Source organism: Dermacentor andersoni, chromosome 1, assembly GCF_023375885.2.
Source record: "Dermacentor andersoni chromosome 1, qqDerAnde1_hic_scaffold, whole genome shotgun sequence".
Lineage (NCBI taxonomy): Eukaryota > Metazoa > Arthropoda > Arachnida > Ixodida > Ixodidae > Dermacentor > Dermacentor andersoni.
In genome coordinates, this window is record NC_092814.1 from 125018888 (window position 1) to 125163066 (window position 144179).

At 44.0% G+C, this 144179-nt stretch overlaps 2 protein-coding genes across 4 annotated transcripts; one reads left to right on the top strand and one right to left on the bottom strand.

Moving 5' to 3' along the window:
* Positions 1-3255: 3255 nt before the first annotated feature.
* LOC126545830 (solute carrier family 66 member 2) lies at positions 3256-66867 on the bottom strand. Of its 3 annotated transcripts, none has more exons than XM_072287001.1 (6): positions 66712-66867; positions 61289-61550; positions 57576-57712; positions 46369-46437; positions 24331-24547; positions 3256-7274 (listed from the first exon to the last, which is right to left on the bottom strand). In XM_072287001.1, the coding sequence occupies exons 2-6, from the start codon at positions 61525-61527 to the stop codon at positions 7076-7078; spliced, it is 861 nt and encodes a 286-aa protein (XP_072143102.1). In that variant the 5' UTR covers positions 61528-61550; positions 66712-66867; the 3' UTR covers positions 3256-7075. The 3 variants fall into 3 exon arrangements, with proteins under 3 accessions (XP_072143102.1, XP_072143099.1, XP_072143106.1); XM_072286998.1 differs by having other exon boundaries at positions 61289-61562; XM_072287005.1 differs by lacking the exon at positions 46369-46437 and having other exon boundaries at positions 61289-61562.
* Positions 66868-67259: 392 nt separating this feature from the next.
* LOC126545828 (uncharacterized) lies at positions 67260-121333 on the top strand. The gene is made up of 10 exons (XM_050193831.3): positions 67260-67800; positions 68634-68851; positions 76205-76320; positions 87168-87346; positions 90902-91141; positions 92378-92450; positions 103484-103686; positions 113996-114247; positions 115360-115616; positions 117829-121333. The coding sequence occupies exons 1-10, from the start codon at positions 67785-67787 to the stop codon at positions 118180-118182; spliced, it is 1908 nt and encodes a 635-aa protein (XP_050049788.2). The 5' UTR covers positions 67260-67784; the 3' UTR covers positions 118183-121333.
* The last annotated feature ends 22846 nt before the right edge of the window (positions 121334-144179 follow it).

A 144179-nucleotide genomic window follows, 5' to 3' on the forward strand; every position in this document is an offset into this window, starting at 1 on the left:
GCCAGTCCTCCAGAATGGGTATGTGGATACTATGTCCCACTGGGTAGAGGACCGGATAGACAAGCAGATCAAGGGGCAAGAAGTGATGAAGTCGGCAACAGAAAATTGAAGTCAGCCACAGAGAAGTGAAGAAGTTGAAATCAAAAGCAGCCGACTATGGAGAAAGAACTGAACAGAATGGGACCCGAGCGTGCATTGAGCGAGCGGCGTTGAGCTACAGAGAAGTGAAGATGTCGGTAACAGAAAATTGAAAAAGTCGGCTACACAGGAGTGAAGAATTTGCCAATACGGTTTTCGCTACACGGCTTCAATGCCAATCGCATCAGCATCGACATTCATCGTAAGATGGGTTCTACTGGAATTTTTTTCAATGCCAGCCCAGTGATGCGAAAACTGGAGGTCACTGAGAGGGCGCCTCTTTCCCAGTAGTTGGTCGTAGTTTGTGGGGCATGGTTATATGATGCAGAGGAGTGGGCATGAAGCGCCAACAACGCTTGGCAAAAGTTACCCATGTCCTGGCAACAGGAGTAGAATGAATAGAAATATGCTCGGAATATTATGCCGCCGCAGTTACCAATGGTTCCCACGTATTGCAGAGCAACTGGTTGAACATTGTAAAACATCGACACACTCAGACTCATATTGACCCGTGAGTCCGAGTGAACCCGACTGAGTATAATTCTGGTGAGTATGAGTACCAGTGAGCCCTAAGCAAAAAATAGATTTTATGAGCGAGTCTGAGTGATTTCAGTTTATTTTCTCGACCTAATGGTACAGGGCACAAAATTAGTGTCTGGAGTTGATGGCATAAAAAGTTGCGGATGAAGTTGGTATTGTTTTCTTATTCTAAAGTGATGATGGCTTTCTGATGAAAAGTGTGGACACAGAAACAAGACTTAAGAACCAAAAATAAAAAGAAATCGCATTAGAAATTTCTAGTATTTGGCAGCATTGGGCACGAGGAATTTCAAACTTGGGGAACAATAGGAACTGGCTGATCACAATGTTTTTGATGTGACAACTGTTTCGCAGCGTATTGTGCCAAGGACTATGTACACAACATTTTTTCCCTGCACTGCGACATAGCATGTGGCGACACACCCTTTACAGGCTTTCGTAAGACTGTGGGCCAAAGTTAGGCACAAACTTTGCTGCAATTCCTGGAATTTTTATGCAGGAGATTGTTATTTAATTCAGTTATTCTCTTAGATCAAAATAATCTTACGATGTACATCACACAGGGCAAACCAATAAAATAAGATGTCCTAGTACACACACTGTACAGTAGGAAAGAGCATTTTGTTATTCAATTAGTGCACGACAGAATTTCGGCTACAGGACAGGGATGATGGTTCCAGTTGTTCTAAGCTTACGAAATAGACGTGTCGAAAAAAATATTACTCTGCATGGTGCTATGCCTTGCTCAAAATGACGCATAAGGGGAAAGGCTAACATGGGTTTGGGTGCGAGCTAGTTGGTACGGGTCATTCAGTTTAAACAGCGCCAAAAAACACATGCACAAGGAAGAGCACAGGACCAGAGCTGACTGCCAACAACATCTTTATTAAAGCCCGCGCAAACACATACTATTTGCAACGGGCTGCAAGAGAGAAAGGAAGAAAGGGAAGGCGAGTGATCCTCAATCAACTCCTGCTGCGCATGCGTCACAAACGTAAAACTCTACAAATGTAAAATACAGAATATGGACACAATCGAAACTGATTAACTTCTAAGAAACTTAAGTTCCTTATTACAAGGAGCTATAGAAGGGGTGCTTATGCAAGTAGCTCCTAACTCACTAGTAATTGAAAAGGCCTCAAAGATTTCCCTGGCCATCTGATCGCTGTACCTTCTCAGCACACGTGCGTCTTCTAGGTGGGGTGAGCAGCCACGCTTTGCACAATGAACAGCTAGATTACTACCAGTCTTAATCTTGACACAGTGCACATGCTCACGTAAATGTTCGTTAAGGCAGCGCCCCGTTTTCCCCCTGTAAGTGCAGCTGCAAGAGGTGGGAATGGCATAAACTACATTAGTAGTGCAATCTACGGGCTTGGCAGTATGTCGCTTACTACACAGTCTGGCAAACGCCTGGACTGTGCAGTAAGTGACATAGCCGGCAAATGCCTGGATAGCAAAATAGCAAAACAGCATAAGCTGTCAACGTCCCATAGTCAAGGTCGCACTTCACAACATCATGACGGCAAACGCGAAATGCTCCCGCGGCCTCAACTGCCACAAAATTTTTAGACTAAAGTACAACAATGAGCAAGAGCCTGTAAACAAACTTCCTGTGCAGCTGTAGTTGTAAGAAATGTTGAACTTGCATTTTTGCAACATCTGCATAACGGCACTTCGAAAATAAACAGAGATGAACCTTTTCCCTTTTCTTAGTTTTAACCAGCTTTTCTTATATTTGCCAACAGCTGGCTCTCATGTGAAGGTTTTATGCAAATCCCACAACTATTCGAACTATATCCTTCAAAATTATTCGGTGGTAATTGCTATTTGCGTCGACTTTGCTTCGTACCAAAAAATTGATATCCGCACAAGTCTAGCGAGCTCACATCAGACTTAGATTCACCAAGACCAGACTGATCTGGGCTCACTCAGATTTACCAAAGCAAACGCAGCTGGGTTCACTCGGGCTCATACTCACCAGAATCAGACTTGGCAGGGTCATTAACTTTCACATTGCCACAGACCCAGACACACCAATGTTACAAGATGAGCTCTACACGTGCAGCTGCTGCAGTTTGGCAGCAAGGAAATAGTTTCTTTTGGCAAGGCAGCAGTGGCAACTATGTTGCTGCAGAAAGGATGACAATCTGCCCAGCCTGCTTAAGCATTAAGCAAGCAAAGTGAAAACACACAGAAATGTTGCGAGGTTCACTTGATGATGCTGGAGCACTCAGACAACAAAAAACGAAATGCCATGCAGCGTTTTTCCGGAACCAGAACATTAGATACAATGTGCCAATTAAACAAAATCGCGTCCCATCGTTTCATGCCGCTCTATCATTTTTCACAGTGAACAATTTGAAATTTTCTTGAGTGTGAATCGAATGGGCAAGAACTGCTACAAATGCGATACCGAATGACATTAGCCAGTGACTGCCACTGCATGAAAATTTTGAAAGAAAATAACTGCCATTTCCATTCTTTTGTTCCAAAGAATAAAGCAAACCCAGCACTCGCAGACATAGGCTCAATTTGTCCCTTTGGAACCGAGTAAAGACAAACACGTGCAAAAGCTTATCTTGGGCTTTGTTTTATTTTAACATAACACCTGTCTTCAGTGCAACATATACTTTTCTAATACTTACAATGAGCCATTAACAGAATTTCAGTGCACAATAAAATTTGCTAAACCATAAAAATCAAAGAAAGAAACTTTCCTTCTTTGAAGGTAACGTGGGAACTAAGGACCCTCCAAATGCCGCAGTCATCACCATCACAGACAGTAGCAACCATAGCTGGTGGTAGCAATTGCAAAAAGATGGCGTGTGACTTAGGAAGCAGCCTGTGGGCCAGTACCATGAAAAACTGGCCTGTGGCACAGCGTTGTGGAGTGGTTTGATCACAACAGTTTTCAGCTGCAGTGCTCTTGCATATCACATTGCATTGTAGTTGCAGCATGCAAGTGGCGAGATAACAACTCCGAGAAATGGCCACCCGGTCGATAGCGCTCATCCATATTCAGTCAGCAAGATAACAAGTGTGACAGCTACATGCCCCAACCAGAACAATCAATTCACTACATCAGGACAAGCAGTAGTGCTGTCAGTCTGTAGTCAGCAATAGAACAACACCCTTGACAGGCATGGCACCACAACATTTACCTTTCTGCATCAACAGTAGCCTCACCAGATATATCTTCTTTGGTATGCACTTCCTACACTTTACATTAAGCTTTTATGAGTGTTAGGAAGGAAATTACAAATCACAACCAGTGGTCTGAGTTATTAATCAACTGTAGCAATACACAAAGACATTTTGTACATGTCTTATTTACAACTTTAAAATCTGTAGCATTAAATACCTAGGCACCACAGTAAAGCACATGATTGAGTGAAATACACATGTAGCTAAAGCCACACAAATATAGTCCTCAAAAGGTAGCTGGCATCTCTAGGTACATGTAGCTTATTAGCTTCCCCTAACATGTCAAAAAAAAAGAAGGAAAGAAAAATACAACAAATAATAATATTTCATACTACGTCACATATCTCAACAAGAGGACATGCCAATTGCAATAATTTGCAGCAAATAAACACTCGTAGAAGCTATACAGTGCTAACAACTAACATTGTTTACACACCGATTTTGCCACTTACAGAAGGACAGACAATCAGAAAGATAGCATTAGTGCATTTATGATAAATACAATATTTTTTGAACTACAACCACAACTTGGCTATAAAACATCAGCACCAGCTTTCTACCTGCACAACACCCTGCACCCCTTTTAAAGTAAGATATGGTAAGTGAAAGAACTAGTCTAGTCATTATATTAATGCATACGAGAAAGAAGCTTGATGGTTCTTGTCCTGACTGAAGCACAAAGACGTACTCAGAAACCAATGCTAGAAGCCTTGCGATGCTAGGAGTTACTGTGGTACTCGTAAGTTCATTTTGCCACCACTTCCTCTCACCAAGGCACAACAGCTTTACAGCTTTAGTAGTTCTCCAGAACATAAACGCATTCCAGTTTGAACAGCAGCAGTTTTTGCAATCTCCAAAGAAAGCAAAATAAAGAAGAAGCAACTCTAAATACTTCTGTACACATGATGCTAGACTAGTTGGTTCATGATTTGAGATTTAAGAATAGTGCAAAAAGAGACATGGATGAGAAGGAGAGGACAGGTGCTAACTTCCAACTGAATTAATTTCAGGAAAAATACACCAAAGGAAAATACCTTCCAAACAGGTTTCCTGACATAAATCAATTGAATTGTACTATCCTTGTCCAAGCGTTCTTTCAGTTTAAGTTTTCTGAAGTAAATTTAGTTGGAAGTTAGCACTTGTCACGTCCTTTTTGCCCTTGTCCTTTTTTGCGCTGTTATTAAGCTTAAATACTTCTATATAAACTGCAAGCTGCGTGCAACCAGTAGCTGGAAAATACAATAGACTCTATTTAAGATGAACTCAGTTAAAATGATTTCTCTGATGAGCTGAACATCTAGGAGCTTTCGTTTAGTTCCCATAGATTCAGTGTCGCTGAAATTTTGATAATAAAAGTAAATTTGGAATATCCTGTAGCAGTGTCATCTCTTATGGCATTGCCCTGAAGGTGACAAACTAGACCACCACACAGATGGAAAACAGAATGCTCAGTGAACTTAGTACTGTTATCCTGGCACAATCAACACACTGGCAGCCAGGATGAGGGTGGCTTAATAAACCTGAATGGTGTTATGAATTTGGCCCTCAGTTCTTTAGCAGTGGCATAGGTAAAGGCCTAGTTTCATACTCCAAAATCCTCTGGAAACAAGTCTCCGAATGGTCCACTTTCCCTCCATGTTCATATTAAAGTCAGTCTATTGCACACGTAATGATAAAATGTTCTATACCAGTTTAATGACAAGGGAGTGCAAGACATGGTATGACACACATGAAACTGCCACTACACAACTGTCAGAATACCTGCTTATCCGATATGCTAAGTCTGCCAGGATATTCATATTCAGCATGAAATTTTATTCCATATTCAATATGCAATGAGTCACCAAGCAACCGTTCATTCATCAAACACTTCATTCTTAAAAGGATAATTCAGTGTACTTTGCAGGACACAGGCTTAAACTAGGCTGCATGATATGCAAAACAACATTAGGCACAATATGGTTTAGGCTAAGGGGCTTATGCCAGCATCACATAAGGCTTTGTATAAAGTATGACATCACCATTAAATTTTAACAGTCCCTATACATCAGTCTTATGCTTAAGAACCGGTCAATTGATACTTATGTAGGGCAGCATCAGCAATGATGTACAAAAAAAAGGGAATAAAGTAGAAATCGAAGCCAATATATATAGCGCCTTATATAAATAGAACTACTATGTAGCACATATACTATACCGACATTAAAAGCATCAAACTAAATATTTTTGCAAGTATTAACAAACCAAAACTACAGGTCGTACAGGTCAGCATGGTTAGGAGGTAAAGCAAACTTAATGTTGCCTGTGCTTTGTGAGAACAACCAAGTCTATAAAAATGTGAATGGTTTCAGAATGAAGCTACCATTTGAAAGGTCACCTGTAGGAACAGGCCTGGAGTGCAAGTACATTCTTGAGCTGACCAGCAAATGGTGAAACCCCACAACTTAGCCTCAGCCCACAAACTTAGTCAAGCCTCACAAAGAGTGTGAAAGTGGGAGGCATCAACTCTTTTAAGGTCACCTTTTCAGTAAGGAAAGGCATTTCAGTTTGGCCAAAGAGCTGGATGAGCATAAGGTAATACAGCTTGCTTATGGAAACTCTGTTGTGAGGTCTCTGCGTGAAGCACTCAATGAGAATTTAGCTATTTCAGCCACCCCACCCCCCTTTATTTTTTTTTTTTCTTACAGCAATTTCATCAATTTTTGAGATCAAGCTGCCCACTCTCGAAACTTACCTAAAAAAAAAAAAATGTGGGATGGAAGTACAGTACTTCATAAAAGACCGCCTATGAAAGACAACATAGAAGTCACAAAAGATCCATAAATTACTGCATAAATCATTTGAATAAAGTGACTGCAGCTTACTGCCACATGAACCGTGTACATGTTATAGTCAGTTTGCCACAGCTTTTGCTTCCAAGCAGCCTGCATTTGACAACATCTGGCACAAATTAATAAATACACCATAAAAAGTTACAGTACGCTCTTTGTCAAAAGATAACAAAAACATTTTGGTGCTCACATCACACAGTTTTTGGCACCAGTGATGCTAAGAGAAATGAGACTTGCATATCTGATGTCACAACTTTGTATCAAGCAAAGTGCAGACAAACACACTTAAGTGGCAAAGAGCTCACCACAGTAAAAGCCACTGTCACAAACACGTGCACACCGTCCCTAATCAGACACCGTCAGCTGATATGAATGCTGTGCTTGGGAATCTTTGAGGATGCTGGTCGATATTTATACCAGCCCACCTGCATTAGAATGGCAACATCCAGGGACACCTGAAGGGTGCCGCACACCCAGAACTGGAAAGGTGCTGACCGCATTATGAAGTAAGCTGTCTTAAAAACATCACCCATTGTCCACATGAGCACCATCTGGTTGCTGAAATGGACAAAATAGGTATGAAGCATCAAAGATCAGGCATCATAGTTTAAAAGGCAAGGTACTTTTAAGAATAAGTGCTCAGCAAACTGAAAAATTAGGATTGTATCTACATAGTTCGGGCCTTATTTCATTCATGAAGAAAAAGTTCATTTATCATTTAAGCACTCTTTCTCCTCTACAACAATTAGTCTTCATTTTAAAAGTTGGATGCTGTTTAGTAGTAATTATGCTCTTACTTTACCATTCCCGCTAGTTATGCAGGCTTATGTTACATGACTTCGTGTCACCATAAAGGATTACAATCAAATTTCTAAGAGTATTTCACATTACTAGAACTACTTTACAATATGTGACAAGAGTAGAATGCAAAGGTTTCGAAACAAACATTTAACTTTAGTCGTAAATGAATTCCATAGTAGTAGTACTGACGACGACAGTACGTACTGAGAACATCCTCACTTTCCCGAGAAGGCAAGCTGGAACAAAATTTCTACCTGAATCGCAGCGTAACATCAGATACAAGTTATACCAACCAGCTCCTCAACGCAAACTCAAAGCGCACTCTCCCAAGCTTGCATGCTCAAATAATAACTTAAATGCTTGTTTCTCATAAAAATACTAGACAGGAACTGCTTGCTTTACAATTTTTACTGATAAAACTAAAAACCTTTTTCAGCTTAAAGAGACAAGAGACACAAGTAAACTTCAAATTTGAACACATGTTGCAGACCATGCTGTATGGGTCTCTAATGCACACCTCTGCCAGGGTCTAGAGATCTAATTTGTTTATAAAATGCAGAAAGGGAGTAAATGGCTGGTGACATCGGCACTGGCATGAACAGCTGTGAGCCACGTGTCAATAACACACATGGTTCCACTAACACCATCATAGTTTTGTTGCCCCACAACACAATTGTGTCTTATTACACTGTTATTTAATACTGATGCCATATGTGCACCAAATAAAATTGAATTCTAGGGTTTTACTTGCCATCACATGCAATCGGAAAAAAGAAAGAATAAGGTTGCAGCACAAAACATGTCAAAAATAACATGCTAATGCAAGGCTTCATGCAAAAAGCAACCTGAGCTCCTATCAGTAGTGTCCTGTGGTGTACAAACTACCCTGATGACACCTAAACATCACTCCAAGTAAGAGCCAGGAAGTGAATTCGAAAGCACACGATAAGCTCTGACCTTGTGGGACATGCATGGAAGCAGGCATTCGTACACACTAGAATGAACTAGTCTTAGAGCAGAGTTTATAGCCATGATTCAAGTGCTTTGTGTGCAAGCATTTCATCATCCAAATCAATTTTGAATGGCATTAGCTAGCTAACTCAACATAATAAAGTCGAACCAAGCCAACAGCTCTGAGCAGTTCCAGTATCACTTACTCTAATAAATATTACCATTCAAGATTAGCTTGTATTATACTGCATCACTTGGGAGCTTAAGTACAATGGGCTCTTTTCAACCCACATTCAAAAAGCATTCACTTAAGTAAGCACAAAACCAATTAAGTGTGGTATAAATTCTGGATTAAATTTTTCTTAAGCAAATAAATAAAGCATGGATCAAATTTACTGTTCCTTGTGTATATGCCCCTTACTAAAATGCGTACTTTTATTTTTGCCATGTATAAGAGTCTGTACTCTGCATGCCATTTCTGCTTTTGCCATGACACTGGACCATGATGTTTTCGGTTCTACATAAATAAAAACTAAAACTAACACACACCACTAACATATCTGCCAACTTTAAAATTCGTAGAAATACTGCAGACATGACACTGAAGACTGGGAAGAACAGCACACATATTTTTTAAAGTTAGCCCAGGGCACAGGCCTTTTGTGGGATACACATGCACTTTATTAACAATTATTTGTCTGTAGGCACAGCGCACATGCAGCAACAAACTTGGAAGAGCACAGACTGACAAGTGCCAAGCTGTTTTTAGATCACAGTGACTTCTTCAGGCACTTTGCAGTTGTCGATTTCAGCTGCATCGGGAACTTGTCTGTATAAACGTGCTTGAAGCAAGTAGCTCAACACACAATAAGGTAATATGAATGTGTCCCTTCTTTTGAACCTTAATAAAATATGTTTAATAAATGCCATCATCATCAACCTATTTTAAGTCCGCTGCAGGACAAAGGCCTCTCCCTCCGCTCTCCAATTACCCCTGTGCTGCGCCAACCGATTCCAACTTGTGCCTGCGACTTTCTTAATTTCATCACCCCACCTAGCCTTTGCCATCCTCAACTGCATTTCCCTTCTTTTGACACCTATTCTGTAACACTAACAGTCCAACGGTTATCTAACCTACGCATTACGACCTGCCCAGCTCCATTTATTTCTCTTAAAGTCGATTAGAATATCAGCTATGCCCGTTTGCTCTCCGATGCACTCTGCTCTCTTCCAGTCTCTTAACATTATGCCTACCATTCTTCATTCCATCGCTCTTCGTGCGGTCCTTAACTTGTTTTCGAGCTTCTTTGTCAGTCTCCAAGTTTCCACCCCATATGTTAGCACTGGTAGAATGCACTGATTGTACACCTTCCTTTTTAATGACAATGGTAAGCTTCCAGTCAAAATCTGGCAATGTCTGCCATATGCATTCCAATCCGTTTTTATTCTTCTGTAAATTTCCTTCCCCTGATCAGGATCCCCTGTGAGTAATTGACTTGGGTAAACATACTCCTTCACAGACTCTAGAGGCTGACTGGCGATCCTGAACTCTTGTTCCCTTGCCCAGCTACTGATCATTATCTTTGTTTTTTGCATACTGACGCGTATATTCTATGCAGACGACAACGATGGGAGCACTAACGGACTCCGTCTAGTGGGTCAGAGAGATTGGGCGATGACGAAGAAGACGTGTCTCTGCTCTGTTGGTTATTGAACAGATTGTCCTATTGTTCTTGAAGAACATCTCCCTGTGTTCTGTCCGCATTGTACCGCGACACTGGTGGAGGTGCTGGGTACTGACCGCGTCTGATGCGTCCTTCTGGGAGTCGTTCATCTAGCCCGGACGCACTATCACCAGTTACGACACCCGTGCACCGCTTTAGTCGTCGACTGCTAGGCCTTGCTCCGGAGCTCTCCGCTCTTCAACCACCTCTCTCCAGGAGCTGCACACATCTCGCAATGGCCGAAACCAGTTCACCACAAGCACCCCAAAGCAGCCGGTTTCCCAGTCCACAACAGGTAACCGTTCTGCATCCGCTGGTTCCCGATCGCTATCGCGGTGCAGTCTTTGAAGACATTGAAGACTGGCTTGACAAGTGTGAACGCGTCGCACAGATTAATCAGTGGAGTGAGCAGCAAAAGCTTTCCAACGTCTATTTCGCCCTTGACAACAGTGGTCGTACTTGGTTCGAGAACCGCGAAGGTAGCCTCACGAGCTGGCATGACTTTCAGCAGAAGATCACGGATACTTTTGCGAGTGCCGACCGACGCGACCGCGCCTAGCAAATGATGGAGCTATGGGTGCAACAACCTAATGAGTCAGTCACAATGTTCGCCGAGGACATGGCCCGCATCTTTTGTAGAGCCAACCCGAACATGACCAAAGATAGGAAGTTGCGCTACCTCATGTGAGGTGTAAAAGCAGTTGTTCGCGGGGCTTGTGCGCAATCCGCCAGTCACTCTCGCTGATTTTATCAAAGAGGCTATGGCTATTGAGCGGGCCCTTCATCAAAGATGCAGGCAATACGATCGACTGTCCACCAGCACTATAATCAATGCCGCCGCAGTGACTACCGAGTATCAGAACTCCTTGCGTGAGTTGGTCAGAGAGCTCATCAGAGAGGAATATCAAAAGATTCTGACACCGACACTAGATAGACCCGTAGCCTCAATCACCGAAGTGGCGCGTGACGAAATCCAGCAGGCATTCCCGGTAACCGATCTTCAAGACCACCAGCGAACCCTGAGTTACGCCGCTGCTGTCCGATGTCCACAACCAGTTGCAACCACATCGCCGTATCACCAGCCTCCGACATCCGCTCCTTGGTCACCACCGCCAGAGGAGGCTTCAAAGCACGCAGCCGTTATGCCGTTTCAGACATACCGCCAGTCGTTGTTTGCCGTGTCTTGGTCACTACTGCAAAACGACACTACAGGACGGCCGCAATTTCGGAAAACCGACGTATGGCGCACTGTCGATAGGCGCCCACTTTGTTTTCACTGCGGAGGCGCCGGCCATATTTCGCGTCATTGCTGGCATCGTGACACATCATTTCAACCTCTTCGTCCGTGGTCCTATGGTCAACGTGCAAATGACGACACCATGCTACGCCGCGACGACACTGCTTTTTGGGACCTCCGATAGCACACCCGAGTGATGAATCCGTGCCGAATTATCGGTCCGATTTCGGCCGTCGGTCGCGCTCTCCAACCCCTCTACGTCAGATGGCTTCATCTACTGGACATACTTTTGCGGACCTCCAAGGACGAAGGTCGCCCATCTCCTGTCGGCGAAACTGAAGGCGGCTACCTCTAGGGGCAAGGTTGCAGGCCCACCATAAGACACTAAAAAGCCCCCAACATTCTCACTGCAGAACGACGTGAAGCAGACAAACACTGAATTGTGAGCGCCGACATTGATGTTTTCGTGGATGGGCAGCCAGTGACAGCGTTAGTCGACACTGGTGCCGACTTCTCTATAATGAGTCAGGAACTTGTCCTCCGCCTGGAGAAAGTAAAGACGCCATAGATAGGACCTCACATAAGGACGGCAGGTGACCAATTACTGATGCCTACTGGAAGATGTACCGCTAGAGTTAACATCGGGGATTCTTCTTTCGTGGCCGCTTTCATCGTCCTTTCTGTATGCTGCAAAGATTTTGTTATTGGAATGGACTTCCTAAAAGAATATGTCGCCGTAATTAACATCCCGGACCGCATGGTGACATTTTATGAGAGCTCCCGTTTTGTCCATTGTCTACCGCCACAACACAACTCCTTTCGTCTAACAGAAGACGACATCGTCATCCCCACTCGATCATGTGCTCTTGTTTCAGTAGCATGTGACATACCGTTTCGTTGCGAAGGAGTTGCCGACCAAATGACCATGTTGTTGTTTGCTCACGGTATCTCGGTCGCACGAGGAATCGTGAATGTCACCGACGGGTGCACGAACCTGTTGCTAACAAATTTTAGCACAGAGCGACGGCACCTTCCCAAGGGCACGGCTGTGGCTTATTTTGACTGCGTTGCAGATATTCGTCGCTGCTGTTCACTACTCGAAGAAGCGCCTACGCTAGACCCAGCTCCTGTACTTGACGTTAGCACTGCTTTGTCGCAGTACGAACGAGAGCGGCTTCTTACGCTATTGGCCAAGTTCAACGACTGCTTTGCGTCGACGTCCAGCGTCGGTTGGATGCCTCTAACAAAGCACCGAATAATTACAGAGGATACGGCAAGAGCAATTCACCAAAATCCATATTGTGTGGCTCCCAGAGAACGTGAAGCCATACAACAACAAGTGACAAAAATGCTTGAAGACGACATGATCCAACCATCAACGAGTCCCTGGGCATCTCCTGTAGTTCTGGTCAAGAAAAAGACAGCAGCTTGCGTTTCTGTGTGGACTACCGAAAGCTAAATTAGGTGACCAAGAAAGATGTGTACCCATTTGCCCGTATAGATGATTCACTCGACAGGCTTCGACAGGCACGTTACTTTTCTTCAATGGACTTAAAAAGCGGATATTTGCAAGTCGAAGTAGACCCAAGAGACCGTGAAAAAACTGCTTTCGTGACGCCAGATGGCCTATACGAATTTGAAGTCTTGCCTTTCGGCTTGTGTTCTGCCCCTGCTACGTTTCAATGCCTCATGGATACTGTGCTTTCAGGTCTGAAGTGGAAAACCTGCTTAGTGTATCTCGACGACGTCATCGTGTTCTCTGCAACATTTGAAGAACACCTTGAACGGCTTGAAGCGGTTCTACAGTCCATACGGTCCGCCGGCCTCACCCTGAAGCCGGAGAAGTGCCACTCTGGCTTCGCGGAACTGCAGTTTCTTGGTCACGTCGTCAGCCACGCAGGTGTCCGCCCAGATCCTGAAAAAATTGCCGCCGTCGCACAGTTTCCCGTACCATTCGATAAAAAGTCTGTCAGGCACTTCCTCGGCCTCTGTGCCTATTACCGGCGGTTTATTGCAGACTTTGCTCGCATTACGTCACCATTAACTAGCCTGACGAGAGATGACGTTGCTTTTGTATGGGGCGACGAAGAGCAAAGTGCATTCAACGACTTGCGGTAACATCTTCAGACACCTGCAGTGCTTGCTCACTTTGATGAGACCACTCTTACATTGCTCCACACTGATGCCAGCAATGTTGGCTTGGGAGCTGTTCTTGTGCAGTGGCAAGAGGACACAGAAAGAGTGCTTGCCTATGCAAGTAGAACACTCTCACATACAGAGGCTAATTACTCCACGACTGAGAAAGAATGCCTCGCTGTGGTATGGGCAGTTATGAAATTTCGTCCATATTTGTATGGCCGCCACTTCACAGTTATCAGCGACCACCATTCACTATGTTGGTTGACAAACCTTAAAGATCCTTCTGGACGACTGGCGCATTGGAGCCTAAGGCTGCAAGAGTTTTACATGACTGTCACGTACAAGTCGGGGAAACGACATACGGATGCTGGCTGCCTGTCTCGATCGCTGATAGAGTCGCCTGCTCCGCCCGAAGAAGAAGACTCGGCATTTCTTTGTGTTATGGACTCATCCGCCATCACGCAACAACAACGGGACGACCCCGAGTTGCTTGAACTAATCAATTACTTGGAGGGAAGATCTGCGAAACCACCTAGAGTTTTCGCAAGAGGACTGTTGCCGTTTTGTTTACGGGCCAAGGTCCTTTACAAAAAAAACTTTTCTTCGACCGGGTCCCCCTATCTGCTCGTCATTCCTGCAGCTCTTCGTACGGAAGTACTTCAAGCCTGCCACAACGAGGTGACTTCTGGTCACTTAGGCTACACGCGAACATTAGCCAGAGTGCAGCAAAGATACTACTGGCCGAGACTTACTGCCGCCGTGAAACATCACGTTTGCACTTGTCTCGACTGCCAGAGGCGCAAGTCTCCTCCAACGAAACCAGCCGACCTCCTACAACCCGTCCAGGTTCCTCATAGACCATTTGATCAAATCGGAATGAATATTTTGGGCCCACTTCCTACTTCTACTGCCGGGAATCGCTTTGTTATCATCGCAACCGGCTATCTCACACGTTACGCTGAAACAAAGGCAATCCAGAGCAGCACAGCAGCCGAGGTAGCGCGCTTTTTCATTGAGCATGTGGTCTTGCGACACGGCGCACCGACCGTTGTAATAACAGACCGAGGAACCACATTTACGGCTGCACTTTTAGATCACGTCGTGCTACTAAATGGAACGGCCCATCGGAAGTCAACCGCCTACCATCCACAAACCAATGGATTAACAGAGCGCCTAAACAAAACCATTGGAGACATGCTATCAATGTATGTGGATGTTGAACATAAAAATTGGGATGGCATCCTATCTTATATCACCTTTGCCTATAACACAGCGAAACAAGAGACGACACGCATGACTCCATTCACCCTTGTTCACGGACGGGATGTACGGACGATGCTGGATGCGATGCTTGCACACGACTTTGACGACACTGATACAGACGCCGATGTGTTTACGCAACGCACAGAAAAAGCTTGGCACCTCGCGCGCTTGCGGATCTGCCAGCAGCAAGACTACAAAGCAGGCCGTTACAATCTTCCCATAGAATAGTTACCTATGAAGTCTGCTACAGAGTGTGGGTTTGGACACCCATACGGAAACGAGGCCTCTCCAAAAAACTGTTAAGGCGTTACTTCGGACCGTATCGAGTATTGCGGTGACTCGGTGATGTCACCTACGAGGTTGTTCCTGATAATCCCAACTGTACGCGGCACCGCACACATAGTCCTGAACTGGTGCACGTTTCCGCATGAAGCCGTATGTGAGCGAATAATTATGCCAGTGGCCCTTACTTTCGCAAGCGAGATTTCTTGTCTAGCATCAGGGCGATGCTCTCGTAGGGAGGGACAAATGACGTGTGTATTCTATGCAGACGACGACAACGATGGGAGTCTGTATCATGTCTCTGCTCTGTTGGTTTTTGAACAGACTGTCCTGTTGTTCTTGAAGAATGTCTCCCTGTGTTCTGTCCGCGTTGTACCGCAACAATATTAATCTTCAACCCCATTCTTACACTCTCCCTGTTAAGGTCCTCAATCATTTGTTGTAACTCGTCTCCAGCGTTGCTGAGCAAGACAATGTCATCTCCAAACCGAAGGTTGCTGAGATATTCGCCGTTCATCCCTACCCCTAAGCCGTTCCAATTTAATAGCTTGAACACTTCTTCCAAGCACGCAGTGATTAACATTGAAGAGATTGCATCTCCTTGTCTGACCCCTTTCTTTGAAGGTATCTTCCTACATTTCTTGTGGAGAATTAGGGTAGCTGTGGAACAGGGTGTCTATCAAGTTGACATTTCCAAATTTCCTGAGTTTTCCAGGTTTTCCCGGAGTTCCTTTGTAAAATTCCCTGAGTGACAGAGAACTCTGTTTCATCTCAAGACGAGCTGACACTATGTCGCCCAATGCAGTCACTCTCTATTAAGCATGTTAAAAATTTTAAAACAACATGACTTAATCCAGTTTGAATAGTAAAGAGTAGTTTTTATTTTATTCCAAAGGAAACCAAAGGGAGGGGTTAGTAAATGCACAGCGAATAAAATATCTGCAAAAAAAATCTAAAACCCATTGCAAATTGTGTCAAACATTCTCAAACGCATTTAACTGTGACTTCTGTAATTTACATGCTCCTAATTACCGATATACACAGCAGTATAACTTTCTATGTCACGTTTTTAAGGCAACACCGCGTTCACTAGAGGCGCTTTTGTCTCACTTTGAACCATCGAACTCAAGGCTGCGTGGCAGCATCTCCGTCTCACACTCTAGAGACCCTGGTTTGATTCCCACCCAGCCCATCTTGCAAGTTCTTTTTATTTATGAATTGCCTTCCGCCATTTTTCGCTCATGGCCAATGCCGCCGACGACACCAGCTTTTCTGCGACACGAGCTCCTTCACGCTATCGCATTAAAACTTGGAGGACCTGCCAGTACACTTATTAGGCATATCGGCGCTCGTACTGTGACAGGAGATGTCGGGTGCACGCGTGTCTAATTAGGGAATACACACTGTATCCTGCTACAATTGTCCCTTCCCACGCTTATCATGCTTCACCGCAAATACGTTCGCGAATGCTTCACAGCGTAACAATGCTGTATTGAGGCGAAGCTGACTTTCGGGAACCGGCATTATGCAACACGCGGTGTTTTCCGAGCTTCGAAGCCAATCGCGAGGTCGACAAAGGCGCTGTCGGTGCCATTGCTGACAGTGGCGAATTGTTGCAATGAAAAACACGGTACCGAACGGCGAGAAGCTTAATAGCGAACGTCGAAGCAGCTAGGCCTAGCGACTACGGTTGCCAGCGGTACAGTGACTAGAATACTTTAAGTGTGATTACCCCCAAGCGGCGCGTATGGGAATCGCTGAAGCCGCTTGGCGATGCTTCCGCTAGGTGGCGTGCTCGCCTGCTTAAATGTCATAGCAATTTGCAACGCGATTTGCAACGTCTGGCTAACATCTGTGGACAGGAAGGCAACAATTTAGGTTTGGAATTTAGTGTTAGAAAATCAGGCGTTATGGTATTCAATGAAAACAGTGGACAGTGGCAATACAGGGCCAGGAAATACCTCGGGTAAGAAAATATAGATACTTTGGTATATGGATAAACGAAGGCAATAGATATATCGAAACACAGGAAAAAACAATAACAGTGAAGGGGAAGAGAAATGCAGCCATAATCAAGTAGAGAGCGCTATGGGGATACAATAGGTACGAGGTGCTCCGAGGTATGTGGAAAGGTGTAATGGTTCCAGGACTTTTGGAAATGTGGTTGTTCGCTTTAAATCAGGGGTACAAGCAGGACTCGATGGGAACCAAAGGTCAGTGGGACGCCTCATATTGGGCGCTCACGAGAAGACTACAAATGAAGCTGTGCAGGGTGATATGGGCTGGACTAATATTTAAGTGAGGGAAGCTCGCAGTAAAATTGATTATGAAGAACAACTGAGGAATATGGAAGAAAGTAAATGGGCTGGGAGCATTGAGGTATCTGTACAGGAAAAACACTTATTCACAGTGGAGGAAAAGAACCAGGAAGCTTACCAAGAAGTATGCGGCCTGTAGGGTGGGCAACACAGCAACAAGGAATGTAAAGCGGAAAGTCAGAGAGGCTGAAATAATCTCATGGATAACGGCAATGGAAAAGAAACCTGCCATGAGTAACTACTTAAGAGGAAAAAACGAAATCGGGAAAGAAACAATTTATGATAACTCAAAGGGAAGCTCATTACTTTTCGAAGTGAGATCAGGATGCCTTAGAACACGCACCTATAAAGCAAGATATAAGAAGGATGAAGAAGCATGTGCTTGCTGTGGTAAAGTTAGGGAAACAATGAAGCATGTTTTATTAGAATGTGAAGACGTCTGCCCAGCGGTCGATTTCGGCACCACTGGCCTCCTTGAAACCCTTGGGTTCAGCGAGAGCAGTGGAAAAGTAAACATGTCCGCAATAGAGATTAGTAAGAGGCGATTGGAAGAGTGGTAGAAGAAAAGTAGGGAAACGACAAAAAACGGAGACCTACAAAAGCAAAGTTCATAATAGGCGATCAGAAAACTTGGTTGTGGAAGTTCATAGGGTGTTTTTTTTTTTTTTTTCTTTTTTAACCTAAGTAGGACATTAGTCAGTATAATAGCAAGAGCTTGGGGGCACAACCCACCGCCCCGTTCCAAAGGGGACGCTCATAACATCCATCCATCCACGTCAGGTCGCTGCATGAAAAGCATGCTTGTATCATCGACTGCATGTGTGGTGCGGGCTTTATGCGTTTTTAGTGCAAATGCTGCCTTGAAGATATACGATGAGCCGACGACAAAGTCATTGTTTTGTACCCGGCTGCAAAAGCAGGTACAAATCATGCAAGGAGAAGTTGTCGTTGTTTGGTGTGCCGAAAGAAGAGGACGTATTTCAACAATGGCAGCGCAATATTCCAAAAGCAGACAGGCCTCTTGAGCGCAATGCAGCTGTCTGCAAGCTGCACTTTGACTAGCAGTTCATGTCTTATCACTTCGAGCATTCCATTGACGGCAAAACTTTGCGCCTTGAGAGAACGAGGCCAGTCCTTCTGCCTGGCACTGTTCCGACTATTTTTCCGAATGTGCCTTCTTACCTGTCAAAACCCGTTCACAGGAACATAAATCCTAAGGAGAGGCAGTGCCCACCTATTCAAGAAAAGTGACAACGGATGAGCAAGGTGCTGCAGCCGCTGCCAGGTAAGGAGTCGGATGAACCTGCTACAGCTACTCCTGAGCCTCGACTTCTGTTCAATCGCAAGGACACTGCTCTTCCATCAGACAGCTGGGGAAAGCACGTGTTCAGTGGTGTGCCATTGAAGATCGCGTACAGTGTGTGCATAGCCGGACCTGACATGAGTGTCCTGCGCGCTGAGAAGCTTGTGTTGTTTACTGTAACAGACGACACGGTGACACATGATGTGTTTGTGCGCGGAGTGAAACTTGTCATAGACGAGCCTGGCAACCCACCTTCGATTCTCCAGGCCGTTGATAGTATGCATGTATGCTCAGGGGCAGGATTTCTTGAAGAGTTCCCATTCGCATGTTCCAGCTCTAAACTTGACAGTGTGGAATGGGAGCCTTTACAACAAGAAGTGCACAGGAACCTCACTTGAGCGGTGTGTAGCCTGCAAATATCTCCGGAGGATCCTGATCAATCAAAGATGCTTGAGAAAAAAAACTAAGTCAGAAACAACTGTTTCTAGAAAGGTCAAAGTGAAAACTCAAGCAGTGTGGTGCTTGAAGGCAAAAGTGAAAACGTTAGATGAGGTAATTTCGCAAATGAAAGAGGAAAATGAGAAGATTGAGAAAGCGGCACTTTTGAGAAAGATCGATAACCTTCCTCTGAAACAGAAAGCTGCCATCCTTCAATGTTTTGAAGCTGCAAGCCGTAAATCACCAAAAGGCATGCGCTACAGCTCTGAGTGGTTTCTTGAATGAGTCATTATGCGTATTAAGAGCCCAAGGCTGTATGAACATATACGCAGGGAAAAAATTCTCACACTTCCCAGCTGCACTTGTCTCGGGAAGTTTATAAGTTTATGAAGAAATATGAGAGCAGCTTCGGTTTTTACTCCGCGGTTCTCTCAGGAATTGCAAACAAAACCAAAATTGCAAAAATTGCAAAAAAAAAAACACCGCTTTACAAAAGTCTTCATGCACATCGGCACCACACAAAGTTGGCGCAGAAAGCAAGCACCAGAATTCAAAGGCAGGTCGGCAAACTCGGTCTATTTACTGCGTGGCGAGCAGACGACATCGCAGTGCGTGGACGTGTAAGCGGTCACCAGCGTCACTTGGACCTCTCTTTCCGATGCATCGCGGAAAGGCTTCAGAGCCAGCGGCGCGGTACACACACTCTTTCCTATTCTAGACACTTTACCAGCGGATTTGCGTGCAAGAGCGCCGGTTCGAGGCAGCGAGGTAATCAAGCGGTGGTGGCTTTGATTAATGCCGTTTCGGACCTGCGGTCACGGCAAAAAGTAAGGAAAATCCGTCGGCGAAGGGTTCTTGCATCCGTTATTTCAGACTTTCTTATACACTGACCCGATGGGGTACGTGGTGGTGCCGCGAAGCTGTCCGAATTATCGGGCACCCAGAAAGTCTGTCGTTGACACTGGCAACTCCTCCAGCCGACGACACGGAGTCAAAGACGATTCGTTATGATTCCTCTTTGTTACCTGAGACAGCATTACCGCGACTTTCGTTCACTTTCAATAAAATTACAGCTAATTTTCCCTGATGGAAGAACAAATTCCTTGAGAATTCCCAGTTTTCCCAGTTGGTAGACACCCTGTGGAATCTTTGTAGATATAAGTTCATAAATGTAACTTGTAACAAATATGCAAGTATTTTTTTCAGCTAAAATAAAGAAACTGCAATGTCAATGCCAATGCTTCCCTCCAAAAGCTGAGTGGCAGAAAATAAATATGGATGTAAAAAGTTCGAGTATGTTTTTTTGTTTCAAGCAATTCACATGCAACGCTGATAATGAATCACAGCAGTGCAGAAACCACCACCAGACAATAAATTTAGCCCTTTCAGGGTCGATTTTTTTTCGCCATATGCGACTGCCCAGGGTCGATTTTTTTTATTGCAGATTCCAATTCTTCTGAGGGACCTATTTCGAAAAAAATTTACCATAATTTTTCTAGGGTGACCTTAAAGTGAGAAAAAAATACTTTTGTTGGTATATATGTACTGTTTACTAATGAATAACAACAATAAAAAAAGGAAATAAGCTTACTATATTTAAAAATTTGATGCATTGTTATACACATAGTTCAAAGCTTTAAAAATGCGGAAACAAGAATATTTTGCAAGTGTCAAATGTTCCTGCTCTTACACTAGTATTTACATCCACAGCGTAATCGAACTGCGTAGGTGAGCGCACTCAAGAAAACTATCGCAAATAAAAGTATCGCAATAAATAAATAAATACATCTCCACTTCTTTCTCCCAGTTTTTCTGTGCAGAGCCCTAATTTGCTCCAAAGCAGACATGCCAGATAATTTTCTGTATGTAGATTTTCCCAATGAATAAAAATAAAGTGAAGTTTTTCAAGCAAGCTTTCCTCAATACCTAGGCTGCTCTGATGCCCAAGCTGACAAGCAAGCTGATGCTTTGAGACTGGCACTGTGTTTTGCGTAAATTACGTAGGCATTATTTTCAAGAGTGGAAGGAATGTTACTGATAATGTCCACATGTTCAGTACAGTTTAGGGTTGCGATTGTGATACAACAATTGTTTCACCATGTTGTCGCAAACCTACACTGTGAACTATGAAAGGTACTGTAATGGAGGGCTATGGATTAACTTTAACCCCTTGGAGTAAGTTAACATGCACATACACCAGAATACAGCTGCTGTGGTCAAGGCTCACACTCAGTAGCAAAATTTCATTGGCAATGAGCCACTGTGTAAGGTTAAATCTTGATTAAGACTGACCTTTTGTATATATATGTCTAAAGAAGTTAAGTGTAACGTTCTTAGTGTCACTGAATAAATTCCAACATGCATTCATTATGGAAAAAAAAAAAGTGAATTCGTGCACATACAGCACACTGCTCACTCGATTTAATGCAGTCAGACCTTCAGTTAAAGAACTTTTGTCTAATAAAACCTGTAACTATAAAAATAATTTTTCATTTGCAAGTTTTCTCTAACATTTACTGAACACCACACATTTTTTACGCCACAATTTTGCAAAGTAATGTGGCTGGGTGGTTTCTATCTTTTAGTGCAACCTTTGCATATGCCAGACACATATATTAAAGGGGCCCTGGACCACCTCTTGGGCTTGGTGAAAAAACCCAGTCTATATATAGCATACGCTGCTGTGAACATCTCAGCTAAATTTTGCAGTTGCGCCTGGAACATGGAGCTCCCAAGCGGAGTGTGAAGTTACCATTTTCTCGAACGCACTCATTTCAACAGAAATTTTCTCCACACTCTTTTCGGGGCTGCTGTATTTCATCATATATAGCACATTCTCATATGCAGCTGATATTGGCCAATAGCTAACATCAATCAAGAAGGGTGTTGAGATCAGTGCGCTTCTTCCTACTGTTACTGAGTACCATACTTATTGACACAGTACAAGAAAGAGGCTGAAATAAGTGACAATCAGTGTTCAAAATTTCGATAAGCATTATGTACTACTGGAAGTACAACCATTGGTCTATCGCCGACTTCGGCAATAGTCCAATAACAGCTGATAGTCGGTGTTAAAAGCCAACTATCAGCTGTTAATGCTCAGCCGCACCTGCCCACCATAGGAATGAAATTTTGGCCACAGTGCTTACCACTACCTTAGCCATTGGGTTTTGCTAATTTCAACTAGTTTGGAATACTCAAGTAGCCTCGAACTGCGTGAAGCTTAAACAGGCCCTGAACCACTTTTTATCGAAGTGGAGAAAGGCATTTGAAATGAAAATAGGCTATTTCAGAAATACGTTGCCACACAAAGTACTTCAATGTGTTCAGCAGAAGCGGAGTCATTGGCAATCAAACACAGCCTCTCTTGTGCTCCTGTTCCTTCTTCAATGCCTTGCACTGCGAAGGCTACGGCGCAGTAAGGTGTGTCCACAACGCTCCGCCTTCTAAATGTCACCATGGCGCACAATTCAAATTACATTCTGAAGACACCACAACTTCCATCTTTGGTGCCTACAACACACTAAATATAAGCCAAATGCAGTTGTGCTCAGCGAGCTGCAGAGTGCTTAGCCAGTGGACTCGTGGCAGCATCTCGCAGCGGCCACAGTATCTACGCCATGTGGCCAACCGCAGCTTGATGTCAGCGATCAGCCAATAGCAACAGTCTAAGGGAATGACAAAATAAAGTGTCTGATGATGAAATAAAGCATCCAGAAGAGAGTAAAGACAGGGCCTTCTGTTGAAAAGAGAGCATTTGAGAGAAGGTGACTTTGCAATCCGCTTGCGAGTTCCATACACCGCGTACAACAGCAAAACTTGGCTGAGATGTTCACAGCAGTGTATGCTACCCACAGACTATGTTATTTCACCAAGCCTAAGGGGTGGTTCAGGGCCCCTTTAAGGTCAGACCACATGTATGCTTGCTACTGCATGCTCACTCCTGGCTGCTCCTGGCTAGACACCTTGACAGACTTCACCTCGTATTGAGCTATTGTGCAAAATGTGAAATCTGGATGTGGCTGCTATTTGTTGGTCAAGCTGGTGCAGGACGAAGCCAATCCACAACATGTAGCATGGCCAGACTGGAGCGCAACAGCACGAGCACACACTCCAGCCCTGTCATACACATTGTTGGTCACTACAGTTGCATGTCACATCTACAGCGTAGAGTAGATACCGTAGCCAACGCGAGGTACCCCGACGAGCCCACTCGCTGAGCTCTCTGCGGCTCACTGAAGATAACTGCATGCTCCAATTGGTATCTGTGGGTGATGTGACTCAAGGTCTGAGTGACAACTTATGATGAACAGGTCATCTGCTTTCCGAGTTGCACACCCTCGAGGTGCGTCACCATCATGGTCAAAGCTTGTTATGTTAGGAATCCTTTCAACTTGAGCCTGAAGTGCAACATCGATCGCTTAGCCAATGTGCACAATGCCAACGTATTCGTACTAGTGAACATGAAGATGAAGTTTATTCGACCCTGACGAATTCCGTGATCGCTGCAGAGATACACACGAAATTAAATGCACTACTCATGTCACTCAGTGCAACAATGGCCGCACGTAGCTATCTAGTACACTGGAACACAGCAAAGGGATGAATGAGACACAATGAAAACTATAAGCCGAGGGATAGCCTCTGAGTTTGGCGCGTCATAGGCATCAAAATTTGAACTGCGGGCCACAGTGACATTTAGTAGGAGGAGCATTACGGGCACTACCCCGCTGCACCGTAGCTTTCGCAGTGCAAGGCATTGAAGAAGGATTGGGAGCACTGCGAAATGGATCAAAGGCAATCTTTGATTGACAATAACTCCACTTCTGCTGAACACAATGAAGTGCTTTTCGCTGCTAAGTATTTAGGAAATCGTGTATTTTAACGTCATATGCATTTGTCGACTTCTATAGAAGTGGTTCAGGATTCCTTTAAAATGATGAGCTCTTGATGATGTTTACACTGCCCTGGCTTTGATTACATGCACTGTAATTTGGCTTCAATGTTTTCCTCATTGTGCCCCATCCTACATGATAGGTTTCATGTGCTAGAAGACTAAGGTAACTGCATCCATTCAGCCGAACAATGTTCGAGCCAATGTGTCCTGTATCACAGGCTTGCTAAAGGCATGATCACAGTAATCAAGAGTTACCCTTACCTCATGCCATGAGTAGACTGGTTACGCAAATTACGCCAGAACTGAGGCAACCCAAGCAGAGCTTCAGTGAGCAAAGCTGCAAAGCCTACAGCCTCTACCACGAGCTCTACATCAAGCAGCAGGTACAAGAGGGCTCCTGAGCAGAGTGCAAAACTGGCCATGAATTCCACATAGCTCAGGAAGTCTGTCCAGGCCCAAAAGTGCCGCCAGGGAGACTCTGCAAATCAAGAGATAGACAATTTAATTCGCTTTACACAATACAACTGCAGGCTTACAAAACAATGTTTGTAACCCCTCAAGTATACAGCACAAAGAGAGAGAGAGAGAACACTCTTTAGCAAAACGCAGAGAATTCTGCAGGCGTGTAAGTAGCCACCTACATGCTACTCTGCATGGAGAAAGGAATTGGCGACAGGAAAGCCAGAGAAGGAGGAGGGTGGAAAGAAATTGTTAAAATGCAAGAAAATAACTGATTATGGTATGTGCAGTGCAGTCCACTGTTAAAGGGAACACATGAATGTGGAGTACATGCAAATTTTTCCTCTGGCAAGTCTTCAATTACCCAGCTTTACAGCAAATAACTTATGGTTGAAAGCACTGGTAGCTTTCTGCACACATCAATGCAATGCATCAGCACTGCTTCAGATGGCACTTGCGTCTAGAGCACAAGCAAAGTGAGAGCTGCACACTGGAGTGTTCCCTTTAACAATAGACCACACTGTAAAGGTGAGGAAGAGGTGATAGTCCTGATGTATATAATATAGAGCTTATCAATTAAAATATCTTAAAGGAATAAGGAAAAGAAATTTAAAGCTTGACGTTGCTTTGAAGGAGAAAGCATAGGACCTACGATGTTGGCTCATGATAAGCAGAGCCCATTATACTGAAACAAATCCTCTACCTCAGTAAGCTGGACATGCCAACGAGATGTGTACCACAGGTTCTAACACGCCACAGTTATCACAATAAAGAGTGATGGTTAATCCAAGATGGCACAGGCAGCTATTGGTGAATACGACGTTCAGACTGTATAACATAATACCTGATGCACTATTTCATGCCCCCTTTCAGGCAGGCTGGCCACTGGTGGTGCCTTCTGCACCTTCTAGAGAGGAGCGAAACTGGCGGAATAAACGTCGAGCAAAGAAATAAAAGTCACAGTTTCGCCCAAAAGGCGAAGCACCGACTGCGATAGCAAATTAGTACATAGCTATACGAGAAAAGGACAGTAGTTTTATTGGCCGTATAAACTTGTAAACCTTCGCTTACTAACTACATTAACAATAACAGATTGTGCAAGCGCAACTGAACGAGAATGTAGAAAGAAACAGACACACAGAGACAGTGCCGTCTTTGTGTGTTTCTTTTAAACCCTCGTTCAGTTGTGCTTACACATTCTATCATGGATTTAAACCAACTAGCCTGACAACATGTTTTAACTAAATTAACAAGCATGGTGTCATGCGTGCACAGCTAAACATGAACACATCTCGCTCGATGAGCGTGGTAACTTGCTGTCAAAATGATGGAGTGAGGAATCGTGGCAGCAGCAGCGATCAACTTGACCTTCGTGCGTCTCTCATTTCAACACGAATGAAACGTCAAAAGCACAGCGCATATGAAGCTACCAGCACTATGCACACTCTGCAAACACCACAGATTGCTTTGAAGTTGAGGCCCGCACAGGCATGCACTTTGGCCACGTCACAAATCGCTTTCATGATACGACGCCCGCACGGCCACGCCATAAGCAGCAGCCGCCAAAGAGGAATGCCCCTCCCCCCTTCCGAGGGCACCCTTCCGGCCCGCCTTACTCACTCGCACATGCGAGATTGAGCTGTGTTCACCGGCTTTCACTCGCACATACAGCATATGGCACGCGGCGATGATTTTATCACCCTTGGACTTTAGACGGAATTTCATGGCAACGGTGATGGCAGAAATGCACCTGGAGTGTCCATATAATTAATAAGAGGCTTTAAGATGAACCCGCTCCATGAACAAGCAAGTGCCTCGGACACCCCCCCATCGAGCATGCAGAAGGGGAAGCTCCTCTGCGACCCTGCAGTGATGACAAGTGGACAGCCTTGGTGGAGAGCCAGCTGGGGGAATGAAACCAGCTGCCCCAACTGGGGTTCTAGAATCTACTTTTTTTTTTAATGGCTTGAAGAGCTGCGAAAGGATGGCCGAGTGACCCATTTGTGAATATTTGTATATAGTTCTCTGTTACTATATTTATGTGACAGTCTCGGGGAGGTGAAGCATCGAAACGTGGCTGGTACTGCATGGGTGTGGGCACCATTGCATTGGTGGCAGTGCAACGGGTGCATGGAGTGAAAAGCAACAAGTTTCACTGTTGTGTGGGAGGGGGTTGACTTTGCAAAGTCACAATGAGCCGAGTCAAAATTGTAAGCCAACCATGTATAATATGGTTACAGTTGTGTTGAAGGTAGCAATCCCTGGAGTTGGAGGAATGTGACTGCGCACCACTCAGACAAATATTGGCCAGTCATCAGAGTGCGAAAACTTTCATTAAGCCAATTCACTCTCTGACTTGGCACGGCATTTAACAGCGACTATTCACACATCACCTACTCTTCCGCATCTTGTCTTAGGTACACATCGCACCAGAGAATACCATTTTGCTTGATTTTGCGAATGGGAAGTGTACATCCACAGGAGGATTATCTGCTGGTATCGAGGTCATATGGCAATGCACCAGTGAAGACAATTGTTAGTGTGTCTAGCTAACTCACAGGGTCCGTCTATACTGAGACAGCACTCACTTGTGCATCGTCACACTTTGAGATAGCAGACCATTTCTGCTCAGAAAGCACTCAGGGAATTCACTTCAAGTGATCGGACAAGTATCAGGTAGGCACACTAGGCTGGTGTCTGCCTCACAATTCACTACCAATTTCTATCTCTTTCCTTCTTTTCCCCCTTATTCACTGTTTCTTCTAGACACCACTTGGGCCTCAGTACATGCCTCAGTGCACCATAATCCTTTTGCTTGTATGTAATGTACATGTTTGCTGTTCCAAATGCATTTCCCGCCCATTTTCCCTACTGCTTTGGTATGGTTTTCCTTACTGCCAGCCAGGGCAGCAAGGCGGAAAATCAAGCTGTGACTAAGGTGCCCGTCGAAGAATCATGGGCATCCCATGGTGCAGACACTGCCAGAAGCACCAGCACCTTAGGCCTGTGGCGACCAGTGTCAGAGTGCCATGTCACATACGTGGCATGCAAACCTGCTGTCCAATCTTTTAAGAGAACTATCATGTTTGTGTTTGAATGTCTTTGTATGCTTTCTTAAGCTTTCTTTTTTCATTGTGCCCATGAATGCTTGTGTTAGACTTCACGCTGAGACATGGATTCGTGTTGCTTTCTGTGCATGTCAGACACATGTACAGTTGAACCTCGCAATAACGAAATCGGCGGGAAATGCGAAAAAATTCGCTGTCGCGAGAATTTCGTTGTTGCGAAAAGAGACAGCACAGATAGGTAATGCATCGCAGAACAAAACTTTACTGTGCAAATTCCGTTAGCTTACTTTGCAAGCTTTGCTCGAGGATATAGAACCGCATTGTTGACAGTACAAAGTGTGCCGCATGCGTCGACCAGCAGTGGCAGTAGTGCCGTAGCGCAGAATTTACGGTCAACTGCTTTCGGAGATGCGATCACTTGCCGAGATTTTGCGTAACTCGGCACCGGACACAGAGCAACAGCGCATGCAGCAGCATTTCTCCAGCGCACGCTGTTGCCCGTAGGCGCCGACGCGGCCGGTGCCGATCGCAAAAGTGATCGTATCTCGTGTACGCGAAAGCCAACGATCGAGATAACGGCCCTTTCGCGCAACCAAAACCAGCGTTCTTGAAGCAAGGGATGCGTATTCCCGGACGATCGGTCAATCATGGCCCCATGCGTGACACTCCATATGCCGCAACCGCCATCTCAAGCGCCATAAACAATTCCACATAGGTGGGACGTGGATTTCTTTGTTTTTGCTGCATTTTTCCCACCGAGGCGCACATTACGCAGTGCACTGCCGCGATCGGGGATTGTTGTTCGAAACGCGCGTCCAGTTTGCGTTAAGTCTCGCCTCACGCGATTGGACTAGGCCTCACCGAGTCGTCAACCGCGGGGAACGCAAAATGAACGGGCGTTTCGAACAACGATCTCGCCTGGTAGGCGCGCAAACACCGTCGTCACGTCGGTAGCAACGTGCGTGCCGCTCATGGTGCCGCTTCAAACGGGCGATCAACAAACAAGATGGCGGCCACGACGTGTTTCCAGCGCACTGATCGCTTCCGGCGCTTGGTTGTTCTGGTGAACAAAAATGGCGGCGCCCACGCAAGTGTAATGTGGTGGTATTTTACGCAATTTTAATGCAAAACAATCGCATTTGAGCACATTTTGGAGCCTGCTAGCCTTACGCAATATGCGGAGTTACGTTCTGGCAAATTTCGTTGATGCGGGATTGCAGTACAGCTACATTTTGTTGCCGGGAGGTACGAAATGCATTGAATCCTTTGGGCGTTCGCCGGGGATACGAAAATGTTTCGTTGTCGCGGGAATTTCGTTGTTGCGGTATTTCGTTATCGCGGGTTCCGACTGTATACCATATGCTAGTGTCTTGTTGTGAGGCCATTTATTTTGTATGTACTATGCTAATGGGGAGGTTGGGTGTTGCATAGCAGTCACCTTGTTTTGTTTTTTCAGTGACCAGCACTGGAGCAGCCAGCCTGGCATTGGTAGGGGACATGACATGAAATTTTCGAGCTTGAATCATGCATTGCATGTTAAACAACATGCACCCCCTAGCAAGCTGGCAAAATTTGAGCACATTTGGTGTGGTACAAAATTTATATTTGATATTTTTTTACGTCACAATTAAACCTTAAAAATTAAATTATGGGGTTTTACGTGCCAAAACCACTTTCTGATTATGAGGCACACTGTAGTGGAGGAGTCCGGAAATTTCAACCGCCTGGGGTTCTTTAACGTGCACCTAAATCTAAGTACATGGGTGTTTTCGCATTTCGCCCCCATCAGTCACAATTAAACCTTACAGCAGTCAGGCAATATTAACAGGTGATGAAATGAAGTGCATCCTGCATGGTCAATAGGTGCTGTCCAAATTGCACCCCATGTAACGACTCCCTCAGAGTACGAGAAGGTGATCTCGAAGGTCACATTTTTGTGTGTTGCAAGTGTTAGAAGTGATTGCAGGGGTCAGAAACGCATCCTGGTCGCCATATTGTAGATACCACCTCTGTGTGCCGTGCATGCTATACACATTGTTTCATTACGGAAGTGTGCCTTGACAGTCCAACCAAGATAGCTTCCGCAGGTGCTGTCTGGCTTGTGCTGATTTTACCACTCATGTGAAACGATTGCAGGCACAATGCACTGTCCGAAGAATCCACAAGCTGTTGTTCACTTCCAGGGGAATTTTTCTGCTGGAGAACTCGCACAACAGTGGATATGCACCATCTCAGCATGGTGCTTTTATGGTTTCGAAATGTTTCAGAGTAGACGACACAGCGGTTGTGAGCCATGCCAAAATGGCAGTTGTTGTTGGCTGGAGGGGCATAGAGGAAGTCGTTGGGTGCACACCATATACAGCTTGAAGAAAGGAATGTGACCATATGTCACTACACTGTTTAAGCCCCATAATCATAGCTTATTCACAGCAGTCATCCACACACCACTTGGTACAGCCGTTGCTTGTAGAAGCATGCATCGTTTTTCAAAGCAACTCTGTGAGCACAAATGGAACACGCCCAGTGGAGGCACCTGCAGGGGCTTGCAAATAGGACTGGGCAGTGATGCAAAAATAAAATGCTGGTCAACAGCACCCTCCTCCCCACTAATTTATTATTTATTTTTATTTATTTAGAATACTGTAAGCTCTTACACGCTGTTACAGGGTGGGAATCATACAAACGCAACTTAGACAACTTACACAAAATAAAATTCCAGCTTATGAGGTTATTACAATCAGTTATTGTTCGTACAAAGAAAGAGTATTTGAGCAAGTCAACCTTAGAATTACAAGGCATAAATACAGAAGTAGGGTTGGCATAAGATGTTCTTCTTCCAGGTGGCTGCAAATATGACACAGAATTCAGATTAAATTTATTGTTGTAAATATGAAATAGAAACTTTAAACTGACTATTTTTCTCCATCACAGCAAATGGTTATAGGCCTGCTCTCTCTAGCAAGTATGATATAGACTACTATATTATAAGTTTGTCAATAGGCAGAGTATATAAATGCTAATCGTTAGATGCATTCAAGTTTTTTCCTTTGGTGTTCTTGGCGTGGAACATATTATTCTTTCATATCCTAAGGCTGGCTATATGATTTTGTATGCATTCACTTGATGCAATGGCGTGGCAGCTGAAAGTTTTTTTTCTTAAAAAACCAAGCTTGCATTGGGCCACTTCGCAGATTTCATTTCATTTTATTACCTTAAAGACCCCATTCGGGGTATTACATAAGGGGTGGTTAACATGTGAACATAGGAAAAGGCAGGTGTTACATTGAAATACAAGTTTCAACAGTTTCTAGAAATTGTGAATGACATGTGATGGCAGCGACATTAATGGGTAGGTCGTTCCAGTCCTTGGCAGCTCGAGGAAAAAATGATGATTGAAAAGTGACAGTTCGTGTTCGAGGACGAGAAACTTGGAGTTGATGGCTGGTGCGCTGTGACATGCGTGAAGATGATGGCGTGACGTAAGGCGGGCGGCTTAGTGAGCTGTAAAAAAATTTGTGATAAAGAGAGAGCGTCGCGATGCGACGACGAATAGCAAGAGATGCCAAGCTAGATTGTGCCTTTAAGTGTGAAACGCTGATGTTATATGAATATGAAGAATGAATGAATCTAGTCGCACGATTCTGAACCGACTCGAGTGCATTGATGATATATGTTTGATGAGGGTTCCAAATGGCGGCGGCATATTCCAGTTGTGGCCTGACAAATGATTTGTATGCGAGTAGTTTGACGTGCTGTGGAGCATGACGAAGATGACGCCTCATGAACCCAAGGGACTTGTTTGCTGACGAGATTACGTTAGTAGCATGCGCATTCCAGGAAAGGTCGTGGGACAGGGTTACGCCTAAGTACTTATAGGTTAGAACTCATTCTAGTGGGACGTTTGCAATTGTGTAAGTAGACAGATAAGGATTACGACGGCGGGAAATTGAAATAAATTTGCACTTGTTAGGGTTCAAGGCCATTTGCCAACGGTTGCACCACTCCTGCACGTTATTAAGGTCATTCTGGAGAGATGCTTGGTCAGAGATGTTAGTCACAGTACGATAAATCACACAGTCGTCAGCGAACATACGAATAGGACAAGATACATGCAGCGGAAGATCGTTAATGTATATTAGGAAAAGAAGCGGTCCTAAGACTGAGCCTTGAGGGACACCTGAAGTGACAGGGAGGGGTTCGGAGGAGACGTTATTGACAAAGACGAACTGGGAACGATTAGTAAGGAATTCTTTTATCCATTGTACTACAAGAGGATCCAAGTTCAATCTAGATAATTTTATTAGCAAGCGGTTATGAGGCACTGTGTCAAAAGCTTTAGAGTAGTCTAGAAAGATTGCATCGGTTTGAACGTTGTTATCAAGATTAACGTGGAGATCATTAAGGAAGATAGCTAGTTGTGTTTCACATGAAAGCCCTTTACGAAAACCATGTTGTGAAGGATGAAAGAAGTTTTCAGAGTCTAAAAAGTTCATGATATGCGAGTATATGACATGTTCCATGATTTTGCAAGGAACACTAGTTAATGAAATGGGGCGGTAGTTTAAGGGGGAGTCTTTGTTACCTGCTTTGAATACTGGAACGACCTTTCCCACTTTCCAATCATCCGGTAAAGTACCTGTAGACAATGATTGCGTGAACAACAGAGTGAAACATGCCGCGGATATATGCTTAGTATTCATTAGGATCTTTGAGTTAATTTCGTCTACACCAGAAGAAGTACATAATTTGTTTTTTTCAATGATTGATAGTATACCATCTACCGAAAATACAATGGGTGGCATATGTGATGTTATGTTAGTAGGTAGTGGAGAGTCTGGAGTGGTAGTTTCTTTTGTAAACACGGAAAAAAATGCTGTGTTGAATATATCGGCGCACTCGGCGTCCGTGGCGGTGTCGCCTGCTGCATTCGTCACGCTGATGGTACGAGCTTCTTTGGGATTTAAAATGCGCCAGAACTGCCGAGGATTTCGAGTAAGTAGCTTGGGCAGGTCGACGTTATAAAAAGATTTTTTAGCAGTGCGAAGGGCACTCAGGTAGGCGTTCTCTGCCGTGTAGTATCTTGACCAAGCCTCGGTGCTTCCAAGACTCGTGGCTAGCCGGAAGCGACGTTTCTTTTGGTTTTCAAGCTTCTTTAAATCTCTGGTGAACCATGGCTTATTTTGATTAGTGTGCATAGTTATTCTTGGTATATGTTTGTTTACGAGTTCATTAATTTTATTTTTAAATAGTGTCCAGTTTTCTTGAGGCGAGCGCATATGGAATAATGTCTCAAAAGTAGAAAAGAAGTCACGTAACTCGTAATTAATAGCTTCGTAGTTCCCTTTATCATACAGGCATATAGTTTTGTTAGATTTTGGTTGTCGCATGGGTTGAAAGTTGAAGGTGGCATGGATTACTTTATGATCACTTACCTCACGGAGGTAAGTTATGGATGATAGACTGTCAGGATGGCTGCTTAGTATAAGGTCGAGTACATTAGATGTGTCTTTTGTAACCCGCGTAGGCTCTAGCACAAGTTGAGTTAGACTGAAATTAAGACACACATTAACAAATTCTTTAGCAGCTTCATTGCCTATGATTAAAGCACTATTGTTAGTCCAGTTGATTTGCGGAAAATTAAAGTCACCGAAAAGCAGGATTTCTGCGTTAGGGTGTTTTTCCCTAAGTTTGCTCAAGATGTTATTAAGTTTATGCGAAAAATCAGGAGTGTTATGTGGTGGTCTGTAACAAACGCCCAAGAGAACAGTCTGTGGTGAAGCACGGCAGATTAGCCATATTATTTCCAAGTCAGTCTCAATGGTTGCAAGCGTGCACGATAAATGGTGATGCGCGGCGATTAGCACACCACCACCTCGTGAGATTTCGCGGTCTTTCCGGAAAAGGCAGAAATTCGGCAAGTCAGCAAGAACCTCAGTATCGGTAATATCGTCAGTGAGCCAGGTTTCAGTTATTATCAGCAAATTACTGTTAGACGACAACACGCGGTTAGACAGAATATCGCGTTTAGGAAGGAAGCTGCGTGCGTTGGCAAAGATTACGGAAAGGTAGAGGTTAGCTCGTGTCGATACCGTAGGGCGTTTCCCGCGTCGAGTTGGCTGCTATTGCAATTCTTTCACACTCTGTGTGCGTTCATCGAAAACATAGCGCTTATTACCCATAAACAGAGTTTTAAAGCGCAGGGAGTAAGGTGCTGATTTGCTTTTTGCGAATGATAGGAGGTGTCTGCGGGCCAATTGAACAGGACGCGTAAAATCCTCGCCAACGCTGAAGTTTGTTCCTTTAAATTTAGGGCCGTTAAAGAGAACAAGATCTTTTGTTTTATGAAAGGTGAACTTCACTATTATGGGGCGGTTACGATTAGCTGCACGATTGCCCAAGAGGTGAGCGCGCTCGATTTCTTTTGGGTCAAGAGTGTTGTCAAGATGTTGTCTATATGGTATTTAAAGGTTTCAAGTAGCAAACAGCCTGAACCATTGCTAATGAATGCATTGAGGTAGAGTACATGTACTTGTCCCAGTTGTGCTGTGGTAGCAATTTTGGATAATTTATTTCACAAGAAGCTTTTTCATGTGTACTGTGCCCCCTGAAGGATGGAAAACATTGTGCCAAATAAGTACATAGTGCACGCTAAGTTGTACATGCAGTTTTGCTGCAGTGTCACTTTTGAGCACAGCTGAAGTCACAGGACATCAAGCTGCAGTGACTGTTCTGATGTGTGTACACACACTCTACACACACCAGCTTGAAACCATCACTCCCAAACAGTGATGCATCAACAGATTATGCTTATGAAAAGATAAAATCTGTGGCTAGCATTTGCACCATGAATGACAGTCTGGACCCATTTTGGTACATATTGACACTGGCCATTGTAAGAAGGTCTGCTACAAATGTGCCTCCAAGGAAAATACAGAATTTCTGATAGTGATCATCAGCAAATTACATGACTGGGTCTCCATAGTTAGTGTGTTTTTAAATGGAGAGACTGGATGGAGCGAGAATGTGCAGGCATAAGTGCTGCTTTGCTATTCATATCTGTATGGCAAGCTATAAGTGAGAAAATTATGTCACACGTATTTATCCACATTCTCCTCATTGCATATTGTTACTGGCTGTCCATGCCCCATTGGCCAATTTTGTTTCATGTATCATCTCTGCAACCTGTTTTAGAGGCAGTGTGTGTCATTCGAGTTTTCATTTAATCATCTATGCCATTTCATTAGCCATCACAAACGCATTTCAATGCATGTGAATTCTTGTATTTAGCAGTTTTTCATTAAAGAAACAGCTCCAACAACACTTTCAGAGACTCAAAGATTGTTTACTCTTGGTTTCTACATAATTATGCCGAGAACTGTATGCCCTTTCAAGGAGCTGGGCCACAAGCTACTCCCAGGAAATGCAGATACGTTCTCAAGGCACTGAATGCTTAAATAATGGCAGAAATGAAGCCTGAACACACAAAGCAAGCCTCCTGGTGACAGTGTACCTCAATACACAGAGTTGTGGCTCATATTACCCAGCCATCTTGGTCGCTTCTCATAGCGTGTTCAAAACTCCAGTGCAACAAGCCTTTAGGTCAATGATGAAATTTCAACATTGTTGCCTGCAGTGGTATATTTTGTAAGGGCTGCTGAAGTGCGCACACAATGGGCACAGGCATTGCTAAACTAAACTGCCATGCGAAACGATTCATATAAATTAAGAAATATGAAGAAATGAAGAGAGGAAGGAGGAGGAGGAGGAGGAGGAGGATGAATGCGATGGCCCCTCGTGGAAACCAGTTTAGGAACCTCTGCAGTAAGAGATTCTCCCCAAGCTGTGACCTTTCTGTTGGCACATTTAGAAAAAAATAGGGAGACTATGAAAACATCAACACAGCTGCATTTTCATAGCATAAAGCACAGTGCTCTATTTGCACTAATAGATTCACGGAGGTAAATGAACTCAAGTCCCCACCAAAGCTGGAAAGCAATGAGCAATTTACAGCACTAGCTACCTATACAATAAGCTGCTGCAACAGCTGCATAAATAAAGCAAGTTCTACTCAAAGAAAACAAGCAGCAGAAAATGCAACATCCATTAGACAGGTCAGACTTGTCACTGGGTGGTAAATGTTGCAATTCCTGGACAGCAAGGCTGACAAGCAGCATGGAAAGCGGTTAAAAGTTAAAACTGAACTGCAGAAAGGCAAGGCTTGTCAGGTGATGAAACCAAACAAGCAAATACATAGTCAATAAAACCAACAATAGTATGGAACACCAAACATCTTTAACCCCTTGCGGAATTACATTACAAAGTTGTAAAGTGCTCTTCCCAGTGAATTCCGAAGTCATTATAGCCAATAAATATGCTCACACATGCCAATCAAATGAATGGTAAAGTGCCAAATTCTGATTTCCATAGTTCCATTGCAAGTTTTCTAGCTTCATCTTTTCTTATTCCTTCTTGACTAGCACTAACGTTGTGTGCATCATTTGCAAAAGGTAGGGAATGTGTAGTCTGCTTCTGCAGAGGGCAGCTTGTCTAAAAAATGAAAATTATCTCAAGTTTGTGCCTGTGTGTACTCATACACACGGTTCAGTGCTCTATACTCCGATTCATACATAGCAGGTAACCATATGAAGGCTCGAGACACTTCTCACGCTGCACACATTCACAATCAAAAATAGTGAATTACATACAAATGAACAATATAGGTATGTACCATGTACTTCGAAGTACACCATCTCATACGTTCATGTCACAAAATACGATGCAATTAATTATGTGCAGACATCACAGATCCGAACTAGCAAGGTGACACATTTCTACGGCCAGCAGCCACATGTGTACTGTTTATGCTCGTGAACAAAACATAGTATGTGGCATACTGAAAGCACAAATGTGCATAAATAATGCAACTGCAGTATTTGCATACCTTTTGTTGCATTGCCTGCTGAGTATGAAATGGAGTAGAGATGTACCTTATCATGAGTGAATTTTCACTGCTCCGTCTGACGAGTGCTGCGCTGCAGCTATGTATAAAAAGATGAAAGCTTTCAGTCTCCTAAATTGTTTTTATGCACTGTGTCACATCTACCTTCATTAAAAAGTGCTATCATAGAACATATATAAGTGCTAGACATAGCATTTGCCAAAGCTATGATGTGTGCTGTTTAATAGTGCAAGGGCCAACTATGGCCAAAGAGCACCATGATATATGGTGATGAATTATCTATGTATTATGTATGAAATGATCAAATGAATTGCAAATGGTAGATGTATGTGGCTGCAAAGAGGCCTAAAAACAGGCTGTTGTTTACCACATATAAGCATCAAAATGATGACAATGACATATGCTGTAAGGTGAGCATAAAGGTTTCGCTACGAAAAAGTGACATAATTAAATGTATACAAGCAGTACTGCCTCCATAGGGCTCTTGAAGTTAAGGGCTGAGAGGAATGTGCTCTAAAAATTGTCACTGTGGCTACAACCTCGAAGGTGAAACAAATGCTACACATGACCCGGCCAAATTATTTTTAAGATGTTAACTTCATCTAAAGGGCTAAAAACTGTTTTCAAGTTAAAAAGCGGTTCATTACTAAGAAAAAATGCTGGGTAAAGTGGAATATGCTGACAATATGCAGAATGAAAGTACTTTTTACGCTCAGTTTCTACTTCCCTGCACTGGACGAGGACATGGAGAACTGTAAGGCTGTCGCCACACCTTCGACATGATGGAGGATCACTTCTAGTCAGTAGCCAAGAGTGGGTACTGAAGGTATGACCTATTCTTAATCTACAAAGGAGCACTTCCTTACACTGAGCTGTTTTCTCCGATACCCAGTATCCTAATCAAGGTTTGATCAAATGGAGCTTATTGGACACCTGGGTATCCCACTGTTTCTGCCAGTGCTTCTTGAGCTTATGTCGTAAGTATGATTTAAAGTCTGTGGCTGGAGTGGGTGTGTTTGTGTCGGTGTCGCTAAAAACTACTGAGGTAGCGTTTTCATCATCATTGCCTTTTATGCCATTGTGGCCAGGTACCCAGCATAGAATGAGGACTTGTTTACCCATATAAGTTGAGCATAGCAATGTATATAGTTGGTTAAAAAGTGTTTTTATGTTTTAGTAAACTCATTAGGGCTTGGGCTATACTCAATGAATCCGTGAACACAATAGCCCTAGTGAGATTCGATTGCTTTATGTTTAACTGCAGAGAGTATCACATATGCTTTCGCCGTAAAAATATTTGTATGTGGATTCAATGTAACAGATATTAAAAACGGTGGTCGTAGTCTGTGTAAGCAACACCAGCAGGAGACTTAGAAGCATCTGTATAAAATTCGGCAGAGGAATACTTCTCCTGAAGTTCAAGAAAATGCAAATGTATATGTGCCTCAGGTGCTCGTTTTGATATTTCTACAAAAAAGACACTGGATAGTCTGCCACTCCCAAGGCGGTGGAAGCCAAGTAGGAGCCATTAGGACATTCTCTAGAAGGAGGACGCCTGTTTATTCTGAGAGTGTTTCCAACCGGAGAGACAGAAGAGGCCTAATGGCTGGGCAGTTATGGAACAGCCTTGTCATGGACATGTCATGAATAATGAATAATTGAATGACATGGATTATCTACATATGATTTTACCTTCAAGGCATAGGAGAAGCTTAAGTATGTCCTTCGGAAGTATAGAGACCGTATGTTAGATTCAACTGGATTCTGAGGTTTTATGTGCCAAAACCACGATTTGATTATGAGGCATGCTGTAGTGGGGAACTCCAGATTAATTCTGACCACCAGGGAATCTTTAACGTGCCCCCAAAGCATGGGACATGAGCGTTTTTGCATTTCGTTTGGTTTGTTAGATTCAACGTACAGGCTTTGTACAGGAGTATTCCTGAAGACACCTGTAACAAGGAAAGTACCCAAGCGGTGGATAGGATTTAACATTTTCAAAGCACTAGGCATAGCAGAATAATAGACTATGGCTCTATAGTCAAGGCATGAATGTATTAGACTTTTGTACAAGCTTATGAGACATCTCCTGTCACTTCCCCAGGATGTGCATGACAAGAGCTTCAGCAGATTAATAGTCTTGAGGCACTACGTTTTAAGATATTTCAAGCAGAAGGTAAAGGCTAGTTTACTGTCGAACATAATACGTAATAATTTATGTTCAGAGCTCACAGATAGTTGTTCTCCATGGAGATTTATCACAGGGTCCGCTATTACGCCTCTCTTGTTCGAGAAGAGCATGCACATACTTTTTTGAGGGTTTAGATTAAAACTGTTCTCATCCACCCACTTAGAAAATTTACTTAAACAAAGCTGTACTTGTTGCTCGCAGATATGACAGTTACATGATTTGTAACCTATTTGGATGTCATCCACATATACAGAATAAGAACATTGTACGTGGTATGACAGTATGAAGCAAGTTCGTTTTGACAATAAGTACAGTACAGCTCAGCACACCACCTTGTAGTAAACCAGCCTTTTCCGTAAATGGACGAGACAGCATGTTACTAACTATAACACAGAACGTGTGATAAGAGAGGTAACTATGAATCACATTCAGCAGGTTTCCTCGAACTCCCGAAACACCAAGTTGTGTCGTATGCCTTCACCATATCTAAGACTATCGATAAGAAAAACTGCTTACGCATAGAAGCATCATGGATATTAGTCTCGAAGCGGACAAGGTGATCGGTTATAGGTCTACCTTCCCTGAAACCACACTGCTGGGGGTCTAATATTTCGTTACTTTCAAGAAAATGAAGGAGGCGCCAGTTCACCGTTTTCTCAAACAGTTTGCCCCGGCAGCTTGTCAAGGCTATAGGCCTATAACTGCTGGCCGAAGTCGGGTCCATGCCGTCCTTGAGAATTGGAATGATTATTGCTACTTTCCAGGCAGACAGAATGTGCCAGCAGAAAATACGGCATTAAAGAGTGACAGTATCATTTTGAAGGTTTCAGGGTTTAAGTGTCTGATCATGTTGTAAACTATTTAACAATTTCCTGGAGCCCACTTGTTGCAACGTTTAAGTGAGGGCTGAAACTCCACCAAGTTAAATGCATGATTGTATTGTTCATTTCTTGTTTCTCTCCAATTCAGAGGCAGTCACTCTGCTTGTTTCAGATATCTACGGAAAGTATCTGAATAATAGTATGAACTGGAAATAAGCTTAATGTGGGATGCCAGAAAATCAGCCTGGTCTTTTGAGATTATCTCCCTGTGTGTTTACTAACGGCAGAGGTTGAGTCTGCCAGCCATTTAATATATGAACTCTGTTCCAAGCTCTCTTTTCGCCTGTATAAGAGTTTATGCCCAAAATGTACTTTTTGCGAGCTTTCCCTTTTGGCACAGTGGCGCATTCTTCTACCCTCAGACTTTATTTTCTTGAAGATGATCACATTCCCTGTAGTTGGAGAGTTGCAAAGGTGACTCCAAGCCTCATTTTGATTTTTGTTTGCTGCCTTACACTCGTCGTTCCACCAGAGAACACACTGTTTAGATGACGATCCATTTGTCGACGCATCATCCATTATATAAACACCGTCAAATATGAACTGCATCATTGATAGGAAGTGTATAGATGTTATCCTACATCAAATGAGTCAGGTCCCTGTATCGTTTCCAGTCGGCACAGTTGACTTTCCACCGGGGCACATGCGGAAAGCACTCATCGTTAGTGTTATGACAATGGAGAAATGGTCGCTCCCATGTGGATTTTTAATCACGTTTCACTCCAGGTACGGCACGAGTGTACCTGATGTGAAACGTGATTAAAAATCCACATGGGAGCGACCATTTCTCCATTGTCATAACACTAACGATGAGTGCTGATGAGTACCTGATGTGATGCTTAAATTAATAGGTGAGAATGTTTTGTTTGCCATGCTGTAGAAAGTGGGCTCTTTCTTGTTTATTAAGCATGCACCTGTGGAGAAGAGGAAGCTTTCTATTAGGCGCCTACTCACATCATAACGAGAATCACCCCAAAGGTTGTTATGTGCATTTAAATCTCCTACTACAATATAAGGCTTGGCAAATTAAAAAAAAAATTAAATTATGGGGTTTTACGTGCCAAAACCACTTTCTGATTATGAGGCACACCGTAGTGGAGGACTCCGGAAATTTTGACCCCCTGGGGTTCTTTAACGTGCACCTAAATCTAAATACACGGGTGTTTTCGCATTTCGCCCCCATCGAAATGCGGCCGCCGTGGCCGGGATTCGATCCCACGACCTCGTGCTCAGCAGCCCAACACCATAGCCACTGAGCAACCACGGCGGGTGCTTGGCAATTTCAGCGACAAAGCTTTGAAATTTTGTTTTGGAAAGTTGATAGCTGGGAGGGATGTACAGAGAACTAATTGTGACTAGCTTATCAAACGGCACAGCTCTGACTGCAACTGCCTCAAGGGGCATTTGCAGCTGTAAATGCTGGCAGGCAACATTCTTATCTACTACAGCCATGCCACCCGACAAGGTGAGAGTGCCGTTGCGGTCTTTGCGGTGACATATTAGAGACTTTTAGCGTGTCCGGTATTCCGGCAAGCGCGGGTGGTTTAGCGGTTTAGCGGGAGCGTTAACGTGAGCGGCCAGACTGGTGGCGCCAGCTGGTGGCGCAAAGCTCAACCACACGAACACAAAGCTAATTAATTACTATATTCTGCTTAGCTGCTGGTTTAAATTTTCGACAGTGGGGTAATCGTGTTCACAATTACGCCGCTGCCAAAAATTTGCATCAGTAGCGAAGCAGGATATAGTGGGTTACTGCAGTTTTAGCTCTGTGTTTGTCTGGTTGAACTCTACGCTACCAGGCGGCTGCACCACTCTGGCCGCTCACGTTTACACCCCCACAAATCCGGCAATCCGCCCAAACCGCTCCCGTTTACCGGAACAGTGGACAGGCTAAACGTCTCTATTGTCAGAGAAAGTTTGTGCGAATCATTGAGGTGTGTCTCTTGAACACAGAGCACCCTTGGATTAAAGTTACGTAGGAGTTCCTTAATGTCATCAAGACTGTGGAGCAAGCCCCTGACATTCCACTGTTATATCTGTGCATACACATTGCAGGTGCTGTGTATCTAAGAGAGATGGATTAACTTAGGTCACGAGACCTTTCCGGGCCCCATGATACGAGATTTTTCTTTTTTTGCAACGTGCTCCAAGCAGCTGCACCATTCCCTAGGCACCTGAGATGCTGGAGTACAGGTGGTTGCATCCATTGCCTCTTCAGAGGTGTTGGATGCCACCCGCTGAGTAGGCACACTTGCGGGGTTTTCGGGCCTGTCTGCATGGGCAGTGACCCTTGGCCTAGCAGGCCCGGAGGTCAGCTGGCCCTTCATTGCAGGGGGCACAGCAGCACTGGCTGCTCCTACCAGGGGGGCTAATTGCGTAACCCCATCACACTGCGTGTGACTCGGGCGGCCACCGTAGGATGTGGCACTGCCCCATGGCGCATCACATCAGCGTAGGACGGATTAGACTGATTGTGGACAGAAAAATGCTTGCGCACTTCTTGGAAGGAAATGTTTAGTTTCACCTTGAGTTACATTACTTCTTTCTCTTTCTGCTATGACGGGCACGATCGCAAATAGGCTGGGTGGTTTTCGTCACAGTTGGAACAGTGAGTTGCGCAAGTGCAGATGTCTGAGGATGTCGTTAGACACAGCATCGGCATGGATTGGGCATGTATGGCTGTACACAGAGCTTACAATATCCAGTTTTAATTGACTCAGGGTTAGTTCCAAAGGAAATGATTACAGGCTTAGTTGGAATTTCCTTATCATCGCACCTTCTTTGGGCCCACTTAGACAGGGATTTCACCAAATGCAACCAGTTTCGAAAGTCTGTTGTATTGAATCTTGTCACACACTTCTAAAAGAAGGTCGCCGCTTCCCATCTTAGTTACTTTGTAAGCTGAGCCGATGGCTTCTGTCAAACATTTTGCGACAACAAATGGAGATATTGTGCGGTCACTCTTGCTTTCATGTTGGCTATGCATTACGCGGTACATGGAAAATGTTTTTTTCGGTGTCAAGAAAATGTTGAAGGTTTCATTGGTGCGCCCCCTCTTCAAGGAGTGATCAGGGAGTGGAGGGAAACTTGAAGTCATCGTTAATATCATTATATTTGGCAAGAATGCCCGCCCCACCCACCTCGAAGCCCAACCAGGAGACATCACAAGGCTAGAAGCATTCTATTCTGTGTTCGCGAACGGCACATTCCCACTATAACCCAACATGAATAACCTAGATTGGTTAAGAGCAAAACGTGAACAAGGTGAATGCTGATTGAGGTGAAAGATTGGTTATGTCACACAAGGTTAATCCTCGCTGCCTGGAAAATCAGAAGTAAAAGGAAGTGAAGAGAGCACAAGATAGACTGGAAGTGAGAGAAAAAAAAAGAAAGGTCAAGATTGGAGAGGAGAATAGGAAAAGGCAACTACCGATGGTGCCATCCACATGAAGCTGAGGTCAAAAGGGTGTGTTGCCTCCGTCAGAGGGGCCATAAAGGTCCAGGCTACATGGGCATCGGCGTCGCTCAATCCCCATCCGGCATCGGCTCAATCCCCAGGATCCCCTTTTCCGCAGACACAGCTAAGCCATGCACGGTGGTTAAATGTGGAGGAGGGGTCCAAGCCCCACGTACTCAGGTACGTGGTGTTGCAACACATTTGTCAAAGCTGTACTTCCACTTTAAAACCTTTCCCTCAAAAGTATTCATGCATGATGCAGCAGCCTTTACCCATCATGAATGCATGAAGATGCAAAAGCAAAACATCTAGCAGTCACAGGATCTATTCCCAGGCTTTGAGTGCATACCATCTTGTATGAGGAAGAATTCCTGTACTATCTGCAAAAACTTGTGTTCTGCCAAGGAGAACATCCATTTGGTAGAAGGTTAATTGAAGAGCACACATTTTCCAGTTGCTTCTGCACAGATAGTACATAAAATACTAGAAGAAAACACAACGTGCCACTTGTTGGAACCTATGGAACACCCTTCACATTTTAGATGAATTGCTATAGTTAGGCTACAGCTATGGCTGCCCTTAAGGACTGTGTAAAGAACGATGGAACGAAAAACGTTAGGTGTATCGTTAAGGGACAAGGAGAGAGCAGTGTGGATCAGAGAGCAAACGGGGATAGCCAATGTTCTAGTTGACATAAAGAGAAAAAAATGGAGCTGGGCAGGCGATATAATGTGTAGGGTAGATAACCAGCAGGCCATTAGAGTTACAGAATGGGTGCCAAGGGAAGGAAACCACAGTCAAGGGCAGCAGAAAACTAGGTGGGGTCATGAAATCGGGAAATTTGCAGGCAGAAGGTGGAATCGATTGGAGATTGCAGTGCGAGGTCTTCGTCCTGCAGTGGGCATAAAAATAGGCTGATGATGATGATGGCTGCCCTATTCCCCTACATGTATGTATATTTAATACTTATCAGTAGAAATACCTAATTTAACTGCAAAAACCTTAACCAATAACCCTCTTGACCTTGAATGATGAAAAGTACAACACTTTACTATAAAAGCATTTTCACAGAAGTGGCATCAAGACCTTGGTTGTTCCGTCACTCAAAACACTCTTTTTTTTTTTTTTGCTCAGAAAAAAAGCTGTACATTCCTGAAAACATTCCATCCAAAAGTGAGAAAAAAAGAAGATATGTTCATTCAAGCTTTATCCTGGTTTTTAAAGGGTTTAAATGTTGCAATTTGCATGTTATAATTATTTTGTATTAGACCACTCTTCTTCTTTACGGTTTTTATGCACCTGAGGTGTAGAAACTATCCTCACCAGCAAACATAATTATGATAAGAAACTACATTCCCATTACTCATTGCTGAACTAAGATCTTTGAAGATGCTGTGTTATACAAAACAGTAATCTGCAGCTGCTGTACTACCAAAACCAAACAGTATTTTTGTTTCCTTATTAATAAAGTGGTATAGAATGGTCCTAACCAACCACTATGCAGTCCGATTGTATACAGTGGTTAAAGAACAGTTTGATTAGTTTAGTTAGAACACCTTTTTTACCCATGCATCATGGTTCACCAGCTGCAACATTTCACTGCTGTTCACAGGTACGATTACTAGCTTCAGCATCCAGGCTTTCATGGCATAAAATGTGAAAATACCCATGTATTAAGATTTCAATGCAGGTTAAGGAAATCCGGCAGGTAAAAATTCATATGGCCTTCCTCACAAGTAGGGTTCTGCGATTTCGGATTGATCTGATAAAATCCGAAAAACACTCCCCAGTAACAAAAAAAGTGGCATAAGAATTTATCCGAAAAACTCCAAATTTCAGAGCCCTCAATTATGCTTACATGGCTATGCCATGAAAACATTCATAGAAAAGTGTTAGAAGCTGAACTCGTTCATTGTGACAACAAACTCCTTGTACAACCTGCTCATATATAGCTCAGGTGCTTAAAAAAAATTTAGACGAACCACTCTCAATAATTAGGGAAATCTACTAGAGGCTAGTCTACTCTTCTGCATGACATGTACCATCTCTTTGCTGTGCACCTGCAGGTGCTGCTAAGTTAAAGAAACGACACATCTGGAACAACCTTTGGCATAGATGTTGGCTGCGTGCTTGACATTGTAGACAAGAAGAAGGGCTGTGGATTTATTGACAGCTTCTGAGAGCCCTACGCTGCTGTTTCAGAGAAGTGGAGCTGTGTTGTGCTGCAAAACATTGCTCACGACTTGCATTACACCAGCAAGTCATTGTGGTGTCAGATTGTGAACACACGAAGTCAAAACCTCCAGCATCATTCAACATGTATGGGCAATTTTTGGCAGTTTTACCACCAGGGCATGACACTATCTTGCTGGAAAGAGAGTTTTGTGAATATCAGGCTTATGCTGTAGGAAGAAATCGATGAGCCCATAGTGTTATGGAAAATGCATGTATGAGGCTGGCCCATCTTTTATCGTCCTGTACTGGATCTACTGGATTTTCCTCTAGCTATCACAAGTGTTAAAAGGGCGTGCCACAAGGACCCATTCCAACACTGGTAAATATGCATTATATACTACAGTAAATGGTAATGGCGACAAAGCCTTTTGCTATTGTAAATGTTGAATGTAAATAAAAAATTTTCCTGCAGATATACTGCCCTTATATTTAAGTTTCCTTCTTTCTCTCATTTTTTTTTTTCAATGTCAAACCTGTTTTTGAGCTATGGGTGAAACTAAAAGGTGAATCATGCTCAAAGGCAGAAAAATTCCAGTTTTCATTGTGCTGTAAAAAAAAGCTCCAACATTTGCTGAAAAAAATTAACTCCAGAAAACACCCTCCGATCTTGCCTAATATAAACTCCTAAAACGCAGAACCCTACTCATAAGCCAGGCACACACAAATAAATCAACTCATGCTTTCTTTATATATGGTTAAAGCAAATGAATGCATGCAAGCAAGCCCAGTGCAACAAAGACCCTGACAAACACAGAACAAAGGTTAGCTTAGTGAGACGAGAAAGCAAGCTTCAAAAATCTGAGTTGAGAGGACACATGCATGCATGGGGAAAAAAAATGTGTGGCTGTGCAGCTCTAGAAAAAAAAAACGCACCCCTTTTCTGATCCAGGGGTAAAGTCAAAGGTGATGACAGCCATTCCTTGGTAGCAGGAAAGAAAATAGTTCAGCACTGAGCACCAGGCTGAGCAGAGAGGTAGAATGCCATGCAGTAGTGTCCCGCAAGAAGCAGGACAGACTGGTGGTGTGTGAGAAAGACTGGGCACACCTACCCCAAAGGGTGAGGTCTGGATTGGCCACATCCGCCGCCTGGAGGCAGGCAGGGTTTTCACTTGGGTTTTCTAAACCAACCACCAACACAGAGACACCATGTTAGAACCACAGCAACAACAACATATAGCACAGGCTCCATGCTCTGGTAAGTGGTATCTTCAGCAGGTCCCTTCTCTGGAAGCGCCAAAACCCAAGCTAGAGATATGGCCCACAGACAGTCGCAGCACCCTTAAAGAGCCCCTCACCAGGTCTCACCATTTTGAGCTGACAAGCACAGAGCATACAATGCGCGATTACGATCGTGTCTGCAAAGTATTACATCGCTATGCGCCGCGGAAAGGTCTGAAATTTCAAACCGATCACTGTTTTCCCTTCTCCTCGCGGCCACCGCACTCCAAACCGGAGGATGATGTACATGTGCTAGCACACCTATGTACACGTGTTCGTGCTGTGACGTCGCTCATGGTGAATCGTGACTTCAAGAATTATTCAAGGCAACATCTGTTATTTGTATAATATATATTGCTTGAATAGACGAATTAAAGCTTAGAGAAATAATAAAACACAAGAACTGAATGTCTGCGTGCTTTTGTCTTACTTCGCACAGCAGCAAGAGAGATGTACTTCTGTTTCATCTGCTTGTTCCCCCGTCATGCAGTTGCGCACGCGCAGACACCAGAACTATGTCATTCTTTACTGGGTTCCAGCGCGGGATCATGCTCTGTGGTCCACTTGTGTCTGCCTCAGTATTCATGTAGCACTGACTTATACTGCGAGTCAGGTGTCCTCGTGCACAGAGCGCAAAATCTTGAGCTGCGTGATATGAGACAATCACAACAGCTCGTGTGCGACACCGTCAGCAAAAGTACGCCGCGCCGCAAGAAAGCAAGGAGAAAAAAAAATGAAGGTGGGGCCCGTGACGTGTGCATCACGCGATCCATGAACTCCAGTATGGGAGAACACAGGGAAGGAATTTTGCTTGCAGAGGCTAGACAGGGCAAGTGGAAAGAGTGTCTCGCCTGGCAGTGCAGCTCGCCTCCTGAAATCATGGGTCTGCGGCACTGAAATATTTCTATCTCGGCTATTAATGAAACAATTTGAAAAGTTTTTGCGGCAGAACGCACCCTAGAGGGCACGTAACAACTTCCAGCGTGTAACCGAAATTTTCTATGTGGCCTGGTGAGGGGCCCTATTAAACATGCAAGAAGCTTTTACCAAAAAAACCTCGCTTATCACTGCACTACAACATCAGCTGTACTGTACTTACAAGTCGCTTGCAGCCCTGCCAAAGGTATGACATGTACACTGGCAATATACGTGCGCAGCGGAATATAGTTCTGGGCGTACTCATCCGAGTATTGGCGGGATTAAATAGTTTTGTTTTTGCTTGGTACATGGTACGTTACAGTGATATGTGATGTTAGGACCTTTGCGCATGCACATTGATACCACATATTACTGTGGCAGAGAGCAGATGACGTGACGTGGGTGAATACATCTCGAGAGGCATTCCGCATTCCTATTAGCTAAAAAGTCCTGCAGATTCCCCAGTGCTGCAAACGACTTGTGAGATAGAGTACAGGTACTTTTGGCTAGACATCTTCCTTCATGCATCACACAAATATTATAACACTGGTCAGCACTGGCAGCATTAACCCCAGTCAATATAAGCAAATGGAGGCAGTATTGGCAGAGTGGCAGTAGCTACAGTCAAACCCCAATATATATAACAAACACAGATGTACAAATTATCAGGTGCAACACAGTAACATTAAAATATGGCTGGCCATGCCTTATATGTACGGTCTTTCTACTGCAGTCATGGAACCAAGAATTCAAGATATGATGCAATATCAGCTACAGTAAAACAAACATTTGTTTGCTTGCAACTCAAATCGCTTATTCTGGCAACTAAAGTGCAGAATCCTCAGGAACAGCAACTTGCAACTGCAGCTATCCAATCGTTTTAATAAGCTGATGAGCATAAGCGTGCATTCTGGATGGGCATGCACATTTTCACCAGCAGCTTGACTTGGCTGGTCTTACATCCGCCAGTCAGGTACTCGCATACAGCATGATCACGCCAATCGTGTCACCGCCACTGTCATTGAATCATGTCGCACGAGTTGCATGGTAACAAAAACATAATTTGTGTCCTCTCATGTCCCTTGTACCACTACTACAAGCCAGTGACAAGCCAGGAAAAGCATCTCCTGTACAAATGGCAAGAAGCCAGCTTGCCCAAGCAAGCTGCTCAGTGAGCAGTCAGGAAAGGTTTTTTTGGCCCATTAATGGCCTACGGTGCCAATAAATAGCATCATGCTCGCACCTATTTAGCGCTGACCTGATTGCAAATTTGCTTTTGTCGACCACCTATGTGCATTTATAAAAAAATGTCATAGTGTTAAATGCGACATTGTTATAATGAGGCTCTGCTGTATACAGTAGTGTGTTAGGCTTCTAAACAACATGAAATACTGCCTGCATCTACGATGCACTTTCAAACTGCTGCCATCATCATCATCGCCCAAATGACAGTGACATAGAGCCCTCACATAGAAGCACAGCATTGCTTGTGAGGAGCACTGAGGTGCCCATTAGTGACACTTCTGTCAGAGTAATACAAATGCCTTCCGTTAATTCGACCCTGATGGGATTGACGAGACTGACCTTATTATCTGGTGCATAAACACATCGCTGATTCCTTTGGCAGTATTTGCCCTATTCTAACATGCCCCCGAATCAAGCACGCGCAGACTTTCTTGGTTTCATTATATGTATTAGGAGAATACTCCACTGAAATAAAGAATGACCTACTAAATTTTATATTTACTTTGCTATATTTGATAATTTGCTATATCAGTGTGCATTATATTGAGGCTTGACTGTATTTAAGCACCTTAAAATGACTTAGCAATAAAAATAAAATACTATTCCAATAGGCAAAATGATGTAACAGTACTTTTGCATGGAGAAGGTACTGAGCCATTAAAAAGAAAATTAAATTTCAGGCTGCCAAAACCAAACATCCCTTCTTTTCATCAACATTACTATCAATGCTATGTCCTAATACTAAAATAATCTGGAAATTTACAAACTCTACATCCTGGCCATTGATACCAATGTGATCATTACAATTTTCCTGTATTGCAGAGGACATCGCTGACACACTTGACTTTCTATTCTGTATTCACTGAAAAACTTCAAGGTCACCTCCTCTTGTATCCCTACGACACTCATGCAACCATCCCTGGTATGACATTTGAAATTAAAAGCATATACACATATAAAAAAGATAATCAATTCCCTGAAACTAATATTTTTTTAATTTTATTTATAGAATACTGTCAATCCCCCATGGGGATTTTTACAGGGGTGAGCAACAAGTCACATCAATTAACACTACTAAAACAAATCTGATCGAATCAACAGTACAAATGGAAAAATGCTGAAAAATGCCAAATGCACTCCTTGTATTCTTTAAATCGCACATATAAATTAGCAGCCTTTTAAACCAGTAATGTACTGAAATGTTAGCAAAATCCCTCCAGTGCACGAAAAAGGCCCTTTATCATTATACAAAAACTACCACCCTATATCTATTATACGTGTCCCAATAATGCAACATGTAATCTATTCAGATGTCATGAAACTTTTGCTAACTGTTCATCCAAAACAAAATTTTTCTTTTATGTGTGATGTACTACCCAACTGGCTTCATTCATACATGACAGCAGCACTAGCCTTGACATAATTGTGCCCATCGACACCTATCATAGATTTTGGAAACACTTTTGACAAAACTGCTCGCCGATACCTACTACTCTAACTTTCCCATTTAAAACTTAACCCCCCCTTGTCCAAAGTTTGGTGCAGGATTTTTTTTTGTTAACTGGCAGTACTTCGTATGGGCAAACAACCGTCAATCAAACATGACTCCAGCTGTCTCAGTCATGCGTCAAGGCACAGTTCCAGGTCCATCACTCTTTCTAGCTCATATAAAATGACCTACGAGCTAACTCATCTTATAACATTTGTTTATTTGTCAATGAACATATTATTTACAGCAGGATAAATAACAATGCCAACTTTGACAAATATCAATGTCATGTGAATCACATTGACGAATGGTAGTTAATACCCAGCAAATATTTCTCAATACTACTAAAGAAATTGCACTACTTCCCTTCAGTTACCAGCCATCTCGTTTCAAGCTAAGCTACACCCTCTACAGTTCACAGATATTATCCATATCTTCATACAAATATTTAGGCATCCACTTATCTATAGGCTCAACTGACCATTACAGAAAATTAACATTATAAATGATGCTAATCACACCCTTGCTTATTTACATCATAACTTGCGCTTCCTCCGATCCTGGGTAAAACTACTTGCTTATCTTACTCCAGTAAGGCTGAAGCTCAGGTACACCTCCACAATATGGAATCCCCGTCAGGCTACCTTTTGGACATGCTGGAATTCAGGTGATATAGAGCTGTGAGGTTATACAGCACTAGATGCGCAGACCAACCTTCCTGGTGTTGAGTGCTGCTGTAAAACTTCAAGGCTTTTCATTCTCCACAAATCAGTGATGGAAGCGGCCCTTGGTCTTTTGGAAACGTCTTAGAGACAGGAAAAATTGCAGTTTGGAGCAGAAATATATGCTTTTAGAACAGAAAGATTTGCTGTTTTGAGCAAGGAAACAATGCTTTGGAGCAATAACTTACTGCTCTGGTGTTAACAGAAAAAGACTATATATGAGTTAATACTTTCTGAAAAATTGCATTCATTATGTATTATACTAAGATGCAAGTTTCTTTCTACCACTTTCTATTCCATTTTCTTATTATTACAGAAAAAAAATGAAGATAAATGCAGATTGAGCCCAAATTCACAATTATTGCTGCATTTCAATAAAGAGTTCATTTCTCCCAAGCTGTCATGGCTTCGTTATCCCTTTTATCAGCTATTCATTTCATCTGTTAAAGCGTTTCATCTGCTTGACTCATGTCCACACATTAATATGCGCAGCGGCCCAATTCAAGGATGCTATTTTTGTTGTTATTCCCGCAGGCACAAATCATGGATGGAATAGCATCTGTGTTGTGTAGCTTGTGCATCTGTGTCTACTTCCTTGTCCCATTTTTGCTTCCTTTTTTTCCATGTCCAGGCTGCCTAGACATAATAAAATGCCCTGTATGCAAAGGTGCATCGAGCAGCTGTACCCTCACAGTTATGCGTCACCATACTATATAAGATAATTACTCCTAAGCTATGCACAGATGTAAAACACTAATAAAAAATGTGTAGATACCACTAATGGAGCATGAAGCAAGCGCAAATATCTAGCAATTTTAGTAGCGAGAAATCATGTGCCATGAATGTGCACACAGTTACAAATAAGCATCAATAAATGCAAAAAAAAAAGTGATCTTCAGCTAAATAGCCGAAGTATCGGTCCTATTGGAATATGTCTGTCGCTGATCAATTCCTTGTACCTGCTCTGATTATTCGGACTTTGCCACAGCACTGCCGCATTCTCCATGGACACTGGAAGATGCAGAAAGGGAGGGGGGATCCCAGGCCCTGCCCGACATATGCTTATATACTTCAGCGTCTACAAAATTGAATGTTTCTTTTTTATCTCCTCGAATATTCAGAGCAGGTGCCTGTCGGCGCAGGCATGGCACAATACATGCAACAAACAACAATTTGGCACCGCATTTAGCAGCACTTTCTTCACGCGCAGTTTTGTGCAATAGGTGCAGCATTTCATCAATGACAAATTCTAATCACTTGCCATTTAGCTCCAATTGGTTGCCACAAATGTGGTCATCAACCCCATTAGATTATGCGGTTTTACGTGCCAAAACTATGTTCTAATTATGAGGCAGGCCGTAGTGGGGGACTCGGGAATAATTTGTACCACCTGAGGTTCTTTAATATGCACCTAAATCTAAGTATACAGGTGTTTTTGCATTTCGCCCCTATCGAAATATGGCCGCCATAGCCAGGATCCGATCCTGTGACTTGATGCTTAGCTACCCAACATCATAGCCACTAAGCAACCAAGGCGGGTCATCAACCACATGCGCATACTCCTGCACACCTATTATTTTTCATCCAAGCAGCAAGATGCTTGAGCAATTCACTAGCCAATGCTGCATTCTCCTCTTTCCCCAACAACTTTAAAGCTTACAGCATGTTCAGTAGTAGTTGTGACAGTATGTTCATCTAATAACTATGTGCTAATGTTCTAGTTCACTTCTGATAGCTATAGTATTCAGCAATTCTGGGAAGCATTATCAAACACTGGAGTGAAGTACTTGCCCTTTGCTAATGTAATTTGGTATCTTTATGGCCTTAGAAATGAATATTAATTTCTTAATATATGTATTACCACTTGTACTTTTTTCTTATTTTTTCTTATGCCATCTAGTGGGGCTTCTTGAATTTTTATCGTTGTATTTTCTAACATTCAGGCTTTAGTTCTAACAATTTTCTGCACCTTATGTCTTTTGCATTTGCTAATTCTTGAATGCGGTTGTTTTTATATTTCCCTTTTTTCATGTGTTTTGGATATTCTGACTACAGTTAAACTTCGATATAATTAACTTCAATATAACGAAATTCTCGATATAACAAAGTGTTTAACTTTTAATAACCTCTTGTCCATAGAAGACCATGTATTTAGAACCTCAATATATAACGAAGTGTGTTTCTATGCAATTTCAATATAACAAAATTTCCCTGCTGCCATGCGGATGCAGATAGTCAAACGATCTAATTACAAGCAGCTGCTTGCAAATGCACCTCTCAAATCATGCGTCGTGCGACAAGAGTGACCACCCAAGTGGAGTCGCATCATGTCCCGTATAAATTCCAAGTGCGATAAGATCCTATCGCGCCCTGCGCACTGTGCGCTTTAGGTGCCAGTGAAAGTGCACAGTGAGACAAGGAAGATGGTGGTTTCACGAGTGACGCCTTCCCGCGCGAGCAAGGGGAAAGAGAGGGAGGAGAGCTCCCTCGCGGTAATACAATCAAGTGCGCGCAAGGGGTATGTTGGTGCGTGTCTTGGCCGTGGCTGTCTTGGCCGTGGCTGCGGGTGGCTGTAAGCACAGATGAGGGCACACACAGCCTCGCACCCTGCTTTAGAGGTTATCTGCCGCATGTGCAAAGAGTGGGCGTGCTGAGACGGCGTGGCACCGTGTAAGTTGTCTTCCCATGCGTTTAGTATTGGAGGTTGCGTAATCTCGAGTTCGGTGACCCGTTGGAGCGAGAGACAGATGAAGCATTCACTGCCCACTGCCGGCGCTTTTCCTGATAGCGTCGTCCCAGTGCAGGCGGCGCTATCAGTCGCGGGGGTGGAGTGCATGTGATAGCGTGGCTGGCTTCGCTTAATTCGTACTGCCGATGTGAAGATATCGTCGACGTACATGGCATGAAACCGTATCATTCGTTGCAGACTCCTAAATTTATCAAAATGAATTGTTTTCTCATTCACATTTGCTTTTTTCGAATGCCCGATAATTCAAAAAATTTTGCGGCCCTTTCCGTGTAAGAAAAATAGATCAGTGACTGCACTTATTTGCATAAAAGGTCGAATTTCAATATAACGAAGCAAATCGCTGATTTTATCGACTTCATTATATCGAAGTTTAACTGTATTTGTATTTACTGATTTACATGTTTATTGAGCTTTGCATTTTCTGCTTGCTGTTTTCCTTTGCATTTGCTCTTAGCGCTTATTTTGATAGCTTATTTTGATACATTCTCATCCATACTTCATGTAGAATTCCTCCAACAGCAACATCTGAGGCACTTAATTGAATAAACAAATAGTCATTAAAATTTCTATTTGCATTTCTTTAGCACAGGAAAAGTTATTACTGGAGGAAATAAAGGCCAGCATTTTATCTTTAATTCCTCACCCAAGACCCACGACACTGCAACTATGCATGTCAATGTCGCATCACAAATTTCGGGGTACTATTGTTTATATTAAGCCATTTTTGTGTGAAGAAGATTCCCAAGCTTTCCAGGTTGAGTTCTTGCTTACATACAAATACGACATATTCAATTTATATTCATAAACAATTACCTAGCCCCTAGCAAACACTGCCAAAATTCATTTTGTTAAGGCCTAATGTTGAAATGTCAGGGCAGTGTGGCCACCTGCCCTCCATTTTCACATCTTTACTGGTTTATTAAGTCTCTGCTCAAAGTAGGACTGGTCTATCAGGTATCCCAGAATTATAATAGAACAACATATATTTTGACTTAACCCTTTGAGGGTCCCTGGTGTACATGTACATAAGCACAAACGAATTTCAGATGGTCAAGGCTATACATGTCTGGCAGTGACGGCAAGTTTGAAAGAACACACTTTTTATAACGAAGCACCGCCAAGCGTCACATCGGATGTGCTGCTGCCTCCCATGAATTGCAAAAAAAAAAAAATTTTATTGTGTTGCCATCTCTCAGCTTCCACCAAATCTGGTTTTTTGCTCTACACTATGGTGGCTTACAAGTATTAACGCTTCGCCTAGTTTAATGCCATGTGCTCAAGCCTGTGCTTCAGGGGTGCTATAACGTAAAGCTATTCCAAACTTTTTTTATTCCAATTTTGCAATCAGCTCTCTGCGATCGGTCAAAAACATTTTTGGACCACTCCCACTTTGCCTGTCTCTCAGGCGACATCACAAAAACCGTGATAGCTCCTCATCTAATATGATGTGTGCACACTGATTATGCATGATTGGAACGAGCAAAAGAAAAATAGTTATTCCTCATTTCTGATTCAACGCCTATTCGCCATTAGCCCTCTGCTATTGGTCAAAAGTTTTCGGGCTGCACCCACTTCACCTGCCTGTCGTGCGACGTCACAAAACCGCAAAAACTCGCTGCGTCAAAGTGACGTGTACACATTAAAGAAGCATTAATATGCGGAATAAAACTGAATTTTTTTCTGAATAGCTGCAGGCTAGCCCGTTCCGAAAGGAATAAAAAATGGCTGCCACCCATCACTCAGGCACTGGCTACTCGCACCTGCCGGAGAACATGGGAGTTATTTGGGCATTAATAAAACATTTTGTGTGGCCGTGTAACGTTCTTGAGTACTTTCAGCCCGTTTACGACCTCGCTCTGCCAACTCTTCTTTGCTGAGGATCCATTTTAGCGGCATTCTTAACCTTCCATTGCACACCGCTGCGATTTTCAACCAGCCACCACAATCTAAGGGAAAGCGGACCAATCGCAGATGCCGGCATCACTCCCTTCAACCAGTTATCTATTTTCAGTGTGCTGGCTCGGCCCCATCGAAACAATCTCGACTTGAGCATGCTCACCTCACCTCCTGGCAGCCAATTACAAATGAAAAACCACTCAATGTAGGCAATGTTATTAATTTTGAAAGCAAAGAAAAGTGACCTCCTATGAACCAGGAGGGCATTTGATTGGGCTGTTCAGGCAATGCTGTGGGTCACCGCCCAATGCTTGCGTTGGGGGTTACACAAACTTGACGTCAGGAGATCGGAATAAAAACATATTGGAATACTTTTACATTATAGGACCCCAGATTTAGTATTATCATGCATGCTGTTTCAAATCATGGGGCACCTTAAAAATTGATTTACTATATCTAATTTGTAATAGTTAAAACTGTTACCGTGAGATGCTCATCTGCATGGTTCTCCCCCAGGCATGCAGTTATATTGTGTACAGGCAGGCACTCGCAAACACAAGATGCCACCATACACAAGCTTTTTTTTTTTTGCAAGATGTGTGACAGCTGGTGGTATCTCGTTTAACTATACAACCAGCACCTCCTCTATTTTTTTTCAATGCCAGCCAGATGCGGCCGATCCAACCGTTCACCACCCTCTCCTAACCTCCTTTTCTACACTCTCTCGTTGGCTAGCATTCGCGTCTGCTTTACAGTCGTGGGGGAGAGTACCATCTGGCTCCCTACGGAAGCCAAAGGAAGACTGGCAGACGCATGATAACCTGACAGACACAGGGACGGAGCGTCTACCGCTACTCCAGCGGAACAGCAGTGCCGCGAGTTCTGACACACAAGTGACACAAGCAGTCATACCATCTGGATAGCGTCGCATCCCGCCAACTCACTGAACTAAGGCACACCAACGGCTCCCCTTGGGAAGCGAGCAATTGCACTGGCATTGAAAAAATAGGGCAGGCGTTGGATACAACAAACAATTACTGCAAGTAGCTCATTCGCTTAGTACTTCTGACAGCCACAGAACTGCCGAGTTTGCTTGTGGGTGCACACATGGCATGCCTCAATTTTGCTATGGCCGCATCAGCTGGTTCTTTCAAAGATATTTGAAAGATAAAATTAGGTTTGTGAATTTTACTATATTTGCACAGAAGTAATTATGGTGTATCTATATATTGAAAAATAAACCAGATATTGTAACACAACAAATTTTATGGCACTTTAATGTCAACTAAAACATTTTTGTAACCTTTTCTTTTTTTTAAAGTAAGTCATTCCGAGGACCTGAAACCTGCAACAAAAATATTGGCCCTGGAGGGACGCATTTCGCAAAAAAATATATTCAGCCCTTAAAGGGTTAATATTTATTTATGTGTATACTACAGTTCACTTTCCCGATGAATTTAACAGGATAAACATACTGTTTCATAGAACTATGACTGATTGCCAACGCTCATTGGGGGAGTTTACTGATACCTTTCATCCTGGTCAAACTCTTGTGGCCCATGCAATGAACTTAAGCTGCTGCACTACTTTAAAATAATTCCCTGCTGGGCTAGTCATTGTTTCATTCTTCACAGAGACAGCAGCATGAGAAGACATCCATGAAGAAAGGTCAGATAACAGGATAATGCCCATCCTGTAATCGTCCACAATTTTTTTTGCAATGGACTTTCACAGTTGTGTATTTTGAATATCTATACTCTCACTGCTTCATGAAAAATAATGTTATCTATCATGCACAAGATCCTACTGGTCCGATTTTTTTTATGTGTCCCAAAATAGTGCTTCTGTAATTGAGGTTTCGTTATCACCAAAACAGGTTTTAGCAGAAGCTTCCACTATGCAGTAGCAATAAAGGAGAGGAGAGAGAGAGAGAGAGAGAGAGAGAGAGAGAGAGAGAGAGAGAGAGAGAGAGAGAGACAACTGAAGATGAACAAAGCTAGAGGGAGAAAGAAAAATCACCTGTAAATCTCTGCTTTGGTTGAGGCACAATGGTGCTAAGGTTGTGTGTCTTCACACAAAGTTGGAGCATGAGGAACATACATGCTGACATAACAACACTCTGGACCAACAGTGGAAGCTCGAAAGGACGTCCAAACCTGTAAAATGGGTGTAAAATGCACATAATGTTGAATGTTACAGGTAACAAAAGCACTGAAGTTAAGATGACCAAATATTTTCTTTTCTCAAAAATAAGCAAAAGCACTGTAAGAAAAAAAAATGAAAATGGCAGCAAAAACTTAATTCTATGTTCTACTATCACAGGGCACAGCTAGAGAGATGTCAATTCCTAGGCTGATTTTCACAGCTCCCTCGCTTCCCACCAAATAGCCAAAAGAAGTGCTGATGGGAAGGGATCCTTAAAGGAAGCTTCATGCTCCCTTCTCATTAGCATTGAAGACATAGTGTACCCCTTCGAGCATGAATTTGGCATATACAGCCACGCATCAATGTAATAAAGTCACACTTGCAGCAAAAAATATTGTCAGGAATTTTAGTGCTCTAAGTCTCTCTATTTCAAAAGCAAAATTACTTTACAGGTTCCCACAAGAAACTCAACCAATAATTGCAGGATCAAAAACATTGGCCTATGCAGTTGGACATCACGATGAGAGTAAAACTTTCACACAGACTATGCCTACTGCTAGCAGCCACCATCACATGGACACTGTGTACATGTGTTTTTAACATTGCCCACCCACACAAGGCTGCCATTTTGCTTGCTTACAATATTGTAGCAAGTCACGAGGTGAAGACCAACACATTGTCATCTGCTATATTTGTTCATGATAATAACATGGCACGATGACATGGATACCTCCCTATTTCTCTCCTGCTTCTTATTTTTGCCCTATAACTAAAACTGCATCCACTCTTCATGCCTCGGCAGCATGCGGAGGTAGGGAAGCCTTGTCTGGGAGCGCAGAGCAGCGAGGGCACATGCACATAGTGGAAGAAATTCCTTTCACCCTTGTGACCAAGGCCAGACATGGCCAGTTCCTACAGCAATAGTGTTGCCATGAGAAGTGAGCAAGATCAATGCTAAGAGCATAGTTTGTTCGGTTTAGTTACTGTTCCTGCTGGGTGCTTACCTACATTCTTCCCCTCTCATTTTTCTGGGAACATGGTCTACCCTACTCTAGCAAGAATGGCACATGCTGCCTGGACTGAGCATAGATAATGATGCTTTCATGTGGCTGCATTTGATGCTGGAATTCAGCAGAACTGACAGCAAATGTCTATATCAGAGCACTGCTCTAGTTGTTAAAGAGGGGCAACTGGACCTCTATAGTACACAGTGGCCAGCACTATTTCCTACAACAGAATGCAAGCAGCCTTTGCTTGCACGCTGCACAGCATCAGCAAAGACTGAGTAGAGTTTTATCCTGCGCAAGTAAAAAACATTTTCTATACTGTTTGCTTTTTTAACTCTTTGAGATCATTCCAGATAAACTTTAATCTTCAGTGAGGTACTTTCATCTCTGCAGCAGGTGACTGCACTGCATGCTCATTAAATATTTCCTGGACACTGCAATGCATAGCAACTAAGGCATTATTCTGCATGTTCGAGACTAGTTTACATTTTTCTTCGATTTGTCACCTGTCATGCCTGCGCATGTGCTGCTTGTGTTATCATCCTTCCATTTTTTTGTATGTACTCACTGTTATATTGCCTACATAAACTACAATATAAACAAGGTCAACGCACACATGAAAATGCAGACTTGAAGTCAACAGCGGGCGAGCAAGGTAACCCTCAGCCTGGAGACAACATTTTGACAAGGGGACTTGTCATTGACAGAGCTACGAAAACAAGTAGGATGTGATGAAGGCCCTGACAAAGACAAGTCCCCTTGTCGATATGTTGGCTCCAGATACATTCTTTATTCAACCACTGGCAATCACTTCAAATTGCAATGCGTAAATTATTAAGAAAAATTTGCACGATGACTTAGCTATTATCATGAGCCTTTTTATGCCTAATTCCATGTGCTTATACATCTCGTAAGACATTTGATTCAATCTTGTACAGGCTGCACATACTCATTATAGATGATAATAACAAACACTGGAAAGGGGGAGTAAAAGGATGGATGTATTGAGGCACTCCACCGGGTGCTGTGCGCTCTAGTGGCGCCGGTTTCGTGCGTATGCCTGCTGTACCTGCGTATCATTAAATTTCTTTGCTTTATTATTCACATGCCAGGGAAGTTCACCTCATCATCCTCCTGACAAATTTGAAACATGTAAGCAATGTGTCACCTGCCAACCACTACTTGGGAGGCAGAGAACAAAACACCCTACACTGAACTGATTCACAAACCGGTTTGGTGTTACAAACCGGTTTACAAACCATTACTCTTTATTTCTGCGAACCAGAACAAAATTGGAGAACACTGAACCTGAGCCAAATCTATAGTTTCTTTTTTTTCTTTTCTTCAGCACCTCATTAGTACTTGGTCGCTTGCACTTTGCTCACCATGCTGCCAGTGAAGCTATTGAGGAAGACTCGCAACCACGTTCAAAAACGGGCACAAACTCCAAGCTCTTCCTTGACTCCACAAAGTGAAGAGCCCAGTGCTGTTCCTCAATTGAAGAAGACATTGTGCTTCAATAATATTTCTTGGCGATTTTTATAATGGGTATTTGCTTAAGAAACCCCCCTTCACTCCAGTGAACTTGCTTAGATGCTGGGAGCACCTCTCATTACAACCTTTTCCCTCAAGAATCACAGTGGAGGGTCATTGAAGTGCAATAACCACTTGGTCGAGTGACAGCACTGCCCTCCACTTTCTTGAGTGCAGTGTCGAGTAAGGGAACATTCTACAGTAAAAGAATCCATGTTCATACGGGGCAACTACCATTTACACTTGCAACAAGACTAACATGTCTATGTTTTGCAGACATGGTTTGCAAAAGCCAATGCCACTTGCTTGTACGTTAATTTTTTTTTTTTTTTTTTTTTTGACAGACACAACAATGTTTATTGTATAGACTCGTGTAGGGGCCGCACTTTTTGTCATAATTTTGGTGAGGTGTGGCCCTTAAACGGGACCGAACCTTTTCGGCAAAATGGTGGCGGCACAGCCTTGACTTGTGTGTGCCCCGGCTCCCTGGATTTACCACTGCATCAGAGGTCATTGCACAGCTCTCGCCATTTAGTAATGACGTGCAGAAGCACGCAGCAAGTGAAAATTTGTTGATGCGTGTGTGCAGCATCGGGGTACCAAACACAATTGCTTCTCCATTGAAATATTTTTTTACAAATTTTGGACTGGAACACATATCTTGGAGTATCTTCAAGAATGAAAAATAAGGGGAAAGAGGAGCTTAGGCTTGTCTAATGTCTTAACTATTGTGCAAGAACAAAAAAAAATTTTTTTTTGATAGACTGCTTATTTTTCCAGTAGTCTGAAAAAAAAAGTAAAAAAGACAATCAAACACAGCTGACAAGGAATGGTAGGTAAACAGTTAGCGAAAGCATATAGCTACATTGATAGATATAAAAAAAAATTTAGTGCTCAGATGGCTTGCAGAGAGACATACCCTGTGCCAACAACAGAACTCAGACTTTGTGATGGTGACATTTTTTTAGAGCAATGCATTATAGCTAGCTGACATTCAAAACATAGAAAATGTCTGAACAAGACATGCTCAACTGGAACAATGCTCACCAAAAGAGTATCCTTAACGTGTTGGCCACCAGCAACGCCAAACAGACCCACGTTGAAAAGCCATCTGCATTTCTGGTCTTCTTGATCTCTCGGTATTGTGGAATGTAAGGAACAACTCCACCAAAAATTATGGCTGCCGATGCACCCCATGAGAGCCATTGGCTGATTGAAGCCATGAACACAGTCTCATTCAGAGACTGCACGGCCCCAAACAGGCCAGCAAAGGTTACACTTGTCATGTTTTTCTGGCTTGAAGCTTGGCCTGCAAGAGCAGCTGAAAGTCAGCAACAGCCTCAGTAAATACCCCATCTTTCTGTGCTTCACCGTGACATATAAAATGCAACCATAAATTCTCAAAACATACTTTGGACACAAAAACAAACCTCTTTTGCATGTGTGTTCAGGTGCAGTATGTGATAAGCAAAACCTAATGAACATATAAATAATAATTGCTAACAACTACAAAAATCTATGGTGCATATGAACTTCAAGGGTCCCAGAGAACTGGAAGAATGCAAACATTATACTAATCCACAAAAAGGGAGACACTAAAGAATTGAAAAATTATAGGCCCATTAGCTTACTCCAGTATTATATAAAATATTCATCAAGATAATTTCCAATAGAATAAGGGCAACACTGGACTTTAGTCAACCAAGGGAACAGGCTGGCTTCAGGAAGGGATACTCTGCAATGGATCACATCCATGTCATCAATCAGGTAACCGAGAAATCTGCAGAGTACAATCAACCTCTCTATATGGCTTTCATAGATTACGAAAAGGCATTTGATTCAGTAGAGATACCAGCAGTCATAGAGGCCTTACATAATCAAGGAGTACAGGCCGCTTACGTCAATATCTTCGAAAATATCTACAGAGATTCCATAGCTACCTTAATTCTCCACAAGAAAAGTAGGAACATAGCTAAAGAAAGGGGTCAAACAAGGAGACACAATCTTTCCAATGCTATTCACTGTGTGCTTGGAAGAAGTATTCAAGCTATTAAAAATGGGAAGGCTTAGGAGTAAGGATCAACGGCGAATATCTCAGCAACCTTCAGTTTGCAGATGACATTGTCCTGTTCAGCAACAATGCAGATGAGTTACAACAAATGATTGAGGACCTTAACAGAGAGAGTGTAAGAGTGAGGTTGAAGATTAATATGCAGAAGACAAAAATAACGATGAACAGCCTGGCAAGGGAACAAGGATGACAAGGATCGCCAGTTAGCCTCTAGAGTCTATGAAGGAGTATGTTTACCTAGGTCAATTACTCACAGTGAACCCTGATCATGAAAAGGAAATTCACAGAAGAATAAAAAGGGGTTGGAGCGCATACAGCAGACATTGTCAGCTCCTGACTGGAAGCTTACCATTACCATTGAAAAGGAAGGTGTACAATCAGTGCATTTTACCGGTGCTGACATATGGGGCAGAAACTTCGAGACTGACAAAGAAGCTTAAGAACAAGTTAAGGACCGTGTAAAGAGCAATGGAACGAAGAATGCTAGGCCTAACATTAAGAGACAGAAAGAGAGCCATTTGGATCAGAGGGCAAACGGGTATAGCAGATATCCTAATTGGCATTAAGAGAAAAAAATGGAGCTGGGCAGGTCATGTAATGCGTAGGTTAGATAACCAGTGTACCATTAGGGTTACAGAATGGGTGCCAAGAGAAGGGAAGCGCAGTCAAGCACCGAGGACAGCAGAAGACTAGGTGGGGCAATGAAATTAGGAAATTTGCGGGCACTAGTTGGAATCGGTTGGCGCAGGACAGGGGTAATTGGCAATCGCAAGGAGAGGCCTTCGTCCTGCAGTGGACATAAAATATGCTGATGATGATGATCCATTTCCTTCACTCTCATTTTCCTAGACCTCTTAAATATTTCAGCAGAAATGTACACTATGAAAATATAAGATGCCATTATGACACAAGTGATTTCTAGGACACACTTTTCTGTTTCAGCATATTTAAACAATTCTTTTATGTAATGGCGGGTCATTATATGACCAGCTAATAACTTGAAAGTATGGTGTTAGCAAAACAACATAATGGTGTCATATACTGTCATGGTAAGTACAAGCAAGGCAAACTGCTCAAAGCCTGGACATGCATCTAATATTTTCCTCCACAATTGTCATGATCTTCTCTGTCACTTGCAGCAATGCTAAATATATAGAAGCCAAAACAGAAAGGGCTCCGACTAAACATATGAGCTATATATGGCAAAATTAAACAAAGTGACAAGGATTCACACTACACAACCATTTATGGTGCACATAGTAAAATGTACAGAGGATTGCATACACTATGCTCAATTTGTTACAAGGTTTATCATAACTGTTGTGATTGCCCACACCTAGCTTAGTCAAGTATCGCGTACTGCAGACCAGAAAGTCATCACATAAGTTACATGCACATCTGCTCCAGCCTGCAATGCCCCAACAGGTGATGAGCACAGGAGATATTCTGCAAGAGTCCACCTAGTAGACACGTCCATTTCGTCTGCTGTTGATGTTCTGATTGACTGGGCTGGGCTGCGCATCTGCAGCAGTGAGGTGCCACAGCCAAACAACACTTCAGCAACAGATGAAATGGACATGTCCACCATGTGGACTCTTACAGAATACCTCCCCTGGTCTAACAGATCTACCGCTTGAGTTTTTCACCTGCACCTAGGAGTGAGCAAATAGTAATTATCCCTCTTACAATGACGTCATCAAATTGAATAACTTTATAAACGTTCTTACGACAATGTACAGATTGAATCATAGTCATGGTCAAGCAGATACTTGGGACTACACCTGCGACATCTAGTGGCTGCTACATGGTTCGAGATCAGTTTAGAAAGAGTGCTAAGCTTGCATGCATGCATACATACACACACACACACACATACACACACATACCTACCTACACACATACATACATATATACATACATCTTTATTTCAGCAGCTCACAACTTATTACACATATCGTGCCCGCATAAGCGCAAGTCGCTTGTGGGCGGGTCACGGCAGACATGAGGTGCTAGCTCGCTGCTAGCAAAAGAAGTACGACGTATATGCTACGTATCGCAACAGCTTGACGAGAACACTGAACAGGAATATTTTACTGTGTTAGTAGCGTGAGAAAAAAAAAACTAATTTGAAAAAATAAAATTTCCCGCTATTTCTTTGGGAAAAGGTAAAGAAATACATATATAAAAAAGATCACAATCTTTTTCTTTACAAGACAATAGTGCAAATAATGATAGGAACTATTTAAAAAAACACAAGCACACAATACCTGTCAAGTATTTTGAGGATGAAGTAACCATGCTTTAATTTGTTGTTTGGCTTCTTTTTGGGAATGCTGTTGAATTATTTCTTTAGGCAACTGGTTAAAATAAAGAGGAACGTAATATTCTCGACACTTTTTACCATAGTTCGTATATATACGCGGTAACTGATAAAGGTATTTTTTTCTTTGCGTTTTAGGTTTACTCTGTATTATATTGTGGCAATTCGAGAAAATATTACGAAGAAGTATCACTTGTACAAACAGATCCAAAAAGGACTCAACACCTGCAATATTACTTCTTACATCATTGTCTGAACAATTATAAGCGGTACCATACAGTATGCTCGCAACTATCCTATGCAATAGCTTATCCACTCGATCTACTTTCATTTGTGAGCAGGAACCAAAAACTGAAATACCATATCTGAGCACAGAATGGCCTAGAGCCTTAAAAACTAACCTTCGCAACTTAACAGGCGTGTTAAATCTAAGCGTGTATAACTGCATGTGCATGCAGTTATAACTGCATGTGCAACCTTACTGAAGCACGTGTCATCATGTTATCTTTTCGTGAATAGAACTAGGAAGAGAATCATTACTGAGCCATTTCAACTGCTCGCCAGCAACAAAGTTTAACCTATACAGCATCAGTGAACTGATATTTCTTTTATTTTATTTGGCTGTAAGCAGTTATAACCTTTTCTGCACAAATGAGTATTCACTGACCTGCCTGATCCCATAATCAGAACTTTCTGCAGGAATGAAGCACACTTCTTTAGTGCTGCAGGGCTTTTGCACTTGCATCAGATTGTGTTCTCAGCATTGCCAACATGTTTGAAGCCAGTAGCAAACAATATGACAACAGTGTCCTGTGCATTGCTGCTTCAAGCCAAAGTGGCAGCTTCTACCAAGTAAGAGTTTTGGGGAACACATGCAGTAGTTACTTTAATTTTAATCTGCTAAAGACGAACTCTCTTGTTTTCGCTTTGTTTTTTAGGCCCTACTACACCAACGCGAGACATATGGAAGGTATTCGGAACTTTCAATGCCAGCTATTCAACTGAAAGACCAAACAGGAAAATGCTCAACATGTTGTCAAACAGTTATGAATATTTGCACACGTCTATACTTGCAATATTTTGCCCATTTTGTTACGCTGCAAGCACTGTGTGAGGCACTCATGCAGTAACACATAATATGAGAACAGGCTACACAAATGATCAACAGCACTTCATTTTTGTTTGAAATATTAATATTTATCAGCCTCCAACATGATCGTTATCACTGATGTGGACGTAGGCTACAAGTTCCTAAGTGGCCAGGTCAGTCTGTTTATACACTGAGAGTATACATTAAATACTAGAGAGCCAACGAAACAAAAATGCAATCTGCAAGTCACAAGATCACAGGCATCCTCGAGAACATTTATTGCAAGTCACGTAAATAGCCTCACCTAACACATGCGACGTTCATCTTAAACGTCATATGTCAGGCAGACCTTTGCAAGCTAGCTGCAGGCATCCAAGCGTGCGCTTAGGGTTTACCGTTATTGATAACACAGTCCAGTGCTTCACGCACTGTATTTGCGTTTGACCTGAACGAAATAGCAAACGCTGTCTTAAGAAAATGTGGCAGTGTCGCCCATAAGATGACTAAGCTCTATATGGTACGTGCCTCAGAGCTATAGCAGACGGCGGGGCCAAGCACAACTTGTGAAACAAACCCCCGTACTACCGATCATATAACGAGTTTGGATCGATAACTTTTGTTTTACAGAAAAAAGGCACGACGTAAGCACAAAAAAATCCGAACTGTACCATGACTTGATTACACATGGAAAATTTCCCGTTATACGAACGAGAGTTTCCTTTTACAATTCATGAGCTATTAAAACAGTTATATGCGGTCAACAAGAGTGCGTATGCTTGTGCATGCGCTCTACCAGAGCGTCTGATTATTGGTCTGAAACCATGCTTCGCGTTTCAATAACTTCCAACAGCTGTTAGAATGGTTATAAACACGACCGACACGTCGGACGGGACTGATACGGGCACACAGAGGCAACTGCTGCGTGTGAAGGCAATAAAACCTATGGCTACGTAACGTCGTTCGATATGGTGCACACATGTCCTACTTACATTTGACAATTGACTCCACTGCACTGATGTCATTGCTGACTAGGCGGGCAATACAGAGTTCCCGTCACTCCGATTCACTTTTCGCCGCGCTTCCGTCTTTCGCTTCGGAAATGGACGAAAGAACGTTTGTACTGCTTCATGTACTGTTTCGACGGTTAATATGAACGTCTGCTAATTTTCACGTCGTGGCCGTCGTGGCCAGATGACCTGGCGTGGCATGGCCTGGTTTGGCTTAGACGTGTCATGGAAAGAGCTAGCGAACAAAATTAATCCGGAGCCCTCCGTTACGCCGTCCCTCATAGCTCACTGTATAGCGATCACGATCTCCTCCATCCGGCACACATAGGTTTGTGAGGCCATAAAGAAGGTTATACTGCGGCTAGTGCCCGCTAGTGATTTCTAGTTCACTGTACTAAAGTGGCAAAGTGCAGATTTCCGAAACCAAAACCGCGCGTCCAGCCAACAGCAGAGCCGCAAGCGCGCAAGCTCGCATGCGCTGAGAGATCACGTGATATGGATGGTTTATAGCCATCCCTGCCATCCGTGTTTGTAGCAAGCTATGGTTGTAGTACCTCAGGTAGTAGCTCTCTGTAGGCGCCGTGGTTGCAGGTGTTGTATGCCTGTGTCTACCTACCTGGGGTCCTGTGGAGGAGCGTGGAGCCCGTGGCTGTCATCCTGGCTCCTTGGCTTGCTTCTATCTGCCTCGATCCGCTTGCTACGTTGCAGTCTATCCAACGATAGTGCAGGGAAAGTTGATTGGGCGTAGTGTAAGAGGCCAGCGAAAGACGAGCGAAGAGTCTGGCAGCGACGTTGCTGTGTAGCCCTTTCGTCAAGCTTGCAGTTCAAGCTCTTTGCAGATGAAGATATGCCTTTAGTACCGCACGTCGCTTCTATAGATGGAGTCTGCCGACGGAAATATGATGCAGCCTCTGACTTTGATGTTGCCCTGCCCACATCAAACACCGGAAGTTTTAATTGTCAGTCACCGAGACATAAAAGCGCGGCAATACGTTGATACTTCTATGAAGCAACATGATTGTCAGATCATTGCATTGAAGCTGCGCTGAAACAACATGATTGACACATCAGGTAAATAAGCTCGACAGGATCACGAACTCATCGTCGCTATTCATATTCGTACTCCGTTATCCCTGCATTTCAGGGGACACATCTTATGTTACAGGAGTTATGCTATGCGCTTATGTTAGTACAGGTATTCAGTGATTTGATAGCGATTATGCTATACCTCTGCAGTAACCTTCTAGTAGGGCCTGTCTAGCGACACGAAGAAAAAGTCAAGGTGTATTAGTAATACTTCTGTCGTTGATTTAGCTTAAAGTGCACTGCAGCTTCCCATCAAATATTTCTCTAGATTGATAAGATGATTATCTCATCCATCACTTAGAGCTGCTATTGCCATGTTGACTCAATGCAGATATGACGTTTATTCTGTACTGCGCACGTGCATGATGCATTAATGTAGTTATGTCAAGGTAGAAGATTCTGTTGACCAATTTGCTATAACTGGCTTTGTAGATTTTGTATACATCGCTTTTCATTACTTGCATTTCCGTGCGTATGTATTCGATACGTGCTTTCATTCTAAAAGAAATAAACCCAATGGCAAGTAAGCGCTGTCCTCTTCTGTTTCATTGTCATAGTTTCATTGTCTGTCTTATTGTAATACCTTACCACCTAGCCCAAGTGCGCATGCTGCTTGACATTGTTGTCACATGAAAGATTTGCTGAAAAGCTTTACAAACTGAACTATACTCACATTTCAAGGCAGCAGATTCTGTTTACTTTTTGTGCAATCTGTGTGCTGCAAGTGTGTAGTACACATAAACAGGACATATAGGAATGCCTTGCTGCATGAAATGACTAGTGTAGCATTGTTTTTAACTGGATGATTATGCTTGCAGGAGCAGGACTTGTCACCATGCCATTGACATCAGGAGACTCTGGTGATGTCCACATATGTGGCAAGTGCCATGCCAGCTTCTCAAACATTGAGAGCTTTCTGGCACATAGGCAACAGGAAAAAGTGTCCCAAAATGCCGAACCTGTGCTTCCTCAGACCTACCATCACACCTCATCAAGCAATGTGACAAAAAACTTGGGCCAGTTCCACTCTAACCTGGTAAAAGTGCATTGCAGTTCTTTGGTGCATTATTGAGCAATTCCCATATATCTCTGCCATCTATTGTTGCACAAGAGCAAAGACTGAAGGAGTTGGATGTGCACGAGTGTGTTTGATGTGATGCTGGTTATGACCTGCTTATTTCCACTAGCCATGCTATTGATAGTTCAGAGCAGTTGCCATACTGGTGGCATGTTACATCCGCATTCATCTTGCTTGTTTCCGGCTTGACTAGAAATTTCAACATTCCAAGGGAAACTTTACATGTGAGTTCATACAGGTGTTGAGCAGAAAAAAGAAATTACATCTGTATATATTCAGCTCACGTAATAGCATCTTAAGCAGCATTTCTGTTGTCATGCACAGCCAGATACAGCTATTGCAATGGTGTCTGCATATAAGTTGCCACTGAAGGTGGATGAGTACTTGACATTCTGCTGTGATCCATTTATTTGTTGTAAACCAGTTCTGCAGAAGTTTGCAAGATGGCTGAAGGTTCATGAAAGGAAAAATTCTTATCCACCCAACTGTATGTAGCATGAAGCTACAACGGAAACCCGTATGGTTTTCTCAGAAATAAAGCTTCGCAGCTCAAGAAAAATTTGCCCTGGTCTGTGGTTCGAACCAGGGGCTAACGCCTTCTTGGGGCAGTCTCTCTGCCATCTGAGCAAACCAGGAGGCTAGCAGATCACAGAGCGAGGCTCAATTAACAACTTGAAGTGCAGGGACACATTTTATTTGTTCCCCGAAGGAAATTGACAACTGATTTATTAAGATTCCCTTTCTTGCCATATAATACAAAGCTAATTCATAGTACCTAAACCCATGTTTACATTGGAAAGGGTCAAAAAATTTTAAACAGACTTTTTCTGTCTGTGAACTCTCATACTGTTTGTGGATATTGACAACACTAGTGACCAAAAGCAGTAACGGTAACACACTGCAGAAACTGAGAAGGTGGGAATGAATGGTGCTTTGGCACACAAAGAAAATAATTGTCAAACTACAGTTGCAGCCTCTACAAAAGCCTGCAGCATGTAACAGGCTGCTACAGTGTCACTTCTCATTTTGTGTAACTTTCTGTGCTGATTTCGAAATATTGTCATTAAAGAAGCAACATGCTTATTAGTTTCAAGCATTTCATCTGCATCGTAATTTCAGTGTGTGGTCAAATGATATATCATTCCCTTTAAGGGGATGGATGCTACTGTAGATTTTCACATGTTATGAAAGTAATGGTTTCCATATTGTTTCTTTACTGCTGCGATGGGAAAAGTTTTAAGCTAAAATGTACAGCCACTGATCTCCACACCGGGTAAAAAACGAGCAGGTTGAAATGAAGAGCTGTTCCCGGTGTCATAAACTTGAATACAATTCTGATCTTTTTGCTAAGAGACATAGCCCGCAACCTCACGAGAAAGAATGTTACTGTTTTGGCATTACAATGGCCCATCTGTGAGCTATCCAAATAAGCCTAAAGGTCTGCATTGATTTGAGTAGAGCATGCAGAGGTGACCTTGCCAATTGTTCATGCTGTTGTTCACACACAGCACAAGGGTACCAGAAGTTCCTGGCAGATAGCGCAGCATTAGGGTGAAGGAGGCAGTGGGGGCATGGGTAGAAAGCAAGATCGCATGTCAGAGAGGAATGTAGTGTGTGACAATAGTTGCCCTTCCTGTCCTAGTGCCTGCCATCTCCTTACCAACTGTTGATGGTGCAGTACGATCGTATGAAGCCAACAGAAAAGCGTGTGGAAAATCAACGCTTTTTTTAAATTGAACTGTTGAGCTAATTAAAGAGAATGACTAAAATGGTGATAATCTTGTTATTCTTAATACAAGAAAAGGGGAACCAAAATGGAAGAAAGGAAATTTAGATTTGCACTTGTTTTGAGGTGTGAAGCAAGCTTCCACTGTGAGAAAATGACTCATCTAAAATTGGTGCTTGTAGCTAATAAAATGCACAGTCTACATCATTAAGGTCACGTTGTTCGCATGATTATGACAGAGAATAAAAGGTGGTATACCCACTGGAAATTGTTGCCGGTATCCTGCTTTACCCAAGCAGTAAATTTCTAAGGAAGTGCATATCAGCAACCAAGGCATAGTTCAGCTTCTGAACTATCAGTTGCTACCAGTGTGGTATTTGTTGCCATTCAGATTCACATTTTGCCCTTGAAAGGCCTGCAGTAATTAGATTCAGACGAGAAATGTTTGTTAGATGATCTGGTCTTGAAGAGAGTGCAATTTTTCTTCCTGTTTATCTTCATTTCATGGGCCTAAGATAAGCATTTGACTAAAATGAATCGACAAACCATGAACTAAAACTTCACCTATGATAATTTGGGTCTGTGTGGCATTCAGGCAAACCCGTTAAATGGCCAGGCTTCTGAAAGTGCTGTTTCATTACCATAGTTCAGTAATTGAAACACTGGTGGAAAAAGACTGTAAAATGCACAATTATATGAAGTCAACAACAATAAAGCTAAGGAAAGTAATGGGGAAATAAACATTTACCTTTTAGAAACTGTAAAGTTAATTACAGGTGAGTGCTATATTCACAATGGTCTTCATATTTTTATTGAAATAATAGAGGAATGAAAGTGGAAGACAATTATTAGATCGTAATTACGAAGATATGAGCATACCCTTTAAAATGGGGTTGTGGTACATCTGCTTCTTTTCATTTAAAATAGTATAATGTTTGCATCATTGTGTGTTCTCCTTTCCTTTGCACCATCAATCTCCCAGCCATCTGTTACTAGTCTGCAGCACAGCTCCATTTACATTTCCCCTGCTATCCTTCAAATCAAAGGCCGCGGGCAGGGCAACTACATATGGATTTATTGCTGGATGGATATTGTGATATTCAAATGAAGCATGCTCAAATGTTTCCGTCTGTACTTTTTCCCCGTACTCTGCTTGAATCATTGTCCTTGGAATATTTTTGCCCCTGACTTCGCATTCTTGGTTACCCTGATCTGGCTTCAAACAGTTGGGCACTGCCCTTTGAATTATCATATAATATCTCTTTTCTTATTCACTCTTTGCTTTTTGATACAGTTTCATAACTGGCTTCCCCTTCATAATCCGTATTCAGTATATTGCCCCTGCATTTCTTACTGTTTCTTAAACATAGTCTTCTTGGTTCCTGCCTACAACATTTCAGTACTACTTAGTGGTTGTTTTTTTCTTCCACTGAGAATCAACATTCTTTCTGCACTTTTTCTAATTTGCTTCTATCACTTGTGTATAGAGGGTCCCAGTACAGTCGCCTGACCTTGGGGCCATCTGCATATTCTAGTCATGTAGTAATGTTTTCATAAACTCAAATAAACTTGAAGCAGACTTTGGCCACCATGTATTTTTGCCATATTTTTCAGTCATTCCTCGAAACAGCTATTGCTCTGAGCTGCGGAACTTTGGTGGATGCTCATCCCATGTCGCCTTGTATTGCTTCACTTGTGATTTTTTCATGTCACCCAATGCTAAGCTCCCTATGCCCTTCGATTTATCTTGAGACCTGACTGCACTTCAGATTTTAAGCTTAGAGTAGAGTTACCAAATGTAAGCCTGAGAACCATTACCACTTTATGCACACCTCATACTATATACTTCATACTCGTTATACCCCCATAGCATTGTGTTTCATTATGGCTGCATTTCTTTTGCCTTTTAATATGATTACATGCTCATGTTTTTCCATGTATCTGTTTCCTTCTTTAAACAATACTCATAAGCATAGATCGGCAAGCTCACCTACGAGTCGACTCACTCAGACTCGGACTGACCTGTGAGTCTGAGTGAGCCCAGCTGAGTAGAATTTTGGTGAGAGTGGCCCTAAGGCTGAGTGTGGCCCTAAGCAGAAAATATAGTTTAATCTTTCCATCCCCTTTTCCCTTCCCCAAGTGCAGGGTAGCCAACCGGGCTCAGTCCTGGTTAGCCTCGCTGCCCTTCATTTATCCTTTTCCTCTCTCTCTTTCTTGGGAGTGAGTTTGAGTGACTTCCGTTTATTTTGCTGACCTAAAAGAAGGAACATTGCTAAAGACACTGTGACGACAGTAACGTCGATGCAGTGTGCCATGTACATTGCATGAGTGCATAAACATAGAAAAGATGAAGCACAGGGATATGCAGCCATCGTTCGCATTGTCATCCGGCTCCGTGCTGCACCTGCAACACCCCTCCCCTACCTGCCGACCCTCCTGTACTTTGTTCTGTACACATGCCATGCGGTGTCAGTTTTACACTCGTCCTTATTACCCATGATATCGAGCAGAGTTGTCACTTGGCAGCCACTGGCTGAACCACAGATAGTGTGGATTGTGCCATGCATTGTCTGTCGCACTACATGTTTACATGTGCATTTTTGGGCGTAGACATTTTTAAAGACCATTTCTTCTTTGTTTGTAGCGTAGTCATAAATGCTTGTCTGCATTTTTTGACAGTGTACAAAGGCCTTGCGCTGTCGTCTTTATGCTGTGGTAAGGTCAGTAACTGTCTGTGTCAAGCACAAAATGTGTGATTGTCACACCTGACACTCATCACAATCATACAATTTTTTTATCGCTTAGTGTTTCTAGTATATCACAAAAAGCATTTTACCTAAACAAATGAAGTGTAGCAGCGAGATGTGAATTGGGGATTTAGGGATTTGTCATGATGTTATCACTCTGCAATCTCTGTAATACCACAAAGTATGAACGAGGTGACGTGAACATCACTCGCCAGTTTGAGAAAGAATCCTAAGCATGCAGTCATATCATGTCATACACTTTGTTACCATAACTTCATTATAATAATTGCAATAATTGTGTGACTCTCGCTTGTTTGTTACGAGACCAGAGGTGTTCTTTTTATATGTGGTTCTTGTGCCACTATGGTCAAATCATTTTGCCTTGCAATTAAATTGGGGGCTTTTGTACTTTGATTTGCTGCTATAAAACAAAAGCTGAAGTATGGTATTATATGAGGATCAGGTGTGACATGGCCATAGGTTGGCAAACTTACTCGTGAGTCGACTCGCTCATACTCAGATTGGCCCGTGATTCTGAGTGAGCCCGGCTGAGTAGAATGTTGGTGAATCTGAGGTCAAATGATCCTTGAACAAAAAATAGCTATTGTGAGTGAGTCTGAGTGAGTTCAATATTTTTTGACGACCTATGCTGATAAGTATTTGTATTCACCTACCCTCGGTATGTCACTTTCCTGTATTGTGGCCAACTGGCCAGTTGTACCATTAGACACCACGATGCCTGTTATCGTGGAACACCACGATGCCTCTTAGTGACGTGGAAAACATGTGATAGCAGGAAACAAAATAAGTGGCTTAGGACTCAGATTGGCCCGTGATTCTGAGTGAGCCCGGCTGAGTAGAATGTTGGTGAATCTGAGGTCAAGTGATCCTTGAACAAAAAATAGCTATTGTGAGTGAGTCTGAGTGAGTTCAATATTTTTTGACGGCCTATGCTGATAAGTATTTGTATTCACCTACCCTCGGTATGTCACTTTCCTGTATTGTGGCCAACTGGCCAGTTGTACCATTAGACACCACGATGCCTGCTTTTTTCATTTTAATTGAAAACCTAGAGCTTCACCCTCCTATCCACAAATTTCTGCCAAAAGCTGAATATCTCCCTAACTGTCCAGTAACAAAAAATGTCATTGTGAACATTAAACTGATTGAACATTATACTGCTATACTACTACACCATCTCATTTGCTGTATGAAAGATCACGTAACTTAGCTGCCTCTGGCTTCCTTTCCAGGCTTATCAATTGTATCATAAAGAGACAGTGGTGATAACAAGCAACCCTGGCAGACACCCTTCTGAATACCTACTGTTGCCTCATTACTGTTGTCTTTCCCATGAAATGTATGCTTTCAGTGTATTTTCTTCAAGAACCCCATTTTGCCTTCACCCAAGCGTTCATCTCTATGGATTTTCCACAAAATCTCTCTTTACGTTCCATGAGCCACTAATACACAGAAAGGCTACACATAGTGGCTTGTTCATATCCTTGGCTATTTCTGTATACTGTGGGATTACAAACATGTTATTGCTTTTGCTGCTGGTTGAAGCCGAACCTGCAGCCTCTGCATGATGCATTCAGTGCTGTACCAACTAAGGTTACAGCAGCAGTTGTCCCTATTGTCACTTTCCTAGATATTTATGTTCATGTATGTGTAACCTAACCCTGAAAGTGTTATCCAACACCGCTCGCAGCCTTGGTGGTGGGTGTGGAAAATCCATTAAGAGGAAGCTTTAGCTCAGGCTCAATGCGACGCGGCCTATTCAAATACATGTAAAACGCAAAAACGCTTTTCTGAGATAACCCTTGGACCAAATTTGATGACATTTGTTGTATTTGAAAGGAAAAGTTAAATTCTAGTGACTGTTGGAAGTGGAATTTCGATTTAGGGCTTAAATTTTGTGAAAACGATTTTCAAGAATTTGAAAGATCGAAAAAAAGAGACGTACAACGTTTATAAATTAATAACTCGGCATCAAGAACAGATATCGCAGGTCTGTAAACGGCATCCATTAGATCATTTAAAATGGACAAATTCGATATGTCAACTTAGATCTTACGTGAATTTGTTACGTTGTGTACAAGGGTTCTGCAAAAGGTGTATTTACTTGTTACTAACTTTTTCGAGATTCATGTGTAACATATCAATTTTGTCCGCTTTAGATGTACTATCAGCTGCATTTCACAGAATTGTGATATCAATTTTCCTTGCTGAGTTACGCAGTTGTAAACTTGGTAGTCTTGTTTTCTGAAAATTTTCGATTTTTGCCAATTTTTAAAAATTTGAGGACCTAAATCAAAAATTCAAAACCAACGGTCACTAGATTTTAAGCTTTTCTTTTAAATGCCACAAACCTCGTGAAATTTGGTGCAGTTGTTGCCGAGAAAAACGAATTCTCCTTTTACATGTATTTAGATAGGAGCACCCAAGCTAAAGCTTCCTCTTAAGCCACAGGCATCATGTAGTATGATATCTTAAGAGCAGGCTTCAGGCCAATGAACCCCTGTATGATACTTCAAGGCATTGAGGCTGCCAGAGTCAAAACCCTCACTGTGCAGTGAACAAGAAGAATCAGAAAATCAGTGGTAATGTCATATGGGTGTCTATTAAACTACATTGATTGTCCCCTGATTGTCATTAACATGTTCATTACCAAATTTTACCTCTCAGAAAACAATTAGCCCAACTACTGTTCCTAATTTGAATTGAAGGGTCCTTTTAACATAAAGATCCTATTCTCCATTCCTCGTACATATTCTCGTAAGCTTTATGTTGAGAACTGGAATGATTCACTTACTCTCTTACACGGTATTATTTCAGGACACCCATCAAAACCAGCCACGTGGCTCGCAGCCCTGCCAACAAGAAAGCAGAGAACCAGCTGAGATGGCACTGGAGCTTCATGCTGCTGCAGCTCATACACCAAGTAATTTGAGGTAATGCCTGAGTGACCATGCACTGTGACAGTGTAGTCCACAAGCAATAAGGAGGACTTGCCTTGAGAAGAGGCTTTGTAAGCCAGAAAAGACACAAAAACAAAAGACGGGTGGCGGCGATGCCGTTTTGAAGTTCCCACACCAGCTCGTCGTGACATCATGAATTTTGACGGTGACTGTTCGGTAACTGTCTATCAATAAGTTAGGACTGCATTGCATTCTAGGTGAGCCAAAGACAAAACTTGGCAAATTTTAAGAACCTTTACTGAGACACAGCCAAATTGCCAAAAGGTACTTTGAAATCCATGACGTCACACTGACATACCAGTGCTGGGATGTTGGTGGGAAATTTAATAAATGTTACTCTAACCATTTTTCCTTCTAATAATCATTTTAGTACCGTGAAATTGAATAAAATATAGTTTTGAAAGAATATTTCATCAGCCTAAACTAATTGCTTCGCTTTAGTGTCCCTTTAATGTTTCATAACTTGCGTGGTTTTCAGCAGCGAATCTGGCAGCATGTTGTTTTTAGTGGAAACTTGTCGTTGCCAAAGTTGCAGGCTGCGATGAATCACCGATTTTGTTCCTAGTTCTTATGAGGAAATGATTATGTAAACTAAAGGGAACACTAAACTAAATTTTTTTTCTCCGTGTGTGCTTTCGTGGCAGCATTACACCTGCTCTAATGGCTGCTCCAAAACACTGAAGGTCATTCCCACCACTATATTTGCTTAAGCTAAAAAGTGCTTTTCAAGGCATGGAAACTTGGCGGATTCCATGAGAGATCAAACGTGCATGTCCGCTTGAGATCTTTATTTTGTCTGTTTTTGTTTTTGTTTTTGTGTGTGTGTACTATGTAGACATACTCAAACTGCATGGAACTGAAAATATCCTTCCCAAAAAGCATTCCCTGCACCAAACAATTATTTGAAGGTGGCGTTGCGGGTGTCCTGCTACTGCTTATTGCAATATTTTTCAACTTCACTGCTGAATTCAGTGTAAACTGAAAAAGTTGTGTCAGAAGCCTTTCCTGCTCGTTTTAGTATGCTTAAATGTTAATAACTTCCATGCGTTTTTTTGTGCCGTACACAAAAGAAAAAAATATTTAAGAATTCTTAACACACCCCAAATAGAGAAAAGTTCTGTTACTTGATCCACATTTGTACGTTTTCTATTTGACACAGAAACTTGACAAGAGTGTCAAATATAAAATCTTTCCTTTGCAACGTTCCTGCAAAAGATTGTGTTCCTACAAAAAATACAACATAAGAAAATATATAGTTAAATAAGCAAGCTTTTCCAAAAAAGCTCAATGTAAAAAAATAAAATTAAAAAAAAAGCTTCTCATCTCAATTTAAAAAGAAGTTTTAGATATAAGTCAGCTTATTTCAAGCAAAACTTGGGTGCGATATGTTCTTCATTTGCTTTATTCACAAAACATAACGCACCAAAGTGGCTGATGTTGAGCTTGCTGGCTTTAGTGCCCCCGAGCACTCATTCCGATTTGTTAACGTTTACTCGCTACTGTATTTTTTAAAGATGCGACGGTTGCCACACGTAATAGATAGTTTACCTGTTTTTTATTGTGGTGAGAACAGTGAACATGTTTTCTACTTTCTAAAGAGAACAGGCTCGACACTACTTGTGGTGCTCAAAACAAATTTATTACGTGTCCTTTGCCGTTATTACTTAATAAAAGGGCCCCTGAAACGGTTTGGACAAATTTTGTAGATGCGTAGGATACAGCTAAAGTTAATCATTCAGACCACAATTTGTCTGAAGCGTCTCATATTAGGAGAGCTATGGACAATTACAAGTTACCCTCTTCCATAGCCATGCATTTTCTCCTCAACTCGTTCACCAAGTGATCGGGGCTAGCTCCGCCTTCACTGACTCTGCGTCATGATGGCACGTCATGTCGTCTACTTCCTGTTCTCTAGGAGCGAGCACGCGAAGCCTCTCTCCGCCAGCTGCTTGGCAGTCGACCCCAAGCGACAGCTATCGAAGCAGCGTGCGTTGCAAGCATTCTGTTGCAGCGCCAAACGTGTCTGGTATCCGGTAACCAGAGGCGAGCTGGGCATTTCGACAGATAGGTGGAGGCATAAATTCAAGCTGATGAAGGAACTTTAGCATAGGCATACGTGAGCTGCCTGATCGGTCTGCACGGTCCAGCCACCCGTTGGTGCAGAGCTTAACCAGCCAAACAAAGAGCTAATATTGCTCTAACCAAGTGTAAAACATTTTAAATGTTTACAAAACAATGTGTTAACGATTACGCTCCTGCGAAAAATTTACACCAGCAAGAAAGAAGAATACACTCGTTACTGCTACTGTGTTTGGTTGAGCTCTGTGCCACCAGGTGGCTGCACCGTGCAGACCTTTCATCTTTGCACTTCAGCTCATCCCGTGAAACGGCACGGTCAGACAGCGAGGCCCTGTCCCCTTGAGTGCGTTTACCCAAATATTGGGCTCTCGAAACGCTGTTGGGGTAGTAATCTTCCGGTGTAGAGTGATGGCCATAAACGCGCAAATCCTGGCGCCGATCGGATAGCGACAGTCCGATGCGCTACAGCCACTCCGCTCGAGCGTCTGCTCGCCTTGCAGAGGGACACGATGTCGCAGCTTGACATATTGCCAGTCGCTACGTTTGCAGCCCACAACGCAACAAAGTCGAATCATGATGCTCGCGAAAAGACTGAAACGAACTCTCACCGCGGAGCTCTCGTTAAAATGGAGCATGTTTTAACACAAGCAAACGACGCTTGCTGTGTGCCGGAAGTGCTTAAGTGTACTGAAAAATTGTTCTTGTGCATTCTCTTTCTGTTACTTTCTTTTTATAGAAACAAATTAACTAACATTCCAGCTATTATGAACAACATTTGTTCACCATAAAGTTGGAAAAATTATTCATGACACGCCCTGGGCAGCCAATCAGATAGCTCACCCTACTAACGTCATTGGGGCAAATGACGCAAAATTGATAGGGGCGGCTTAAAATTCAGCCGAGTGATGTGCTGCGATCGGCAGCGATGTACATTTTTAAAACCTTATAATAAATTACACGCTTTACGCGGAGCACTTAGATGCATCAATTAATGATCAGAAAGACCTACTCTAACGACTCGGTACATTTGTACAAAATCGTCAAAATCATTTCAGGGTCCCTTTAAAAATGTTTAATCACCCTCAGCTGACTAGCGGCAGTTCTCACAACAAACAGCACATGTCCAGTTGAATGATCATGGGCACACATACACACATGCCATGACTGAATTACTGGAACACCCAGCATTGACTTCCACTGTACTGACTTCTGTTGACGATGCTTCTCGATGGCTGCAATGGGCACGTGAAGCAGGGCCACATTCTCGAGGTTGCTGATAAGTTGAGAGACAATCTCACACACTGATTAAATGGAACTGGCACTTCCAGACCTCAGGTTGTGCAGGGAAGCTTCGTGCTTAACCAGTCCACCCACTCTGTCACAGGCATTCTTTTCATGCCCAGTAGCAGAAAACAGCCTCCTCACGGATGTGATAGGATCTTGAAGCCTCGTACACTTGCTTCAAGCTATTTAACCAGCCAGCACATGCCGGACATTCTGTCACAGACGGCCCAGGTCTACTCGCGTTTCTGTATGCTGCGCTTAAAGTTGAACATGTCTTTGTCACCATGACGCTTTCAATCTTGGCTTGTTTTCTCTTTCTGTAAGATTGTCTGCTGCATTTGTGAATTGAAGGTGGTGGCTTCACTGTTTAAACATCAGAAGAAAGGTGGACATACCTGTGCAAGTCATCAATTGCTTCTTCCTCTTGAAGCAATTGTCTGCCTCATGGCAGGTCTCGGTAGATGAGGACAGGATTTCTTTGAGGCATGTAAAGTGGTGCTGGCAGATCTTGTCGGTGTCACAAATATCCTCAGCCTCTGGCAGTAGCTTCAGCAGGAAGGCAACATCAAAAACATTCACGCAGTGAATTTTTTTTCTTAGCAACCTTCTTGTGAACATGCAAATAATTGGCACAGAACATTTGGACCGAGCTGCATTGCGTGCATGCATTGCGGGTAGTGAACAGCGCCACACTCTTTCTGTCACTTTTTCTGTGTCGCTGTAATGACCGAGGCTCCAGAATGCCTCACAGTTCCGTTCTTTTATGAACAAGGCCATCTAAAGCTTTTCACTGTGAAAATGTGTGAGCCACACTCGTTGATGAAAGACGTCTGGTGCCACCAGCGACCTTTGCGGTTCTCGGCGGAGGAAAGCATGTTAGCAAGGGTTGACAAAACATGATAAATTAGGCAACTTTGGCAGCTTTTAGCTAAGTCAAGCCGCACTGTACTTTTCTGGACAGCCGAAACACAGAAGTAAAATTCGAGGTAATAAAGGAATACGTTATCTGTGAGTGACGTGGAAAACATGTGATAGCAGGAAACAAAATAAGTGGCTTAGGAAATGACTCGGATAATTTTTTTAGAAAGGTTATTTACGCACAGTGTGCATCACACACAGTGGTTCGTACCAGAAAAGGTTCCAGTATCCATTGCAAGGGGGGATGATGAGGGGATGCAGGCAACGAAGTAGCACCTGTGACGCCTATAATGGTACGCCAGTTGATTAACCAAGGATTAACCAAGTCCTGCGTTGGCACCGCTTACTCATGCTTTGCTGGGTGCACCAGGCAGGTTTTGGCCAAGTCAGCCAAAAGATACACTCACAATGTTTCGCATGCTGCTCACAAGCAAATAATGGAGGCATAAGTGCAATGCTCACAGTAGAGATACCATGTTTTCACATAAATAATGCTACTGCGAATATAACCTAGGGGAGTTTCGGGCTTTTAGAAAAATAAAGAAAAGATATTACATATATAACACTAAGTGACATTGAGAAGAAACAGGAAAGGACACAGAAAAGCGGATGGCCACAGGGCTTTGTTCATCGTTACTACTAACTGCCATCTCAAAATAAAGTGAAAGGACAAATGCATGCATAATTACCTCTCACTGATGACGTCTTCGTGACGACGACGTCATCCTCCATGCCACCAATGTTATTGGACAGGCAGCCATTTAAAAATGCACGCAGTGATTCACTGTGTGACTTCGAAGACCATTCATTCGAAGCACCTGCACAACAGCGTCGATCGTCTTGATCAAGGTTGTAAATAATATGCTGTAAGCACATTAATGCGGCATTTTCTATGGGGCTGTGACCTAGTCAAGTTGTTCTGACAAACAGCTTTTTGTCACAGTCCTTCTTTCTGTATCTTTGACAGAATGAAAATAAACTTGATTGATTGATTGATTGATTGATTGATTGATTGATTGATTGATTGATTGATTGATTGATTGATTGATTGATTGATTGACAGTGTCCTAAATCAGGAGAATAAAGAAGGCACGAAATGTACAGTGACAACTCGGCTCACACTTCCTTGACGCGAGCCATGGAGGTAGCGCTAGAAATAATAAACAAAAACTAAAAAAAAAAAGTTAGTTACGTTTCACTTCATAAGTGCAGGTGATGCGCAAGTGTATGGGTGCTATAGCTCACACGAAGCTATCAGCCCTCAGTGCGCCTAGACACCTAGACTGTCCACGAAGATCGCTTTCAAGATAGGACTGGCACGACCACGCTGCACACAGCAGCCGCCGGAGTAGAACCTTGCCTTGCCAGAGTAGAACCTCCTGTGGAAAGACAGCGCACTTCCTCCCTGCTTTCCTCCCTTGCGCGCACAAGATTTAGCCACCATCGTCAGCTCACCGTCGGCACGCTTTCACTCACACATACAGCATATAGCATGCAGGGACAATGTTATCACGAGACAAACCCAGTATGTCTGTACTACATGCAGAGCCCGTAGCAACTGCCATAGGAGGTCAACCCAGCATGCTTCCTCCTACCCTCCTCCTCCGCGAGTCTTCACCTCTTTTTTTCCTTACCCACATTGCTCAAGGGCGTTGCATTGCTGGAAGCTCAGCTCGCTCCTTCGTACTTTCCTCAGCACACAATTCTCTTCTCCACCTCCAGGTGCCTTCCTCCTCAGGCATTCACTTCCTTCGCGGCTTCAAACAAACTTTCGTGGACTTCACTGGCAGGCCACTTATGCTTGCACGTAAGAAATGCTTGTAGTTGTTTCACGACCTCGAATATGACACAAGGCACATTCTGAGGCCATAAGTTTGGGGAAAAACTCGCGTTATATTCATGCAGATATGTATGTTTGTTGTAGGCTGCTACTGAGTGCACTTTACCACTTTAGAGAGCATACACATGCGGCACAAATAAAGTCTGAAAATGCATATTTGTTGAAAACAAGCTACCAGAGTGAAGTTCTTTTGTAGCAAAGAAATGGGAGCTATAGATGGTAGGTGGCCATGTACAGTGCAAACTGATAGACAATCATCAAAGGCACTGAAGCCAGCATGCTCAACACCGGCCACTTTGGTCTGTTATATTTTGTGAAGAAAGCAAATGAGGAAACATATCGCACCCATGTTCTGCCTGAAATAAGTGAACTTCCATGCAAATTTTTTTTTAACTGGGACCAGAGTTTTTCAAAAGGAAGTTTTTCGTAAAAACTTGTTTATTTACCTATTTTTTTCTTGTATTTCTTGTAGGAATGCAGTCTTCTGCAGGAATGTTGAAAAGGCAACATTCTATATTTGACACTCCCTTCAAGTTTCGGTGTAGAATAGAAAATGAACAAAGATGCATCAAAGTTAAAAAAATTTTCTAATTTGGTCCATGTCTGGAATTTTTAAAATTTCTTTTTCTTTTGTGGACAGCATAAACAAAAACAAAGTTGTTTACATTTAAGCTTTCTGAAACGAGCATGAAAGGTTCTTGACACAACTTTTTTAGTTTGCATTGAATTCAGCTGTTTAGTCAGATTTTATTTTTTTTCCGTGCTGGGCACACTTTTCGGCAATAAAAATTTACGTTCCGTGCAGTTCGAATGTGCCTACATAACATGCAAAAATATCAGAAACATAAAAATATCAAGTGGACATGCATGTTCAATTTCTCATGGAGTCACCCATTGGCTCCTTTGTAACATATGTTTGAGCTAGATGGATTGCAATTTTTTCGTATGTGGTTTGAGCTGTGGTCATCAGTTCCTTGCCCAATCAGGTCCTCAGGCAGGTCATCTTGAATGTCATGAGATGCTGAGGCAAGACTGAGACCAGTATTCTAAGGCCTAACACATAGCACAACATAGCACTTGCACATCAGCTTTTCTTATTTGGTTCAAGCCTTGCGCCACATCCTCCTAACTTATCACACGCTGGCAAGTCACTAGTCATCTTCTCTTGGGCTTCTCCTCAAACCGCCTCGTTCTTATTTCTTTCATCTTAAGTATTTTGGAACTGCGTTTTTCAAACTTATTCTTCCTTTTCATTTTACTGTTGTCTCCCGCTAGCAAATGGCAGTGACATTTAAATCTCTTCTGTATTCATCAATATTATAAATGAAAAACTGTATAAGGGAATAATGGAATAATAGTAAAGCTTAAGAAACGGCCACAATGGCATCGTGTCATTCATATGATTTATGTTATGACAAACATGCCATGACAAGCATGTGATGTCTTTGATGTCGTGATGTGACATGTGACATGTCAGGTCACACATGCATGTCATTCATATCCTGGTACATATTGAATTAAAGAAACAACTACGATGGTAGCATGTCATTCAGATTATTTATGTGGCGACATACATGTCATGACATGTCATTCATGTTATGTATTCATGCATGTCAAGCCCCCCATGCCTATCCTGATATAATTTCTAGTTGAAGAAACGACCACGACAGAATCACGACATATGAAGCTAGATAGATGCACTCGAAGCACCTGAAGTTTGTAAACAATGCTTCGTATTAAGAAGACTGAAAACAAAAAGTATGCCAAAATTATTAACAGAAATTTGGTTCTACGTAGTTGCTGCTGAAGTACAACCAACCCCCCCCACCTCCCCTCCCTCCGGTTCCTTGCGCGCAACGGAAGACGGCGCGCTTCCTCCCCACTTTCCTACTTTGCGCACACAAGATTGAGCTGCGATCGTCGGCTCACCCTTGCATGCTTTCACTTGCACACACAGCGTGCAGCGACAGTGTTATCACTCTTGTACTTTATATGGAATATCACGCTGACAGCAAAGGCAAAAATGTGCCTGGAGTGTCCATATATTTCCTATCACCATAAATTGTTTATGCTTAGCGATTTTCTTTGGCAGTTTAGTGATTTTGACATTCCATCGCACAAGTCCAGCATACATTTAGCACAGATTGCATGCATGAATAGATAGGGCAAGGTATATTTGCATCTGATAAGGCATAAATTGATTGTGTCAGTATCATGACTACATGAAATTAAGGTTTCTTCCTGTTACAACTAAGTGAAGACTTATTGATATTGTTACAAAAGGAGCATGGTGCTGATACTTGCATATGTGAATGAGGCTGAGGAGTGATGGAATGGCCTTGTCAATGAGAATAGCATGCTTCACCAATTAAAGTCCCCTCAACTTTGTGCCAAGCATTCCTGCCTCATTTGGTAGAAGCCTTGGGATTATGGAAACCATGGACAAACAGATGCCCTGCTAAAGCGAGTTTTTTTTTTAGATCTATTTGAAAATTTTGGTGCTAAGTGGAGAAAAACAGAGGAACAACTTGTGAGGGAATTGAAAGCTCTTCTTTGTCTTCTATGTGATCAGCCTATTGACAAAAATGGCTGACATAGAGAACGCCACAAATAACAACAAAGAAGTCGAGTCAAGAGTGTTTCCTGAGATGGAAGCATGCCTAAAAACAAACTGCAAGAGACACCAGCACCAACAATGGGCAAGACTGAGAAAAAGCTCCTTGACGAAGGGAAACATATGCTTGGCCAGGAATAAGAAAGTGCACTAATTTCATCAGCCATCAGTGAACAAAATGGGCATGACATCTTGACTCCCATTGCTTGATACTGCCTGAACCCCATATTGGTTTGCAAGAGCACCTGAAGAGAAAGGAAGATGATGTTGAAAGAAAGGTGGGATGAAAGGTGGGTGATAGAGTGCAGGTGAAATCTCCATGAAACTGGCATAACTTGTGTTTGGTGGCAACATTTTGCATCTTTGTTTCATTTTTCGTACACTAATATAATTGCTAAGTGTCCTCTATACAAATGTTGCCCAGTGTACTTGGCAGTGCTTCTGATCTTTTTTTGGTATACTGTATTCACTTGCAATCAAAAAAAAAAAATAGAGACCATAGCGTATAACACTGTCTAGAGGTATCACAAATTGTCTAGCCCACTCACATTGAACCCGTATATTCTGAATTGTTGCGCTTATCTGACAGAGAAAAGATCCCCTTGAAACCTCCATGTACTAAAAGTACAGGAGCATTGCACACTTATCTTGAGCTGCATACAACAGCATATTTGACACATTGAGTAGTGTGACGGGCTGTGAAAAAGTGCACTTCCATCGGCAGTTCAGTCATGCTGCCACTTCCCGAATTGGCCTTGGCCACTTCTCGCATGTGAGGACATGCTTGAGTTATCCTTCAGAGTAAGTCTGTGAGATCGCTTAAGCCTGTGTTGCAATTGGATTGCTTTGAGCTGCAGCTTGGACCCATATAGCTGTGACATCTTGGAGATCTTTAGTCATTGAGTCTCTTACAATACTAAATAGAGAGAAATCTGGCCACCACAACCTGTGCTGTGACATCGTGGGAATGATAGGATATGGGTGGTTCAGCTTGTCTTGCACATAGCTTGGCCTAAAACATGTCCATGGCTGTGCAAATAAAGCTTTTATAGAGTGAAATCTTTGTAAAGGTCTTGGTTCTCCCATAAGATAACTTGCATTAATGTTTGCTAGCATATGGTACAAGTTGTGGGGCTCAAAAGGCCTTCCTGTGCCCTATCCCCACCTTACATGTGATGATGGCATCGAGCTTGATCTCCAAGAACTGTTGCGTTGGTGGGAACATAGCAGACATGGCTAGCACGCCATAGCTACTTTCCCCAAAACCGTGCTCTGTCTCCCAGAGTTGTCTCACAAGCAAGCACAAGACTGAGACAAACCTTAATTGGCCTTCCCGTGATCATCTGGGTGCACTCACCCCCTAAATTTGGAACTGTTGAGCACTTCTATTTGGCCTGATGCTCCACAGGCCCACTAAAATTATTTAAAAAATGTTTAGTTCTCCTATTGTGTGCTAATAATGATGTTGAAGTTGCAATGAGTGGGGTAAAGGTTACTCTTTAACAGACATAATTCACTGGTAACTGAGGGAATTATGGGACACCTTATGTACAGGAGAGAGAGAGAGAGAAAAAACTTTATTGATCAGTTAATCAGAGTTATGGCAGGTCTGGGTGGGGCCCTCAGTCCAGGGCTCCACTGGCTCTTGCGGCTCGCTGAGCTTGGTCCAGGAGGGCCAATCGGCTCTCCTGATCCTTGCTTGCGAGTAGTGCCTTCCACTGCCATACGAAATCTGTAACGCTTAGAAAAGGTGAGTTGACGTTGCTTGGCTGAGCCGTACATTCCCACGTTGTGTGGGCCAGCGTAGGTTTTGCGCCGCACCATGGGCAGGTGTCCGTGTAATATGTCGGGTGCTTCTCGTGCAAGAGGTTTAGGTGTTGGTATGAATTGGTTTGTATGCGATGCCAGTCTTGGGCTTGTCTTCTATTTAGTTTGGAGTGCGAAGGGCCGTAGGTCCGTCTCTCCCTCCTCTGATTCTCTAATATGTCGCGCACTGCGGTCAGTGGTTCCTCTAGGTTTCTGGTTGGAGAAAAGATCTTTTAAGCCTGTGTTGCAGTTGGTGCTCCCTGTACTTTCTGCATACAGGTCTGCTGAGGAAGCCAACCCTGCTGTCGTTGCACAGGCTGCCACACTGTCCAGAGATGTTCCTTGGACACTACAAACCACGATGCACAGCGCTTGCATTGCCAGCGCTGCTGCATCTGATAGTAATGCTACTGTAGCTGTTGTGGGCATGCCTGTTTCTGGCCAGGCAACAAGTTGTGGTAAGACTTTTGATTCTGATAGTGTCATTTCATGCAACTTGGTGTCTGTACAACATCAAAACAAGGAACAACCACATGAAGCCAACAGACAGTGCTTTCAAGAAAATATTAGGGAAAATCAATCATTTTCTTAAATTGAAGTGTAAAATTAATTATAAATGAGGGCCAAATTTGCAGTAAGCATCATAATTTCAATAAATAAGAAGGGAACCTTAAGTGTAAGAAAAGATAACTTGCTGCTGGTAGAGCCAAACCCAGAATGTGACACGTGTTGTTCTACCAATTGAACTACGGCAGTGGCTGTTCCCATGTCCACTTTCTTGTTTTCTTGTCTGTTGGCTTCATGTAGTTGTTACTAAGGGTCGAGCACCTCAGTCTCCCTTATTCTTCTTGCTCAATAAAACAAAAGAGTTGTGCATTATGGCTGTTCCACAATGTTCTACTAGCTGGGAGTGGCAACATGTGTTAGATGGGAATTTGCAAGTTACCTGAACTTAATACTAATAAATGAATATTCTTGTAAGGGCTATACAGCAGGCGGTTTGTACTACTGAAAGCAAGTGGCACCACCATGCCTGCACACCTGTGTGGTTGTGTGTGAAGCTGAAACCAAGCTAGCAGCAGTTGTACTCAGTAAGCAGCACTGGCTGAGAGCTGCTCAACATTGTGTTTACTGAGCAGTGTTTGTCTAGCTAGAGGGAAAATGTGCACAGTCATTGACTGCAATAGCTGTGATCAGTGCTGAAGACATTTAACTTATCAGGACATTTTAAGTTCTTCATTCTTTCCTGCTTCATGGCTGCCTATGTATGAGACTGTTTTCTGTACACAGGTGTTTTCTGTACACATGGGTACTATCAGATCCAGAATGCGTAACAAAATTAGGCACCAGAGAAAAAATTTAGAGAATAGGCTCATTACTGTGGGTGTGCAGAGTCACATAAGGAGTTTTTGTGGGCACTTTAGGGGCTTCTTGGAAAAATCCAAGGACATCTAAGTACTTCTTATGAGTTGTGAATGTGAAAGCAGTAACGTCCAATTGAACGCCACTGAGCGGTCTTTTGAGTTATGAACTCCCCGCGGGCAAGCGAGCGCATTGTGAGATGCTTGGCGCGTTTAGGATTTGGTCTTGCCGGGGCGCAGTTAGAACGCAGGCAAGAGCTTGTGTGGGCAAGGAACGCGCGGATAACACAAGCAACCAGAGAACAGCGTCTGCATGCGGCATCGCAATACTGTATCTGCTCCATCAAAGCGCTCTGGCGACATTGTGTTGCGGTGACGCCCTCTCCCCTCATGCAACACCTGGCTCACCACTCCAGCAGCAGGTGTTCCGATTCGTCCACTCTGCTCCATCAAGGCACGTTTGTGACGTGGCATCGCAGCCAGTGGGAATTTACGTGCCGTCTCACTGCTACAAACGACGCCAGCTTTTTTGCTTAATAGGCCATTTGATGCTTTCACATCAAATGGAGTTTGCATCACTACGCCACCAGGCCTTCTAACCAATAATTTTGGTACAGCTAGAATAACAAAACTGAATCTTGTGTTAGCAAATAAGGTTGTCCTCGTTTTGGTCTTCTTGCGGCGGCGGTGGCGGCTTGATGGCGGCGCGAGATAGGCAATCTGCATGAGAGTGTTTCCATCCAGACTTGTAGACCACGGTGACGTCATATCCTTGCAGTCTAGTTCGCCGCCGTCTCACTGCTACAAACGATGCCAGCTTTTTTGCTTAATAGGCCATTTGATGTTTTCACATCAAATGGAGTTTACATCACTACGCCACCGGGCCTTCTAACCATTAATTTTGGTACAGCTAAAATAACAGAACTGAATCTTGTGTTAGCAAATACAGTTAAACCTCAATATAATGAAGTCAGTAAAATCGGCAGTTTACTTCATTATATTGAAATTCGGCCTTTTATGCAAATAAATGCAGTCACCGACGGATTTTTCGTGCACAGAAAGGACTGTAAAATTTTTTTAATTATCCGGCAATTGGAAAAAAAGAATGTCAATGAAACAAAAAGTCACTTTGTTGACTTTGATAGTCGGTGTCCAAAGCTGCGGTTTCATGTCATGTTGATGATATCTTCACATTGGCAGTACGAAGCAAATCCTGCGAAGCTTTTGCTCCACTCCGATGCCACTACTGATCGTGTCTCCGAAGTAGAACGGCGCTATCAGGAAGGGTGCAAGCAGAGGGAAGGGAATGCTTTGTCTGCCTCTCGCTTCACTGCATCTCCGAAGCTCAAGATTACACAGCCTTCATCCCCAAACTTGCGGGAGCACAGCACACCTGAAGCCAAGGCCATATCGGCTCACCCTGACTTCGCACCCACCTCAGATTACCACCAAGATAGAGCGCGGGGGCCGCGTATGCGCTCAGCCATTCTGACAGCCATGTGACCAAGCTAGAAGAGAAGCATGCTCGCCTGCCTCCCACTCCCTATCTTACCGCGCACTTGATCACGCTACCGCATGCTACCCCCCATGTGGGAAGACTATGCACATAAAGCCACCAACCTTTCCAGCTCACACTCGCATGCTTTTCCTTCGCACCCACAGCATGCAGCGTGGAAGGTGCTACTATATGGTATTATTAGATGTGGACATTATACGGAGCATGATGGCGAGAGGGTCTTGCTGCTACGCTTTGGCAGCCACTCTGTTAAACGTTGCGCGATTTGAGAGATGCATTCACGAGCAGCCACGTGTAATTCAACCATTTGACCATCTGCATCCGTGGCAGTTTCCACTTATTGCCTTGGTATCCCTTTGCAGCGGCAGTGAAATTTCGTTATATTGAAATCATATATAAACACACTCTGTTATATTAAAATTAAATATACATGGTGTTCTATGGATGAATAAAAAGTTAAATACTTTATTATATCCAGAATTTCGTTATATTGAGGTTCAACTGTAGTACAAATGTCCCATTGTTTCTATTGAGGTGAAATAATTTATTTGGCTGGTGAACTTGTCTATGACCATTGTTACAAATGAATAAATATTTGAACAGTGGCATTGAAAAAAGATTTAAAAAGCAAAATTTTGATACGCAATGTTGCCAACCAGGAACAGGCAGATAGCGCAGGTGCTGTGGCCTTCCCATGTTTGCAGCTTGGGGCCGGTTGACAGTTGTCTACAACAATGTTCGAGTAACTGTGCTTCTATATCAGGACCTTTCCATCTGGTGTTCGTGTACTGGCCAGCCGTCATACTTCCTAAGCTGCAACTGTCAACTGAACTACCCTTGAGAGCGAGCAATGGGAACAGCTTGGTAGTCTTACTATCAGTATGTCTTCAGCTGCAGTGCTGCTTATTGTAATTTTGCTGCTGCGATCACTGATCACTTGTGCTAATCTTTTTCCTTTGCCACTGTACAGTGCATATTGCACTGGAGTTGGTGGCACCACCAATCCATAGTTGTTTTTTCATGGGCATGCATCCTAAAAATGTTCATTAGCTTATAGCAGCTCCTGTATGTTCTCTTATTGCACCTACAGGAGGGATGTTCTCTTTGAACAATAAATCTGATGAACTTCTCTGCAGGTACGCTGAGACAGCGTGGACCAGAGCAGGCTTCTGTCGAACATGCCATCTTGAGATGCAGCCAGCCAGGGTGTAGCTTTACTTGCCGATATAGAAAGGATCTACGAAGGCACAGCCGCATCCATACAGGAGAAAAGCCTTACAAGTGTCCTGAGTGCTCAAAAGAGTTCAGCCGGTCAGACAAAATGGCCAATCATCGGCGAAGGCATTCAGGGGAAAAACCGTTCAGCTGCAGTCAGTGTAAGTTACCTTACTTCTTCTTAAGCGCGGACATGGGTCTTAGAACTTGACAACCATTGCCTTGCGAGCGTAAAGAATGCAGTAACAAACAAACCAAGTGCCTGCTCCAATCATTAAAAACAAATGCTCCCTGTACAATAAGAACTTGCCAGTTTGCGAAGCTACTGCTTTCCCGCATAGCATGGGCATCACTATTGTTAGTATTGATGCCATTAAATATCCACAATAATTCTTATGCAGGATCTGACTTCAAAAGTTGGGAACTAGGAGCGAGGTGCATAACTTGTATATTTAAGAGTTTCTTACTCTCAGTAATTATGCTAAAAATTGCATGTTATTACTTTCATTTGTGTTCATTAAGGTGCTTCTTTGAAGTTTCACACAAGAATTCTCAAAAACTGTCTGAGCAATTATAACTGCTTTGCATCTATTCGAAACACCAGTGATCAGGCTACAATTTTATTTAGCATGGTATACGGACCACTGCATCTCAAAATAAAACATTAAAGCATAGAAACATCGAAAATGAGCACATTTGTAGCTGTACCGAATGAGTTAATTTGGAGGTATATTTGGCTGCGCAATGGTTATCCGCTGGGTAGCTCAGTGGTTATGGCACTATACAGCTGTGAACTAGGCACGGTGCTTGATTCTTAGCCATAGTGGTTGCATTCTGCCTGCTCTTGCCTTTTGGTAGGTGTGGGCTTTTCCCTCATTGTTATTTAATTTTATTTCAATGCAAAAGATCTTGGATTGAGTCGGAACGCACAAATTCTCATGTATGGTGCTGGGTGCTCACTAAATAACTGAAAGTGGTCAAAATGGATCTGGAGCTCTTCACTACAGCATCCCTCGTAGACCTCACTGTGCAGCTTTGGGTCATTAAACGATGGCCGCTTTAATTATTTACTCATTTCATTTGATAGTTTAACTTTCAGGTAATACTGAATGAACAGGCTTCTTCTGTAATTTAAATGGTTGGAGCACAAGTGTTTTAATTGTCAAAGGCTTGTTGTTAATCTCCCTTCACAAAATGAAGCATGCTTTATTTTGCATGTAGGATATACCAAAATACCTTGTTAGGGCAGCATAGTTTGGATGCAGGCCACCATGCACCTTCTGCTTAAACCAGTGAGTTGGTTGAAGTGCTACACTTGTCTCTTTTTCCCATGTTGCAGTTCTTTTTCTATTCAGTTTTGAAAAGTCCAATGCAGAAATCTCTTGTGATACATGCAGGTGATTATGCTGCTGCGGACAGGTGGGCATTGAAGATGCATCAGCGAGTGCATATTGACGACAAACCATATAGGTCAGTCCATTGGCATGTATTTTAACTGCGTAGACTGTGGTGGCTCTACACTACTCAAAGGAGTACTAACCATCCCAAGTTTGAGCTTAGCGAGCCACAGGGCCATGTAAGCTGTTGCCGTGCAAGTACTGGTGTGCTGCTGTGTGTGTGTGCTCAGCCTCCCATGGGCACCAAGTGTTGCACTACAAGAAGCACAGTAGTGTCCAAGTTAACAAAGGACGAGTTTATTTGCACTTAACCTCTGGTGACATCTGACACTGTGCAAATTCCCCAGTCCTGGGTGTCATGTGAAGCAAAGGTTCCCACACCACGGGCAAATAACACAGAAGAGGCGCAGCTAGTATATTGCTACGGAAGGAGAGCACCCCACTGCACAACAGAACAGAAAAGGAAGAATGCTCCCCGCGGCTGTGCTGTGTACTCTCGCAGTGACCAAAGGGTCTGTTTGCAAGAATACGGGGCAATCTTTGTCAGTACTAGCAACAAGTGTGGCCTAGCTGTTTGGAATATAGGACCATGCACAAGCACTGGGCACCACTCTTCAACTTAGAGTTTGGAAAGGAGCAATCTAAGGTAGGGACTCACCATAGGTAGAAGGCACTGTAGACAAGCTCATGTTCAAGCAATTCCTTAAAGGGGCTGTTTGATCGAAAAAAGAAAGCATGTACGCGCCTTTCGCTGTCCTGGAAATTTCTCTTCGGTGTGGGCACACTGGGCGCGGCTAGAAGAGTGAGTGCAGAGACCACTCTGAACCAGTCATGCCTGACCAGAAGAGTTGACGGCTCAGTTCCTGCCTAAAACGGATCAGTGGAAACTGTTCACAATGTGGAGCAACATTTTAAGCCCATCCCAGCCGTCACCCCATCGCATCACAGGCGGGGAGCAGAGAGGAGCAGGGGCTGAAGGAAAGGGGAACACTTGGAAAGCGATGGGGCACGCAATAATCCTCACTGAACCAAACTCTGAGGGTGGAAAATTTATGAAGTAACCAAAAAAAAAACTGCACTATGAAGGCATTACTCTAGAGGCAACAAATTAATTCCCATGTGTAGTACCTTATTTGCACAAGTCTAACACGCACATTTCCCAAAATGCGTCCGAAAATTGCCTGCGCATTGCAATCGGAAACGAAACCAAAAGTGCATTCGCAGCATTGGCAATAGTGTATGTACCGTCATAGCCGTCAGACATAGTGTCATTACCATCCTGAGATGGTGGCAGAGCATGTTTTCTTCAAGGTTGCTGTGGGACGAGAGCTTCTTTTTCGTATTTTCCTGAGCGTCATGCATATGCGCGAATTGCAGAGGAACGTCTGGCAACCTTTGCTGGAGACTTTTGCGAGATATGGGGACTTTTTGCTGGGGACTCTTGCTTCTAATGTGCATTTGCCTAGGTACTAAAGAGGACGGCCCACTTTGCTTAATCCCGTGCGCAGTGATCCGGTGTAAGTGTGGCTTAAAGTTCCATCCAAATGGGACCATAACGGTTTATACAGAGTTTGTATTGGAGAAGCAGTAGTTGTTTGTTGTCAATGAGTGGCCCATGTCACTGTGGCACACATAGCATAAGGTTTGCCACTTCATCTTCAGTACTCTGCCAGTGCCACAGTCATCAATGCCGGGAGGAACGCGTGCCACATGGGCACACTCTGCACATGCACTACCCAGCCATGAACAAGAACTTAAGTATAACCTGAAAATTAATATTTTACAACGAAGCTAATTCATAGTAACAACATGTAAATATACATTGGCCTGGAGCCACTAGAACAGCATCTGCCCGACCCCCCCCTGTGCGCTTTGCTCCCCTTGGCAGAAACTCTCCGTGTCAGACCTGGTGGGGAAGAATATATAAAGAACAACTACTGCACAAGTCAAAGGGGGAAATGATATAACGATGCAAATAAAAAAAGAATCGGGAATGCCTATTCAACATGCGATTCGAACTACAGACCTCCCAATCACGAGCACAGCGTTGTGACCACTACCACACAAAATACACTGAGAGAGCACATTTATTCCTGAGTATTTACTGTATTCACTTGCATAATGATCGCACCCCGAACTTGCCGCAGCGATATGTTGTGTGCCAAGTCTAGCTAATGATGATTGCACTTACGATCTGTCAAATGCTGTCGAATGCTAGCAAACGACTTTTCAAGTCATACCAAGCGGTCTGCACCAAACATTCCAAACATTCTTAAGCAGATGCCCTATTTCATTCCTTTCATCACTTTCTGCACTTCCATGGAGAAAAAAAAAGCTACAACCAAACTTGCCTTGGCTTTATTACTTGTAGGCTTTAGAATGGTTGTGGTCAACAACAACAAAAAAGGCACCTTTCAATTCTCTTCTGCACTCGTGGGCACACAACAAATCGCGAGCGGCAACGATAGTAGCCACGTTTACACTGATGCGTTAGAAGTGTACCTTATTCATACGCCAACACTTGTAACACAGCTAAGATACTCGCCCACCCTTAGCGAAAACGGGCCGTATTAGGATAGTAGTGAAGGCAAATGCTGCAGTTTCCACAGCATGCCCGCCATGTGTTTCTATGTCACTGGCAGCTAAGCGTGCCCATCTCTGTTTCCATCCCCTCAAAGTGGACATGGCTACGTTACTGCCACAAACTTGCCGATATTAACAATATTATTCATTACTGATATGGAAGAAACTGTTTCAGTGCCTGTAATGTACTCATAGAGAAGAAGAAAAAAATCTCGTTTGGCGCATTCGGCTTGCCCTGCCGGCGGCCATTTTTGTTTTGGTGTCCTGCACTGTTACAGCGGCAGCCACCTGTTTGTTGACCTGTTGTCATCCCACAGCAAACGCGGGATGAAAAAAAAATTTCTTTTCTTTTTACGGAAAATTTAACCAGCGTATGATCGCACCCCTGAATTTGCATCAATATTTTTGACGAAAAAGTGCAATCATTATGCGAGTAAATACGGTTTACGCTGCGACGCCGCCCAACTCGGCTAGGTACAAACGGAGCAAAGCACGTCCTCCTCCATGGTACTGTAGTACCTAGGGAAAGCAGGTTCAGAGAACCGAAAGTCCCCAGATGTCTCTTGCAAATCCCACATGCGCACAACGCTCAAGAGAATACAAAAAAGATGGTCTCCAGTCTCATTGCTACGAGTTCATTTTGTGCTTGATTACGATCACTTTCCAAGATACTATCACTCTCGCGATATTTCGTGCGACTCTACATTGGATGTGTCGTCGTATACGGCCACCAGTGTTTCTGATGTTGTGCCGAGCTCGCAATCTGCACAGAGTGCCAGGCACGCTCACAACCACGCATTTTGGCAAGTCTTATGCCCATTCACATAAAATCTTGTGAAAGTGGTAGCAGCATTTCTATTTTCTTGCTGTCTGTGGCTTATAATGTGCAAATGGTGGCGACGACGCGTCGCTTTCGTTATGAAAGTTCATCTGTGAGAATTCTGGAAGTCTCATTCTTTTCTGATCATGAATGTGGAGACATACTATATTCTTACTTAAATTGGGTGCTTATTACATTCAGGTACTTGTTACATTATAGAGCTTTTTTATTTTTTTACTTAAGGGGCCCCTGAAACAGTTCGGACAAATTTTGTAGACGCGTAGGGTACAACTTAAGTAGAACATTCGCACTACAATTTAACTGAAGCGTTACGTATTAATGGAGCTACTAGCGATTACAAGTTACATTCCTCCCTAGCCATGCTTTTCCTCCTCAACTTGTTCGCCGGGCCATCGAGGCTAAGCTCCGCCTTCACTGGTTCTGCGTCACGATGCGACGTCACATCGTCCACTTCCGGTTGTTTTGGAGCCCGCCCCCGCCCGTGCGAAACCTCTCCACTAGCCGCTTGGCCGTCGACCGCAAGCGAGAGCTATTGAAGCAGTGTGTGTTGCGAGCATTCTGTCGCAGCGCCGAACGTGTCTGGTATTCCATTTACCACACACTAGCGGAACGTTTCGACTGAATGGTGGAAACATAAACTCAAACTGATGAAGGAACTTTAGCGTAGACGTACGTGAGCTGCCTAATCGGTCTCCACGGTCCAGCCACCCGTTGGCGCAGAGCTTAACCAGCCAAAGAAAGAGCTAATATTGCTCTAACCAAGTGTAAAACATTTTAAACGTTTACAGAAACAATGTGTTAACGATTACCTCCTGCGAAAAATTTACACCAGCAGCAAAGAAGAATACATTTTGTTACTGCTACTGTGTCTGGTTGAGCCCTAGGCCACCAGGTAGGTGGCTGCACTGTGCAGACCATTCACATTTGCGCTTCTGTTCATCCCATGAAACGACACGCAAGGGGACACGGCCAGGCCGTGTCCCCTTTGCGCTTGCGTTTACCCTAATACTGGACTCGCGAAATGCTATTGCGTTAGTAATCTTCCGGTGTAAAGTGACGGCCACAATCGTGCAAATCCTGGCGCTGATCGGATAGCAGCAGTCCGATGCGCTGCTGCCAGTCCACTCGTCTACTGGCTTGCAGAGGGATACAATGTCGCAGCTTGACATATTGCCAGTCCCTACGTTTGCAGGCCACAACGCAACAAAGGCGAATCATAGCGCTCGTGAAAAGACACGCCGACACTGACGGCGGAGCTCTCGGCAAAGACGGAACACGTTGTAACACAAGCAGACGACACTTGCTGTGTGCCGGAAGTGCTTAAGTGTACTTGTTGTACTTAAGTGTAAATTGTTCTTGTGCATTCCCTTTATGTTACTTTCTTTTTATAAAAACAAATGAAATAACATTCTAACTATTACGAACATAATTTGTTTACCATAAAGTTGGAAAAATTATCGATCACGCGCCCTGGTCTGCCAATCGGATAGCTCGCCCCACTGACGTCATATGGGTGATTTGCGTCATATGGGTAGGGACGGCTTAAAATTCCGCTGTGCAGTGTGCTGCGATCGGCAGCGATGTGCATTTTTAAAACTTTATAATAACTTACACACTTTATGCGGAGCACTTAGATGCATCAATTAATGATCAGAAGGACCTACTCTAACGACTCGGTACGTTTGTAGAAAATCATCAAAATCGTTGCAGGGTCTCTTTAAGCCCGCAAAAATTGGGTATGCATTAAAGTAATGCATATTTTGAATTTTTTAATGTCAAAGAGGGTCATACAGTTCACTTCCTCTGAGGCGCTCTGTTAAACTGAATTTTCTGACAAGCTGAACACTTAGGAGGTGAACTGAACAAAACTGAGCCTTCTTGGTTCCCCATAGAGACAATGCAAACAAAAATCTGGTTAACACTACCCACTTAACTTGTGTACATTGGTTAACGTGAACTCTGGCAGAGTTGTACCAGCTATCATTCAACCACAACAAGTGCTTTGTTGATTTACGTTACTGTGATGCATCATGTAAGAAAAGACACTGGTACTATGGAGAATGCAGTAACAAAAAATAAGGAAGTGAACAGCACAATTTTGCAAGATTGTATGCATAGATGCGCTTGCAGCTTCACTAGCCCCGTTTACATGAATGCGACAGTGGCGCATCGCATTTCCAAGCGCATTTGGGAAAGGCGATGCGACGCTGTTTACATGTAGCGCCTTAACTCTCGCAAAAACGTAGTGCCACATGAGCCCCGTTTACATGAAGGCGACAGTGGCGCATCGCATTTCCAAGCGCATTTGGGAAAGGCGATGCGACGCCGTTTACATGTAGAGCATTAACTCTCGCGAGAACGTAGCGCCACGTGGTGTCGTTTAAGGGAAGTGCAGTCGACTTCCGGTGTACCTGGTTTCCGGTGGTGGGCCGAGTGCACGTTGGTGGCTGAGTGCAGAGAAATAGACAGCTTTAGTTGAGCGTCCGCAACTTATACCGTGCGCTATACGCTATAGTATAACGTACGCTAAGCAGCGCACGTTTTTTAGTTTTAGTTGGCCAGCGAGATCTTCGGATCTCAGAGGCCATATGCCGTCTTTGGGGCTATTTCTCAACTCTAACGATAGGTAGCGCTGACATCTCGAACGTTTCTTTCGTTAGGCTTCAACTCGTTCGAAACGAGAAGCGATCTCGAAAACACCACAAGGTTATCCATAATACTCTGTCGTCGAAGCGGCCTGAGACTAAGCGAAAGCCGTTTGCACAATCATTTGCTGCGAACGAAGCGCATTTTACAAAAGAAACGCCAAATTCAATTCGAAGCGGGCAGCCGGGACCGCCGCCATGTTGGTGGCTAATTCCTTCCCATAATTCCTAATGCGACGATCCTGCGTTTACATGCTCCGCGAGAGTCGACTCGCGCCCGTAAATCTACCCCCGCCTGGCGCATTAATGCGATGCGCCTTCCTAGCGCATTACCGCTGTTTACATGAATGTGATGCGCTAGAAATGCGATGCGATGCGACACTGTCGCATTCATGTAAACGCGGCTATGATGTCGTACAAGTGAAGTGCAACCGACTTCCGGTGTAACTGGTTTCCGGTATTGGGCCGAGTGCACGTTGGTGGTTGAGTGCCGAGAAATAGACAGTTTTAGTTTAGCGTACGCAACTTATAGCGTAGCTATACGCTATAGTGTAGCGGACGCGAAGCAGCGCACGTTTTTTGCAGCTTTAGCTGGCCAGCGAGATCTTCTAATCTCGGAGGCCATTAGTCGTCGTTGCGGCTATTTTCCGACTATAGCGATAGGTAGCGCTGACATCTCGAATATTTCTTTCGTTAGGCTTCGCCTCGTTCGAAACGAGAAGCGATCTCGAAAACACCACAAGGTTATCCATAATACCCTATCGTCGAAGCGGCCTGAGACTAAGCGAAAGCCGTTGACACAATCATTTGCTGCGAACGAAGTGCATTTTACAAAAGCAACGCCAAATTCAATTCGAAGCGGGCAGCCGGGACCGCCGCCATGTTGGTGGCTTATTCCTTCCCATCATTCCTAATGCGACGATCCTGCGTTTACATGCTCCGTGAGAGTCGACTCGCGCCCGTAAATCTACCCTCGCCTGGCGCATTAATGCGATGCGCCTTCCTAGCGCATTACTGCTGTTTACATGAATGTGATGCGCTGGAAATGCGATGCGATGCGACACTGTCGCATTCATGTAAACGCGGCTACTGGAGCCATACCGAATTGCAGGTGTTCCCGCATGACACTTGTGATGAGGTAAAATCAGCTCTGTAACCATGTGGAAACCGTTTATTCAGGAACGAGAGGGTCACGAGCGTCGTTTTGCAAACATTGTGCTGACGTCTTCCTTTGTGAAAGGTGCCATAAACCATGACCGAGCGGTTTACTGTCACATGCTGTACAAGATCTTGTAGGGGTATGCGAATATGCAAAAATTTTGAATGCCATTGAACATTATATTTTTTATATTCAATTTGAAAACTAGTTATCTGAAAATTTCCGAATATTCGGTAGGTTGCGAATATTCGAGGCAAATCGACTATATTGCTAGTTATGCTGGAGCAAACACAGTTCTTAACGTTTGCTTCTATCATATCTAAGAACATGCATGATTTTGTGCTAAAGTTTAACATTTCGGGCTGCTGCCGAAATTCCTCCTGTAAAGCGCGCTCAGCCATGGGGCGTCTAAGCTGTGCAGAAAAGTCAGCCTCTCAGTAGCAAGGGGCATGGGTTTGCGGTTAGCGAGGGTGTACCCAGAGCGCAACGAAAGTGGATGGGGCAACTGCGCAAAAGAATCCAACTGAAAAAATAATGTTCTTTCCGGGATTATAGGTCCAAAGGGCTAATTCTCAGCAGCCATGCCCATCCATGCGGCCTTACTATGAAAATATGCCAGCTCCCCGCCACATCCCCATGTGGCGTTTCACGCGTTTGTTGCAACATTTATATGTTATCTACTTCCTTGTTATACTACTCCCTTTTTCAAGCGAAGCTTGTATGGGCTCACAAGTTTCGGTGGTGTTGTGGTCACGCAGAAAAAAACAATTGCTCCCAGAGCAGAGCAGCTGCAGGAAAGGGCGGTTTGATGAGTTGACAGCTGCGCCAGAGCGAGTCATTAGCAAGGATTCCAGCTGCATAGGCGCTTGCTCGCGCCATGCGCACAACCAATCAGAGCTGTGTCACTTCTGTCCGGGGAGGGAAAGGGCAGGAAAGGGCTTCACGCGTGCTGTGCCAGCTTTGCTTCCGTTCGGGTCAGTGTTGGAAAATGTATGGGACACCCATGCGTTGTGCGTTCCTCCAAGGAACAGGCAGCCTTAGACAAGCGGCGGCATAAGCTCGCCCGTGAAAGGGCTCGCCTTCGGCGCACCAATGCAGCCGTTAGAGCCGCCCGAGCTCAGGCAATGCGACAGCAACGAAAAGAAGATCCTGTGCTGAGGGAGCGTGAGGCTGAAGCAGTCCGGCACCGTTACTGTTGGGTTACTTAATTGTGACGAAGGTCAGGTGCAAGCAGGACAAGCTTCGCTTACCCCCATTTTCTGGTAGGAAAAGGGTTGGTCATTTTTTGCAAGAGCTGTAATAATTTAAAGCATTTGTTGTCACAATTAATCGGGTGCTCACTGTTGTGTCACGATGTATTTTTTAACATTGTTCATTTTTTATGATGTAATTGTTTGACTGTTTTACCCCAGTGCTTGTTGTATTAACTCTCTGATGCCCCTCCTGCAAGAACCCACACCTTGGGCCTGCAGTATAGTTTAAAAAAATATATTTCAGGATAGAGCAATGGCTGATCCACCACCGCAATATACTCCCCAACGAAACCCGGTACTTGTAGTACAGATCTCGCAAGTGATGAGTGTTCCGAAGTGGGCATTACTGCAATATCTGCATGCATCACGGTATGCTAAAAGGCACTCTTCTAAACTAGTATGTACGCATTACACTTGCTTACTTGGAGTTATAATCAAAAAAAAATTTTAATGCAATCAAAGGTGCCTTCTCACTTCTTCCTGTAGTATACCTTGCATCATATTGGTGGTTGCACTATATTCTTGCAAATGCAGTACATTGACAACAGTGAGTCGGTCACATGTGTCACACTGAAGGAAAACAACAGAAAGGGTTTGCTGCACAAGCTGTGCTGCAGAAGCCCTGCTTGCATGTTGCACAAGACATACGAAAAGGAAAGGACAATGTTTTTGCAGTTCTTTTCTAAGCAATGGTCACAGCAAACAGTACAGCACCACTTCGTTCTGGTTGGGCGTGAGCACAGCTTTTGCCTTGTTCATTTGTTACTTTTGCAGTGCCACCACCAATCCTGATCCTATTGCTTGACTGCAAATGTAATGAGTGGCATCTGGCACAGGGCCTAATGCCTCTGATTTTGTTCTTTTTTTATTCTTTATTCATACATTTCCCCGCTTACCCCCAAGACTTTATGGGCACTTGATGCTGTATAATAATGCACAGGTTGGTGAGAACAGACAGCTAATGGAAAATACTCAATTTTCGAAGTTAACATGCCTGAAATAAACAACCTTTCAGTATGATGGCTTACCAGTTTCGTTAATTACCGTTGACAATGTAATTTCAAAGTTCCAATATGTTAAAATAACCAAACTTGCTAATGAATGCATATATATCTACAGTCTATATTTGATTTGATATTTGAAGCTAAGTATTCATATTTGATTTGTATTCAAAAATTTTAATATTCACACACCCCTAAGATTTTGTAATATAACTTTTTTTATTGCAGTGCTTCTAAATGTTTTCTTGCAAAGTGCCTGTTGTCTTGTGCCATTCCTGGCTTACTGTTTATCTATTTATTACTATTTCTCTGTTATGCATTTTGGATACATCCTTTACTATCAAGATGTTTCTGATCTCATCACATTCATTTTGAAATGTTTCCTATTGAACAGTTTTTTAGAAATGAAAAAGCTAAGCAAACTATGCAGAAATAAAAATTTATTTTGTTTATGTTATGAAATCTACTGTATGATGATTGAAAGCAATAAATAAACTGTATAAATGATTTATTTAAAACATCGCACTGCAAAAAATTATTTTAATGTAAGCATATGTTGTTATTACAGTGCTTTTGTAGTCAGTCTTGAGAACATAGAGTGCACCCATTTTGTGCATGTTTGGTAAAAATAGACTGAAATTGGGATGGTACACTTTGATAAGTACATGGTGGTGTAGGTGACCTGAGCTCATTCTCAGTGAAGTAGTAGGTACACGCAGTTTGGACAAGCCCAATTCAGAATGCCTGCATTTTGTTTGTGGCCTAAAAAATGGGCAGCACAGAGCAATGTGAATATTGTAACACTGTGTAATTTTGGAAGAGGACTTGTATTCTGGTCTGAAAGATGATAAGGAAGATTTGGGTATAACACTCTTCGGCGCACGTTAGCTCAGCCATTAAGAAGCTATTTAAGTACACCTACTCTTCCCGTCACAATATTCATTGCTACAAGCTTCTAGTAGCCGCTTTCATTGTTAATTCGACAAGTGCTTTCGGGGACTCTAATCATGCAAAACACATGTGACAAAATTCAACATATGCAGTACTTGCAGCAGAAAACTTCTGGACTGGAATAAAAAGTAGTTCTGTTATTGCTGGGGGGACAAACTTTGTGTTGTGCAAGGTTTATCGTGGTTGTTGAAGAAAGTTGGTCTTTTACACTGCGCTTCTTGTAAACAAATGTCTGTGAGTTTCCCTGTGTCACTGCAAATGTATATGCTATCTGGGGTTACAGTTTTGTTAATATTAATTAGGTTCTGAAGTGTTTAGGTTATCGAATGATAAACTGCCTGACACCTTTTGTCTTTTTCATATTTGTACGTGATAATAATAAAAAGAAAACTGAATAACGCATTGGGTAGCACATATGCAGAGGACATTAGCCATGTTCACGTGCCGCTAGCCTCAGTGCATGACACAAGGTTGCCTTGTATGTAAATGGCAAGGGCTAGTGGAATCGTGAAGCTGGCACAAATCGCATGCATCTCCAGTGAGTGTAGTGAAGTCAGTCTGTTGCAATGCTTGGCTAACTATAAGAGCTTTTTGTTGAGTGAGCCTCTTTTTGCATGACCTTCTTAACAGAATATTTGGCAATCCTTATTGGGAAGATTTGCCCTTTGTGCAGGTGCCAGATGTGTCCCTTTGCAGGCCGCCACCAAAACCAACTTCTTGTGCATCTTCGAACACACACGGGTGACATGCCCTTTCAGTGCTCCAAGTGTGGAGCTCGATTCCGCATCAGCTGTGACCTGCAGCGTCATCTGCGAACACACACTGGTGAACGGCCATATGCGTGCCAACAGTGTCCATACAAGGCCTCTGTGCTCAGTTGAGTGTCAACGTTTTAGTCATTCATATTCTGGTGTGCCTTTGGAAGCTCTCCCTTGTTAGTGATACTGCAGTTTGTGAACCAACAATTATCGGTACCCATTATGTCTGAAATGTTTGCATGTATTTTGCGGAGTTCATATGTAACAACCAAGGTGTTGCAACAACTTAGGCTTGATTCCTCTTTAATGAAACCGCTGATTGTGGTGCAGTCTTATACTAACAGGTCTTTGTTCTTTAGGGATGCCTAAAAGCTGACTGTATACAGTCATACCTCGATATAACGAAGTCGATAAAATCATCAATTTGTTCGGTTCTATCGAAATTCGATCTTTTAGGTAAATAAGTACAGCTACTGATGGACCTTTCTTGCATGGAAGAAGCTGCAAAATTTTCCAGAATATCGGCCAATCAGGAATAGCAAATTTGAATTTAAAAAAAAATCTTTTTGTTGAATCTGAGAGTTGGTGATGAAAGGTACAGTTTCATGCCATGTCAACATTATCGTCACATCAGTGGTACAAAGTTAAACTAGCCATGCTTTCACATCCACTCTGCCCCCATGGTTGTTAGTGTCACTCACAATAGAATGTTATTGTGAAAAGCAGCGCGATGAGCGAATGCTTCGTCTGACTCTCACTTCAACATGTCTCTGAAACTCAATATTACGCAACCTTCAGTACTAAACTCACAGGAAGACAGCGCACGCATGATGCCATGCCATCTCAGCTTGCGCAGTCTTTGCACACGCAGCAGATTACCTCTAAAACAGGGCTTGCGGGTTGCACACTGACAACCGTCCGCAGCCACAGCCCAGCTAGAAAAGGAAACATGCACCAGTCTTCCCCCCCATTTTCTCCCCCTCCCTTCCCACCTGCCCTGGCACACGCTTGATCATATTACCACAAGCTCACTCCCTTTACCCTTACTCACGCTGAAAGATATCACTCATCAAGCCACCATCCTTCTCTGCTCATCACCCTTGCACGCTTTCGCTCGCACATAAAGCATAAAGCTCACCGGGCACAATAGGATCTTATCGCGCTTGGACTTTATACGGAAAATGGTGCTGCTCCGCTTCCGCGGTTGCTCTCGCAAGGCAGGCACGCGATTTGAGAGGTGTGTTTGGTCATCTGTGTCCACACCATTTGGTCATCTGTGTCCACAGAAGTTTCCATTTATTGTCTCGGTATCCCTTCATAGTGGCAGTGAGATTTTGTTTTATCGAAATTGTGTATAAACACACTTCATTGTATTGAGGTTCAAAATACGAAGGTTGATCCAGAAATAAGGTTCCCATCAATTTTATAAATAGACAACATTGTCTATTCTCATAGAAATTTACATCATTGGAAAGATTAAACTTTGCTCTATTATTCTACATAATCGCCATCTTTTTTTTACACATTTTTGTAGACGGTGCTCCAATTTCTGTATCCCAATGTCGTAGAACTCCACCGCCAACCCGTTGAGGAAGCGTTTCACCTCTTCTTTGACTTCATCGTCGCTCCGGAAGCGTTGGCCACTCAAATGCTCCTTTAACTTGGGGAACAAGTGATAATCACAAGGCACGAGATCTGGACTGTACGGTGGGTGAGGCATGACAGTGCACCCAAAGTTTGTCAAAAGTTCATGGGTTTTACGTGAGGTTGGGCGTTATCGTGAAGCAGCGTTACACCGGCTTCCAGTCGTCCTCGCCAGTGGTTCTGGATTTTCTGGAGTTTTCTTAGCGTTGCACAATAACTGTCTCAGTTTATTGGTGTCCCACATTCCATGAAATCGATCAGCAGTATCCCCTTACGATCCCAAAAAACACTGGCCATGACTTGGCCAGCAGAAGGAGTTTGTTTGAACTTCTTTGCGACTGGTGACTTTGGGTGACGCCACTGTTTGGATTTTTGTTTCATTTCGGGAGTGAAATGAAACACCCACGTTTCGTCTCCTGTAACAATGGACTCCAGCAATCCTTCCTTCTTGACATTTTTGACAGTCAAGGCGTTTCTCCTTGTGGTCTGATGTCAATAGCCACGGTACCCATCGAACACAACACTTGTGATACCTGAGTTTTTCAGTCAAAGCTCTTTCCACTGTACCAGGAATCTCCCAGAAATCTGAGCAACAAGTTCACGGATGGTGATCCTCCTGTTTTGAAGCAGTTCGCGTTGAATCATCTTGATAACCGCCTCTGAAACTGACGATTTTCCACTCCGTTCTTCATCGTGGACTTCCTTTCGGCCGGCAATAAACTCCCTGCACCACTTTCGGATGTGTTGAACCGACATACACTTGTCGCCATACACCTCTGTCAACTGATGATGAATGTACACGGGCAGTGTCCTTTGGCATGCAAAAAGCAAATTACAGAACGAATCTCGCACTTGGTGGGATCAACAATGGGAACCTCCATATCGGACGGCTGCTGAGCCAAGAATAAGCGGCGCAGTGAAGTGCGGCCTGGGGGAATCGAGAGTCGGGAAACAGCCGCGTGCAGCAGTGTTGCCGGATTTCGCCTCGCACCTTCGTGTGTGGCTGGAGTTCTTTGGGAACCTTGTTTCTGGATCAATCGTTGTACATCGTGTTCTATGGACTATGGACCTTGTTCTGCCGAGAATTTCGTTATATTGAAGTTCATTATATCAAGGTTTAACTGTATTACAGATATGTTGTGATTAAGGGTATGTGAATATCAGAATGTTTTCATACAAACTGAATACAAATATTTAGCTATGAATATTAATTGAATATTAATGATAGGTAGATGCATTTATTAGTAAGTTTCTTTACTTTAACATGCTAAAACATGCATTTATGGTGCCAACAGTAAAATAAACTAGTAAGCCATTACAGTAAGAGCGTGTTTATTTGACCTTTGTTAATTTGGAAAATTGAGTAATTCACACTGTCTCACCAACCTGAGCATTATGCAGTATAATATACCTGTTCAACTCGGAAGCTTTTGTTCCTGCACCAGTTGTCACTCAGTGCATTTGTTGCCAAGCGATAAGCTCAGGAGTGTGGCTAGCTCTGCATAGATAATGGCATATGAACAAGGCAAAAAACTGCACTACTAACCAACCAAAATTAAGTGGAGATGTACTGTTCACTACAACTATTGCTTAGAAAGAACCACAAGAGCACATCTTGTATTTTTGCTGCATGTTGTGCCACATGCATGCAGGACTCCAAAAGCACAGGACATGCGCTTGCACATTCTATTGTTTTACTTCACTGTGAGTCATCTGACCAACTCTACATAATCAAAATACTGCACTTAAAAGAATATATAATGTAACCACCAATTAATGCACTGTGTGAAGATGGGAAAGGGTATCTTCAATTTCTTCAAAAAAAAATATGATTACAGTAGAATCTCGGTGATACGATCATGTCTGATACAAATTTCAGGATGATATGAATTTTTCTTAAGTCTCGGCTCAAGCCCAATTGCTTGTAACGAGCTGATGGACTTGCAGTCTTGCAACTTCAGATAACACGACCATTTCACGACTGTGATAAGTTTAAAAATTTAGGGACGAATTCGCTTGCAACAATTCAGCTGTTTGTTGTGTATGAAAGCCCGACTGAGCAGTTGCAATGCATGAGCCGGTGTGGGAGTTCAAACCTGCAGCTGGCACCGTGAGGGAAAAACTGGCTTTGTTGGTGAAAAACTGGCCAGGTGACAGCCCTAACCCTCACTTTTTGTAGACCTGTCCCCTTGCCGCTGAGAAGTTGGTTTTCCCACAACAATTTGTCTGGTAGCTGAGCGTGTTATGCACGCTAAATTTTGCAGTGGCAGGAGCGTGCCAGGTAGCACAAAATTGGGCAGACATTCACAAATTAGGTAAAGTAAACTGAAATAATCATGTCTGCTTCCAAATGACCAGCAATATATTCATTTTGTCTCAAATGTTCGAAAATTTTTGAGTGCTTAGTTTTCGAATTGAATATAAATAATGAAAATACGATATTCAATTGGCGTTAAAAATTTCTGAATATTCACACACTCCTAGTTTGGATATATTGTTTGATTATAAAGAACATAGATTCACCCATCAGCACTGATGAAAGATGAGATGCCAAACTGACACTGCGTTGATTGTGCTACGACAGCAGCATTGGCCATTTTGCAGGAGCCATTACTAGCACTCCATCTACAAAGGCTGCTTTTAGCACACAATGTTTTCTGTCTACGTTAATTCGCTCTTCAGTATCAAAAATATTGCTACAAGTCACTGTGAAGCCGTATCTCCTGCACAAAGTTCAAAAATGAGCAGAAACGTGGACCCTGAGTCCCGAGGAGCTAGTCCTTTTGATAATAATTTAAGCTATACAGCCTAAAAGTGAGGCGCTCAATACTGACAGTGCCTTTATGCAAAGTTCCACATCACACTAAAACTCAGTGTAAACCAGGGTTCTCCACAGTGGGGGAGGTGGAAATGTTGCCCACCGCTCTGGTTTACTGCCCCCTACTCTGGTTTACCGCCCCCCCACTCCGGTTTACCACCCACCGTTCTGGGTTTACCGTCCACTGCTTCGGTTGATTGGTAAAAATTTACAATAATTTGTTTTCTCGTGATCCTCGAGTTTTCCTTTGTCATTTATCAAAGTGACATAGAAGTAGAGAAAATTGCGCTTTTCTAGTGTGCTGTCGACAAAAATTGGATAGCAAATCGGCCATCGCAAGGTTCCATCACCCTGCGGAGCTGCGCGTATGACCAGCATGACTTTCTGTTGACGCAGCACCGCAATTTTAGAACCATCGTAAAGAGGAGAGATCTGAGCTTCAGATAGCCACAGTGCCACATTTCGCCGTGCAGAAATAAAAGCAAAAGAAGCAAGTGAAAAAATTTTAAAAATAGCAATGTGATTCATTATTGCTGCCACACAAACACAGAAAACACACCTATCTGCTGACACAGATTTGAATCACTGGCGTGTGTTTCACATGCATTTTGACAGCGGCGAGCTCTGCATTTCTTTGCCCTGGCAAAGTTTGGTGATCGCAGTAGGACATGTCGCTAGCTCTCGTTAGTTTCATTATTGCCTCAAAAATCCAAAGTTGGTGAACTCAATATGGCGAAATCCTCCCTCCCTTCCAGTCTCAAATGTCCACCCCTCGAAAATTTCTAGGGAGGAATCTGCCATGTGTATACCATAGCTTGCACATGTTTGTCAAGCTCTTCCTTCTTCTATCATGCTTATACTTCTGCTTGCTTCATCTTCTATGATTTACTTTATTTCACTGTGCACTGGGAGGCAGAGCCAGTGTAGCAGCATTAAACAACTGCACCACAGATGAACAGCAGCTAGCAGACTTGCCATAGAATGCTTGGTGACCTGACCAGGATGAGGGGACCTTAATGTAGTCATCCCTTGTTATAATGAAATCACTTTTCTCGAAGTGTCACTTCATTTGAAATTTCTTCCGGTCCCGATCCACACGCATGCATTTTAAGCTGCATTACTCGAAGCGCACAAAGAGTTTTGTGAACTTAGAGCAAAGTGGCAAGCGGAGGCATCGCCGCCACCGAGTAGCGGCGAGTCTTTTGCGTATGCAGTTTCAAATTAATACCGCCGACGAATTAGTCTCATGCGGGCACGGAACAGGCCACAAAAGTACCATACCCACAGCCGATGACCGCCTAGTAACAGGTGCCAAGCGAGTGCTGTGTGCTCCCAGCTGTTTACTGCGGAGCGAACAGAAGCTGTCAAATTTCGTGGTGCAGCGCATCCGAACCATTAATTTCAGTCGCAGTCGCATCACTGGTGTCCCCTGTGATAGAATCCACACAAAAATAAAGTTTTCCTGGCGCTTTGTGATGCCAGAAAAGCGCAGTCTCTTGGATGCCGAAAGTGGCCGAAAGACCACAGGCAGACTTGCTCCAAAGCTTTCCTTGAGGTGCGCTCGATAATCAAAGTTTTACCACTCTAAAGAGCACTTATGGTGCTGAAATGTGCCGAAAAGCACAAAAGAAGTGTCCCTCCAATTATAAGTGCCATGTTCGATGCGAGGAGCTACATTAACAAATCAGGAAGACGACTTTGGGGCAGCCGGTTTAGAAATTTGCTTGCCACTCGCCATAATCGGCCTGCATCGCAATAAAACACCGCCCCCAGCTTTGTTGCACTTTTGACGGTGCAAATCGATTGATAACTTGCCAAAAACACGAAAAATCCGAGCGTCGCCAGCAGCGAGTCAGGCTGTCAACATGGCAGGTCAACGCAAGCTGGTGTTTCCCCGGCGATTTTCTCAAGCTGGTCATGCTCTATTCGCACCATCCAACTTTAGACCTAAAGACGATTTAGGTCAAAATGCGTAATAGGGTCATTGAATTTTGTTCCTAGACATTTGTCAATGGCGCGGGTGTGACAGTGCGCGAACACCGACACTAGAACCGTAGAATTAGTACAGTGTCACCGACAACAGTGCGCCGAAAAACTCTCGTTTTTCAAACTACACGGCTGCACACCTCAGGAAAAATTGCCCACTGATCATGCAAAGCCCCTACTGCAAAACCGTTCAGTTTTCACGATTGCGCTGCGTACGCACAATGAGCGGCTAATTGTTTTTTTAGCACAACAAACCTCTGACTCAAGCCATGGCAGTTGCAGTGCTTTCCAGCGCAATACTCTCGCAGTCTTCCATGACCTCTGCAGCCCCCCTATACAAGCAGCCACTGCCTTGCCATCCTCATTCGCTCTCCAGTCTGCAAACTGTTTGGATGCCAGTCACTCCTCTCACTCGCATTCATGTCAACTCCTCACTTCCTCGCTGCCAATTTCGATGTCGCTGCTCCTCTAAAGCTGCCCTCCACCTGCCTGCCCTCCCAAGCACAATCTTCCACCAACGGGTGCCCTTCCACGGTTCCTGCTTCTTGATCTCCACAACTCCGATCGCCTTTCTTCCGCTACACGTGAAGTCAATGCCAAGCCCGCCTTTGCAACTGTCACCATCACCAGCACGCACTGACGAGGAAAGCGAGATGCCCTGATGACATTTTATAAAGCTTCTGCCTTCTGAGTAGCCTGCCGCATTCAGTCACTTTGACGCCGGCAGTACGTGCGTTTGGATTCATGCTGCAGGCCATGTGATTGTGTGTTATTCAGAGTGCTTCGTTAGGCGTGCCTCACTTGTGCTTTTGTGGTCTACAGTGATAAATTACTCCATCAGTGTCCGGATGAAAGTGCCTGACTTTGGAGCAGAAAGTACTGCTGATAAAAGAAGTGGAAAGAGGCGGCCAGCAGAAAACTGACATCACGAACGAATTCAGCATACCGCCGTCTACTTTATCAACTATGTATATTGAAAAACAAGGAAGCTGTGCTGGATGGCTTTGAAAAGAGCTTCTCGGCAAAGAGAAAGAGTAATCGCAATTCAAAATACCCTGAAGTGGAAGGTGCACTTCTACACTGGCTGAAGAACGCCAGGAGTGCAAATCTCCCTGTACATGGACCTGCACTTACTGCAAAAGCCGAAGCTCTTGCTCTCCAAATGGGCCATAAAAATTTCAAGTGCAACAATAGCTGGCTTGAGTGGTTCAAGAAACGACACGGCATGACCTCGAAGTCTGTTGTTGGCGAAAGCACAGCCGTGAATGTGACACTGTAGACGTAAAGCGCCAACATCGGCTCCAAGCTCTACTTGAAAAGTATGAAGACAAAGACATCTACAACCTAGATGACGGTGCATTTTTCTACAAGATGCTACCGAATCACATGTTCACTTCCATTGGCGGAGCCTCATCCAGAGGAAAACAGAGCAAGGAGCGTGTCACGGTGCTGTTTGGTGCCAGTGCAACAGGCGAGGACAAGCTTCCCTTGTTGATACTGGGGAAGGCGGAGGAGCCGTGGTGCTCCTGAAATGCAACTATTCCCAAGGAATGCATCTACAGAAGCAACAAGCGAGCATGGATGACTGCTGCTATTTTTGAAGACTGTGTGCACCTTCTGGATAGACGGTTCAACGCAAAGAATCGGCAAGTGCTTTTCATAATTGACAATTGTCCAAGCCACGGGAAGATCGACAACCTCATGGCGATCGCTGTGAAATTTTTGCCTGCAAATGCGGTACTGCAGCCGATGGACCATGCCATCACTGAGACCGCCCTGAAGCTGTACTGCAAGGCTCTTTTGCAGCGCATGCTCACAGCGTATGACGCCAGCAAGAAGTACCACATTGATTTGCTTGGTGCGATCTATTTGCTGAAGTTTTCATGGAAAGAATTCGCACCTTCGAAGGTCGCCGACTGCTTTGCGCATGCCGGCTTTTCCCGCGCCGTCGTCAGCGACCCTGACGACGACCAGCCTGACGATGACCAGACTTGCGGCAATCTGTACAAGGCTGTTCATAAAATTGCTGGCCAAGAGGTAGAAGGTGACTTCGAAACGTTCACGTTGGCTTACGCTGCTGCTCCCGTCGTCACCTCAGCGACTGATACGGAGATGCTAATTGACACTGTTGGTGGCCCCGACAAGGACAAAGAGCCAGCGGATGGAGAGCCACGTGAAGTGCCAACTATGGTGCAGACGGGGTAGTACCTACACCTGCTGCGAAGTAAGGTTGAATGCATGGACAGCGACGACAGCATCGTGCAATGCTTGGTCAAACTAGAGCAGGGGTTGCTCATGCCCGGTAAGAACTTTAAACAGCCAAAGCTCTGCCTTTTTTGTAGCTGAATAAAGTTTTGCTTCACTGAATACATTGTATTTTGACTTCCTCACAGTTGTAGCGCAATTAAAGCTTGGCTGCTTTAGCTTTTCTCAAGTGGTCGCTTATATCGAATTACCACCTGTAACGCATTTTTTCGCCGTCCCGCTGACTTCGTTATAACGAGGGATTACTGTAAATGCAATCAGCCACACGACTTCGGCCTCCTACACTTTCATAATCTTGCCTCCTTTGCTGACAGCAGTGCTAAATGCAAATAAATCTTCGTCATCATTAAGACCTATTTAGCTGAAACTGGAATTGCAGCAACCAGCATATTTCCAATAAGAAAACTGACAACTGATCACACCACCTCACGAAAATTATGGCACAATTTGATAGTACATACAGATTTATTCTCATGAACTCAATCGTGATATTGAGTGCAGGATCAGAAATTATAGTTGAGATAGAGAAAGCTGCACAAAGCTTATATTCATGCTGAAACTTGCCTACTGGTATTCACGCACCGTGCTTAATGCCTTAATTTTTATAATGATCTTTCACATGCTTTTCTTGCACTGAAAATGTTATATGTGTTGCATTATGTGATGGTCGTGTGGCCTTTGAGGAAGTGCAAGAATATTTATGGTAGCTATAACTGGTTTCATGGCCCTACTGTTGCTATTGCTTTTATGTTCAGGCATAAGCTTTCTAATGATAATAGTATAAACAGTAACACACTCGAAGTGCTTAATGTGTGGGCTATCAATCTGCCTCAGTTTCTATTTTAGTACTGCTTTTATGTTTCTGTTTCTAGCATATCATAATGTGAGATGAGAGAGCTTAGAAATATACAAAACTTGTGTTGAAAATTTTATGGCATTTTTTGCAAAACTGCTACAATATTAGGTTGTTATGCTAATAAGCTTTCTGATGCTATAAAAAAAGATTTTCTCTCTTTTCTTTTTTTTTTTTTTTCAAAATGCTGAAGGCACTCCTGCCAGTACATAGTTGACAGCATACGTATATCTTTCAATGTGAAGGCATAGCGGTAAGTTGGCCGAGAGCCCTAAGGGGGGGCTCGCTTTCAAAGTCATCAAATGACAGTCCAAATCGTGGGCACTACAGAAAAGGCGCTTTCTTTTTTTGTGCTCCTACATCACTGGCTATATGTGTGAGCAACAACAAAGATGCCAAATAATAAAGAAGCAGCAGCAGCTACATGCATTGCAAGTTGACACCTGTAAATGGGCTGGGAATTTGTCATTTGTTGTGACGGCTAGAATGAAACTGAAATTATATCGATAACAAACTTTTCCTATCACACTCTAAGTCTTAAAGTTGGTCAAGTTTTCTGAAATTTGTTACCTTAAGGTGTCGATCGGGTACTTAAGCACTGCAGGCTTGTGTTATTCAGGCAGATTGTTAGCTTCTAAAGTAGTTGATAAAAGTTCGACATGCCTCTTTATTTAAAAGGTGCCACCATCAACAAGAATGACTATTAATCACTGCACAAATTGGTTCTTCAACTTTCTTGCAGCACACTAAAACCCTTGTTGTAACTCTTGTTCTGCTGTATACTTCATTGATTTTGTCATGATGTTTTCATGATTTGCCTCCATGACGTGAAATTACCCAAGTGATGTTCTTATTCCACAGGCAACCTGCGGTCCCATGAGCGAGCAATGCATAGTGCTGACCAGCCTGCTCGTTGTAGCCAGTGCTCATTTTCGTGCTCATCTAAGCGAGAACTGCGGCTGCACAGTGCAACTCACCGGGAAGGTAGTCTGCACTGCACTGAATGCTCGTACACATGTGAACGACGTAGCTCCCTGACTAGCCACATGAGAAGCCATGACAAAACTCGGCCATATCATTGCCAGACCTGTTCGTATGCATCAAAGCACCCTGGTCAGTCTTTTGTGCCTTTTATGCCTTTGCTTTGCGTATTGTGCCTGGTGTGAGGTTATATATATATTTTTTTAAGTGGCAGTGAAAAGTAACAAATTCAGCATATACAGATGACTTACATTAATTCGACTCCGATGGGATCGACAAAACTGATTGAATTATCCAGTGGGTTGAATTAAACAAGGGATAGAAAAACCACTGAAACACCACTGCTTCATTGATTGATTGATTGATTGATTGATTGATTGATTGATTGATTGATTGATTGATTGATTGGAACTGGGGAAAGGAGGTAGGAAATAAAAAAATGCAGGCATCATAACTCTGTCACCCTTCAATGGACACCTGAACCGTCCCACAGCTGTTAGAGAGACGGAGAGAAACGGTGAGGAGGGGTAAAATATAATAGACATAGAGAAGGGTTAAAAATGGAAGAAATACAATATATACCTAAGTGGAAAATGTGAGGAATGTGCCACTGCTTGCCCGATCTCAAAACACACCCGAATCCAACGTGCACACAGTTTATAAGTTCAAGTCAGAAAACTAACATAGAAAGGGCATTAGAGCTTTTAAATAGAGTAGAAGTCTAATGCGCATTCGATTTTTGTAACAAGAAAAATATAGCATGTTTCTAGTTTAGGATTGAAATAATGAAAGCTTTTACCCATGGAATAGCAGTTTTGGATGTCGGCCGGTACTGAATCTAATTAACCAAAAAATCTAATTAGCTAGAGTCAAATAATAAAAGTCTGCTGTATTTCAGTACCTCGTGGCAGCTGATCTAAAGTGCAAGGCAGTGAAACCTAGTGTTTGAAGTGCCACAGGATCTTCTGTGGTTCCGTTAAGCAAAGAGGCAAAAATTTTGTTTATGGTAACACCTTTTTTACCTTGCCAAAATACAAAACCAACCAATTTGGAGGCAGTTGTTAGGCTAAAACAGTAATTCCAGTCAGGCTATTTCTGTTTACCGAGATTCTACTGTACAATCTGATAACTTTTAACATGCTTTTTTTCTCTGCTTAGTAGTTGGATAGTGAAATCTTGAATGGCTAACATCAAATCCTAATATATTGTGCAACCAATAATCAACTGTTTTCTTGTTTTAACAGCCAACTTGCGCAGTCATGTGAAGAACAAACATTCAAAAAAACCACCAAAGCCAAGAAAAGGAGTTGTCGGTGCACGTCAAGCAGTATCATGCCATCGTACTTATCAGTGTAGTGAGTGCCCTGAAGCCTTTGTGCGGGAAGATTCTCTGCGCTCTCATTGTCGTCTCCACCGCAAGGGCATCTTGCCGCCTGCTGCATTATCGTCAGCTTCTGAAGAGGCAGCACAAGTCACCAATGAACCTCTCGCCACTGCTGCCGTGAGTGTGCCTAGGTTGGCAAAAGGGTTGCCAGTAAATATCTGGATACTTTGTCGAACGACAGCTCAGTAGTACTCTAGGTGCTCTCTTTATGCTTTTTCATTAGTCCCATAGTGTCTTGTCACCCAGCAACTCTGAAACAGCTGTGAACGTTTGTGTGTCGGGCTGCTGTTGGCAGTAGTATACTAGTTGCTTCTGCTGCACCTGTCTTATATCAAGATGCGGAATTCATTTTTTCTCTTCAAGATTCATGGCAGTAGTGGACATTAGAAGCTATGTGATACTTCCCAATGAACTGTTTACTTGAATGAATTTACTGCTTTTTAAGTTATCTTTAGTGCACATGCCACATTTATGGATTTAAAGTTGGTCGTTGCCCAGGGTATTTCAACATTTGTTCATTGAAATGCTGAGACTAGTATTAACTTCAAGACGTGTCCTTATACTTACAGGGAAATGCTTTGGTGTTCTGTTTAGTAATGTCCCAGAAAGTGCTCCTTGTGCACTGCCGGACAAAACTAAGTGAAACATTAATGTGTTTTGGGGCAAATTCAGTAATGAATATCTTGAACATGGTGGTAGTCTCGGGCTTCTTATTACTGCCTAGTGGTCATGCCTTGAGCACTGACTGATTTAAATTCTGCAGTTGTAACACATCCACAGAAACCTTCAAAGCGTCCTCACGGCATTAGAAATTTTTTAAAAGATCGCTTGAATAATTGCTTCCCACATTGAGGTAAAACAGTACGATTTTTTTCAGCAGAATCGGAGATGGTCGAAAAAACACCGAGTACACTTGAGATGGAATGACCCGTGTGCGTGCGTGCGTGCGTGCGTGCGTGCGTGCGTGTGTGTGTGTGTGTGTGTGTGTGTGTGTGTGTGTGTGTGTGTGTGTGTGTGTGTGTGTGTGTGTGTGTGTGTGTGTGTGTGTGTGTGTGTGTGTGTGTGTGTGTGTGTGGAGAGAGAGAGAAATGAGAAGCACAACTTAGCAGTTATCTTCTGTTTATTTGCCCAACAGTTTCAGTGGGTGGGCTGACCTTTTTCAAGGTCTACAGTAAATTCTTGTGGCACAGTCTCTTCATATATGTAGGTAAAAAAAGAGGGAGAAAAAGAAGTTGGGCAGAAAAAAAGGGAAAGAAAGAAGAGACGAAGAAAGAAAAAAGAAAGTGTGGGGAAGAGCCAGGGGCTAAAGAGATTACTTGTTGGTAACGAGGTTATGCACTGCGCATTCGTTGAGTCACACCCCTTATCAGTGGCAGTGTTCAGGTCTGACGAGTTTCGCAAGACGAGTGTCATGGAGTCAGGAAGTGAGAAGCATAAGAAAAGGAATTCATTACACATGCTTCTTCATGGTATACGAGCACGCAAGCCATCTTGTGGTGTTCTGGTCAAGCAATGGCATTGCAAAGGGAGTAGAATGTGTGAAAATATTAATAAATAACATTTTCAAAAAACAACAAAAATCATAAAATAATCTTATAAAATAAGGAATGGGACGAGGTAGGGAAGAGTCAGCTCTGAAGAGTACTAGGAACTGATCTGGGGGGGGAATAAAAAGTATGTATGTATGTATGTATGTATGTATGTATGTATGTATGTATGTATGTATGTATGTATGTATGTATGTGCATTATTCAACATAAAAATTGTATTCATTGTACTTGTAACATACCAAACGGTCATAACATGGGGGGTTGGTAGACTTAAACCATATCACGACAAAGCATGCGAAGTCATTTTTATGATGGCATTGCTTCTGCTAGTTCCATGGCACATGCCACTATTTTAGACCCAAAGTTGGTTTGTCACGTATTGGTAATCGGGAAACATGCGTGAAGTCTATACATCCATATGTTATAGCATAACAGAGGAAGCCATCAGTAAAAGGGTGTCACTGATTTAAACCATTCCACATGACATTACTATGACTGCACTACTTGCCTAGATGCCTTACAGCTGTAAGATTAAAGTACCACCTTTTACTCGTTAGCTTTAGTGCTGTAAAAATTTATTGGTTCAGACTTATAACAGCGTGAGGGGCCTATGCAAGGTGCCTGCATTCTAGGCCTGCATGAGGGGCCTGCATTCTAAGAATTTCTTATTAAAAAGTTGTCTCTTCAGGCCTTAACACTATGTTCTCCTTTTATTGCATGTTAGCACAAAGTGAAGTTGAGCTCTGACGGTGTTCTTGCTGCTTTTCTTTTCCCACCAGGAGGGCTCAACCACTGTGCAGCCATCCATGAAAGATAATATTGAACAAGATTTAGATCCTGCTTGCCTTGCTCCTGCCACAAGCACTGCTACGTTCACAGTGTGCACAGCATCTGAGCAAGTAAATCCACTATGTCAGCCACCAGAGGATGCCATGGGACCAAGCCAAGTGCTTGAGTGCCTTGTTCAGGACCCTGTGACAATGGAATTTCTTCCAGACAAACAGCTGCTGCTCCTAGCCCCAGGGCAGGATTCGACCTCTGCATCTACCACCAACCTTTTTCTGCTAGAGTCAGCATTACAGCCTGCTTTTTGGGCATCACCACCAGTGACCACTCTCGAGAACTCTGCTTAGAAACAACTCTTGTAACTAAAACTGTACATACCATTGAAGCATAATGCAAAAATGTCCCCTACTTCTATTAGAGGGTTGCAATTCGGGCTTTATGGGATCTTGTCTTGTGAAATGCAAAGTAGGTATATATAGTGCAAAAAAAAGGCACGAGAAAACCAGAAGACACAACACACACAGTGCTACTTTCAACAACATTCTTTTTGACAACTACTTTCGACAACAAAAGTTACCAGATGCATGAGGTATTTCAGAACATAATGACGACTCCAGGAATAGCAATGATATTTCAGACAATATTAGACATATCTGTTTTGATTATTTTTTTTTCACTGCTGTTTTCGATGTTTGTTTAATATAATTAGTATCTTCCGCCTAACTGATTGACTGAACTTGGCTTCAGAAATGGCTGCATGCTCGGATCAGATGGTGCTTGTTGATGTTGGCCAGTGCTTCCGCAATAGCCGCCTTTGGCAAGTTTTTAGCATTGTATGCCTATTTGTTGGTCTTCCTCTCAATGATGCCCCCCATAAAATGCAGTGCAGCCGTTTTAAGCATTGAAAACTAGGACATCACATTGAGGATTACACAGCTGCCTAAGTTCGCAGCCACAAACTCTGCTCGTGCTGGCCTTTTGGGAGGGAGTAAATTTATAGCATAGGATTGGTGCCTAGTGTCCTCGTGCGTGCAAGCCTAACTGTTTACTCTGCCACCTATGGCTGTTTGGTGCAATGACCTTTATTGGCTTTTCGGGATTTCCACTCGCATGACCTCCACCTGCTGGAAAACTCAACCACCTAAGGGATGCCTGACCACTGGCAGTGCTTTCTCTTTGTCACAAATGACAGTTAGCTGTTAGGAGCCATTAGCTCTTTTCTGACCAGAAAAACAAGGGATTTTGCCACAACAAAGAAGGTGGTGATCTCCAAGTTGCTCTGGCAAGTATCTAAGGCGACTAGGACTGTTTGTGCTTGTGCTTGGAGGGGATGGGCGCTTAACATATAATTTTCAGAATTCTGATGTTTTGAAAGTGTTAATACTGGGTGCTTCTGAGGTATATTACGGTTGTCATTTGTCAGTCAGCTATATTTTGACTAACCCGCCGTGGTTGCTCAGTGGCTATGGTGTTGGGCTGCTGAGCACGAGGTCGCGGGATCGAATCCCGGCCACAGCGGCCGCATTTCGATGGGGGCAAAATGCGAAAACACCCGTGTGCTTAGATTTAGGTGCACGTTAAAGAACCCCAGGTGGTCGAAATTTCCAGAGTCCTCCACTACGGCGTGCCTCATAATCAGAAAGTGGTTTTGGCACGTAAAACCCCATAATTAATTAATTATATTTTGACTAGACAAATCTGCAAAAGTATTTGGAAGCTATTAGTGAGGAGCTTTAGCTATTACGTTATAAACATCACATTTACAGTGTGCATCAGAAGTGTGCAGACAGGTGTTTATCTGCATAATATTCAAGGATTTTCAGCTGCATTTCTAGTTTTAGTGCATGACTGCATTAAATTGTCTCTTTCCTTTGCAATTCATGCACAAAACAATTATGGGCTTTTGCTGAGCAGTACCTTCAAGCTTTGGTAATTTCAGCTTGCAATGGTACAGCACACGAGCTCATCTGCCAGCTTTATCTGATGATGCATGAAGAAGTTGCTCTTGTGATGTTGCAGTGAGCACTACAGCCAAGAACCAGGTGAACACTAGCGCTTTGATGAATTGCAGTCAATTCCAGCGATGGCTTCTGGCAACAGGTGTGGAGAACTTTGATCTCTATTGGAGCGTTACGCCAACAAAATGGTAATGGTTGCTTCTTGCAGTCATGCAGTGCCACAGATTCATAGGCATTGTTAAGTTACTCTGGTGGTCTTTCTGTCAAGCTCAGTGAGCGTTGTCTAACCATTGTTGCTGCAAAAATAGTTCTTGGGGATTTAACTACTAACAGTGTTGCAGAAGAGATTATGTTTAGCGCTTTGTTTGATGGGGGCTCTGACAAGAGGTGCATAACAGTGTCCAGGGCATCATGAAGTGGTATGGCCTTCCAGTCCAAAATTTAGTAAAGCGCACAGAAACCTTTAATGTCAGCCATTACGTGCTTCTTCAGCCTAATTGGAATGTTCTCATAGTCCTTCTTGTAGCCTTATAGTTAGTCTTTAGTCTTTCAGTGAGTTAAGTAGCTGTGGAGTAAGCTTTCTACAAGGGGTAGGCAAGCAGTGCTAAGGCTATTCCTCACTGTGCAAAGACAGGTTGAAAATCACAGTTACTCCCAGAAGGACTGTTCTGGGGATGCCAGCCGATGAGTTGAAGAAGTGTGCCAGTTTTCTAGGTCACCAATGCAAATGATATTTGCCAACATAACCTTGAATAAAAGGCACCCGAAAATGCATTTTTTTTTCTGAAAATTGCTATTTCTCTTACCGCATCCTCCCTAGAAATGCCTATGCGGTGAGGCTTGAAGTACTTGGCTCAGAAGTATTGAGTCGTACCTGTTTAAACCCCAGGATTGTATCTCGTACTTCTGTTGACGCCTTCTTAAAGCTTCTGGGGGCTTGCATCCTTCTGAGACATACATATATGTTGGTTATGTCTCAGAAGGATAGGCCCATTAATACTTCTTTTTTCTTTCTTTTTTTTTACACTTTTGGCATTGTGGCCAGTTTTTTCAAGAATGATGCACAAAGGATAGAGGGGGAAAAGGCATTGAGTATGGCAACAGTCCTCCCCCCTTCTTTTTTTTAAGTCTAGCTGTGAGACTTGAGGCTACTTGTGTTTTTGGGTATAGATGGCACACTTTTTTTATGATTCAGAACTCTCCTTTTGATTCTTGTTGCTGTTGCTTTGTGAAGTCGGTGGTCTGTTCCTTTAGATTTTGTGCTCAGAAGGAAGATAATGAAAGCATTAATTACTTGGAATTTTACTAGTATTTCAGTGAATATGCTCAATTTTAAAATGCACGTGACATAGTTTAGCCAACTCAGGATGTACCAATATGAATGTAAGAGGTATACTCACAGTATTGCAATTGTTCTTTACAAAGATCTGGTAGTATATCTGCATTCACTCGTGTTTTCTATCACTTTGTGAGAGAACAATGGAATTGCATATTGCTAATAAATGCAGTCGCTGTGCTGCGTTTCTATTTTCTTCACAAATGTTACTTGTGTTACGTTTCCAGTCTCATCATTTTTTTTTTTTTTCATAATGTGCCCAAGAACAGCTTTACGCCATAATATTGGTGCACTTGTGTTACATAAAAAAGAACATAAAACCAAAAAACAAAACATCTCAAACAACAGTGGTACAAAGTGCAACAAAAAAATTTAATTATTCAGAGACAGAAGTAATAATGAGCAAGTATTAGAACTGAATATATCAAGATTATCACCCAAGTTATTTTGTTGTGTTACAAGACTTGTTATAGCCTTAGAGGTGCAAGAGCAATTCGCGTAGAAGGTGCTAGGATTGCGCAGGATAGGGCAAGGCACGCAGAACATTAAAGCTGACAGTAACCACGGACAGGAGAAGTGGTTGTGAATTAGTTTATACAAAAATAAGTAATCACGGTATTTCCGCCTTACTTCTAGGGGTCTAATATTAAGCATGCGCAGTGCACGCTCATAGGCATAAAATGCATGGCGTCCGAGAAATTGATCGTACAGGATACGAATGAAATGTCGCTGAACACATTCAATTTTTGCAACATTGGTCAAATTAATACAGTTCCATACGACAGAACTAAACTCTAACTTTGAGCGGACAAAAGAAGAATACAAGAGAATAACGCAGTTCACATTCGTAAACCTTTTAGTGATCCTTGATATGAGGCCTAACTTCCTGTAGGATACATTAACGATGCTTGAAACTCGTTCTAAAAAAATTAGCCGGGAGTCAACTAATATTCTTAAGCCATGCGTACAAGTCGCTCTTTTCAAAAGAATGTTGTCAAGTGAGTATTCGTATAGTAAAGGGCACATTTTGCGATTAAAGGAAACAACAAGTGTCTTCGTTGGATTAATGCGCAAAAAGTTAGAAGCATACCACTCCACAACAGAATTAACATCTTCCTGTAATAATTCATAATCCTGCTCCAATTCTATTTCACGTTAAAGTTTAATATCATCGGCATATAAAAGGAGACACAAATAATGCAAGTATTCTTCAAGGTTATAAACAAAGATATTGAAAAATAATGGACCTAAGATCGACCCTTGCGGAACACCAGAAGTTGATTCATTAGGTAAAGAGTACTTAGCACCAACGCGAACCTAATTTAACAGAGTTGACAAGTAGTCTTTAATAATCGTGCATAGGCTAGTACTAACGCTGTAACTCGAGAGTTTATGAATAAGAAGATCATGAGAAACAGCATCAAATGCTTTTGACAAGTCGAAGTATACAGTGTCTTCGGTCAGCAACAGCAGGACCTGCAGCATCAAGAAAAGAAACAAGGTTTGTTTCCACAGACCTATCATGAACAAAGCCATGTTGGTGTACACTAATCTTATGCTTAAAGAAAAACGACAGATGTGTAAACCTAGCTATTTTAAACACTTTTGCAAACTGAGACAAGAGTGAAACGGGGCGATAATTTTTGATGTCGCTCATACTGCCACTTTTATGAACTGGTACAACTATTGCATTCTTCCAACAAGAAGGAAAGAGACTTGTACGCAAAGCAAGATTAAAGATGTGCGTAAGGAAAGGAACAAAAATAGAAGAACAGCCTTTGATAACAAAACTTGGTATGCGGTTGTAAGCAAGAGAATGCTTTGGTTTCAACTTTCTTATGACTGCCGCGATATCGTGTTCTGTAAAACTTGAAATGTCGAAGTGGTCACTGAAGCTATCCAGACAGTCACCAGAGCTTGTAGCATGCACCGTATTTAGGAAAACTGAGAGAAAATGTTGAGCAAATGCACTGGCTATATTATCGCAGTTCCTAAGAGTGCCACGAGGTGGATGATTTATGACGTTAATCTCGGCCCGCTCAGAACTGTAATCTTTTACATAGGACCAGAAACGTTTTGGATCGTATTTTATGTGCTCTTCGACAAACTCAATGCATGCATCACTGTCTCTGCGCATTACGCATTTCACCTGGCTTCGCAAGACACTATATTTTTCGTACCACTCCGATGATTCCCTTTTCTTGGAACTTCCTATATGGCACCTTAGCTTTTTACGGAGTAGACCGCGTAATTCTTCAGAAAACCACGTAGGATAGTGAGCAGGACGAAACTCCTTGCAGGGAATGAAGGCTTTCAAAGCACATTTTACATTATTAGTAAGGATGCTAACTGCTTTGTTGATATCTGTGGCATGGTACAATTCAGACCCATCGGCATTATTCAAGTAGTGCTAAAGACCTAGATAGTCGCCGTCTGGAAAAACAAATGAGTGAACAGGCTCTCTCAACACATGAATCACCTCGGTTTTCTTGCTGCCTGCTCCATCTCCCGACCTGACGCCCGACCGGTGCCGACAGCTACGCCTCAAAGCGATCTGTATTCCCCTCCCAGATACCGCAATACCCTACCGAGTGAAGAACTCCGGATGACAAGCCCATCTGCTTCCGTTGCCTCCGCATTGACCACGTCGCTCGCCACTGCCGCACCTCCTGGACGTCGGCGTAGTCAAACTCCTTTTCCCATTCTCCTCACCCATATGCCGACCCGCGCCGTTACTCGCCTCGCCGTATGCCTCCTACCTCTGACGTATCCGTCGATGACAGTCGTCCTGCTCGCTTGCCGTCACCTCAGCGTCGTCGGTCCCTGTTGCCCCAGCCACGACGCTATTCGTCGCGGACCAATTATGGACCCTCCCAGATGGAAAGCTAGACCATGCAGCTCCTGGGGGTAGTGCTGCATTATCTTCGTCGTGTCGAAATCTTCCATTGACGCTCCCACTGAACCAGAACTTACTTGATGTTCACGTCGACGGTGTCCCTTTGACGGCATTAATAAATACTGGAGCCCAGGTGTCCATGAGTTGTAACCTCTGTCGTCGAGTGACAAAGGTTCTCACGTCTGCTACGACATGAGCCATACAGGGGGCCGATGGCAGCACTGTTGACGTCACTAGAATGTGTGCTTCCCGTATAAGTATCGCCGACCGCCACGTTCCTGTTCTTTTTACAGTGCTGACCAATTATCCCCATGACCTAATCCTCGGACTTGACTTTCTTACGGCGCATTCAGCTTTGAACGACTGTTCTACCGGTGCCCTTTGCCTCGAACTTCCATTACTCGCCCATATTCGTGCCGAACTGCTGAACAACTTTAGTACGACCGCCTTCGTCCGCCTGCCGCCTAAAGCCTTGACTTTCATTGATTTACTATCATCTTTTCCTGTGCCCGATGGTGATTACGTCGCCACACCTGTTCCTGATGTCCTTTTGATGCGCAAAGCACTGTGCCCCACTTAGTCGTCACTGTCGCCAATAACCGGACATGCCTCCCCGTCGTCAATTTTGGCCTGACAAAGGAAGTTCTACCCCAGGGCATATTGATAGCAACGCTGCGTGCTATAGAAGATGACCACGTCACGACATTTTCAGTAGACGTCTGCTCGGATTCTTCGCCATGTCCACAGGATACTATTTGCCCTGACGCAACATTTCTTCCCATGATTGCTGCGGACCTATTGCCTGAACAAGCAGCAGCTCTGTGTCCCCTTTTGGTTTCCTACCACGACATCTTCAACCTAAACAATTGCCAATTGGGCCAGATTTCAATTGTTAAGCGTCACATAAATACTGGTGATGCAAGTCCTATTCATCGCCAGCAATATCGAGTTTCTGTTTCAGAGCGTAAGGTTATTCAAGATGAAGTGAACAAGATGCTTGCCAAAGGCATTGTTGAACCTTCGTCGAGCCCTTGGGTGTCGCCCATAGTACTCATTAAAAAGAAAGATGGTACATGGCGTTCCTGCGTAGATTATCGTCATCTAAACCGCATTACCAAGAAAGACGTCTACCACTTGCCTCGCATTGACGACGCCCTCGATTGTCTCCACGGTGCCAAATACTTTTCATCAATAGACCTTCGGTCTGGTTATTGGCAAATTTCTGTGGATGAAAAGGACCAAGAGAAAACCGCGTTCGTCACCCCTGATGGTCTATATCGAGTCAAAGTTATGCCATTCAGTCTATGCAACGCCCCAGCAACATTCAAACGTAGGATGGACTGTTTGCTTCAAAGGTTCAAATGGTCAACATGCCTCTGCTACCTAGACGACATTCTCGTATTTTCGCCTACATTTGAGACACCTTGAGCGCTTATCGGCTCTTCTTCAAGTCTTCCCTGAGGCTGGGCTCCTACTAAATTCGAAGTGTCACTTCGGTCGTTGGCAGATTACGGTGCTGGGCCACCTCGTCTATGCTTCCGGTATTCAACCAAACCCGAAGAAAATTTGTGCTGTCACGTCTTTTGGAAGTCGACTAGTGCGGACGCTTTGACATCGGCTCCAGCTTTCATCAATATTTTCGTGTGGGTCTCCCTGCGAAACCGGGCGAGTTATGCCTTAATCGACGTCGCACGTCAAGAGGACTCTGCCGATACCGGATTTTCGTCGGTGGGAGGACATTTTGCCGTTCTGCGAGTGTTTGAAACACGGCGAGGGTAGGCTTAGGCCTACTCCCGCGCATGTGGGACTTTGAATCCAGGATGGACGTTGTGGAAGGAGAAGTTCATTAAAACTTCTTTCTGGGCGAGTTGGTGCATACTTGACATGAAAACTGTTTACAGCGCAAACACATGCAACCACAAAGTATAAGGGACAGGACACAAGCGCTGACTGTCAACTAACTTTTATTAACGGAAGACGGGTGCCTTATATAAGGGGAAAGGCAGAAGTGAAGGGGGAAGGGAGTGATACAATCGGGGAAAATGACGATGCGCATCGATGAACGAACGTGCCAGCATTCAACGCATTCAGACGCGAAGAAACAAGAAAACGAAAAAAACGAAAAAAAGTATACAAACACTAACAAAAGGCGAGGGATACTAAGATACAATGAAATCAGTAAGCAGCCGCTTCCAAAAAATTAAGCTCTGCCGCAAAAAGCGATACAGAAGGGGTGCTTACGCACTTGCTGCCATATTTGTGTATGTAGAACGCTTCCAAACTGACGCGCGCCGTCGCGTCGGCACTTTTGCCGAGAATCTTTGTCTCTCCCAAACGAGCCTCGCATCCTGTGCATCCAATTACATGCGCGACCAAATGTGCGTACTTGTCCTTTAAGTTGCTTAAATTTCGGGCATGTTCCCCCAAGCGTTCATTAATGCAGCGGCCGGTTTGGCCGACGTAAGCCTTTCCACACTTCAAGGGAATGGCGTAGACCACTCCTGTGGCACACTTGATGAACGGCTTCTCATGTTTTAGCTGGCAACCTCTTTTTTTAGAGTTGCAGATGCGTGGGCACAACTGTGCCAGCTTGTTGGGTGCCGAAAAAACAACGGAAACACCATGCCTGTTGGCTACCTTCTTAAGACTGTGCGAAGTCTTGTGCAGGTACGGCACAACCAACGGCTTGTCGGTCTTCCGACGGTCATCTTTTACTCGTGTTCCCAGTTTTAGCTTCTGGAAGAGGGTCTCAGCCACCGCAATCAAAACCGAATGGGGGAACCCCGCCGCCACAAGTCGGCTGGCCTGATTCTCAAAACTTGTCTGCATCAGGTGCGGGCACGACTTCTGAAGAGACGATTCCAAACAGTGCGACGCTATAGCTCTTTTTACAGTTTTGGAATGCGCTGAATCATATGGCAGCAAGTCCTTTTTTGCGCGAGGGAAGTAGCCCCAGCAAACGTGCTCTTCATCAAAGGTTAGTCTCAGGTCTAAAAACTGTAAGGCGTTTGCGTCAGGTAGTTCGTGGGTAAATGTGGAAAGGCTTACGTCGGCCAAACCGGCCGCTGCATTAATGAACGCTTGGGGGAACATGCCCGAAATTTAAGCAACTTAAAGGACAAGTACGCACATTTGGTCGCGCATGTAATTGGATGCACAGGATGCGAGGCTCGTTTGGGAGAGACAAAGATTCTCGGCAAAAGTGCCGACGCGACGGCGCGCGTCAGTTTGGAAGCGTTCTACATACACAAATATGGCAGCAAGTGCGTAAGCACCCCTTCTGTATCGCTTTTTGCGGCAGAGCTTAATTTTTTGGAAGCGGCTGCTTACTGATTTCATTGTATCTTAGTATCCCTCGCCTTTTGTTAGTGTTTGTATACTTTTTTTCGTTTTTTTCGTTTTCTTGTTTCTTCGCGTCTGAATGCGTTGAATGCTGGCACGTTCGTTCATCGATGCGCATCGTCATTTTCCCCGATTGTATCACTCCCTTCCCCCTTCACTTCTGCCTTTCCCCTTATATAAGGCGCCCGTCTTCCGTTAATAAAAGTTAGTTGACAGTCAGCGCTTGTGTCCTGTCCCTTATACTTTGTGGTTGCATGTGTTTGCGCTGTAAACAGTTTTCATGTCAAGGAAGGAGAAGAGATTACTCAAGAAGAGGCATGCGACGCGGGGTGGAAGGTGGCGTACGGCCGCCGGCCCGGCAGGCGCAGGGAAGAATATTCTTCGGGTCAAGACGGTGGAAATACAAGTGGCAGACGGAGGGACGGCTGCCGCACCGCCGCACCACGCGACGCGATACGACGCGTCACCGCTGCTTCCAGGCTGCCTCGACTGCCGAGGGACACTTTTCGCATCATTGTCAGACCACGCGACGGCCTGAATGTCAACAAGGTCAGTAAAATACGCTTTGAGCAAGCCTTGGCCATGGCGGCATCCTTGGCTCCGGCCGCAATCGAAGAGGACACGATGTGTCCCAATGGAGTACAGAACATTTTTGTCGTGTGTACTCCTCACGAGAAAAACGCGGACGCGTACGCTCGAGTGCAGCAAATCAGGCTCGGTGAAGGCACGTTTGGGGTGGCGGCGTACCTGGCCCCACCCGAGAATACGTGTAGAGGAGTCATAAGAGGAGTCGACGTGGAAGTCAGCGAGGCTCAACTCGGAGCGAGAATTGTAAATAATCGGAATCCGGGCGCTTTGGAGGCCAGGCGGATCAAGAACACGTACTACAGCGGTGGTGGTACTTTTCGAGGGAATGAGGGTGCCCAACTACGTGGCATGCGGCGCGAGCATGTTTCGCTGCACGCTGTACCGACGCCACACGGAAGTCTGCTACGGTTGCGGAGGACTGGGACACCGGGCTGACGTGTGTCCCAACCCGGGAAGCAAGTGGTGTCGCACCTGCGGCAAACGATCGCAGGCGGAAGATCACCAGTGCGATCCGCAATGCACGTTGTGCGGTGGCCCGCACCCCACTGCGGCCAAAGAGTGTAGGGACAAATTTCAAGTTCCATATATTGTCAGAAGAAGACGGCGGCAGCGGCGTCGACGCGCCGAGCAGCTGAAGCTGGGAACCGACGTCATCACGGCGGGCGGCAGGAGCCGCTCGCGTACGCCAGCTGTGCAGGAGCGCAGCACCGAAAGAAGCCGCTCTCGCACGCCAGCTGCGCAGAAGCGCGGTGCAATCAGGCAGCGCTCCAGATCAAGAGGGCGCTCGGTGTCCAGCGTGCGGATCCAGGAGGAGCCTACCTGGGCGGATCGTGTCAAAGGGAAGAAGACGGAGCTACAGAGACCCACGGAGGTAACGCGGTCGGCTTCGCCAGAGCATGGTAGTAGGTCGCACGTGGACGCATTACTTAAGGAAGTTAAAGAGCTTAGAGAGGAGGTACGCCGACTCAAAGCCGCCAAGGCACATCCAAAGTCCATTGAAATAGAGGCGAGCGGCCAGACGCCACAGGTAGTCGAACATATACCCCGCGTAGGGCTCACTAAAGCAAAGCGTAAGGCCCCCCTTCCAAACGACGAGAGCGACTCGGATACGTCTGAGGGAGAGGTCCAGCAAAGAAAGATGTTGGAGGAACTACTTAGGATAAGTAGAGAAAATCAGGAAAGCGTAAAGCTTTTGGTCCAAAGAGTGACCGTACTAGAAAAAAAGACTGCGATTAAGGCCAAAGCCAAGGTCCGAGCGCAAAGCAAGGCAATGAATCACTCCGAGGTTGCTCCGGCTGTGGAGCAAGGTATGTTGTTGTAGCATCATGGCGGGCGATCACAAAGAGCTGGTAATATGGCAGTGGAACTGCGCTAGTTTTCAAAGGCGCAAGGCTCCGCTACGGCAACTTTTGGCGAATGAGGTAGCCGCAGATTTTGTTATTACAGGAGACACTATGTGACGATCCTACTCTCTCTGGCTTCAACACTGTGTCGGTCAGGAACGAGGGAGGCAGAGGACTAGCTACGATGATCAAAAAAAATCTAGCCTTTATTGAACATCCAATCCAATCTGGACGGGGTAAGATGGAGGCCCTTTTCGTGGAGGTTATACCGCACGGGCGTCTCAAGCAGAGCGTCTTTGTGCTTAATGTCTATAGCCCGCCGTCGGACCAGAGACAGACGTTTAACTCCCTGCTTAGGAAGGCGACTTCGATAGCCAAACAATCTCATCTGATAGTTGCTGGGGACTTTAACGCCCCTCATAATGCATGGGGCTACGTCAGACGGACTGTAAAAGGAGAGAACCTGGCGAGGATCCTGGATGATCTTGCGTTTTCGGTAATTACTGACCCAGGGTTCCCCACTAGGCGGGGCACGTCAGTTGCGCGAGATACAACGCCTGATTTGGCCTGTGTAAAAAACGTAGGTAACGTAACGTGGACCAATAAGCAGGAGAACCTGGGCAGTGACCAGTTCATAGTAGCGGTAACATTCACGGTGGAAGCCCGACCGGCCAGGGTATTTCGAGTCACGGACTGGGAGGAGTTCAGGAAACTTATGAAGGAGCGAACGAGCACATTTTCCTCGTTTGACGAGGCTATCGAATCGCTAACGGAGGACGTCGAGAGGGCTACTAAGGTAGTACAAACAGAAGCGGAGGTCCTAAGAATGGATCCGCACCTAGCGCATCTGTTGGAGGCGAAATCGTCAATTCTGATGAGGTGGAAAACACAAAGGTTAAATCGTAGGCTGAGGAAAAAGGTTGCGGAGCTTAATAGAGAGATTGAGAGATATTGTGTGGAGCTCAATAGGCTACAATGGGACGAGGTCTGCGCGGCAGTAGACGGGTCCATGCGCTCAGGCGGGAAGTGGAACCTCCTCAAGCACCTCCTGGGTGACGCGCAGACAAAGGATAATCAAAGGCAAACGCTTAGTAAAGTCATACACCGGCACAAACAGGAGGGAGGTACTGAAGAGTCACTTTTGAATGCGATCGCGGATAGATACCTTCCTATAGGGCCGACGCAGGAAGATGATTATCCGCAGATCGAGTGAGCGAGGATAGAGGAACTGGACGCGCCTTTCACAGAATCAGAGATCAGGGCGGTGATCTACAATTTAAACAGCAGATCGGCTCCGGGTCCGGATAAAGTTTCTAACAGGCTATTACGAAACCTGGACGATAAAGCAGTGGAACTACTTACTAAGGAGGTCAACAGGGTATGGGAGACAGGACAGGTGCCTGACGGATGGAGGTCGGCTATAGTGACACTCATCCCTAAACCAGGAAAACCCCTTCATTTGGACAACATGAGGCCAATATCACTAACCTCGTGCATAGGCAAGGTAGCGGAGCACGCGATCTTGAACAGGGTTTCCGCGTACATAGAGCGCAGAAACCTCTTCCCACATAATATGGTTGGTTTTCGGCCCGGCCTATCGACGCAGGAGGTTATGCTAATGCTAAGGAAGCAAATCTTTGATAGCGGCACCCGAGACGTGAGAGGGATTCTCGCCCTGGATCTCACTAAGGCGTTCGACAAAGTGTTTCGTAGATACATTCTGCAAGCCACGGCCGGGATAGGCCTGGGAGTCAAATTCCAGGCCTTTGTCAGGTCGTTTCTCATGAATAGAACTGCTACTATTCAGGTGGGGCAGATTCGGTCGAGCGTGTACAGATGGGGAGCTCGGGGTACCCCTCAGGGATCAGTCATCTCGCCATTGCTCTTCAATATAGTCATGAAGGGTCTATCAGATAGGCTGGGCGGCCTCCAGGGCATAACTCAGGCACTTTACGCAGATGACATCACGATCTGGTGCCTAAGGGGCTCCCTAGCTGAAATGGAGCAAGCTCTACAAGCGGCCTTGGACGAGACGGAGGCTTACCTCGCGGACACGGGTCTCAAGCTGTCTACGAGTAAATCGGAGCTGTTGCTTTACAGACCCGCAAGGCAAGGGGTTCGGGGTCTGACACCCCTCAACCAGCTACCCGTGGCATTATACGCGAATAATGGGCAGAAAATTCCTAGAGTCGACTCAGTTAAGATCCTAGGCCTGCTTATAGACGCGAGGGGCTGTAATGCCAGAACAATTACCCACGTTACAGCCAAAACGGAGAATATGTTGCGGCTAATTGCTAGGGTGTCCAACCGAAAGAAGGGGTTAGGTGAAGACAACCTCCTTCGGATGTACAACGCGTTCCTCATGAGCCATATTAACTATGTTGGCGTCAGCTCTAGTGTGGACAAAAACGGAAAAGACCAAATTAAATACACTCATGCGCAAGAGCATCAAGAAAGTGCTAGGCTTGTCTATTGCCACGAGCTCCGACAGGCTAGATCAACTCGGTGTGCACAATAGCATAGACGAGATCATAGAGGCACAGGTCACTGCCCAGGTGGTTAGGCTATCGTCGACCCAAGCTGGCAGGCGAATTCTCGACGAGGTTGGCATGGCTCCTAGGATACTGGAGGACCGGCGTATAACATTGACACGAGAAACGAGGGCGACCTACCTAATGAGGCCCTTCCCGCGCAACGTACATCCGCGGCATAACGAGGGTAGACGTAAAGCCCGTGCACGAGCTATATTGAAGAAAGTTAGAGATGACAGAGACTCCGCGGTCTTTGTCGATGCGGCGCAGTACGGGAACAGGAGAGTGTTCGCGTCATCGGTTGTAGACGGGCCCCCGGGGGGTGCTTCGGTCCTCAGCCTCGGTCAGAGCGGCCACCGCGAGTATAGCAGAGCAAATTGCGGTTGCGCTGGCCTTGTATGACCCAGAGCGTTCCTACATTTATACCGACTCGAGAGACGCAATTAGAGCTTTCGAGTCGGGTAACCTCGCACGAGAAGCGGCCTCTATTTTAGAAAAAAGGGCTTGCCCCGGTTTTCATTATATCACGTGGTTCCCCGCACATATGGGGACGAACGTTCTCGAGGGATTCCCAAACCTCAACGAGCTTGCCCACGACCGTGCGCGAGAACTCACGCGCCGCGACGGTCTGGAGGCTCCGGAGGGGCAGGAAGGGACTCAGCAGAACGATCCACTCCTCACATGTAATGAAATTACGAAACATTACCAACTTGGTCGGAGAATTTATCCTCTGCCTCACCCTAAGCTCAGTAGAGGGCAGTCAGCTACACTTAGAATGCTGCAGACGGGATCTTTCCCGTCGCGGGGATTCCTCAGTAGGATGTACACGGATGTGGACCCTAGTTGTCCCGACTGCACCGAAACATTTTGCTCAATGGCTCACATGCTCTGGCGATGTCCCGCGTTGCCTAACGACTTCCTCTCCAGCGAGGCCGAATGGGAGGAGGCCATCAGAAGCATGGTACTCCGAAAGCAAGCCCAGGCTATCCAGAGGGCCCAGGAAAGAGCGGAGCGTCACGGCGTTCTGTCCTTTACGTGGGCGCGGCCAGCGGCTACAATGGCCTCCCGTTAGGAGGTCCTGACAGTAGCTCTTCAGGATCAAATAAAGTTCGTTGTCTGTCTGTCTGTCTGTCTGTCTGTCTGTCTGTCTGTCTGTCTGTCTGTCTGTCTGTCTGTCTGTCTGTCTGTCTGTCTGTCTGTCTGTCTGTCACGTCTTTTCCTGTACCTCAGTCTGTCAAAGACATCCGAAGTTTTGTAGGACTCTGTTCCTACTTCCGACCCTTTGTTAAAGACTTCGCAGCGATTGCTCGACCACTTACTGATCTTCTGAAGAATACGTGCCGTTTACGTGGGGCCCCGCTCAAACTGCCGCGTTTGCCCACCTCACCAACATTATTCATTCCGGCGACTATAGACCGTTTTTTCGTAGGCGCCGCCATATTGTGAACGCAGTGGCGCCGCCTATGAGCAGCGCCATACTGGCTTGGGTGAAAGCGGTCTTTTGCATGGCAGGTATACGCTCGGCGGTAGGTTCTGGCGTTTGTTTTCGTGGTCGTGCAATCTGTTTAGTATGACGTGCATCTTCTACGTGGTAAACGGTTCTGTGAGACGTGCTGAAGTGGTTTAAGGCGTCATGGCCGGAATTTTTGCTGGCGTTGAGGTGGACGGAACGCGCAGCGCGATGTGTGAGCGCATATTTGAGGCTATATACAATCAGCCTCGGAGATCAATTGTGTATTTCCTAATGTTCCACTCATTAATGTGACCTTATTACAGTATTATCCTCTATTTCTAAGCTGCTGTTTAGGAGCCATGCAACATACGCGACGATCGTAACAGCGTGGGTAGCGTACTGCTACGATAGGAGCTGTGCTGTTTGACAAGCGTTCAAACTGTTCGCTGCAGGTTTCATTGCGTGACTACTTGGTTGGATGGATGAGGTTTCTACCCATGAATAAAATAGTTTTGGCTAGTAATAGCAGCATACCTTACAGTCTGAATTAAGCTTGTCCAGCAAAGCGACCGTTTACGAACTGCGCGAGCGTCCTAAGCAGTAGTAGGTGCTGGATTACAGATATCTTTGTTCTATATAGCGCATGGTCCAAGCATACGGCATCAACGGTTATATATTTATAAACGTTGTGCGGCGTTAGCCCATTTTCTCTTGCCTTTTAGAGAAAGAGGGTGATAACCGAATTTTTTTTTTTTCAGTTGTGTTCGTTCAGTTCTGTACGACGCACTCACACGTATTACGGAAATTTTGCGCTCAAAAATAGCCATCGCATTCTTTTTATGCGAACCCTCTCATATATGGCTGTATACAAGCCAAAAAGGCAATGCCCTAGCACACAGCCTATATATGTATCGTGCTGGCTCACCAACCACAGTGATCGCTGTGTTGAGCAGCGCCATGGGCCCCATGCAGCAAGGCTAGCGTAGACATATGGTAATTTCAAGCATACTAGACTTGAAATGCGTGAGAACGATGCCAGTGTATCACAAATATTTGATAGCGCCTGCCGCTCAGATGTTTCGTGGTTGCCTTGGGTTGGCCGTGCACGAGCATGCGCTCTTATGTTTTATGTTTTACTCCCTACGCCAATCGATCAGACAGTGAGCTGATTCACCATTTAATGCTGGTAATACAGAGGCGCCGGTTTTGATTGTTGAAATAAAATCGATATAAGCAAAATAGTAAACAACACACGCACCGCGACTGATAATGCGCGTACACCGCGGCTGATTATGCACGTTACATTATGCACGTCACATGTAATAAGACCGTTTTTTCGTAGGCGCCGCCATATTGTGAACGCAGTGGCGCCGCCTATGAGCAGCGCCATACTGGCTTGGGTGAAAGCGGTCTTTTGCATGGCAGGTATGCCCTCGGTGGTAGGTTCTGGCGTTTGTTTTCGCCGTCGTGCGGTCTGTTTAGTATGACGTGCGTATTCTACGTGGTAAACGGTTCTGTGAGACGTGCTGAAGTGGTTTAAGGCGTCATGGCCGGAATTTCAGCTGGCGTTGAGGTGGACGGAACGCGCAGCGCGATGTGTGAGCGCATATTTGAGCCCACAATCAGCCTCGGAGATCAATTGTGTATTTCTGAATGTTCCGATCACTAATGTGACCTTATTGCAGTATTATCCTCTATTTATAAGCTGCGGCTTAGGAGCGATGAAACATACGCGGCGATCGCGTGGGTACCGTTCTGCTACGATGGGAGCTGTGATGTTATACTTTGACAATCGTTAAAACTGTTCGCTGCAGGTTACATTGCGTAACTACTTGGTTCGATGGATAAGGTTTCCGCCCCTGAATAAAATAGTTTTGGCAAGCAATAGTAGCATACCTTACAGTCTGAATTAAGCTTGTCCAGCAAAGGGACTCTTTACGAACTGCGCAAGCGTCGTAAGCAGTGGTAGGTGCTGGATTACAGATATCTTTGTTCTATATACCGCATGGTCCAGCGGTTATATATTATCAGCGGTTATATATTTATAAACGTTGTGCGGCGTGACTATGTGAGGTCGTATTGCGGCGTTAGTCCGTTTTCTCTTGCTTTTTCGAGAAAGAGGATGATAACCGAATTTTTTTTTCGGTTGTGTTCGTTCCGTTCTCTACGACGCACTCACACGTATTGCGAAAATTTTGTCCTCAAAAATAGGCATCGCATTCTTTTTATGCGATCCCTCTCATATATTATGGCTGTATACAGGCCAAAAAGGCAATGCTGAAACGCACAGCTTACATATGTATCGTGCTGGTTCACCAACCGCAGAGATCGCTGTGTTGAGCAGCTCCATCAGCCTCATGCAGGAAGGCTAGCGTAGACACATGGTAATTTGAAGCCTACTAGGCTTGAAATGCGCGAGAACGATGCCGGTGCATCACAAATATTTGATAGCGCCTGCCGCTTAGATGTTTCGTGGTTGTCTTAGGTTGGCCGTGCACAAGCATGCGCAAACGGTCTATAGACCGTTTCATCGGGCGAGGAGGATAGGGCGCGCGGAGAGCCTTTCCTCCTCTCTGGCTTGGGCGATCCGGCGCGGCGCTGCTTGAAAGTATTGCTGTCGCGTGCTGCGGAACGATTTAGAGATGTTTTAAATCTTACTTTGTGAAATTTACGCCATGTTCGTTCATATAAGGTCGTCAGGGAAGCCTTTCGGTGCATCGGTAACTACTGTAGGCAGAAATATGTCTTGGGAGCGCAAGAATGTGACGCGCATAATTAGCCGCGGTGTACGCGCATTATCAGTCGCGGTGCGTGTATGTGTTGTTTACTATTTTGCTTATATCGATTTTCATTCAACAAGGAAAACCGGTGTCACTGTATTACCAGCATCAAATGGTAAATCAGCTCACTGTGTGATCGAATGGCGTAGGGAGTAAAACATAAAACATAAGAGCGCATGCTCGTGCACGGCCAACTTAAGGCAACCACGAAACATCTGAGCGGCAGGCGCTATCAAATATTTGTGATACACTGGCATCGTTCTCACGCATTTCAAATCTAGTATGCTTGAAATTACAATATACCTACACTAGCATTGCTGCATGAGGCCCATGGCGCTGCTCAGCACAGCGATCACTGCGGTTGGTGAGCCAGCACGATACATATATAAGCTGTGTGCTTCAGCATTGCCTTTTTGGCCTGTATACAGCCATAATATATGACAGGGTTCGCATAAAAAGAATGCGATGGCAATTTTTGAGCGCAAAATTTCCGTAATGCTTGTGAGTGCGTCGTAGAGAACTGAACGAATACAACCGAAAAAAAATTCGGTTATCATCATCTTTCTCTAAAGAAGCAAGAGAAAACGGGCTAACGCCGCACAACATTTATAAATATATAATCGCTGATGCCGTATGCTAACAAAGATATCTTTAATCCAGCACCTACTACTGCTTAGGACGCTCGCGAAGTTCGTAAACGGTCGCTTTGATGGACAAGCTTAATTCAGACTGTAAGGTATGCTGCCATTACTAGCCAAAACTATTTTATTCATGGGTGGAAACCTCACCCACCCAACCAAGTAGTCACGCAATGTAACCTACAGCGAACAGTTTGAACGCTTGTCAAAATATAACAGCACAGCTCCTATTGTAGCAGAACGGTACACACGCTGTTACGATCGTCGCGTATGTTTCATGGCTCCTAAACCGCAGCTTAGAAATAGAGGATAATACTGCAATAACGTCACATTGGTGATTGGAACATTCAGAAATACACAACTGATCTCCGAGGCTGATTGGAGGCTCAAATATGCGCGCACACTTCGTGCTGCGTGTTCCGTCCACCTCAACGCCAGCAGAAATTCCGGCCACGACGCCTTCAACCACTTGATCACGTCTCACAGAACCGTTTACCACGTATAAGACGCACGTCATACTAAATAGACCACACGACCGCGAAAACAAACGCCAGAACCTACGGCCGAGCGTATACCTGCCATGCAAAAGACCGCTTTCACCCAAGCCAGTATGGCGCTGCTCATAGGCGGCGCCACTGTGGTCCCATTATGGCGGCGCCTACGAAAAAACGGTCTATAGGCGACGCGAAGGTAGGTCAAAATGGCTGCCGAGACGGTGATAAGGCGATCTCGCAAGCGTTTGCATCTCGACAGCAAAGCACATTAAGCCCTCTAGTTTCGCTGCAAACCATACTTTCTCTCTCGCTAAAGAGATGCAAAGGTGTGTAAATGAAGGCGAAGCTACGTTCAACTCCAGTCACATCTTATGCTGCGGCATCAAGTTGATTAGAGACCATTTTTTCAAAGGGGAGCACAGAAGCGTTACGGAAAAAGGAGAAGTGGACAGGAAAGACGCTCACTTGCGACTAAGTATATGTTCATATAACCAACCCTTATATATAGCTTTCATTGATTACGAGAAAGCGTTTGATTCTGTCGAAACCTCAGCAGTCATGGAGGCATTACGGAATCAGGGTGTAGACGAGCCGTATGTAAAAATACTGAAAGATATCTATAGCGGCTCCACAGCCACCGTAGTCCTTCATAAAGAAAGCAACAAAATCCCAATAAAGAAAGGCGTCAGGCAGGGAGATACGATCTCTCCAATGCTATTCACAGCGTGTTTACAGGAGGTATTCAGAGACCTGGATTGGGAAGAACTGGGGGTAAAAATTAATGGAGAGTACCTTAGTAACTTGCGATTCGCTGATGATATTGCCTTGCTTAGTAACTCAGGGGACCAATTGCAATGCATGCTCACTGACCTGGAGAGGCAAAGCAGAAGAGTGGGTCTAAAAATTAATCTGCAGAAAACTAAAGTAATGTTTAACAGTCTCGGAAGAGAACAGCAATTTACAATAGGCAGCGAGGCACTGGAAGTCGTAAGGGAATACATCTACTTAGGGCAGGTAGTGACGGTGGATCCGGATCATGAGACGGAAATAATCAGAAGAATAAGAATGGGCTGGGGTGCGTTTGGTAGGCATTCTCAGATCATGAACAGCAGGTTGCCATTATCCCTCAAGAGAAAAGTGTATAACAGCTGTGTCTTACCAGTACTCACCTACGGGGCAGAAACCTGGAGGCTTACGAAAAGGGTTCTACTCAAATTGAGGACGACGCAACGAGCTATGGAAAGAAGAATGATAGGTGTAACGTTAAGGGATAAGAAAAGAGCAGATTGGGTGAGGGAACAAACGCGAGTAAATGACATCTTAGTTGAAATCAAGAAAAAGAAATGGGCATGGGCAGGACACGTAATGAGGAGGGAAGATAACCGATGGTCATTAAGGGTTACGGACTGGATCCCAAGGGAAGGGAAGCGTAGCAGGGGGCGGCAGAAAGTTAGGTGGGCGGATGAGATTAAGAAGTTTGCAGGGACGGCATGGCCGCAATTAGTACATGACCGGGGTAGTTGGAGAAGTATGGGAGAGGCCTTTGCCCTGCAGTGGGCGTAACCAGGCTGCTGCTGCTGATGATGATAGGACACTGGTTTAGTACTTGTCACCACCAATATTTCGCTATAACACAAGCGCACGCTATTACTGCTCGCCATACTGCAGTCGCCTGTAACATATCCTGCAGCACCGCACGTGATCAACAGCACTAGTCCACTATTTTATTGCGATAACAATTATATGGACACTCTAAGCGCATTTCTGCCGTCGCGTCGTCGTCGTGATGCTCCGTATAAAGAGCAAACGGTAACATCCTCGCCGCGCGCCGTAGGCTGTATGTGCGAGTGAAAGCTTGCGAGGGTCAACTGGCGAACGCAGCTCAATCTCGCGCGCGCGAGGCACGGGGGAGAGGGGAGAGGGGAGGGCGTTCTACTCTGGCGGCTGCTGCTTACGGTGCGGGCGCCGTATCTTGCAAGCGATCTGCGACGTGAAGGCCCGCGCGGGCCTTATCTTCAAAGCGATTTGCAATGTGGATAAAGTATGTGGAGTACCGGTAGCTTCGTATGCGCTGTGCTTTCGGCGTTTAGTTCGCGTTGCAGCGAGAGATAGCACGAAGGTCAATTCCCTCGCTGCTGCTGCCGCGTTTCTTCACTCCAGCGTTTTGACAGCGAGTTTCCGCGGTCATCGAGCGAGATGTGTTCATGTTTGCCTGTGCGCGCGTGGCACCGTGCTTGTAACGTTAATCAGCGAACGTTTGCAAATTTATAAGGCCTATAAAACTAATATCCTTGCTTCGTATGGCTGTCTGCTAATTTGCTATCGCAATCGACGCTTGGCCATTCGGGAGAAACTGTGACTTTTTTTCTCCGAGACGACGCGGTAGGAATTAAGAACGAGTCAAATCTAATGTAGTCGGTCATGACACTGAATGAAAAATCTGCTCGAAAATTCGTTTCACTTTCAAGCACGAGCCAAACGAACTGAGTTCACTTCCGGGCCGCTTCTTGTGGAGTACATATGATATTATAACCTCGCAAAATGAGCGCGAAGAACAACTATAGTTGTTCTTCGCGCTCACTGGCCGCACAATATATATATATGTATATATATATATATATATATATATATATATATATATATATATATATTGTGCGGCCAGTGGAACCTTGATTGAAATGTAGTTGGCTACCGGCGCTTCCTTTTTATTTAGTTATTTATTTTTCAAAACAACCAGTCGAACTGGAAAATTTTGCCTAGAGCGTATCGGTCCGCGCGTGTACGCGCAAACCTATAGAGAAATAGAAGGAAACTCCCTCAAATTTCGTTTTTCTTTCATCTCGTTTCTCGTGACAAACTGGACTTGTTTCCTTTACACAACGTACCCGGGGTCACATGTTCTACTTCCGTATTCCCGTTGAGTGCGTCGCTCCCCGCTGGGCCGCCGAGGAAGTCCGCGGGCGTTTCGGGGAATTGCGCTGTCTCGGCGTTGCTGGCTGACAATTGAATCAAGCGTCGCCGCCGCTCAAACTGCCCGGCCGCCGCTGCGGGGCAGCGCTCATCGCGGCTGGCATCACGAGCGGACGTGTCCGGCTTGCTTCGCAGCGTGGCTGTTCCTTGGGGAGGGAGAAAAGTAATAATAACTGCCCTACTTCGCATTGCCTTTTGTCGGCGTGCGCCATCTCTCGCACCGAAGTTTTCCAGTTGGCAGCAACGCCAGAACATACAGCTTAGCGAGCGCCGGACGAATAATGGGAGGCACGCGATAAGCATTCGCTGCAACATCTCCTATTGTTTATCCCTAAGTAAGAGTGTCCGAGGTCTGAAAATTCCCAGGTGCGCATGCTTCATATGATTCGGAATGTTTGCGATTGAAGTGCGAAGGTTCCCGAGCTTGAACTCGGCGAAGCTAGGCGCGTAGAGCACTCGTACGAACGATGAAATGTGGTTCCTGGCGGCAGGTGTCGGAGGTGCAGGGGTGATAAGCGAAAGCGTTGTATAGCACCCTCTGTCCAGTGCAAGGTGCCTAAAGGCGTTTTTTTTTTCTTCACATTATTACCCATTTCCTCTGCTCATCGAATTAATTTCTACGTGGTGTGATAATCCACATCCTATTAAATACAACCGGCTGCGCCTGCCTTAATTGTGATAGTGGGATCCCTAACAAGATCGCTGACTTCGCACGCAAGAGTTGAAGTCAGCTTATAGTCACGTACTGCGCGAAATTCTAGCGACTTGCCAGGAAGGTCGTGAGGGCTGCATGCTCAAACATTGACATCAGAGTTCGAGCACACAGAAATGTTCTGCGCCAGCTGTGCTGGTAGTTTCTCTTGCAAATAAAACTCGTTGCCATCCCGCCACATTAGCGCTTTTATCACTTCTAATGCCGAACTGTACTCGTGCGTGAAGTTTGTACAAACATCGATGAAGAGCAGCCCTACTCACCGAGACTGCAGCTGCATCGCTTTCTTTTTTTTAACAACAAGATATTATAAGAGACGTTGGCGCCTAGTTGGTGGCACCGGCTATTTCTCTTCGCACGGCAAACAAAATGAAATCCCTAAAAGCACTGAAAAACACTTAATGCAGTCAAAGCGCACGAATACATAGAAAGTGAAATGAATAAAAAGAAGTGCTTGAAGTTGTCCGTGATAACACAGAGTTAAAAGTTTCGCAGACTAGTGGGCCATATTTACACAACATACTACATGACTATACCACATAATCATAACTAACTTAAACTTTAATGACGGATATATAATCAAGTGTACCCTCAGTGTTCGCCTTGCAGTTTCGTGTTTCGGAGACTCGAGAAGGAGCTGGGGCACGTCTTCAATCTTCGTCAGTTTGGCCACAAATCCACTTTGAACTGGCAACGCATTTTGTCCTGCATAAAAGGGTGCCGCGTATATGCTGTGTACCAAGCCGCTTCGCTTCTTCACTCCCGAAGTGACTCTGTTCCCATCGACCTATTTACATCATTAAGTTTAGCCATGAGATGGCGCGAAAAGCTTTCTTTTTTAGCCATATGACATATTTAGACCAGGCAACGGCAATATTAACATGGCAGTATCGAAGATAAGTAATGCCGCCGCATTTCTTGCTGTATGGCATTTACTATTTCACTTTTCTCTCACCGCCCCAAAAGCACGTGCGAAGTCATACGTACTTTGTGGACCCAAAGCGCAGGGCGTACAAGAAAACCGGGACTTGACTTAGGATTGGCAAGGCTTCGCGCGACGGTTTGGTTGGGAAACTGCTCATAAAAAAGCAAGTTTTCAAACGGGCTGTGGACGTGGCGCATCGCGGTTTCGCTGAGATCACGCGTTCCTTCATCGGTCACAGAGGTCGCTTTTTTTTATAGAAGTTGAATGCACGAAACGCGCATGTGCTCAGTTTGGGGTGCACGACTAAAAACAGAAAGAAGAGCAAATTTGTCATAATGAATCCGGAACTTTTCCCTACGGCGTCAGTCATACACAAAGTTAATTATCATTAAATCACGGCGTTTTACGTGCCGGAACCACTTTCTGAGGCACGCCGTAGTGGGGGACTCCAGAAATTTGAAACACCTGGAGTTCTTTAACGTGCGCCTAAATTTAAGTACACGGGTGTTTTCGCACCCATCGAAACGCGGCCGCCGTGGCCGGGATTTGATCCCGCGACCGCGTGCTCAGCAGACCAACACCATAGCCACTAAGCAACCACGGCGGGTTACGCAAAGCTCAGCGTTTTCGGTTTGTAGTGAATTAAAAGTACGCCTATTTCTGCTCCTCGGAATTCCGTTTCAACCGAAAAAGGTGAGTAAAGCTAATTTACATGAGGGGTGATCGGCGAGTAGCGGTGAGCCTACATGCGCTCTGATGCAAGGAGCCTGACGAGGTCAAGGTGACGCGTCAGCCCTGTAGCCCAATCGATCTTCACTTTTTTGCTTATTTGTGTCCGTTGTGCCTAGCCCAAGTCTTGCAGTCTTCGCGCTGCGACTACTGCGGTGGATGGACTGGACGTGTTCAAAGAGCATCGAATCGAGCTAACCAGTTTCTTTTCCTGTATTATTCGTTGGAGTTCTGTACCCACATAATGCAACAAATCAAATCTTATTCTGTTTGTGTTCAAATTAAGATGGACTCACTGGTAATCCCTGTATATCACATCGCCGTATAGTCTCGTGCCCTTGTTGGACTGCTCAAAAGCTTTCTGATTCTGTGTATTAAATACAATTAGAGTGCTGAACAGCAGGATATGCTGTATAATACAGCACCTTTCAGCGTCACCAAAATTAGGGAATCAGACATGCACCGAGCCACCCCCCTCCCCAACTCCGCTTTAAGCTCAATGCGAAAATTAGCCTACTGGAAAAAAAGTCGGTGAAAGTTTACACGAAAAAAATTTGTTCACACACACACACACACACACACACACACACACACACACACACACACACACACACACACACACACACACACACACACACACACACACACACACACACACACACACACACACACACACACACACACACACACACACACACACACACACACACACACACACACACACACACACACACACACACACACACACACACACACACACACACACACACACACACACACGCACGCACGCACGCACGGACGGACGGACGGACGGACAGACAGACAGACAGACAGACAGACAGACAGACAGACAGACAGACAGACAGACAGACAGACAGACAGACAGACAGACAGACAGACAGACAGACAGACAGACAGACAGACAGACAGACAGACAGGCACGCACGCACAAATATTATTCGGGTGGAACTCAAAACCGAAGAAAGTACGACAAATTCTGGGGAAATAAAAACTGATAACGCTTAACCATACTCATAGCCCATCTCACCTCTGAAATGTTAAAAAACCGTGAGTAAAAATATTTTACTGGTGTATCACCAGCGTTCATTTGACTAATTAAGCATTTTGTTGCTCGGATTCATTCGTAACCGAGATACTCTTGATCTAAATTACTCAATGAGGCTGTCATTACTTGTATGAGTAATCAAAATATTTCGTTGAATAATTATCATAGTTATGCTATTTAACTTTCAATTGAATTACTGTACTGCATATATTTCTATCTACCAATTATAGCCGGTGTGTTCGCAAGGCGTAACCACTTAGAACGAATTCTCAGGACTGCACCAGCTTCGAGATATTAACTTTCAAGTTGTCCGACGAAATGCACTGCCATTCCAATTACTTTTTTTTTTTATGAGAATGCTGTTTTATGCATGGGAGCCACAGAAGTAACTGGAACACCAGTGCATTTCGTCGGGCACTTTGAAAATGAATATCTCGAAACTGGTGCAGTCCTGAGAATTCGGTCCAAGTGGATACGGCTTACGAACTCACTAGCTCCAGTTCGTAGATGAAAATGTGCTGTAAAAGAATTAATTAATAGCTAACAGTCGTGGACAAATGTTTGGTGACTGCGGTTACAGCGA

Excerpts from the sequence above, each read along its gene's own strand:
- LOC126545830 (XM_072287001.1), bottom strand. The coding sequence starts at position 61,527 with ATGACAAGTGTAACCTTTGCTGGCCTGTTTGGGGCCGTGCAGTCTCTG. Across the intron at positions 24,548-46,368 it reads TCCAGACCTCACCCTTTGGG|AGTCTCCCTGGCGGCACTTT; the intron begins GTAGGTGTGCCC and ends CTTGATTTGCAG. Across the intron at positions 7,275-24,330 it reads CAGTCTACTCATGGCATGAG|CAACCAGATGGTGCTCATGT; the intron begins GTAAGGGTAACT and ends TGTCCATTTCAG.
- LOC126545828 (XM_050193831.3), top strand. Across the intron at positions 92,451-103,483 it reads ATTGACGACAAACCATATAG|GTGCCAGATGTGTCCCTTTG; the intron begins GTCAGTCCATTG and ends CCCTTTGTGCAG. Across the intron at positions 114,248-115,359 it reads GTATGCATCAAAGCACCCTG|CCAACTTGCGCAGTCATGTG; the intron begins GTCAGTCTTTTG and ends TTGTTTTAACAG.